The 140,946-nt window shown below is 45.0% G+C and overlaps 2 protein-coding genes across 2 annotated transcripts; both read right to left on the minus strand.

Annotated features, from left to right (window-relative positions):
• Positions 1–2,461: 2,461 nt before the first annotated feature.
• RCVRN (recoverin) lies at positions 2,462–9,106 on the minus strand. Its single transcript, XM_072131761.1, has 3 exons — positions 8,593–9,106; positions 7,159–7,270; positions 2,462–3,264 (listed from the first exon to the last, which is right to left on the minus strand). Exons 1-3 carry the CDS (start codon positions 8,971–8,973, stop codon positions 3,149–3,151), a joined length of 609 nt encoding a protein of 202 aa, XP_071987862.1. The 5' UTR covers positions 8,974–9,106; the 3' UTR covers positions 2,462–3,148.
• A 37,451-nt stretch (positions 9,107–46,557) lies between these two features.
• Positions 46,558–121,166, minus strand: GLP2R (glucagon like peptide 2 receptor). Its single transcript, XM_072131760.1, has 13 exons — positions 121,049–121,166; positions 83,696–83,792; positions 70,184–70,288; positions 66,679–66,800; positions 60,125–60,231; positions 58,369–58,525; positions 58,130–58,289; positions 57,761–57,821; positions 54,080–54,149; positions 53,794–53,882; positions 53,123–53,261; positions 52,979–53,020; positions 46,558–47,013 (listed from the first exon to the last, which is right to left on the minus strand). The coding sequence occupies exons 1-13, from the start codon at positions 121,136–121,138 to the stop codon at positions 46,681–46,683; spliced, it is 1,572 nt and encodes a 523-aa protein (XP_071987861.1). The 5' UTR covers positions 121,139–121,166; the 3' UTR covers positions 46,558–46,680.
• Between the last annotated feature and the right edge of the window lie 19,780 nt (positions 121,167–140,946).

Here is a 140,946-nt window from a genome sequence, read left to right on the forward strand (position 1 = left end):
ACACTTGGGGGGGTTAAGGACACGCTGACACTTGGGGGACAGGACAGAGACAGGACACAGGGACAGGACAGGAACATGATGACACTTGGGGGACAGGACAGGGACATGATGACACTTGGGGGACAGGACAGGGTCATGGCCTCAGTCCTACAGTTTCTAGAACTTTCCATGTGGCGGATGGTGATGGATAGGTCTACGTTTCGGTTCCTCGGGGGTAATAAATCTTTCCTTTCGGCTGCTCTGATTCTGTCTGTACTCAGGACGCGGTGGTTGTGGTTGGAGTTGATTCTCTATTTATAACATCCAAAAAAAAAAGTCTTTAGCAAAAAGTTCTCAGAAATCCTGAGTGAGTGCAGTGTATGGTCTGGGGGTGTAGTTTTGGATCCACCTTTTATGTGTTATATGGGGGTTCCTGATTTTCCATCATTTCATCTACAGATGTAACTTGAGGGAGTGCAGAGTTTTGGTTGCCCCTGGACCCCGGAGTCTTAGGGGGGGGCATTGGGCGTCTCCTCCTGATACAATAGATGTACATCACTCGTCATAGTTGGGGACATGTCCAGATTTTGCATTAGGGCTTCATTGCTTTCAGCTCTGGGTCTTTTACTTTCCCTAATATTCTTCACCTGCAGGTGTGGGCTCGGAGTTTGGTGAGTAGCTCCTGATGTCCCTTGTGCTCCGAGTTCTGAGCTCAGTGAAACCATCTCGATCCCTTGAGGTCTTTGCCTCCTTCTTAGCCCTGACAAGATTCTCAGATAAGATAAAAAGGATCCTTAATGTTTATGAGAACATCATCACTGCAAGAAGATAAGTAGGGGGGTCCATCGGAGGAGCGGCGCGGGATCGGCAGTAAATCTCACGCAGTCCTCCGCTTTCCCTGGGGGTTGGAGCCTTGGGAGTCATCAGGACATCCACTGTCCCTAATCTCCCACCATCCTGATGGCATGGTCTCTCTCCAGCAAGGTCACACATGGGCCACATTTCGGAATTTAAAATAGTTGACCTTTGGCTTTTGCCTAGACTTTGCCTGACCATCACCTGCCTTGACCTCAGCTTGTCTGTGACCACCCTGTGCCTGACTTCTGCCGGCCCAATCCTACCTCTGACCATTTCCCCCATCTTCCTGGACCTGCTATTACGACCACTCAGAGTGCTAGTGTCCTCCTGTCCAATCAAAGTCCAGATGCCTTCAGCTGGGTGACTCGGGTCACTTGGGATCAGCTCTAGTCCGAAGGCAAAGAGTCCACAACCCACTGTACAGCTAAACTCAAAGGTTTGGATGGGATGAGACTGGACCATTAGGACCATTAGTCTCATTTTTCTAACACTTCTCTTTGTGCAATACTAAAAATATATATATACAGATGTACAGTGAGAATTTATTTTAAAAATTTGCCGAAATTTTATTTTACAGACAAATGAATTTAGTGTGAAGTTTTCTTTCATTCTGAAACTTTCGAATCTCGGGTTAGAAAAAGACAGATGTGACGCGATGATTGGGGGAGATGAAGATGTTTTTGAGACCTAAGTGTCTTCTCGGTTGTTAAATTCATTAAAAACTGGAAAAAAAAGGTCTAGAAATACGAAGCAGAGAAGGGAGAGAAAACTTCAGAGAACGTAGAGAAGTGTCACAGAAAGATGGAGATCTCCGTGTCTACGCCCACGGACTCTGAGGGAGCCAAGAAAATTTAGATTCACTTTAAGGAGAACTTGAGGATTTAAGAAAAATTGGAGTTTCTACTTTAAGGAAGAGGTCCGGGTGCTAAATCTACAATTCAGAGATATATTTTACGGTAAAGCTGTCGTGTATGTGTAACAAGATCCACGTTGAGGAGGCAAAGAGAGGGACAGTGCGGAGCACACAAGGGATGTCGTAGGTGGAAACCATTTCCTTCCGAACAAGAACGAGGGTCAGTGATATCATAGACCAAGAAAACTCTAATCCTTACATTGTGAGGAGTGTTCAAGGGCCAAGGGCCTTAGGATGTCAAGGCCTTCAGATATCGAGAGCCTTAGGATATCGAGGGCCTTAGGATATCAAGGCCTTCAGATATCGAGAGCCTTAGGATATTGAGGGCCTTAGGATATCAAGAGCCTTAGGATATCAAGGCCTTCAGATATCGAGAGCCTTAGGATATCGAGGGCCTTAGGATATCGAGGGCCTTAGGATATCAAGGCCTTCAGATATCGAGAGCCTTAGGATATCAAGCCTTCAGATATCGAGAGCCTTAGGATATCGAGGGCCTTCAGATATCGAGGGCCTTAGGATATCGAGAGCCTTAGGATATTGAGGGCCTTAGGATATCGAGGGCCTTAGGATATCGAGAGCCTTAGGGTATTGAAGGGTGAAGCCAGTGGTTACGGTTGGTGAGACAATGGACCTCAACACAAGACTTGAAGATGATCGAAGGAATATGACACTTACCCAGTTTCCTAAAACACCTCAAATATCGTCAAAATGTAACTAAAACCTTTTAATTTTGCTTTTTGTACACGTTGAATGAATTTACAATTCAAGATTTTCAAAAACAAATCAATTCTCAGTTTCCTTTTTGACATTAATTTCCCCAAAAAATTGTGCAACCAATTGATCCCGGATAAATTCTTCACCAATTTGACCAATTTTTCTACCTTTACAGTTTTAGTACATTAGTTAATACACGGGGGGGGGGGGGATAAGATTCTCTATGTAGGTTTCGCTCATCTAGGATCAGTGTTTTTGGGAAGTGCCTAAAATTGTTACAAAAAGATTTAATCTAATTCACATTTTTTTCCACTGATAAGCTAAAATATATTTTTAAAAAACCAACAAAAACTTTAATTATTCCAAAAATTTGTTGCGATAAAGAAGAATGTTTTTGATTTTTTTTACTATAATTAGTATTTTCACCTTGTGTCTTCAGCAGCTTCGTTCTGTTTCGGATGCTACCAGCTTATGGAGTCACCTTCAGTGTATAAGAAGACTATCCGAGGATTACAGGTTAACCTAATTCTGATACTGAGGGCTCAACCTTATGGGACACAAGTATTAGGGACCTTTGAGAAGGGTTTCAGATCCTTCCGCGTCGTCCTGGGATCTGCAGTCATCTTGATATTGGGGGTTTAGAAATGGTTCACAGTCTTTGATACGGGGAGAGGGGCCTGCGGGTTACTGTTTTTTCTCTTTGATTTTTTCCTTGACTTTTTGGGGTTCGTACTGGATCAAGCGTAGGATTTCTTTATTATTCATGATCCCCTGAATAAATTCCCCTTCCGTGAGTTTATCTGTGAATAGAAATTACAAAGGTCAATGGGTTTTGTATGTGGCCTTAGAGATCCAAATGGGCAATCATTTAGAAACGGTCAAAGTAGACGACCAACCAAGGGTACGTCTTCTAGACTAGAGGTGACCATAACACATGGAGGCAGGATAAAGGCCCTGACCCACGGTCCTCCACCACCTTGGGGTCTTACCGAAAATGTATTATTCTTTATCCCTGATGGCCAGGTGAAGAACCCATGGAGCAGAGTGGACCTTACTGGACATCTATTATCCACCATCTCTGATGGCCAGGTGAAGAACCCATGGAGCAGAGTGGAACGTACTGGACATCTATTATCCATCATCTCTGATGGCCAGGTGAAGAACCCATGGAGCAGAGTGGAACGTACTGGACATCTATTATCCACCATCTCTGATGGCCAGGTGAAGAACCCATGGAGCAGAGTGGAACGTACTGGACATCTATTATCCACCATCTCTGATGGCCAGGTGAAGAACCCATGGAGCAGAGTGGAACATACTGGACATCTATTATCCACCATCTCTGATGGCCAGGTGAAGAACCCATAGAGCAGAGTGGAACGTACTGGACATCTATTATCCACTATCTCTGATGGCCAGGTGAAGAACCCATGGAGCAGAGTGGAACGTACTGGACATCTATTATCCACCATCCCTGATGGCCAGGTGAAGAACCCATGGAGCAGAGTGGAACGTACTGGACATCTATTATCCATCATCTCTGATGGCCAGGTGAAGAACCCATGGAGCAGAGTGGAACGTACTGGACATCTATTATCCACCATCTCTGATGGCCAGGTAAAGAACCCATGGAGCAGAGTGGAACGTACTGGACATCTATTATCCACCATCTCTGATGGCCAGGTGAAGAACCCATGGAGCAGAGTGGACCGTACTGGACATCTATTATCCATCATCTCTGATGGCCAGGTGAAGAACCCATGGAGCAGAGTGGAACGTACTGGACATCTATTATCCATCATCTCTGATGGCCAGGTGAAGAACCCATGGAGCAGAGTGGAACGTACTGGACATCTATTATCCACCATCTCTGATGGCCAGGTGAAGAACCCATGGAGCAGAGTGGACCGTACTGGACATCTATTATCTATCATCTCTGATGGCCAGGTGAAGAACCCATGGAGCAGAGTGGAACGTACTGGACATCTATTATCCACCATCTCTGATGGCCAGGTGAAGAACCCATGGAGCAGAGTGGAACGTACTGGACATCTATTATCCACCATCTCTGATGGCCAGGTGAAGAACCCATGGAGCAGAGTGGACCGTACTGGACATCTATTATCTATCATCTCTGATGGCCAGGTGAAGAACCCATGGAGCAGAGTGGAACGTACTGGACATCTATTATCCACCATCCCTGATGGCCAGGTGAAGTACCCATAGAGCAGAGGAGAAGTAGGCCAAGGACCATTATGAATGGAACCATCTCTTTTGATATCTAAACGACTGGTTTTCTCAGATACCTCCATAATCCTCATAGCCTGTGGTGGAAAAGATGTGGTGGTCCACCAATAAGCTTTGTCTTGGTCTGGAGACCTTCTGTGGCTACTGCTGCCATCCACTATCTAAAGTCATCTTCTAAGGGTAGGTTATTCTATGTACTTACCATTTCTTAGTAACATGCTCACCACTCTTAAAAGAGTGTGTAATAAATGTATATGGAGATGGTGGCCACCCTTCAGCTTGCCCGCACCGCCTTCATAGGTGAATTCAACCCCGGATGGTGGTATTGGAGATGCACGGCGCTACTAATAGATCACTCCGGAAGAATGCTTTATTTTTCAATGAGTTTATGCGTTTCGGGTCCTTCTTCAAGTACAGTTGGGATGGAAATAGTGACCACACCGGCTTGTCTACCTGCATGAGGAGCATGTCCCCTGCCTACTTATTTCCAGGCTGTTCAGCCTGAAACATGTATAATCACTTGGAAGATAAAGCATTCTTCCTTTATCCGTGGAGTGATATATTAGGAGCGCCGCTCCGGCTGTTTTTATGGTTTTCAGCACATCTCCAATTAATCTATCATCAGACAACCCCTTTAAACTATGATAGATCAGCCCCCTCTTTGGCAGCCTGATCCATTCATGGTCCAATCATACTTAATTTATCGTTTTGTAACCAACATAACCTACACTAGCTCTGTATCCCCCCAGAAAGCTTCTTCTATCCATCCATTATTAGATAAATCATATAATGTATGACGGCCCAGCATCCCCCAGACAGCCTGGTCCATTCATGGTCCATCCATACCTAATCTCTCGATAACCCTTATAACCTATGATGGCCCAGCATCTTCCAGACAGCCTGGTCCATTCATGGTCCACCCATACCTAATCTATCATTAGATAACCCTTATAGTCTATGATGGCCCAGCATCCCCCAGACAGCCTGGTCCATTCATGGTCCATCCATACCTAATCTATCATTAGATAACCCTTATAGTCTATTATGGCCCAGCATCCCCCAGACAGTCTGGTCCATTCCTGGTCCACCCATACCTAATCTATCATTAGATAACCCTTATAGTCTATGATGGCCCAGCATCTTCCAGACAGCCTGGTCCATTCATTCTCCATCCATACCTAATCTCTCGATAACCCTTATAGTCTATTATGGCCCAGCATCCCCCAGACAGCCTGGTCCATTCATGGTCCATCCATACCTAATCTATCATTAGATAACCCTTATAGTCTATTATGGCCCAGCATCCCCCAGACAGTCTGGTCCATTCATGGTCCATCCATACCTAATCTCTCGATAACCCTTATAACCTATGATGGGCCAGCATCCCACAGACAGCCTGGTCCATTCATGGTCCATCCATACCTAATCTATCATTAGATAACCCTTATAGTCTATTATGGCCCCGCATCCCCCAGACAGCCTGGTCCATTCATGGTCCATCCATACCTAATCTCTCGATAACCCTTATAACCTATGATGGGCCAGCATCCCACAGACAGCCTGGTCCATTCATGGTCCATCCATACCTAATCTATCATTAGATAACCCTTATAGTCTATGATGGCCCCGCATCCCCCAGACAGCCTGGTCCATTCATGGTCCATCCATACCTAATCTCTCGATAACCCTTATAACCTATGATGGGCCAGCATCCCACAGACAGCCTGGTCCATTCATGGTCCATCCATACCTAATCTATCATTAGATAACCCTTATAGTCTATGATGGCCCAGCATCTTCCAGACAGCCTGGTCCATTCATGGTCCATCCATACCTAATCTCTCGATAACCCTTATAACCTATGATGGGCCAGCATCCCCCAGACAGCCTGGTCCATTCATGGTCCATCCATACCTAATCTATCATTAGATAACCCTTATAGTCTATGATGGCCCAGCATCCCCCAGACAGCCTGGTCCATTCATGGTCCATCCATACCTAATCTATCATTAGATAACCCTTATAGTCTATGATGGCCCAGCATCCCCCAGACAGCCTGGTCCATTCATGGTCCATCCATACCTAATCTATCATTAGATAACCCTTATAGTCTATTATGGCCCAGCATCCCACAGACAGCCTGGTCCATTCATGGTCCATCCATACCTAATCTATCATTAGATAACCCTTATAGTCTATGATGGCCCAGCATCTTCCAGACAGCCTGGTCCATTCATTCTCCATCCATACCTAATCTCTCGATAACCCTTATAACCTATGATGGCCCAGGATCTCCCAAACAGCTTGGTCCATTCATGGTCCATCCCTACCTAATCTCTCGAAAACCCTTATAACCTATGATGGCCCAGCATCCCCCAGACCGCCTGGTCCATAGGTGGTCTAATTAAAGTGGGAGAAGATGTTCTCTTGAAGATCTGACTATTTACCATCGTCTTTCTTGCCGAAGAAGTCCCATATTTTATTGGTTCTCCTCTCTGGGGTGTTTTCATCTTCTGGAAGATGTTTTTGGTCTTCAGCCGTTATCATCTTGAATATGGCCTGAAAAAAAAGCCATATTTTATTATATTCCTGATATAGAGAAATTTTTTTTACATTTTTCAAAAATCTATATCAACAAAGAAAACAAATATTAATACATTTATGGAAATTATTTAAAATATGTTTCTACATAGGAAGGGGGTGACATCTTTTCAATGAGGGGAAGAATTTCACACTAACAAATAAACTTCGATGGATTAGAGATTAGGAGGGAGGAAATTATGTTAATTACAAAATGGCCGCCTTATCTAGATTTTTTTTTTGTGTGTGTGTGTGGAAAAATTAGATTTGGAATTTATGCAAATTAAATTAACATTTTTGTAAATTGTTAAATAATAAATTAGAATAAAACACATTAAAAGATTTCTACAAATTCTAAATTCTCATATTTCATTTGATTAACAACTTTCACTTTTATCAATTTACACAGAACAATCCTTAATAAACTCCGGTGTATAAATGTATAATAGAACTTTCTATTTCAAGTACTATTTCTAGAACTTTCAAGGTGATTGAGAAGGACATCAATAGGTCATTGCAATATTTCTGACTCCTATTAATAATGACTTTTTTAAAAAAAAAAAAAATTCACTTATTTTAATTAAAACGATTGACAAGAAGCCATAAAATTTCCTCTCGGAGCTTAAAAACAATTAGCAGACAATAAATCTGCCGTCCAATCATTTATTTATCAGCTAATTAGATGTTTACCGAGCGTCTACAAACCTCACAAGAAACTACATGGACTGTTGTGATTTTTAAGAAGAGAATTTTAAGATTTTTTTTAAAAAAAAACACATTTAACAAAAAAAAATTGTTTACCACTATTGGAGATAACAATTTCTGAGTAGAACAGAAGATTCTAAAATGTTCATGTTCCAAACAAGAAGAAAACAGTGGAAAATATTTATTTTGATACAATTAAAAAAAAAGTCCCCAAAATTCACCAGATCTGGAAGAAAAGTCTTATAAAAAAATAATTATTTAAATGATCACTATTAACGAGCGGTGCATTTATATTTTCTGATTTATTCTAAAGGATTTCTTTGTTATTGTTGTATAGAGTATTTGATGCAAAAAATAATTCCCAAAATTTTACATTGAAGGAAGAAAAAACAAATGTGTGCTCTGGGCTGATGGAACCCGAAGGCCCTTATTGTAGTTTAGATACAGAATGAGAATACTATGGTCCCCGGAGTGTAGATATATTTCCTCCAGACACTGGAGTCTACTGGACTACGTGGTCTTCAAATGTGTTTAAAAACTCTAAGCTACGACTGAAGTTCTAAGAAGAATTGACGAGAGATAAAGAAAGACCCTACCGTGATGATTTCGAGGACTTCTGGTTTACTGATGGTCCCATTTCCATCCACATCATATAAGGAGAAAGCCCACTCTAGTTTTTGGTTCGTCTTCCCAGATGAGGTCATATGAAGAGCAATCATGTATTCCTTAAAGTCCAATGTCCCATCGTTGTTGGAATCGAAGCTCCTGAAGACGTGGTGAGCATAGGCTTTTGGATCAGCATCTGGAAAGAATTTTGAGTAGATACTTTCGAATTGCTTCTTTGAGATCCTTCCACTCGGACACTCCTTTAAGAAGGACTGATACCAAGTGCACAGCTCCTCCTGAGTAAATTTGGTGTTCAACTGAAGTTCCTCCAGAATCTCTTTAGAAAGGGCACCACTTTTGCTATTGCCCATGGTGAAGGAAAAATGTTCGATAACTTTGCTATTCCCTCACAATACTAAAACTCAAGGAGGTAATGAGACGAATATTCTGTCTCCCTCTAAATCCAGATAAGGCTTGTTGGGATTACTGAGGTTTAAGCGTCATGCAGACGATGATGTTCACTTTGTGACATTGCGTGACTTCAGAACTTCGGTTGAGGTAATTGAGAAAGTGTGCCGACCACATGACATAAGTCCTACCTAATAACCATCCCGTGACGTAAACATGGAGTGTAAAGGTTTATGTGGCCCAGGTCTGAAGACGTTAATCTGGAAGCTGGTTATAAGATAGTCATATCCTCTATGGGGCATTAGGCAGATACCCTAAAGGAGGTCATTCAGTATTGGTCACAATTACAAAAACAAACAAAATTGTCGGAGAAGGTCTGTGACTGGTTATTGGGTAATCAGGTCATCTGTGTTGGACACCTGCTTAGTCACCAAATCAATGAGTATATATTTTGAGATTATTTCTTACAAAGAATCCTGCCGATACCGATGCTCAGAATTATCAACGAAGACTCTACCAATGATTGCCAAAATCGTTGTCCTCGAAGGCCTCTGGAAGAGATGATCTCCATGGTCAGGATTCAGTTGTTTGCCCCGTTTAGGTTGCTGTAAACTACAACTGAGCATTTTACTACTAATCCATCAGAATAAATCTGTATGAAGACTAAATCCACTTACATGTCTATACCCTGACGGCCCTGCTTAATGCATAGCTCCAACGTGAACCTAATGAGTATTAGGAAGAGGGACACAACATACCAGGCTTCATTTTTTCACGAGTAGGGCTGTTCATACAAGAGTTTAAGTGGATCTTTTCTAAAAAATGTCCAAGGCCAGAAGGAAACAAAATAGAAATTCATAGGCTTGACTGGAAGAGCGTAGAGGCCAAAAATATCTACTTAGGTGGCCACAATATGGTAGTTCCTTCTCAATAGATTTGGCTTGGCATAATTTTTACATTATTTTGAGTGATAGACCTTATTCCTCTAACAAATAATGAGGCATTAAAAAAAAAGATCAATATATTGAAGGAACAGCTTGGACATTTATGGTCATCAAATCATCCTGAATGTTCCACTTAGGTTCCATTCATATAACCTTCAAGTGGTCTTCTCTCCAGTAGGTCTTGACAGAAGAAAACAGAGTGAGCATTCAATAATACTGCCCCAGGGAATGATTCATTTTCCCTTGTGCTGAGATTCATTTGAGGAACAAAAATAAATAAAAAATTCTGATATCATCTAGAAGATCATCTTTCTTGGAGAACAATTAGGTTAATAAGAGATGGATGAGCTGGACTTGCCTTGATAGTAGGGTCTCGTGAGGTAGAATACGAATGGAGGAGTCATAGGGTCTTATGATTTGGAACCTAATTGGAGACAACCATAGACTTATGAGGTGGAAGAGCTGGAACTAAATTGTAGAAGACATTAGGGCATCAAGAGGGTATCGAAAGGTGGAGGAGCTGATCAAAGGTGATGCAATCAATATGGTCTCAACTGGTAGAACAAAAAGGTGGAGACAATAGGGTCTAATAAGTTGCAGGAGCTGGAACAAAATTGGAGATGACGATAGGATTTTAAGAAGTGGAGCAGCTGATCAAAACTGAAACAGAAGGCCCTCAAGGGATGGAGGACTTAGACCAATAGTGGAGAAGACAATAGGACATCAATAGATGCTGGAGATGGAACAAAGGATGAGGGGAGAATAGGGTTTCATGAGTTGGAGGAGCTGGAACTAAGTGGAGATAACAATAGAGCTTCAAAAAGTGGAGGAGCTGTAACATAACTAGAAGATACAAAAGGGCATCAAGAGCTGCAGGAACCAGGAGACAATAGGGCTTCACGAGTTGGAGGATCTAGAAGAAAAGTAGAGACCTGAGGGCTTCAAGAGGATGGTGGATGATTTGAAAACAAAGTTCAGGAAATAATAGGCTTCAAGAGTTGGAGTAGTTGAAGCAAAAGTGATGGAGACAGTAGGACCTCATGTGGTGGTGCAACAGGACAAAAATATACAATAGGGTAACAAAAGATCGAGGAGACACCAAAATCATAAACATACGATAAAGCACCTGAAGATCCAACTATTCTTTAGGAACTCGATTGTCCTTGTAAATGGACTCCACCATTCAACCAGAAAAAAATCCGGTGTTTTTGGCCATGAAAGGGTAAACTCAGCCCCAAGAACTGAAGAAGCCTGGAAACAACGAGAAGCTTCTCCGGAATAATGACTGGAGATAAAATAAAATGGTGACAATCAATCTCGTTCTGTACCCAATCAAGGCCCCCTCCTCCCCAAGACCGCGTGTCCCCGCATCCAGAGACAAGTGACTTGCTGATTGGCGCCTTCGTCGTCTCCATCAGGCGTATTCTCCGCAGTGAGGAGATGTCTCCGAACCCTCTCGGGGGCGGCTGCAACTTCTCGTATTGTGATAATTGTCGCTCTTCGAAAAACAAAGAAGCTCTAACAATGTGATAAATATAGAGAGTCGTCAGAAGACGTTCCACACGGAGATGACACAAGACTAAAGCGCATGGAGGACTGTGCTGCATAGCTCCTCCTACAGGAAGTGCATAGCTTCCTACAGGAAGTCACATGTACAGGCGGCCATCTTGGAGGATAAGATTCTGCATGTTTAGCACTTGACAACAATTTTTACAATCTTCCTTACAATTCTGAGGCACACCTGAGGAATCCATCTACAGGATAAGAGGTACCACAGGATATCGTGTACATTTCTCGTATGTTTTCTATTATGCAGGTGAAGCTTTAGGTGCACTAGGGGTGGAGCCAGGCCTGCTGGTACATTTGGTTTCTCCTTGTGATGCCTTTCTCTATGGAGAACTTTCTAACATTGGACAGCATAGAAAAGCAGAAAACGGGTGCTCTGACAGATAGAGCCCCGCCCCTTGTGCACCGAGAAACTCTATTGCATTAATATAAAACCTACATTGCCTTTGCAGAGGGAGATTGTTGGGAATGAGGAAATATAGGAATACAGGTCTGGAAAGCTTATACACAAGTTGTACGTGTGGGGTTATCATCATATAGGAGAGCGAGGCTTCAGCGGTCTCATCCGAGATTCCACCCGTCTCATCAGACGCCTGCCCTGTGCTCCCTCTTGTTCTACCCTGAAGATCGTCTCCTTCTGACTGTGTATGAGCACAAGCCCCCCATGATAATAGCCCCCCATGATAATAGCCCCCCATGATAATAGCCCCAATGACTGTACCCAGTGATCACACACAGGGATCTCATCAACACTGAAGGAAACATGATCATTATCTTCACACACAAGAACCTGGAGCGTAATCAGCTTACAAGCCTCCAGTGCACTGACTAAGCCCCGGCCTAGGGGGATTATCTCACCATCTGCACACTCAGGTCATGCCGAGCTGTCACATAACCCATTTCTGCAATTAGTTGGTAAATTAGATCTCTGTACAAAAAGTGCAGCATTATCCGGATCTCACTGCCCGACCTACTGTGACTGCGGGAGAAAGGGGGATTATTCCGGGGAACTCCAGACACAACAACAGCAGACGGCCTCCCCGGGTCACAGGAAAAACTACTATAATACTGCCCCCTATGTACAGGAATATAACTACTATAATACCGCCCCCTATGTACAGGAATATAACTACTATAATACTGCCCCTATGTACAGGGATATAACTACTATAATACTGCCCCCTATGTACAGGAATATAACTACTATAATACTGCCCCTATGTACAAGAATATAACTACTATAATACTGCCCCCTATGTACAGGAATATAACTACTATAATACTGCCTCCTATGTACAGGAATATAACTACTATAATACTGCCCCCTATGTACAGGGATATAACTACTATAATACTGCCCCCTATGTACAGAATATATAACTACTATAATACTGCCCCCTATGTACAGGGATATAACTACTATAATACTGCCCCCTATGTACAGGAATATAACTACTATAATACTGCCCCCTATGTACAGGAATATAACTACTATAATACTGCCCTCTATGTACAGGAATATAACTGCTATAATACTGCCCCCTATGTACAAGAATATAACTACTATAATACTGCCCCCCTATGTACAGGAATATAACTACTATAATACTGCCCCCTATGTACAGGAATATAACTACTATAATACTTCCCCCTATGTACAGGAATATAACTACTATAATACTGCCCCCTATGTACAGGAATATAACTACTATAATACTGCCCCCTATGTACAGGAATATAACTACTATAATACTGCCTCCTATGTACAGGAATATAACTACTATAATACTGCCCCCTATGTACAGGGATATAACTACTATAATACTGCCCCCTATGTACAGGAATATAACTACTATAATACTGCCCCCTATGTACAAGAATATAACTACTATAATACTGCCCCCTATGTACAAGAATATAACTACTATAATACTGCCCCCTATGTACAAGAATATAACTACTATAATACTGCCCCCTATGTACAGGAATATAACTACTATAATACTGCCCCCTATGTACAAGAATATAACTACTATAATACTGCCCCCTATGTACAAGAATATAACTACTATAATACTGCCCCCTATGTACAGGAATATAACTACTATAATACTGCCCCCTATGTACAGGAATATAACTACTATAATACTGCCCCCTATGTACAGGAATATAACTACTATAATACTGCCCCCTATGTACAGGAATATAACTACTATAATACTGCCCCCTATGTACAGGAATATAACTACTATAATACTGCCCCCTATGTACAGGAATATAACTACTATAATACTGCCCCCTATGTACAGGAATATAACTACTATAATACTGCCCCCTATGTACAGGAATATAACTACTATATTACTGCCCCCTATGTACAAGAATATAACTACTATAATACTGCCCCCTATGTACAAGAATATAACTACTATAATACTGCCCCCTATGTACAGGAATATAACTACTATAATACTGCCCCCTATGTACAGGAATATAACTACTATAATACCGCCCCCTATGTACAGGAATATAACTACTATAATACTGCCCCTATGTACAGGGATATAACTACTATAATACTGCCCCCTATGTACAGGAATATAACTACTATAATACTGCCCCTATGTACAAGAATATAACTACTATAATACTGCCCCCTATGTACAGGAATATAACTACTATAATACTGCCTCCTATGTACAGGAATATAACTACTATAATACTGCCCCCTATGTACAGGGATATAACTACTATAATACTGCCCCCTATGTACAGAATATATAACTACTATAATACTGCCCCCTATGTACAGGGATATAACTACTATAATACTGCCCCCTATGTACAGGAATATAACTACTATAATACTGCCCCCTATGTACAGGAATATAACTACTATAATACTGCCCTCTATGTACAGGAATATAACTGCTATAATACTGCCCCCTATGTACAAGAATATAACTACTATAATACTGCCCCCCTATGTACAGGAATATAACTACTATAATACTGCCCCCTATGTACAGGAATATAACTACTATAATACTTCCCCCTATGTACAGGAATATAACTACTATAATACTGCCCCCTATGTACAGGAATATAACTACTATAATACTGCCCCCTATGTACAGGAATATAACTACTATAATACTGCCTCCTATGTACAGGAATATAACTACTATAATACTGCCCCCTATGTACAGGGATATAACTACTATAATACTGCCCCCTATGTACAGGAATATAACTACTATAATACTGCCCCCTATGTACAAGAATATAACTACTATAATACTGCCCCCTATGTACAAGAATATAACTACTATAATACTGCCCCCTATGTACAAGAATATAACTACTATAATACTGCCCCCTATGTACAGGAATATAACTACTATAATACTGCCCCCTATGTACAAGAATATAACTACTATAATACTGCCCCCTATGTACAAGAATATAACTACTATAATACTGCCCCCTATGTACAGGAATATAACTACTATAATACTGCCCCCTATGTACAGGAATATAACTACTATAATACTGCCCCCTATGTACAGGAATATAACTACTATAATACTGCCCCCTATGTACAGGAATATAACTACTATAATACTGCCCCCTATGTACAGGAATATAACTACTATAATACTGCCCCCTATGTACAGGAATATAACTACTATAATACTGCCCCCTATGTACAGGAATATAACTACTATAATACTGCCCCCTATGTACAGGAATATAACTACTATATTACTGCCCCCTATGTACAAGAATATAACTACTATAATACTGCCCCCTATGTACAAGAATATAACTACTATAATACTGCCCCCTATGTACAGGAATATAACTACTATAATACTGCCCCCTATGTACAGGGATATAACTACTATAATACTGCCCCTATGTACAGGGATATAACTACTATAATACTGCCCCCTATGTACAGGGATATAACTACTATAATACTGCCCCCTATGTACAGGAATATAACTACTATAATACTGACCCCTATGTACAAGAATATAACTACTATAATACTGCCCCCTATGTACAAGAATATAACTACTATAATACTGCCCCCTATGTACAGGAATATAACTACTATAATACTGCCCCCTATGTACAGGAATATAACTACTATAATACTGCTCCCTATGTACAGGAATATAACTACTATAATACTGCCTCCTATGTACAGGAATATAACTACTATAATACTGCCCCCTATGTACAAGAATATAACTACTATAATACTGCCCCCTATGTACAGGAATATAACTACTATAATACTGCCCCCTATGTACAGGAATATAACTACTATAATACTGCCCCCTATGTACAGGAATATAACTACTATAATACTGCCCCCTATGTACAGGAATATAACTACTATAATACTGCCCCCTATGTACAAGAATATAACTACTATAATACTGCCCCCTATGTACAAGAATATAACTACTATAATACTGCCCCCTATGTACAGGAATATAACTACTATAATACTGCCCCCTATGTACAGGAATATAACTACTATAATACTGCTCCCTATGTACAGGAATATAACTACTATAATACTGCCTCCTATGTACAGGAATATAACTACTATAATACTGCCCCCTATGTACAAGAATATAACTACTATAATACTGCCCCCTATGTACAAGAATATAACTACTATAATACTGCCCCCTATGTACAGGAATATAACTACTATAATACTGCCCCCTATGTACAGGAATATAACTACTATAATACTGCCCCCTATGTACAGGAATATAACTACTATAATACTGCCCCCTATGTACAAGAATATAACTACTATAATACTGCCCCCTATGTACAGGAATATAACTACTATAATACTGCCCCCTATGTACAAGAATATAACTACTATAATACTGCCCCCTATGTACAAGAATATAACTACTATAATACTGCCCCCTATGTACAAGAATATAACTACTATAATACTGCCCCCTATGTACAAGAATATAACTACTATAATACTGCCCCCTATGTACAAGAATATAACTACTATAATACTGCCCCCTATGTACAGGAATATAACTACTATAATACTGCCCCCTATGTACAGGAATATAACTACTATAATACTGCCCCCTATGTACAGGAATATAACTACTATAATACTGCCCCCTATGTACAAGAATATAACTACTATAATACTGCCCCCTATGTACAGGAATATAACTACTATAATACTGCCCCCTATGTACAAGAATATAACTACTATAATACTGCCCCCTATGTACAAGAATATAACTACTATAATACTGCCCCCTATGTACAGGAATATAACTACTATAATACTGCCCCCTATGTACAGGAATATAACTACTATAATACTGCTCCCTATGTACAGGAATATAACTACTATAATACTGCCTCCTATGTACAGGAATATAACTACTATAATACTGCCCCCTATGTACAAGAATATAACTACTATAATACTGCCCCCTATGTACAAGAATATAACTACTATAATACTGCCCCCTATGTACAGGAATATAACTACTATAATACTGCCCCCTATGTACAGGAATATAACTACTATAATACTGCCCCCTATGTACAGGAATATAACTACTATAATACTGCCCCCTATGTACAAGAATATAACTACTATAATACTGCCTCCTATGTACAGGAATATAACTACTATAATACTGCCCCCTATGTACAGGGATATAACTACTATAATACTGCCCCCTATGTACAGGAATATAACTACTATAATACTGCCCCCTATGTACAAGAATATAACTACTATAATACTGCCCCCTATGTACAAGAATATAACTACTATAATACTGCCCCCTATGTACAAGAATATAACTACTATAATACTGCCCCCTATGTACAGGAATATAACTACTATAATACTTCCCCCTATGTACAGGAATATAACTACTATAATACTTCCCCCTATGTACAGGGATATAACTACTATAATACTGCCCCCTATGTACAGGAATATAACTACTATAATACTTCCCCCTATGTACAGGAATATAACTACTATAATACTTCCCCCTATGTACAGGAATATAACTACTATAATACTTCCCCCTATGTACAGGGATATAACTACTATAATACTGCCCCCTATGTACAGGAATATAACTACTATAATACTGCCCCCTATGTACAAGAATATAACTACTATAATACTGCCCCCTATGTACAAGAATATAACTACTATAATACTGCCCCCTATGTACAAGAATATAACTACTATAATACTGCCCCCTATGTACAGGAATATAACTACTATAATACTGCCCCCTATGTACAGGATTATAACTACTATAATACTGCCCCCTATGTACAAGAATATAACTACTATAATACTGCCCCCTATGTACAAGAATATAACTACTATAATACTGCCCCCTATGTACAGGAATATAACTAGTATAATACTGCCCTCTATGTACAGGAATATAACTACTATAATACTGCCCCCTATGTACAGGAATATAACTACTATAATACTGCCCCCTTTGTACAAGAATATAACTACTATAATACTGCCCCCTATGTACAGGAATATAACTACTATAATACTGCCCCCTATGTACAGGAATATAACTACTATAATACTGCTCCCTATGTACAAGAATATAACTACTATAATACTTCCCCCTATGTACAAGAATATAACTACTATAATACTGCCCACTATGTACAAGAATATAACTACTATAATACTGCCCCCTATGTACAAGAATATAACTACTATAATACTGCCCCCCTATGTATAGGAATATAACTACTATAATACTGCCCCCTATGTACAGGAATATAACTACTATAATACTATCCCCTATGTACAGGAATATAACTACTATAATACTATCCCCTATGTTTTAGAATATAACTACTATAATACTGCCCCCTATGTACAGGGATATAACTAGTATAATACTGCCCCCCTATGTACAGGAATATAACTACTATAATACTGCCCCCTATGTACAGGAATATAACTACTATAATACTGCCCCCTATGTACAGGAATATAACTACTATAATACTGCCCCCTATGTACAGGAATATAACTACTATAATACTGCCCCCTATGTACAGGAATATAACTACTATAATACTGCCCCCTATGTACAGGAATATAACTACTATAATACTGCCCCCTATGTACAAGAATATAACTACTATAATACTGCCCCCTATGTACAGGAATATAACTACTATAATACTGCCCCCTATGTACAAGAATATAACTACTATAATACTGCCCCCTATGTACAAGAATATAACTACTATAATACTGCCCCCTATGTACAAGAATATAACTACTATAATACTGCCCCCTATGTACAAGAATATAACTACTATAATACTGCCCCCTATGTACAAGAATATAACTACTATAATACTGCCCCCTATGTACAGGAATATAACTACTATAATACTGCCCCCTATGTACAGGAATATAACTACTATAATACTGCCCCCTATGTACAGGAATATAACTACTATAATACTGCCCCCTATGTACAAGAATATAACTACTATAATACTGCCCCCTATGTACAGGAATATAACTACTATAATACTGCCCCCTATGTACAAGAATATAACTACTATAATACTGCCCCCTATGTACAAGAATATAACTACTATAATACTGCCCCCTATGTACAGGAATATAACTACTATAATACTGCCCCCTATGTACAGGAATATAACTACTATAATACTGCTCCCTATGTACAGGAATATAACTACTATAATACTGCCTCCTATGTACAGGAATATAACTACTATAATACTGCCCCCTATGTACAAGAATATAACTACTATAATACTGCCCCCTATGTACAAGAATATAACTACTATAATACTGCCCCCTATGTACAGGAATATAACTACTATAATACTGCCCCCTATGTACAGGAATATAACTACTATAATACTGCCCCCTATGTACAGGAATATAACTACTATAATACTGCCCCCTATGTACAAGAATATAACTACTATAATACTGCCTCCTATGTACAGGAATATAACTACTATAATACTGCCCCCTATGTACAGGGATATAACTACTATAATACTGCCCCCTATGTACAGGAATATAACTACTATAATACTGCCCCCTATGTACAAGAATATAACTACTATAATACTGCCCCCTATGTACAAGAATATAACTACTATAATACTGCCCCCTATGTACAAGAATATAACTACTATAATACTGCCCCCTATGTACAGGAATATAACTACTATAATACTTCCCCCTATGTACAGGAATATAACTACTATAATACTTCCCCCTATGTACAGGGATATAACTACTATAATACTGCCCCCTATGTACAGGAATATAACTACTATAATACTTCCCCCTATGTACAGGAATATAACTACTATAATACTTCCCCCTATGTACAGGAATATAACTACTATAATACTTCCCCCTATGTACAGGGATATAACTACTATAATACTGCCCCCTATGTACAGGAATATAACTACTATAATACTGCCCCCTATGTACAAGAATATAACTACTATAATACTGCCCCCTATGTACAAGAATATAACTACTATAATACTGCCCCCTATGTACAAGAATATAACTACTATAATACTGCCCCCTATGTACAGGAATATAACTACTATAATACTGCCCCCTATGTACAGGATTATAACTACTATAATACTGCCCCCTATGTACAAGAATATAACTACTATAATACTGCCCCCTATGTACAAGAATATAACTACTATAATACTGCCCCCTATGTACAGGAATATAACTAGTATAATACTGCCCTCTATGTACAGGAATATAACTACTATAATACTGCCCCCTATGTACAGGAATATAACTACTATAATACTGCCCCCTTTGTACAAGAATATAACTACTATAATACTGCCCCCTATGTACAGGAATATAACTACTATAATACTGCCCCCTATGTACAGGAATATAACTACTATAATACTGCTCCCTATGTACAAGAATATAACTACTATAATACTTCCCCCTATGTACAAGAATATAACTACTATAATACTGCCCACTATGTACAAGAATATAACTACTATAATACTGCCCCCTATGTACAAGAATATAACTACTATAATACTGCCCCCCTATGTATAGGAATATAACTACTATAATACTGCCCCCTATGTACAGGAATATAACTACTATAATACTATCCCCTATGTACAGGAATATAACTACTATAATACTATCCCCTATGTTTTAGAATATAACTACTATAATACTGCCCCCTATGTACAGGGATATAACTAGTATAATACTGCCCCCCTATGTACAGGAATATAACTACTATAATACTGCCCCCTATGTACAGGAATATAACTACTATAATACTGCCCCCTATGTACAGGAATATAACTACTATAATACTGCCCCCTATGTACAGGAATATAACTACTATAATACTGCCCCCTATGTACAGGAATATAACTACTATAATACTGCCCCCTATGTACAGGAATATAACTACTATAATACTGCCCCCCTATGTACAGGAATATAACTACTATAATACTGCTCCCTATGTACAAGGACATAACTACTATAATACTGCCCCCTATGTACAGGAATATAACTACTATAATCCTGCCCCCTATGTTCAGGGATATAACTACTATAATACTGCCCCCTATGTTCAGGGATATAACTACTATAATACTGCCCCTATTTACAAGAATATAACTACTATAATACTGCCCCCTATGTACAGGAATATAACTACTATAATACTGCCTCCTATGTACAGGAATATAACTACTATAATACTGCCCCCTGTGTACAAGAATATAACTACTATAATACTGCCCCCTATGTACAAGAATATAACTACTATAATACTGACCCCTATGTACAGGAATATAACTACTATAATACTGCCCCCTATGTTCAGGGATATAACTACTATAATACTGCCCCCTATGTACAGGAATATAACTACTATAATACTGCCCCCTATGTACAGGAATATAACTACTATAATACTGCCCCCTATGTTCAGGAATATAACTACTATAATACTGCCCCCTATGTACAAGAATATAACTACTATAATACTGCCTCCTATGTACAGGAATATAACTACTATAATACTGCCCCCTATGTACAGGAATATAACTACTATAATACTGCCCCCTATGTTCAAGAATATAACTACTATAATACTGTCCCCTATGTACAGGAATATAACTACTATAATACTGCACCCTATGTTCAAGAATATAACTACTCTAATACTGCCCCCTATGTACAGGAATATAACTACTATAATACTGCACCCTATGTACAAGAATATAACTACTATAATACTGTCCCCTATGTACAGGAATATAACTACTATAATACTGCCCCCTATGTACAGGAATATAACTACTATAATACTGCCCCCTATGTACAGGAATATAACTACTATAATACTGCCCCCTATGTACAGGAATATAACTACTATAATACTGCCTCCTATGTACAAGAATATAACTACTATAATACTGCCCCCTATGTACAAGAATATAACTAATATAATACTGCCCCCTATGTACAGGAATATAACTACTATAATACTGCCTCCTATGTACAGGGATATAACTACTATAATACTGCCCCCTATGTACAAGAATATAACTACTATAATACTGCCCCCTATGTACAAGAATATAACTAATATAATACTGCCCCCTATGTACAGGAATATAACTACTATAATACTGCCCCCTATGTACAGGGATATAACTACTATAATACTGCCCCCTATGTACAGGGATATAACTACTATAATACTGCCCCCTATGTACAAGAATATAACTACTATAATACTGCCCCCTATGTACAAGAATATAACTAATATAATACTGCCCCCTATGTACAGGAATATAACTACTATAATACTGCCCCCTATGTACAGTAATATAACTACTATAATACTACCCCCTATGTACAGGAATATAACTACTATAATACTACCCCCTATGTACAGGAATATAACTATTATAATACTGCCCCCTATGTACAGGAATATAACTACTATAATACTGCCGCCTATGTACAAGAATATAACTACTATAATACTGTCCCCTATGTACAAGAATATAACTACTATAATACTGACCCCTATGTACAAGAATATAACTACTATAATACTGCCCCCTATGTACAGGAATATAACTACTATAATACTGCTCCCTATGTACAGGAATATAACTACTATAATACTACCCCCTATGTACAGGAATATAACTACTATAATACTGCCCCCTATGTACAGGAATATAACTACTATAATACTGTCCCCTATGTACAGGAATATAACTACTATAATACTGCCTCCTATGTACAGGAATATAACTACTATAATACTGCCCCCTATGTACAGGAATATAACTATTATAATACTGCCCCCTATGTACAGGAATATAACTACTATAATACTGCCGCCTATGTACAAGAATATAACTACTATAATACTGTCCCCTATGTACAAGAATATAACTACTATAATACTGACCCCTATGTACAAGAATATAACTACTATAATACTGCCCCCTATGTACAGGAATATAACTACTATAATACTGCTCCCTATGTACAGGAATATAACTACTATAATACTACCCCCTATGTACAGGAATATAACTACTATAATACTGCCCCCTATGTACAGGAATATAACTACTATAATACTGTCCCCTATGTACAGGAATATAACTACTATAATACTGCCTCCTATGTACAGGAATATAACTACTATAATACTGCCTCCTATGTACAGGAATATAACTATTATAATCCTGCCTCCTAAGGGTGAGGACGTGTGTGGTTTGAGCTCCTGATCTCTCTGGATGTCTGGAGCTAGCCCAGGGCGGGGCCACCCTGGGTGGGGAAGCTCCCCATGCAAGGCCCAGGCTTCTAGGCCTAATCTGGTGAATACTACTCAGCCAGCACAAGCAACGAATGCGATTTCCAAAGACTCAGCGAAAGGAACAAATGTGAACAGTTCCAGTTTTCCAAAGAAAGTTGATGTGGAAAAACCAGCAGTTTCAGGTCAGAACTTGGTGAAACAACCTGCAAGTATGATTGTAGTACCTGTGAGTAAAGCTAAAGAGCTGGAAAGTCCAAAAGCAAGGAACATGCAGAGTGAGCAGCAGCCTCCATCCCAGGCCTCAGGTGGACAATCCACCTCCACCCCGGGCAGGCAGAGGAGGACATCGCTGGAGAGACAGACCATCCAGGAGAACCTGAAGCAGCGAGTGATGTTACCAGCTGAGCGCACCAGGTCTGGGGGAATGCAGGCTGGGAAGGAGATGCAAGGCGGCCATGAGGAAAGACCCAAAGGTGCTACCAGTGTGATACCTGCAAGACATCTGGGACCCAGTCACCCAGCAAGAGATTGTGACCCACGAGCAGTAACAGCAGCTTCCAAACACCAGAAGTCACAGGACTTTGCACCAAAGTCACAGGGTCTGTTACCAGGAAAGAGTGGTGGTAGTGCGGCTACAGGATCCAGGCCTGCAACCAAGTCAGAACAACTCCAAAGCAGCAAACTGCAGCCCCCAGAGCCATCACCTGAGCTGCAGCCCCCAGAGCCATCACCTGAGCTCCAGCCCCCAGAGCCATCACCTGAGCTCCAGCCCCCAGAGCCATCACCTGAGCTCCAGCCCCCAGAGCCATCACCTGAGCTCCAGCCCCCAGAGCCATCACCTGAGCTCCAGCCTCCAGAGCCATCACCTGAGCTCCAGCCTCCAGAGCCATCACCTGAGCTCCAGCCCCCAGAGCCATCACCTGAGCTCCAGCCCCCAGAGCCATCACCGGAGCTCCAGCCCCCAGAGCCATCACCTGAGCTCCAGCCTCCAGAGCCATCACCTGAGCTCCAGCCCCCAGAGCCATCACCTGAGCTCCAGCCTCCAGAGCCATCACCTGAGCTCCAGCCTCCAGAGCCATCACCTGAGCTCCAGCCCCCAGAGCCATCACCTGAGCTCCAGCCCCCAGAGCCATCACCTGAGCTCCAGCCTCCAGAGCCATCACCTGAGCTCCAGCCCCCAGAGCCATCACCTGAGCTCCAGCCTCCAGAGCCATCACCTGAGCTCCAGCCTCCAGAGCCATCACCTGAGCTCCAGCCTCCAGAGCCATCACCTGAGCTCCAGCCCCCAGAGCCATCCAGCCCCCAGAGCCATCACCGGAGCTCCAGCCCCCAGAGCCATCACCGGAGCTCCAGCTGGCCGCTCAGATCCCAGCACTGGTGAGGAAGATGGACGCTTTACAAAAACAAAAACTGTACCTGCAAAAACAGATAGACTGTACATATATGCTAAAGACAGCAAACCCAGGGAAGCAGAACCTGCTGGATAACAAGCTGGACTCCCTGGCCAAACAGCTCTCTGACATTGTGAGGGAGATGGAGTCTGTTATTGACCAAATGGGACCAGTTGGAGAGACCTATAGGAACCAGCAGAGGTTTGACAAGATGTCTGCGTCAACATCCAGGTCTGAGACCCAGCAGTCCCATGTAAGGCCAGTACTGCAGCCGGCAACTCTTCTTTTTGAGGAGGGAGAAGTATATAAAAGAAGATATCCACACGGTGAGGTACTACAAGACCCAGCAACCCTTGGTGAGGCACCACAAGTCCCAGCAGTAAGCGGACCCGATGACAGCAGTGAAGTTGTGCAAACACCACAAGTCTCAGGAGGCAGCAAACTGCAGGAGGACTCAGGACTCGCACCTGAAGGTAACACCATGGCACCTCAGGGTGTTTCTCCACAGGACTTTGCTGTGCAGGATGTTTCTGGGGAGGACATTCAGGACTGTGATGTGCAAGGGGTTAATGCTGATATTGATGATGCTGCTGATGTGCCTAATATTGTGGTTGCTGTTTCTGATATGTCTGATGTCTCTGTGCATAATAATGTCCCAGCTGAGGAGTCATCTCCAGTGCAGTCTATGGCAGCTGGTGACGCAGATAGCACTGATGTTGTTGTGGAGGGTGAGGGACAATCTACAGCTGAGGAGTTCCCCCCACTAGTCACACCACAGGCAGCAGAGCCCCATGGTCCGGGTGGTCAGCAGCCCCATGGTCCGGGTGGTCAGCAGCCCCATGGTCCGGGTGGTCAGCAGCCCCCTACTACTGATGATCCACAGCACACACATCCCCCACAGCAGGACAGGGGTCAGTCATCAGGTAATGCATGGAGTCGTGGTTCCCCATTTTTCTCCTCTAGCACCCATTACACCGGCCAGGCCTTCAAGAGGAGGAACGTTGTCAGGTTTAGGCATAAGGGGGCCAAAGAGGATCTGCCTGACAGGAGGCATGTGGTCAGGGACATGTTGTGCACCCAGATGGGTTTCCAGCCAGCCGACATCCTGGCTGTAATAAATCTGCCTGATAGACAGGGGTATGATGTCAGCTTCAAGCTGATGTCTAATCTGGACCGGTTCTGGGCTCAGCAACCCCGTTATAGAGATACTGAGGGGTGGAACAGGTTCAGCTTTATTCCCATCTCCAAACCAGATACTGCCATTGTCACCATAATGTTCTGGAACGAGTCTGTCCCCCCTCAGGATATCATCATATGGCTCAAGAGACATTGCACCCTCATGTCAGACATGACTAAGACCAGGGATGAGGATGGGATCTGGACCGGGGGGTGGAGGGTCCTGGTTAAATTACATCAGAACCAGAACATCACCCATCACCTCCCCAACTCCTTCTTTATCGGCAGAGAGAAGGGTGTGTGTTTCTATGTCGGTCAGCCCAGGTTATGTTTTAAGTGTGGAAGCAGGGCAGCCATCAGGAAATTCGGGGCCCCATACAGCAAAAGTGTCTGGGCCCCAACACACCCCAAAACCGAACAAGCCTCCTGCCCCCCGCAGTGACCTTTCACAAACAGGGTTTGAGGCCTGTTGCTACGACAAGGCACACTCTTCTGGTAGATTGCCAATAGGAGTCATACTATTGAACGTCACGTGCAATTTTTCACATTTTCATAAAAAAAGCTAAATCCTGCTATTGAGGGACCTGCTCAGGTTTCAAGTCACTTTGAGAGGCCTAAATAAAGTAAAACCCCATAAATTACTCCATTATAGAAACTACACCCCTCAACGTACGTAAAACAACTTTTATGAAGTTTGTTAACCCTTTAATTGGTTTACAGGGGTTAAAACAAAATCGGATGCAATTTCGAAATTACATTTTATTTGGCTAAATTAATGTGTTTTTCATAAAATGTACAAATTCTCAGTGGATAAAATTCCAAAACGCTCCTCAAAATTTGATCCCCCATCTCTCCCGCGTATAACAATACCCCATATGTGGTGGTGACTGCTGTATGGGCACACGCCAGGGCATTGAGGGGGAGCTGCGCCATTCAGAGCAGATTATGCATTGTCACTTTTTATTGGCTATACAATCTTTATTTTTTTGGCAATTTGGACATTTAAGGGCTTATTTTTTGCGACATGAGATGCACTTTACAAATACTTCATTTAAGTGGGTCTATAGCTTTTCGATGAGATTTTATTAACTCTTTAATGTATGGAGGAAAAGAAAATTGTCAATTTGGGGTTTCTTTTTTTGTATATTTTGGGGGTCGTACACCATACACTAAAAATACTATAATATTTTCATTCTATAGATCACTACGATTACGGTGATACCTCATTTATATAGTTTTTCATTTATTTTTACAATTTTACTGGAGAAAAACTAATACAGAGGAAATCTTATTTGTTTCTGCATCGCCATCTTTTCGGGAACTTAACCTTAATATTTTTTGGTTGACAGAGCTAGTTTAGGGCTTATTTTTTACGTGTTGAGTTGTTCTTTCAATTGGTACCATTTTGGGGCACATAACTTTTTTTGATCACTTTTTAGAACATTTTTGTAAAGGGATTTTATGAAAATTTATATTTTTGGCGAGTTTTTCGGGTTTTGTTTTTACGGCGTTCACCGTACGGGTCCAATAATGTTTCTGACTTATTGTACAGATTGTTACGGACGCGGTGATACCAAATATGTGGGGGGTTTTGGTGATTTTCAGGTATTTTTACTTTATTAGATGTGTATAGGGAATGTTTGTGTTTAGGGGACTTTAACTCTATTTAATTAATTATTTTTATTAAAAATTGTGTTTATTCAGTGTTTTTAACTTTTTTTTCTTTACTTTTACAGGTTAGCTTGAACAAGTGATCCACTGATCACTTGTTCAAGCTATTCTTCACCTAATACAGTGTAATACAGATGTATTACACTGTATTATGTGAAACACTGAGCATGCTGCGCATGCTCAGTGTGTCACAGCCGGGTCCTGCCAGGAGGCACGGACCCGGCACCCGGAAGAAGATCGCGCAGCCCCGGGCACCGGCAGTCCCGGGGCTGCGATCAGAGCAGCGGGACCCCCCGGTAAGCGCCGCGGGGGGGTCCGAATCCTGTTAAATGCCCCTAGCACGCCGCGGTCAGCGCGACCGCGGCGTGTTAGGGGTTAACACCCGCGATCGGAGAAATCTCCGATCGCGGGTGTTAGAGGAGGGTGTCGGCTATAATATATAGCCGACACCCGCAGCTTCTGGCCCCGGCTCCATTCAGGAGCCGGGGCCAGAAGTTTGACGTACTATTACCGCATATTACCCCACCGGCCGGGCCCCCCCCCCTAGTGTCTTAGAGTCCGGGCCCCATAGGGCAGTACCAGTTGTACTGCCCTATCGGCGGCCCTGTGTGGAAGATCCGGTCATGTGGCGAATAACTGCACCACAGTGAAGTGCACCCTGTGCGGGGACCTGGGCCATGTGAGCGCCAACTGCCAGACCATCAGGTGCAACCTTTGTGGTCAAATTGGTCACCCCCATAGGGACTGCCCTGAAGCCTGGCACAACATCTGTAGGGACCTCCCTGATGAAGACCTGATGGAAGGGGCAGATGTACCAGAGGAGGAGCAGGAGGAGGAAGCCATATTGTCAGGGTCAGTGTGTACTGTGCCAGAGACCCCCGATATTAGTGGTGCTGCCCCGGACCATCCAGGGGCAGGTAACACAGAGGGAGACATGGAGGTAGTGGAGCAGCCTATAGAGCAGCCAACGCCCGTCCCTTCCCCTGAACTGATACCAACCACTAGGGAAAATAATAGTGTTAAAAAGAGGAAGAAGGATAAAAGCACCAGAAAACCTGAGAGTGCGTGGACCACCGTCCAAAAACCCTCAAAAATGAAAATGCAGAGTCAGGCTGATGTTACCATAACCACTAATAGGTACAGTGTACTGTCCGAGTCAGATGGGGAGGAGGAGATAGATCGAGAGCTGCAACGTATGATGGAGGAGTATGATGACGACCCAGGGGGAGATCCTCCCACAAAAAGGAAACCGCTTCATGTCGAGTCTCAGTCAGTTTGGGATATGGAAACTTGTAGTCAGGAAGATAACTCTGACTCTGACTTATGATGATGGGGATGGTCTTTCTATTTCTTCTCATGATGGCGCACTTCCATCTTACTGTGGTCACAAGTAACGTGAATAGTATTAGGGCTAGAAGGACCAGACATGTTGTATATGATCATCTAAGATATCTCAATGCCGATGTGTTCTTCTTACAGGAGACCCGTTTAAACACCTTGGGCCTCATACGAGAGGCGGAGAGAGATTGGCAGTCTGGTCCTTCCTTTTGGTCGCTGGCTGTGGAGCCTTATGCCGGAGTCTCTATCTTGTTTAACACCCATGATGTCACCGTCCACAGACTCACCGAGGTATCGATGGGACGGTGCCTGCTGCTAGAGATCACCATCAGAGGCAGAAGACTCCGGCTCATTAACATCTATGGCCCACAGACAGTGACCGAAAGGACTCAGCTTTTTAATGATGTGAAGCCTTATCTATTCACGTCTATTCCGGTCATCATGGCCGGGGACTTTAATGCCACCACTACCACTAGGGACAGGAACAGTAGGCCCCTTACTAGGGACTGTAAGGTCCTTAATAGTATAATTCAGCAGGCTGGCCTGTTGGATGTTTTTGTACAGGGTGGTAGGAGTCCCAAGTTCACCTACACATGTGCAGGACGCAGAAGTAGGATTGATCTCGCTCTGGTGAGTCCTACTGAAGCCATTGGAGAAAGAAGGGAAAGAACAGTCCCATACTCCGATCACTCAGCTTTATATTTTTGTTTGGGTGCCTCTAAGTATCCTGATGTTGGTAGAGGGCTGTGGAGACTAAATTCTAGTCTGTTAGATGATGATTCTGTGCAGGAATACATTTACTCTTTCTTTCAGCATCAACTGGACAGAGTGGATTTTTATGACAACATGGCCGACTGGTGGGAGGACGTCAAGGAGGAGATCCGGTCCGTCTTACAGAGACTGTCAATTAAGAAGGGGAGAAGTAAGTACAGCCAGTATCTGAGACTGCGTAAAGAATTGGAGTCACTCTATTCGGCGGGTGGGGATGACCAACAAAGGATTGACCGGCTGAAATCTGAGATAAGGCAGTATCAGTACAGTAGGTACACCTCCCTGGTAGTGGAAAGGGACTATGGAACCCGAGGGGCACCGGATCCATTTGAGAATTGCCGGGAGCGTGTGGAGAAAAAACTGATCGCAGGTCTCACTGACTCCCAGGGTGTTTTACAAGAGTCTCGGGAGGGTATCCTGGGAGTGGTGAGATCGTACTATACTGACTTGTTTCAGAAGAAAGCTTTGGATAAGGAAAAAGTGACCCGATTCTTGGAGGCAACTCCAGGTCCTGATACTAGAGAATTGGACTTTTCTCCTTTGACAGCAGAAATAACGGTGGAGGAGATAAAAGAGGCCATTGATAAGTTAAATCTGAAGAAGGCACCAGGTCCTGACGGTATTACCGCAGAATTTTATAAGAAGTTCAGAGACCTCTTGGCTCCAATCCTCGTGGATGTTTACAGAAATTGTCTAGAAAATCACCTGATGCCTCCATCCATGAGGGTCTCATCGTTAATCCTGTTGTCTAAAGGTAAGGAGCCTAGTGACATCAAGAACTGGAGGCCGATCGCCCTCTTGAATGTTGACAGGAAGATTTTGGCAAAAATCCTCTTCTCTAGATTAGTCTGTTTGTCCCCGGCACTGTTGGCAGGCTCTCAGTACGGCACAGTAAGAGGGCGGAACATCTCTGGAGCAGTCATCTCGATTAGAGAGATGTTTGAGAGATGTAAAGCTCTGAGATGTGGGAGATATGTTGTAGGTCTGGACCAGGCTAAAGCCTTTGACAGGGTTGACCACGATTATCTATGGGCCACTTTGTCAAAGTACGGTATTCCGGGACAATTTATAGATTGGCTAAGAACTTTGTACAGAGAGGCGAAGAGCTTTCCTCTGATCAATGGTTGGCAGGGGGACACTTTCAGGGTAGAGGCAGGTGTGCGACAGGGCTGCCCCCTGAGTCCACTGCTGTATGTGTTTGCCATCGATCCGTTCCTGAGATCACTGCAGCAGTGAGATTTTCGGGGGGTGCCGGTCCCCCATTGCTTGCCCCTGGATGTTGTTGCCTACGCGGATGATGTGACTGTGGTGATATCTGAACCTCGTGAGGTGGAGATGTTGTCTGCAGCCATCAGAAGTTACTCAGGGGCCTCCGGGTCTCTGGTCAACCTTGAGAAGAGTCAGGCTTTCTGGACATTGGATACTGCTCCTGGCTTTGATCTGACACAGTTCGCCAAGGCCTCCACCCATATTAAGATCCTTGGGGTTAAATTTGGGAGGGAAGATAATGCCAAACTAAATTGGGAAGAGAAGTTGGAAACCGGAAATGCAAAGGTTCAGCGATGGAAGAACTGGAGGCTGACCTATAGAGAAAGGGTTACTCTGATGAAGACTTACCTGGTCCCTGTCTTCCTCTACGTCTCTGTCGTATTTCCTTTGCCAGAATCTTTCTCCGCTAGGCTCTTTAGCCTGTTCTTCCAGCTTTTATGGGGGAACAGGTTGAACCCAGTAAAAAGAGGGATCACCTACCTGCAGAGGAGAGAGGGTGGGCTGGATATGTTAAATCCAAGGGTCTTTTTTGACTCCATGTTTCTGAAAGTAAATTTTGGAAGCTTGGACTCAAATAATGGTCTCCTGTGGGTAAGCAGTGTCAGGGACTGGATATTGCCCTTTGCAGAATCTTGGATGTGAGGCGGCAGTCTCAAGAGGGGCCGATGGACTCCTGGCTTCCTCCCCCAGTATCTGGAGTATGGGATACGGTGTTTAAGGAAATGGGGGATAGGAAAGTCTTTTATTGAAAGTAAGACCAGGAAAGATCTGTACTCCAGAGTCTGTAGGACCTTCTATTCTCTGCAGCTGGCACTTCCAGACTGTCCAACCACCACCCTACAGGACAGTCTGAGGTTCTTGAATGGTCGGAGGCTGCCCCCCAAGTTCGGTGACATTGCCTGGCTCTCATTACAAGGAAAGCTCTTTGTCAGGGGAAATCTAAAGTTCCTGAGTGTGACAGACCACATGTGTCCCCTCGGGTGTCAGACAGAGGAGACTATGGTCCACTTTATATCAGAGTGCTGGGGTGGACGGAACATCTGGCAGGACATATCCACCAAGATAAGAATCCCATCACTGCAGTCCCTCAGGTACCCAGAGATCCTCTATGGTGTGACACCTAACAGAAGTAACATCGACCGGGAGACCATGTACATAGTGATCCAGGTCATCAAGTATTACCACTGGCACATGAGAACCAGAGTGTCCATCCATAGCGAGGACTTCCACCATAATAAAGCCATAAGCCTCATCATGTCCGAGCTCAGGTGGATCCGGTCACTAGAGGTCAGGAAAAAGGGGCAGAATATAAGACTCTGGAGGAACATCCATCTAGAATGAAATATGTCCGATTATATAATGTGGATGCATTTTTTTTTTTTTTTTTTTTTTTTCTTTGTTTCCCTTTCAGCCAAAATGGACTCTTAAGTTATATTTAGTATACATTTTATGAATATGTATGATTTATTTTGATGAAAAAAGTATTTCTGTATTTATGTTTGTTTTTTACTAATAAAAATTGCCCCCTATGTACAAAGACATAACTACTATAATACTGCCCCCTGTGTACAAGAATATAACTACTATAATACTGCCCCTATGTACAAGAATATAACTACTATAATACTGACCCCTATGTACAAGAATATAACTACTATAATACTGCCCCCTATGTACAGGAATATAACTACTATAATACTGCCCCCTGTGTACAAGAATATAACTACTATAATACTGCCCCCTATGTACAAGAATATAACTACTATAATACTGCCCCCTATGTACAAGAATATAACTACTATAATACTGCCCCCTATGTACAAGAATATAACTACTATAATACTGCCCCCTATGTACAGGAATATAACTACTATAATACTGCCCCCTATGTACAAGAATATAACTACTATAATACTGCCCCCTATGTACAAGAATATAACTACTATAATACTGCCCCCTATGTACAAGAATATAACTACTATAATACTGCCCCCTATGTACAAGAATATAACTACTATAATACTGCCCCCTATGTACAAGAATATAACTACTATAATACTGCCCCCTATGTACAAGAATATAACTACTATAATACTGCCCCCTATGTACAAGAATATAACTACTATAATACTGCCCCCTATGTACAAGAATATAACTACTATAATACTGCCCCCTATGTACAGGAGTATAACTACTATAATACTGCCCCCTATGTACAGGAATATAACTACTATAATACTGCTCCCTATGTACAAGAATATAACTACTATAATACTGCCCCCTGTGTACAAGAATATAACTACTATAATACTGCCCCCTATGTACAAGAATATAACTACTATAATACTGCCCCCTATGTACAAGAATATAACTACTATAATACTGCCCCCTATGTACAAGAATATAACTACTATAATACTGCCCCCTATGTACAGGAATATAACTACTATAATACTGCCCCCTATGTACAAGAATATAACTACTATAATACTGCCCCCTATGTACAAGAATATAACTACTATAATACTGCCCCCTATGTACAAGAATATAACTACTATAATACTGCCCCCTATGTACAGGAGTATAACTACTATAATACTGCCCCCTATGTACAGGAATATAACTACTATAATACTGCTCCCTATGTACAAGAATATAACTACTATAATACTGCCCCCTATGTACAGGAATATAACTACTATAATACTGCTCCCTATGTACAAGAATATAACTACTATAATACTGCCCCCTGTGTACAAGAATATAACTACTATAATACTGCCCCCTATGTACAAGAATATAACTACTATAATACTGCCCCCTATGTACAAGAATATAACTACTATAATACTGCCCCCTATGTACAGGAATATAACTACTATAATGCTGCCTGCTATGTACAAGAATATAACTACTATAATACTGCCCCCTATGTACAGGAATATAACTACTATAATACTGCCCCCTATGTACAAGAATATAACTACTATAATACTGCCCCCTATGTACAGGAATATAACTACTATAATACTGCCCCCTATGTACAGGAATATAACTACTATAATACTGCCCCCTATGTACAAGAATATAACTACTATAATACTGCCCCCTATGTACAAGAATATAACTACTATAATACTGCCCCCTATGTACAAGAGTATAACTACTATAATACTGCCCCCTATGTACAGGAATATAACTACTATAATACTGCCCCCTATGTACAGGAATATAACTACTATAATACTGTCCCCTGTGTACAAGAATATAACTACTATAATACTGCCCCCTATGTACAGGGATATAACTACTATAATACTGCCCCCTATGTACAGGGATATAACTACTATAATACTGCCCCCTATGTACAGGAATATAACTACTATAATACTGCCCCCTATGTACAAGAATATAACTACTATAATACTGCCTCCTATGTACAGTAATATAACTACTATTATACTGCCCCCTATGTACAGGAATATAACTACTATAATACTGCCCCCTATGTACAGGAATATAACTACTATAATACTGCCTGCTATGTACAAGAATATAACTACTATAATACTGCCCCCTATGTACAGGAATATAACTACTATAATACTGCCCCCTATGTACAAGAATATAACTACTATAATACTGCCCCCTATGTACAGGAATATAACTACTATATTACTGCCCCCTATGTACAGGAATACAACTACTATAATACTGCCCCCTATGTACAAGAATATAACTACTATAATACTGCCCCCTATGTACAAGAATATAACTACTATAATACTGCCCCCTATGTACAAGAATATAACTACTATAATACTGCCCCCTATGTACAGGAATATAACTACTATAATACTGCCCCCTATGTACAGGAATATAACTACTATAATACTGCCCCCTATGTACAAGAATATAACTACTATAATACTGCCCCCTATGTACAGGAATATAACTACTATAATACTGCCCCCTATGTACAGGAATATAACTACTATAATACTGCCCCCTATGTGCAGGAATATAACTACTATAATACTGCCCCCTATGTACAGGAATATAACTACTATAATACTGCCCCCTATGTACAGGAATATAACTACTATAATACTGCCCCCTATGTACAGGAATATAACTACTATAATACTGCCCCCTATGTACAAGAATATAACTACTATAATACTGCCCCCTATGTACAAGAATATAACTACTATAATACTGCCCCCTATGTACAGGGATATAACTACTATAATACTGCCCCCTATGTACAAGAATATAACTACTATAATACTGCCCCTATGTACAAGAATATAACTACTATAATACTGCCCCCTATGTACAGGAATATAACTACTATAATACTGCTCCCTATGTACAAGAATATAACTACTATAATACTGCCCCCTATGTACAGGAATATAACTACTATAATACTGCTCCCTATGTACAAGAATATAACTACTATAATACTGCCCCCTGTGTACAAGAATATAACTACTATAATACTGCCCCCTATGTACAAGAATATAACTACTATAATACTGCCCCCTATGTACAAGAATATAACTACTATAATACTGCCCCCTATGTACAGGAATATAACTACTATAATGCTGCCTGCTATGTACAAGAATATAACTACTATAATACTGCCCCCTATGTACAGGAATATAACTACTATAATACTGCCCCCTATGTACAAGAATATAACTACTATAATACTGCCCCCTATGTACAGGAATATAACTACTATAATACTGCCCCCTATGTACAGGAATATAACTACTATAATACTGCCCCCTATGTACAAGAATATAACTACTATAATACTGCCCCCTATGTACAAGAATATAACTACTATAATACTGCCCCCTATGTACAAGAGTATAACTACTATAATACTGCCCCCTATGTACAGGAATATAACTACTATAATACTGCCCCCTATGTACAGGAATATAACTACTATAATACTGTCCCCTGTGTACAAGAATATAACTACTATAATACTGCCCCCTATGTACAGGGATATAACTACTATAATACTGCCCCCTATGTACAGGAATATAACTACTATAATACTGCCCCCTATGTACAAGAATATAACTACTATAATACTGCCTCCTATGTACAGGAATATAACTACTATTATACTGCCCCCTATGTACAGGAATATAACTACTATAATACTGCCCCCTATGTACAGGAATATAACTACTATAATACTGCCTGCTATGTACAAGAATATAACTACTATAATACTGCCCCCTATGTACAGGAATATAACTACTATAATACTGCCCCCTATGTACAAGAATATAACTACTATAATACTGCCCCCTATGTACAAGAATATAACTACTATAATACTGCCCCCTATGTACAGGGATATAACTACTATAATACTGCCCCCTATGTACAAGAATATAACTACTATAATACTGCCCCCTATGTACAAGAATATAACTACTATAATACTGCCCCCTATGTACAGGGATATAACTACTATAATACTGCCCCCTATGTACAGGAATATAACTACTATAATACTGCCCCCTATGTACAGGAATATAACTACTATAATACTGCCCCCTATGTACAGGAATATAACTACTATAATACTGCCCCCTATGTACAGGAATATAACTACTATAATACTGCCCCCTATGTACAGGAATATAACTACTATAATACTGCCCCCTATGTACAAGAATATAACTACTATAATACTGCCCCCTATGTACAAGAATATAACTACTATAATACTGCCCCCTATGTACAGGGATATAACTACTATAATACTGCCCCCTATGTACAAGAATATAACTACTATAATACTGCCCCTATGTACAAGAATATAACTACTATAATACTGCCCCCTATGTACAGGGATATAACTACTATAATACTGCCCCCTATGTACAGGAATATAACTACTATAATACTGCCCCCTATGTGCAGGAATGTAACTACTATAATACTGCCCCCTATGTACAGGAATATAACTACTATAATACTGCCCCCTATGTACAGGAATATAACTACTATAATACTGCTCCTATGTACAAGGATATAACTACTATAATACTGCCCCCTATGTACAGGAATATAACTACTATAATACTGCCTCCTATGTACAGGAATATAACTACTATAATACTGCCCCCTATGTACAGGAATATAACTACTATAATACTGCCCCCTATGTGCAGGAATGTAACTACTATAATACTGCCCCTATGTACAAGAATATAACTACTATAATACTGTCCCCTATGTACAGGAATATAACTACTATAATACTGCTCCCTATGTACAGGAATATAACTACTATAATACTGCTCCCTATGTGCAGGAATATAACTACTATAATACTGCCCCCTATGTACAGGGTATACGTATAATACATCTGTGTAGTCGCCCTCCCCCCTCTTACATTATGTAGAATTATTTGCGGTTGTATATAAGGAGATTTGCTGCGGTTTTATGTAGAATATTTTTCATGTTTTATTCTGATGATGATAAAATAATTATTTTCTTTATTTACAAACCATTTACAAAAATCTAAACAATAAAACACAATGTGACCTTCTATTTACACCCCGGATGCTATTATAATGTTATTACAGTACAGGTCACTCCTGGGCTGCGGAGGAAAGGGTTAACATCAGTGGATTTGTCTTCTGGGATCCTGCGCTCCACTGTGTGCACCCACATAAACATGTAACAGCGCCATACTGTGCCCATATAATACCGCTATATCTACTTACTAATCCTCTTCCCACATCATTATTGGATTCTATCACATAGCACCATATAGTGTCCATATATGGAACTGATATATAGACATCATATAGCAGTATTATATTAGTACTATATGGGACTGTTATATAGACATCATATAGCAGTATTATATTAGTACTATGCACAGCTTTCATAACAGTCCCATATAGTACTAACATTATACTGCTATATGATGTCTATATAACAGTCCCATATAGTACTAATATTATACTGCTATATGGTGTCTATATAACAGTCCCATATAGTACTAACATTATACTGCTATATGATGTCTATATAACAGTCCCATATAGTACTAACATTATACTGCTATATGATGTCTATATAACAGTCCCATATAGTACTAACATTATACTGCTATATGGTGTCTATATAACAGTCCCATACAGTACTAACATTATACTGCTATATGATGTCTATATAACAGTCCCATATAGTACTAATATTATACTGCTATATGGTGTCTATATAACAGTCCCATATAGTACTAATGTTATACTGCTATATGATGTCTATATAACAGTCCCATATAGTACTAACATTATACTGCTATATGGTGTCTATATAACAGTCCCATATAGTACTAACATTATACTGCTATATGATGTCTATATAACAGTCCCATATAGTACTAATATTATACTGCTATATGGTGTCTATATAACAGCTGTATATAGTACTAATATTATACTGCTATATGATGTCTATATAACAGTCCCATATAGTACTAATATTATACTGCTATATGATGTCTATATAACAGTCCCATATAGTACTATATAATACTGCTATATGATGTCTATATAACAGTCCCATATAGTACTAATATTATACTGCTATATGATGTCTATATAACAGCTGTATATAGTACTAATATTATACTGCTATATGATGTCTATATAACAGCTGTATATAGTACTAATATTATACTGCTATATGATGTCTACATAACAGTCCCATATAGTACTAATATTATACTGCTATATGATGTCTATATAACAGTCCCATATAGTACTAATATTATACTGCTATATGATGTCTATATAACAGCTGTATATAGTACTAATATTATACTGCTATATGATGTCTATATAACAGTCCCATATAGTACTAATATTATACTGCTATATGGTGTCTATATAACAGTCCCATATAGTACTAATATTATACTGCTATATGATGTCTATATAACAGTCCCATATAGTACTAATATTATACTGCTATATGATGTCTATATAACAGTCCCATATAGTACTAATATTATACTGCTATATGATGTCTATATAACAGCTGTATATAGTACTAATATTATACTGCTATATGATGTCTATATAACAGTCCCATATAGTACTAATATTATACTGTTATATGATGTCTATATAACAGCTGTATATAGTACTAGTATTATACTGCTATATGATGTCTATATAACAGTCCCATATAGTACTAATATTATACTGTTATATGATGTCTATATAACAGTCCCATACAGTACTAACATTATACTGCTATATGGTGTCTATATAACAGCTGTATATAGTACTAATATTATACTGCTATATGATGTCTATATAACAGTCCCATATAGTACAAATATTATACTGCTATATGATGTCTATATAACAGTCCCATATAGTACTAACATTATACTGCTATATGGTGTCTATATAACAGTCTCATATAGTACTAATATTATACTGCTATATGATGTCTATATAACAGTCCTATATAGTACTAATATTATACTGCTATATGATGTCTATATAACAGTCCCATATAGTACTAATATTATACTGCTATATGGTGTCTATATAACAGTCCCATATAGTACTAATATTATACTGCTATATGATGTCTATATAACAGTCCCATATAGTACTAATAGTATACTGCTATATGGTGTCTATATAACAGTCCCATATAGTACTAATATTATACTGCTATATGATGTCTATATAACAGTCCCATATAGTACTAATATTATACTGCTATATGATGTCTATATAACAGTCCCATATAGTACTAATATTATACTGCTATATGATGTCTATATAACAGCTGTATATAGTACTAATATTATACTGCTATATGATGTCTATATAACAGTCCCATATAGTACTAATATTATACTGCTATATGATGTCTATATAACAGCTGTATATAGTACTAATATTATACTGCTATATGATGTCTATATAACAGCTGTATATAGTACTAGTATTATACTGCTATATGATGTCTATATAACAGCTGTATATAGTACTAATATTATACTGCTATATGATGTCTATATAACAGCTGTATATAGTACTAATATTATACTGCTATATGATGTCTATATAACAGCTGTATATAGTACTAATATTATACTGCTATATGATGTCTATATAACAGTCCCATATAGTACTAATATTATACTGTTATATGATGTCTATATAACAGCTGTATATAGTACTAATATTATACTGCTATATGATGTCTATATAACAGTCCCATATAGTACAAATATTATACTGCTATATGATGTCTATATAACAGTCTCATATAGTACTAATATTATACTGCTATATGATGTCTATATAACAGTCCTATATAGTACTAATATTATACTGCTATATGATGTCTATATAACAGTCCCATATAGTACTAATATTATACTGCTATATGGTGTCTATATAACAGTCCCATATAGTACTAATATTATACTGCTATATGATGTCTATATAACAGTCCTATATAGTACTAATATTATACTGCTATATGATGTCTATATAACAGTCCCATATAGTACTAATATTATACTGCTATATGGTGTCTATATAACAGTCCCATATAGTACTAATATTATACTGCTATATGATGTCTATATAACAGTCCCATATAGTACTAATATTATACTGCTATATGGTGTCTATATAACAGTCCCATATAGTACTAATATTATACTGCTATATGATGTCTATATAACAGTCCCATATAGTACTAATATTATACTGCTATATGATGTCTATATAACAGTCCCATATAGTACTAATATTATACTGCTATATGATGTCTATATAACAGCTGTATATAGTACTAATATTATACTGCTATATGATGTCTATATAACAGTCCCATATAGTACTAATATTATACTGCTATATGATGTCTATATAACAGCTGTATATAGTACTAATATTATACTGCTATATGATGTCTATATAACAGCTGTATATAGTACTAATATTATACTGCTATATGATGTCTATATAACAGCTGTATATAGTACTAATATTATACTGCTATATGATGTCTATATAACAGCTGTATATAGTACTAATATTATACTGCTATATGATGTCTATATAACAGCTGTATATAGTACTAATATTATACTGCTATATGATGTCTATATAACAGCTGTATATAGTACTAATATTATACTGCTATATGATGTCTATATAACAGCTGTATATAGTACTAATATTATACTGCTATATGATGTCTATATAACAGTCCCATATAGTACAAATATTATACTGCTATATGATGTCTATATAACAGCTGTATATAGTACTAATATTATACTGCTATATGATGTCTATATAACAGCTGTATATAGTACTAATATTATACTGCTATATGATGTCTATATAACAGCTGTATATAGTACTAATATTATACTGCTATATGATGTCTATATAACAGCTGTATATAGTACTAACATTATACTGCTATATGATGTCTATATAACAGCTGTATATAGTACTAATATTATACTGCTATATGATGTCTATATAACAGTCCCATATAGTACTAACATTATACTGCTATATGGTGTCTATATAACAGTCTCATATAGTACTAATATTATACTGTTATATGGTGTCTATATAACAGTCTCATATAGTACTAGTATTATACTGTTATATGATGTCTATATAACAGTCCCATATAGTACTAATATTATACTGCTATATGATGTCTATATAACAGTCCCATATAGTACTAATATTATACTGCTATATGATGTCTATATAACAGCTGTATATAGTACTAATATTATACTGTTATATGATGTCTATATAACAGTCCCATATAGTACTAATATTATACTGCTATATGATGTCTATATAACAGCTGTATATAGTACTAATATTATACTGCTATATGATGTCTATATAACAGTCCCATATAGTACTAATATTATACTGCTATATGATGTCTATATAACAGCTGTATATAGTACTAATATTATACTGCTATATGATGTCTATATAACAGCTGTATATAGTACTAATATTATACTGCTATATGATGTCTATATAACAGTCCCATATAGTACTAATATTATACTGCTATATGATGTCTATATAACAGTCCCATATAGTACTAATATTATACTGCTATATGTGTCTATATAACAGCTGTATATAGTACTAATATAATACTGCTATATGATGTCTATATAACAGTCCCATATAGTACTAGTATTATACTGCTATATGATGTCTATATAACAGCTGTATATAGTACTAATATTATACTGCTATATGATGTCTATATAACAGTCCCATATAGTACTAATATTATACTGCTATATGATGTCTATATAACAGCTGTATATAGTACTAATATTATACTGCTATATGATGTCTATATAACAGCTGTATATAGTACTAATATTATACTGCTATATGATGTCTATATAACAGTCCCATATAGTACTAACATTATACTGCTATATGATGTCTATATAACAGTCCCATATAGTACTAACATTATACTGCTATATGATGTCTATATAACAGTCCCATATAGTACTAATATTATACTGCTATATGATGTCTATATAACAGTCCCATATAGTACTAATATCATACTGCTATATGATGTCTATATAACAGTCCCATATAGTACTAACATTATACTGCTATATGATGTCTATATAACAGTTCCATATAGTACTAATATTATACTGCTATATGATGTCTATATAACAGTCCCATATAGTACTAACATTATACTGCTATATGATGTCTATATAACAGTCCCATATAGTACTAACATTATACTGCTATATGATGTCTATATAACAGTCCAATATAGTACTAACATTATACTGCTATATGATGTCTATATAACAGTCCCATATAGTACTAACATTATACTGCTATATGATGTCTATATAACAGTCCCATATAGTACTAACATTATACTGCTATATGATGTCTATATAACAGTCCCATATAGTACTAATATTATACTGCTATATGATGTCTATATAACAGTCCCATATAGTACTAATATTATACTGCTATATGATGTCTATATAACAGTCCAATATAGTACTAACATTATACTGCTATATGGTGTCTATATAACAGTCCCATATAGTACTAACATTATACTGCTATATGGTGTCTATATAACAGTCCTATATAGTACTAATAATATACTGCTATATGATGTCTATATAACAGTCCTATATAGTACTAATATTATACTGCTATATGATGTCTATATAACAGTCCCATATAGTACTAGTATTATACTGCTATATGATGTCTATATAACAGCTGTATATAGTACTAATATTATACTGCTATATGATGTCTATATAACAGTCCCATATAGTACTAATATTATACTGCTATATGATGTCTATATAACAGCTGTATATAGTACTAATATTATACTGCTATATGATGTCTATATAACAGCTGTATATAGTACTAATATTATACTGCTATATGATGTCTATATAACAGTCCCATATAGTACTAATATTATACTGCTATATGATGTCTATATAACAGTCCTATATAGTACTAATATTATACTGCTATATGATGTCTATATAACAGTCCCATATAGTACTAATATTATACTGCTATATGATGTCTATATAACAGTCCCATATAGTACTAATATTATACTGCTATATGATGTCTATATAACAGTCCTATATAGTACTAATATTATACTGCTATATGATGTCTATATAACAGTCCCATATAGTACTAATATTATACTGCTATATGATGTCTATATAACAGTCCTATATAGTACTAATATTATACTGCTATATGATGTCTATATAACAGTCCCATATAGTACTAGTATTATACTGCTATATGATGTCTATATAACAGTCCCATATAGTACTAGTATTATACTGCTATATGATGTCTATATAACAGTCCCATATAGTACTAATATTATACTGCTATATGATGTCTATATAACAGTCCCATATAGTACTAATATTATACTGCTATATGATATACATAACAGTCATCAATCAATGCAAAAATAAGGATCTGTGGGACATGTTCTCCACAACCGCTGCAGGAGGTCCTGATGGTCTTCATTAAACCGATGGTCCACTTGGCAATAAGGTTCCTTGGTTAAGGTCAATGTGTTAGGACCGACAGGAGAGGAACAAATCTAGAGGAGGTTTCCATCAAAAGTCAACAAATTCTCTTGAAGACCATGACCACCCATAAAGGAAAATGGCTGCCAGACCCTCATGGCCAATGACAACCAGCAGGTCCGGTGGAGCTGAGGTGTCATCTAAGGATCATCTGAGAAAGTTGTAGACTAAACATTGACCAAGTATGTAAGCAAGCAAGGTCCTCGTGGTCATCCGATGTCTGTCACATCATGGCCACCTTTCCAGCAGAAGTCCCCTCTTGGACAGTAGATGTGGACAACCACTGGGATTTGTAGATCTGAGGAATGGTCTCGCTCGTTGTAGATCCAACATTGACTCCATTGACCACAGAGCTAAACGTTCATCAAGGTGAATATGAAGCCACCAAAAATCTCTAACGACAGAGACTACAATGATTCAAAGCTGGTCTAGATCCTACAGACTTGGATTACTCCAGGCCCTGGGTTATAGAGCTCGAGCAGAAGACAAGGAGAACATCTACAGGGTCGGTCATGGAACCCAACCAGATCTCGGCTCGGTGGATTCACGATCCGTTCTAAGTAACCGAGGTGACCAGACATCGGGAGGGCTTGGTAGACGTCTACACAAGATCTAGATCCTATCTATCCAATAACTGGAAATAGGAGGCCCCTGGTGTTCTGTAGACCTCTGTCAGGATCCGACGGACATTTTTGGGCACGTGTTGACCTACCTGGACAGTGGACCTTCCTAGTAGAGTAATACCATCCTATATACATCGTTATATTACATTCAATGTGTCCCATGGTGAAGTCATTGTCCATGAACTGTGGAGTGAGGATGGAGCCGGGGATGGTCACGTTCCTAGTTGTTGGTTCCTAGTTGAAGTTCCGTGAGTTCTTCCTGACTCTCTTGATAAATTCCTTGATTTTTTTTTTCCTGGTTAAATTTTGTAAACTGTTGAGAACTTCTCTTTGAAGATTGTTAGAGATGAGCGAACATGCTCGTCCGAGCTTGATGCTCGTTCGAGCATTAAGGTACTCGAGACGGCTCGTTGCTCGGACGAGTATTTCCCCTGCTCGAGATCGAGCATTTAATTAAAAAAACACAGTGAAGAACAATGAAGAATAGAATAAAAACAGTGACCACAGTGAACACAGGATCATTTAAGTGAAAAACACAGTAAAGAACACAGTGAAGAATAGATTACAGATGTTCGGCACATCTGCTTACTTGTCGGGAGATACGCGCGGAACCGTGCGAACAAAATAGTATGTGAAGAACAATATATATGTGTGAAGAAGACATTGCAGAACACGGTGAGCAGGACAGAGACAACGAGGAGCAGCACAGAGACACCGGGGAGCAGCACAGAGACACCGGGGAGCAGCACGAAGACATGGGGCAGCGGCAGCACGAAGACATGGGGCAGCGGCAGCACGGAGACATGGGGCAGCGGCAGCACGAAGACATGGGGCAGCGGCAGCACGAAGACATGGGGCAGCGGCAGCACGGAGACATGGGGCAGCGGCAGCACGGAGACATCAGGTAGCGGCACGGAGCAGCACGGAGACATCGGGGCACGGAGACATCGGGGCACGGAGACAGCGGGGCACAGAGACAGCGGGGCACAGAGACAGCGGGGCACGGAGACAGCGGGGCACAGAAACAGCTGGGCACGGAGACAGCGGGGCACAGAGACAGCGGGGCACGGAGAGAGCGGGGCACGGAGAGAGCGGGGCACGGAGAGAGCGGGGCACGGAAACAGCTGGGCACGGAAACAGCTGGGCACGGAGACAGCGGGGCACAGAGACAGCGGGGCACGGAGACAGTGGGGCACGGAGACAGCGGGGCACGGAGACAGCGGGGCATGGAGACAGCGGGGCACGGAGACAGCGTATCTCCCGACAAGTAAGCAGATGTGCCGAACATCTGCAATCTATTCTTCACTGCGTTTTTCACTTAAATCATCCTGTGTTCACTGTTTTTATTCTATTCTTCACTGTTCTTCACATCTGCTAACTTGTCGGGAGATAATATACGCACGGAACAGTGAAGAATAGATTGCAGATGTTTGCATACATCTGCTAACTTATCAGAAGACATTCTTTTTCAATTAAATAACACATTTTATTCCCGAACCATGGTCCCTTTGAAAAATGCTCGGGTCTCCCATTGACTTCAATGGGGCTCGTTACTCGAAACGAGCACTCGAACATCTGGAAATGTTCGGCTCGAGTAACGAGCACCCGAGCATTTTAGTGCTCGCTCATCTCTAAAGATTGTCCTTGAAGCCACCGGAGCTGCGTAGAGGTTGGAGGTTGTCCACGTTGCAGCCATCTCCTTGGTCAACTGGAGGCTTCTAATCCAGTCCATGATGGTCTACACTCTATAGAAGATGTTAGATTTCACTTTCCTCCACGGTCTCCTCTATGGTCTCCCCCAAGGTCAGTCCTCCATCACTGCTCTCCGAGACGCTCCCCCGGGCAAAATACTGCAGGGAGGAGGCGCTGTGCGGGCTCAGGTCAGAGGAGATGTTGACCGTGGCTTGTAGGAGCTGCACCCCTCTGTTCTTCTTACCGTTCTGGTAACTTCCTTTATCTGGAAATAATTTACTCTTCGGTTTTTTAGCAGATTGTGTTTTATACTTCACTTTATTTCTAAGAAAACAACTTTTACATGGAAAATACTGGAGCAGGAAGAGATTCCACTGCTTCCGGAGCTCCGCCTTCACCTGCCGGAAAAACACGGAAAAAACTGCTCAGTAATATAACTTATATTCATCTACATAGGGGGCAGTATTATAGTAGTTATATTCCTGTACATAGGGAGCAGTATTATAGTAGTTATATTCTTGTACATAGGGGGCGGTATTATAGTAGTTATATTCTTGTACATAGGGGGCAGTATTATAGTAGTTATATTCCTGTACATAGGGAGCAGTATTATAGTAGTTATATTCTTGTACATAGGGGGCGGTATTATAGTAGTTATATTCTTGTACATAGGGAGCAGTATTATAGTAGTTATTGTCCTGTACATAGGGGGCAGTATTATAGTAGTTATATTCCTGTACATAGGGGGCAGTATTATAGTAGTTATATTCCTGTACATAGGAGGCAGTATTATAGTAGTTATATTCTTGTACATAGGGGGCGGTATTATAGTAGTTATATTCTTGTACATAGGGGGCAGTATTATAGTAGTTATATTCTTGTACATAGGGGGCAGTATTATAGTAGTTATATTCCTGTACATAGGGGGCAGTATTATAGTAGTTATATTCCTGTACATAGGGGGCAGTATTATAGTAGTTATATTCCTGTACATAGGGGGCAGTATTATAGTAGTTATATTCCTGTACATAGGGGGCAGTATTATAGTAGTTATATTCTTGTACATAGGGGGCAGTATTATAGTAGTTATATTCCTGTACATAGGGGGCAGTATTATAGTAGTTATATTCCTGTACATAGGGGGCAGTATTATAGTAGTTATATTCTTGTACATAGGGAGCAGTATTATAGTAGTTATATTCTTGTACATAGGGAGCAGTATTATAGTAGTTATATTCTTGTACATAGGGGGCAGTATTATAGTAGTTATATTCTTGTACATAGGGGGCAGTATTATAGTAGTTATATTCCTGTACATAGGGGGCAGTATTATAGTAGTTATATTCCTGTACATAGGGGGCAGTATTATAGTAGTTATATTCTTGTACATAGGGGGCAGTATTATAGTAGTTATATTCCTGTACATAGGGGGCAGTATTATAGTAGTTATATTCCTGTACATAGGGGGCAGTATTATAGTAGTTATATTCTTGTACATAGGGAGCAGTATTATAGTAGTTATATTCCTGTACATAGGGGGCAGTATTATAGTAGTTATATTCCTGTACATAGGGGGCAGTATTATAGTAGTTATATTCCTGTACATAGGGGGCAGTATTATAGTAGTTATATTCCTGTACATAGGGGGCAGTATCATAGTAGTTATATTCCTGTACATAGGGGGCAGTATCATAGTAGTTATATTCTTGTACATAGGGGGCAGTATTATAGTAGTTATATTCTTGTACATAGGGGGCAGTATTATAGTAGTTATATTCTTGTACATAGGGGGCAGTATTATAGTAGTTATATTCTTGTACATAGGGGGCAGTATTATAGTAGTTATATTCCTGTACATAGGGGCAGTATTATAGTAGTTATATTCCTGTACATAGGGGGCAGTATTATAGTAGTTATATTCCTGTACATAGGGGGCAGTATTATAGTAGTTATATTCCTGTACATAGGGGGCAGTATTATAGTAGTTATATTCTTGTACATAGTGGGCAGTATTATAGTAGTTATATTCCTGTACATAGGGGGCAGTATTATAGTAGTTATATTCCTGTACATAGGGGGCAGTATTATAGTAGTTATATTCCTGTACATAGGAGCAGTATTACAGTAGTTATATTCCTGTACATAGGGAGCAGTATTATAGTAGTTATATTCCTGTACATAGGGGGCAGTATTATAGTAGTTATATTCCTGTACATAGGTGGCAGTATTATAGAAGTTATATTCTTGTACATAGGGAGCAGTATTATAGTAGTTATATTCCTGTACATAGGGGGCAGTATTATAGTAGTTATATTCCTGTACATAGGGGGCAGTATTATAGTAGTTATATTCTTGTACACAGGGGGCGGTATTATAGTAGTTATATTCTTGTACACAGGGGGCGGTATTATAGTAGTTATATTCTTGTACACAGGGGGCGGTATTATAGTAGTTATATTCTTGTACATAGGGGCAGTATTATAGTAGTTTTATTCTTGTACATAGGGGGTAGTATTATAGTAGTTATATTCCTGTACATAGGGGGCAGTATTATAGTAGTTATATTCCTGTACATAGGGGGCAGTATTATAGTAGTTATATTCTTGTACATAGGGGCAGTATAATAGTAGTTATATATCTTTCCTGTACATAGGGGGCGGTATTATAGTAGTTATATTCCTGTACATAGGGGGCGGTATTATAGTAGATATATTCCTGTACATAGGGGGCAGTATTATAGTAGTTATATTCCTGTACATAGGGGGCAGTATTATAGTAGTTATATTCCTGTACATAGGGGGCAGTATTATAGTAGTTATATTCCTGTACATAGGAGCAGTATTACAGTAGTTATATTCCTGTACATAGGGAGCAGTATTATAGTAGTTATATTCCTGTACATAGGGGGCAGTATTATAGTAGTTATATTCCTGTACATAGGTGGCAGTATTATAGAAGTTATATTCTTGTACATAGGGAGCAGTATTATAGTAGTTATATTCCTGTACATAGGGGGCAGTATTATAGTAGTTATATTCCTGTACATAGGGGGCAGTATTATAGTAGTTATATTCTTGTACACAGGGGGCGGTATTATAGTAGTTATATTCTTGTACACAGGGGGCGGTATTATAGTAGTTATATTCTTGTACACAGGGGGCGGTATTATAGTAGTTATATTCTTGTACATAGGGGCAGTATTATAGTAGTTTTATTCTTGTACATAGGGGGTAGTATTATAGTAGTTATATTCCTGTACATAGGGGGCAGTATTATAGTAGTTATATTCCTGTACATAGGGGGCAGTATTATAGTAGTTATATTCTTGTACATAGGGGCAGTATAATAGTAGTTATATATCTTTCCTGTACATAGGGGGCGGTATTATAGTAGTTATATTCCTGTACATAGGGGGCGGTATTATAGTAGATATATTCCTGTACATAGGGGGCAGTATTATAGTAGTTATATTCCTGTACATAGGGGGCAGTATTATAGTAGTTATATTCCTGTACATAGGGGGCAGTATTATAGTAGTTATATTCTTGTACATAGTGGGCAGTATTATAGTAGTTATATTCCTGTACATAGGGGGCAGTATTATAGTAGTTATATTCCTGTACATAGGGGGCAGTATTATAGTAGTTATATTCCTGTACATAGGAGCAGTATTACAGTAGTTATATTCCTGTACATAGGGAGCAGTATTATAGTAGTTATATTCCTGTACATAGGGGGCAGTATTATAGTAGTTATATTCCTGTACATAGGTGGCAGTATTATAGAAGTTATATTCTTGTACATAGGGAGCAGTATTATAGTAGTTATATTCCTGTACATAGGGGGCAGTATTATAGTAGTTATATTCCTGTACATAGGGGGCAGTATTATAGTAGTTATATTCTTGTACACAGGGGGCGGTATTATAGTAGTTATATTCTTGTACACAGGGGGCGGTATTATAGTAGTTATATTCTTGTACATAGGGGCAGTATTATAGTAGTTATATTCTTGTACATAGGGGGTAGTATTATAGTAGTTATATTCCTGTACATAGGGGGCAGTATTATAGTAGTTATATTCCTGTACATAGGGGGCAGTATTATAGTAGTTATATTCTTGTACATAGGGGCAGTTTAATAGTAGTTATATATCTTTCCTGTACATAGGGGGCGGTATTATAGTAGTTATATTCCTGTACATAGGGGGCGGTATTATAGTAGATATATTCCTGTACATAGGGGGCGGTATTATAGTAGTTATATTCCTGTACATAGGGGGCGGTATTATAGTAGTTATATTCCTGTACATAGGGGGCAGTATTATAGTAGTTATATTCTTGTACATAGGGGCAGTATTATAGTAGTTATATTCTTGTACATAGGGGCAGTATTATAGTAGTTATATTCCTGTACATAGGGGGCAGTATTCTAGTAGTTATATTCCTGTACATAGGGGGCAGTATTCTAGTAGTTATATTCCTGTACATAGGGGGCAGTATTCTAGTAGTTATATTCCTGTACATAGGGGGCAGTATTATAGTAGTTATATTCTTGTACATAGGGGCAGTATTATAGTAGTTATATTCCTGTACATAGGGGGCGGTATTATAGTAGTTATATTCCTGTACATAGGGGGCGGTATTATAGTAGTTATATTCCTGTACATAGGGGGCGGTATTATAGTAGTTATATTCCTGTACATAGGGGGCGGTATTATAGTAGTTATATTCTTGTACATAGGGGGCGGTATTATAGTAGTTATATCCCTGTACATAGGGGGCAGTATTATAGTAGTTATATTCCTGTACATAGGGGGCGGTATTATAGTAGTTATATTCCTGTACATAGGGGGCGGTATTATAGTAGTTATATTCCTGTACATAGGGAGCAGTATTATAGTAGTTATATTCCTGTACATAGGGGGCAGTATTATAATAGTTATATTCTTGTACATAGGGGGCAGTATTATAGTAGTTATATTCCTGTACATAGGGAGCAGTATTATAGTAGTTATATTCCTGTACATAGGGGGCAGTATTATAGTAGTTATATTCTTGTACATAGGGGCAGCATTATAGTAGTTATATTCTTGTACATAGGGGGCAGTATTATAGTATTTATATTCCTGTACATAGGGGGCAGTATTATAGTAGTTATATTCCTGTACATAGGGGGCAGTATTATAGTAGTTATATTCTTGTACATAGGGGGCAGTATTATAGTAGTTATATTCCTGTACATAGGGGGCAGTATTATAATAGTTATATTCTTGTACATAGGGGGCAGTATTATAGTAGTTATATTCCTGTACATAGGGAGCAGTATTATAGTAGTTATATTCCTGTACATAGGGGGCAGTATTATAGTAGTTATATTCTTGTACATAGGGGCAGCATTATAGTAGTTATATTCTTGTACATAGGGGGCAGTATTATAGTAGTTATATTCCTGTACATAGGGGGCAGTATTATAGTAGTTATATTCCTGTACATAGGGGGCAGTATTATAGTAGTTATATTCTTGTACATAGGGGGCAGTATTATAGTAGTTATATCCCTGTACATAGGGGGCAGTATTATAGTAGTTATATTCTTGTACATATGGGGCAGTATTATAGTAGTTATATTCCTGTACATAGGGGGCAGTATTATAGTAGTTATATTCCTGTACATAGGGGGCAGTATTATAGTAGTTATATTCCTGTACATAGGGGCCAGTATTATAGTAGTTATATTCCTGTACATAGGGGGCAGTATTATAGTAGTTATATTCTTGTACATAGGGGACAGTATTATAGTAGTTATATTCCTGTACATAGGGGGCAGTATTATAGTAGTTATATTCCTGTACATAGGGGGCAGTATTATAGTAGTTATATTCTTGTACATAGGGGACAGTATTATAGTAGTTATATTCCTGTACATAGGGGGCAGTATTATAGTAGTTATATTCCTGTACATAGGGGGCAGTATTATAGTAGTTATATTCTTGTACATAGGGGGCAGTATTATAGTAGTTATATTCTTGTACATAGGGGGCAGTATTATAGTAGTTATATTCCTGTACATAGGGGGCAGTATTATCTCAGTATGTGTGGTGCGGTATACGGCAGTGATGCAGCAGTCTTGTGCACCGCGTTGCTCTGGGTTCGGGCTGTGCCGTCCTGTATAATACCGTACACTGTTGCAGTAATTACAGTTTTATGACTCTCTGAAGATGACGAGTAATTGACCTTTTCTCTGATGAGGAATGGATCTCCTGACGCTGCGGTGGTTCGGGGTGTACGGGGGGGGGGGAGGGGGGTCATTCGCTGTGATGGTTGTTACACAGGAGAAGTCACTGGATGTAGCGTCAGACTTACCTCCCCATTAGTGAAGCAGTATAAATAGGCCACCACGAAGCCCTGCAAGGGATGGAAAACACAGGGTTAAATCAGGGGCTTCTTTAGGTGGCTGTAGGTAAGTGGGGGTTCAGGGGGCGGGGCTTAGTATTTAGGGGGCGTCACCTGGAAGGAGCTCATGGTCAGCTGGATGAAGAGCAGGACGTGTTTGGTGAGGCCCTTGATGTGCTCATCACTGACGAAGGTGAAGAGGACCTCGTGTGTCCCCAGGAGCGGGATCAGGATCAGCGTCGCCTTGGCAAACCTAAAAACACAACAGTCAGGACATGTAGAGGTAGGTGGCCCTACAGGTAACGATCCCCATGGGGTATTTTACTCCCTACAAGTCTTATTATAGAAGTGCCAGGAAAAGTGACGTCATCAGTCCCCTCCCCTGAGCAAGGTTTAGCCCCGCCCCTGCTTAACCTTCCAATTATAGGACAACTCCCTTCTATATCCCCTTGTTGGAGATCACCGTAGACTAATGTTTCCTGACTGAGTATTTGCCAGGACTGGAGGGTAAAATCACAGGTTCCCAAAACTATCCCCCAGGATCCTCCTCCTTAAACGGGTTGTCCAGGATAAAATAAAACATGACTTCCGTCTATAGGGAACAGCGCCGCACACACCCACAGGTTGTCCCTGGTATTGCAGTTCATCTCTAATTAAATGAATGGGTGCAGTACCAGACACAGCCTGAGGACGAGGGTGGAGCTGTGTACATCAAGCTGACCCGATGATTGGATTGCAGGCTCTTCTGGGGACATAGCGCCCTCAGTGGCAGGATGTGGTATTACCTGTATTTGTAGTCTGTGAACTTGAGCTGTTGTGCCTTCAGCTTTAGGTGCAGCAGTCTCAGGATCTTGATGTGGACGATGAAGTTTATCTACAAGACACAGAGGTAGGTCGTCACATCCCGGAGACTGGAAGATCCCTCTAAGTTCTGCTCTAGACACATCCAAAGCAGATGTGATGTCACAGCCCCCAGCAGAGCCCCCAGCATGCACTGCTCTGTGCTGTACTGCACCCTGGGACAGCTTTGGATGTGACTAGAGTATAGTGGGTGCCCGGGTCAGTACTCACCAGGGTGCAGAGCAGCATGGGCCCCTTGATGATGTACCAGATGGCCGTGTTCTGGTTCACTCCCCAGCATCTGAAAAACGTACGAGATACAATATAAGATCCGAGAAGTAGTCACAGCCCCGCCCCTTATAATCTACATACAGAGCAGAGGATCATGGGATATGATGGGAGGGAACACTACATCCTCAATAATGCAGCACAGCCTTGTAATATTACTAAGAATCAGATACTACTATGGGGGCTCCATGGATGATACTACTATGGGGGGCTCCGTGGATGATACTACTATGGGGGGCTCCGTGGATGATACTACTATGGGGGGCTCCATTACTACTATGGGGGGCTCCATGGATGATACTACTCTGGGGGGCCCCATGGATGATACTACTATGGGGGCTCCATAGATGATACTACTATGGGGGGGCTCCATGGATGATACTACTCTGGGGGGCTCCATGGATGATACTACTCTGGGGGGCTCCATGGATGATACTACTATGGGGGGCTCCATGGATGATACTACTATGGGGGGCTCCATGGATGATACTACTCTGGGGGGCTCCATGGATGATACTACTCTGGGGGGCTCCATGGATGATACTACTATGGGGGGCTTCGTGGATGATACTACTATGGGGGGCTCCATGGATGATACTACTATGGGGGGCTCCATGGATGATACTACTATTGGGTGCTCCGTGGATGATACTACTATGGGGGGCTCCGTGGATGATACTACTATGGGGGGCTCCATGGATGATACTACTATGGGGGGCTCCATGGATGATACTACTATGGGACGCTCCATGAATGATACTACTATGGGGGGCTCCATGGATGATACTACTATGGGGGCTCCATGGATGATACTACTATGGGGGGCTCCGTGGATGATACTACTATGGGGGGCTCCGTGGATGATACTACTATGGGGGGCTCCATTACTACTATGGGGGGCTCCATGGATGATACTACTCTGGGGGGCCCCATGGATGATACTACTATGGGGGCTCCATAGATGATACTACTATGGGGGGCTCCATGGATGATACTACTCTGGGGGGCTCCATGGATGATACTACTCTGGGGGGCTCCATGGATGATACTACTATGGGGGGCTTCGTGGATGATACTACTATGGGGGGCTCCATGGATGATACTACTATGGGGGGCTCCGTGGATGATACTACTATTGGGGGCTCCGTGGATGATACTACTATGGGGGGCTCCGTGGATGATACTACTATCGGGGGCTCCATGGATGATACTACTCTGGGGGCTCCTTGGATGGGACTACTCTGGGGGGCTCCATGGATGGGACCACTATGGGGGCTCCATGAATGATACTATTATGGGGGCTCCATGGATGATACTACTCTGGGGGGCTCCATGGATGATACTACTATGGCGGGCTCCATGGATGATACTACTATGGGGGCTCCATGGACAATACTACTATGGGGGGCTCCATGGATGATACTACTCTGGGGGGCTCCATGGATGATACTACTATGGGGGCACCATGGCTGATACTAGTATGGGGGGCTCCATGGACGATACTACTATGGGGGGCTCCATGGATGATACTACTATGGGGGGCTCCATGGATGATACTACTCTGGGGGGCCCCATGGATGATACTACTATGGGGGCTCCATAGATGATACTACTATGGGGGGCTCCATGGATGATACTACTCTGGGGGGCTCCATGGATGATACTACTCTGGGGGGCTCCATGGATGATACTACTATGGGGGGCTTCGTGGATGATACTACTATGGGGGGCTCCATGGATGATACTACTATGGGGGGCTCCGTGGATGATACTACTATTGGGGGCTCCGTGGATGATACTACTATGGGGGGCTCCATGGATGATACTACTATCGGGGGCTCCATGGATGATACTACTCTGGGGGCTCCATGGATGGGACTACTCTGGGGGGCTCCATGGATGGGACCACTATGGGGGCTCCATGAATGATACTATTATGGGGGCTCCATGGATGATACTACTCTGGGGGGCTCCATGGATGATACTACTATGGCGGGCTCCATGGATGATACTACTATGGGGGCTCCATGGACAATACTACTCTGGGGGGCTCCATGGATGATACTACTCTGGGGGGCTCCATGGATGATACTACTATGGGGGCACCATGGCTGATACTAGTATGGGGGGCTCCATGGACGATACTACTATGGGGGGCTCCATGGACGATACTACTATGGGGGGCTCCATGGATGATACTACTATGGGGGGCACTGTGGCTGATACTACTATGGCGGGCTCCATGGATGATACTACTATGGGGGCTCCATGGACTATACTACTATGGGGGGCTCCATGGATGATACTACTATGGGGGGCTCCATGGATGATACTACTATGGGGGCTCCATGGATGATACTACTATGAAGGCTCCATGGATGGTACTACTATGGGGGGCTCCATGAATGATACTATTCTGGGGGCTCCATGGATGATACTACTCTGGGGGGCTCCATGGATGATACTACTATGGGGGCTCCATGGATCATACTACTATGAAGGCTCCATGGATGGTACTACTATGGGGGGCTCCATGAATGATACTATTCTGGGGGCTCCATGGATGATACTATTCTGGGGGCTCCATGGATGATACTATTCTGGGGGCTCCATGGATGATACTATTCTGCGGGCTCCGTGGATGATACTATTCTGGGGGGCTCCATGGATGGTACTACTCTGGGGGGCTCCATGGATGATACTACTATGGGGGCTCCATGGATGATACTACTATGAAGGCTCCATGGACAATACTACTATGGGGGGCTCCATGGATGATACTACTATGGGGGGCTCCATGGATGATACTACTATGGGGGCTCCATGGATGGTACTACTATGGGGGGCTCCATGGATGATACTATTCTGGGGGCTCCATGGATGATACTATTCTGCGGGCTCCGTGGATGATACTATTCTGGGGGGCTCCATGGATGATACTACTCTGGGGGGCTCCATGGATGATACTACTCTGGGGGGCTCCATGGATGATACTACTCTGGGGGGCTCCATGGATGATACTACTCTGGGGGGCTCCATGGCTGATACTACTATGGGGGGCTCCATGGATGATACTACTATGGGGGGCTCCATGGATGATACTACTATGGGGGCTCCATGGATGATACTACTATGGGGGCTCCATGGATGATACTACTATGGGGGGCTCCATGGATGATACTACTATGGGGGGCTCCATGGATGATACTACTATGGGGGGCTCCATGGATGATACTACTATGGGGGGCTCCATTGATGATACTACTATGGGGGGCTCCATGGATGATACTACTATGGGGGGCTCCATGGATGATACTACTATGGGGGGCTCCATGGATGATACTACTATGGGGGGCTCCATGGATGATACTTTTATGGGGGGCACCAGCTATAGCTGTCACTTATTATCTGTAGATGTCTTCTGGGGGCGCAGCGGCTCCTGAGGCTGTGACTGGCAGATGATGTACCTCTGCTTGCTGTCAGTGCCCCCTCCAGGTCCCTGTATATCTGTGGGGGGATAGGTGCAGTGTGTACACGGTCCATGAATTAGCCTCATCATAGTCATCACGACTCCTGAAATCCTCTGCGCTGCTGTGCCCATTCCACTGATACCCCAGTACTTACCCCTCGTTCTCCAGGTAGGTCCTGGCGATCACCCAGGGTATGATGAAGAGTAGGGGGCACACTACAAGAGAAGCGGGAGGCGGTGAGATGGAGGTGAGAGCCTCCGGGGGGGGTGAGATGGAGGTGAGAGCCCCTGGGGGGGGGGGGTGAGATGGAGGTGAGAGCCCCGGGGGGGAAGGGGGGGTGAGATGGAGGTGAGAGCCCCGGGGGGGGGGGGGGGAGGGGTGAGATGGAGGTGAGAGCCCCGGGGGTGTGAGATGGAGGTGAGAGCCCCCGGGGGGGGAGGGGTGAGATGGAGATGAGAGCCCCGGGGGTGTGAGATGGAGGTGAGAGCCCCGGGGGGTGGGGGTCGGGGCGGTGGCCACTTACCCCAGCCGATGGCCAGGTAGCGCAGCAGCATCCTGCGCTCGCACAGCACCAGGGACACGATGGTCGTGTGCAGGTAGATCCCCTCCACCAGCAGCCAGAAAGAATTGGCCCCCACAAAGAAGTGCAGGGAGATGTGCACTATCCTGCAGGAGGTAGGTATCTGCAGGAGAGAGGGGCGGAGTCAGACACCGCAGGCCCCGCCCAGCGGACTCCACTCACTCAGCGGGGGTGTGACCTACCTGCGGCTTCAGCACGCTCAGCCAGTCGTCCTCGTTCCGCGCCATCTTGGGGGTCAGATCCGTGTCCTGCATGTCCTTTATCAGGACGGCCAGAGCGCGCATGATGAACGACCCAAAGAGGTTCATGTGGATGGAATTCCGGGTGCAGTGCAGCTTCCTGGGGAGAGGGGACCCCAAAATACTGACTGGAGAGTACCGCGCCCCTAAATACTGACCGCACCCCAAAATACTGACCGCAGGGTACCGCGCCCCTATATACTGACCGCACCCCAAAATACTGACCGCAGGGTACCGCGCCCCTAAATACTGACCGCACCCCAAAGTATTGACCGCAGGGTACCGCGCCCCTAAATACTGACCGCACCCCAAAATACTGACCGCAGGGTACCGTGCCCCTAAATACTGACTGGAGAGTACCGCGCCCCTAAATACTGACCGCACCCCAAAATATTGACCGCAGGGTACCGCGCCCCTAAATACTGACCGCACCCCAAAATACTGACAACACCCCAAAATACTGACCGCAGGGTACCGCACCCCTAAATACTGACTACACCCCAAAATACTGACCGGAGTGTACCTTGCCCCAAAATACTGACCGCACCCCAAAATACTGACCGCAGGGTACCGCGCCCCTAAATACTGACCGCACCCCAAAATACTGACCGCAGGGTACCGCGCCCCTAAATACTGACCGCACCCCAAAGTATTGACCGCAGGATACCGCGCCCCTAAATACTGACCGCACCCCAAAATACTGACCGCAGGGTACCGTGCCCCTAAATACTGACTACACCCCAAGATACTGACCGCACCCCAAAATACTGACGGCAGGGTACCGTGCCCCAAAATACTGATGACACCACAAAATACTGGCTGCAGGGTATCGCACCCCTAAAAACTGAATGAAGTGTACTGCACCCCAAAATACTGACAGCAGGGTATCGCACCCCTAAAAACTGAAGTGTACTGCACCCCTAAATACTGACTGCAGAGTATCGCAATCCTAAATACTGACCATACCCCAAAATACTGACTGTACCCCTAAATACTGACTGGAGTGAACGACGCCCCAAAATCCTGACTGCAGGGTATCGCAAGCCTAAATACTGACCACTGTGTGCCGCACACCCCAAAATAGCGACCGCAGGGAACTGCACCCCAAAATGCTGACTGGAGTGTGCTGCACTGCAAAATACTGGCCACTATGTACTGCTGCAACACCAGAGGGCGGCAGGGACACAGCAGCCACAGGGTACAGTGCTGAGACTGTATCACACAGGATTAGATACAGGGGGGCGTGTCACAAAGGGGAGGATTAGATACACAGCTCAGCAGGCAGTATCACACAGCAGGGGATGAGATACACAGCTCAGCAGGCAGTATCACACAGGAGAGGATTAGATACACAGCTCAGCAGACAGTATCACACAGGAGAGGATTAGATACATGGCTCAGCAGACTGTATCACACAGGATAGGATTAGATACACAGCTCAGCAGTCAGTATCACACAGGAGAGGATTAGATACACAGCTCAGCAGACAGTATCACACAGGATAGGATTAGATACACAGCTCAGCAGGCAGTATCACACAGGAGAGGATTAGATACACAGCTCAGCAGACTGTATCATACAGGATAGGATTAGATACACAGCTCAGCAGGCAGTATCACACAGGAGAGGATTAGATAAACAGCTTAGCAGGCAGTATCACACAGGATGGGATTAGATACACCACTCGGCTTAGGCTCACCTGAATGTGAGTAGGATGCCCAGTGCGAGGATCAGGGCCCCCAGGGATACGGAGTAGCCCACCGTGTAACAGACCCTGAGCAGGAGGAGCAGGGCGTGGGCCTTATTCTGTAAGCGCAGGAGACACATCAGACATCACAGGGTTAATGCATCCATTATAAGAAGATCCGTGTTTATAAACAGACACCAAATCCAAAAATTCACCGGCACTTTCCATAGGTTTGTTATTAGGGAACATTCCAAGGTGGGAATTTATCAGAGGAAACACAAACACCCGGAGCCTCCCCTGACAGCAGCGCCATGGGGGTCCCGGAGCCTCCCCTGACAGCAGCGCCATGGGGGTCCCGGAGCCTCCCCTGACAGCAGCACCATGGGGGTCCCGGAGCCTCCCCTGACAGCAGCGCCATGGGGGTCCCGGAGCCTCCCCTGACAGCAGCGCCATGGGGGTCCCGGAGCCTCCCCTGACAGCAGCGCCATGGGGGTCCCGGAGCCTCCCCTGACAGCAGCGCCATGGGGGTCCCGGAGCCTCCCCTGACAGCAGCGCCATGGGGGTCCCGGAGCCTCCCCTGACAGCAGCACCTCGGGGGTCCCGGAGCCTCCCCTGACAGCAGCGCCATGGGGGTCCCGGAGCCTCCCCTGACAGCAGCACCTCGGGGGTCCCGGAGCCTCCCCTGACAGCAGCACCTCGGGGGTCCCGGAGCCTCCCCTGACAGCAGCGCCATGGGGGGTCCCGGAGCCTCCCCTGACAGCAGCACCTCGGGGGTCCCGGAGCCTCCCCTGACAGCAGCGCCATGGGGGTCCCGGAGCCTCCCCTGACAGCAGCGCCATGGGGGTCCCGGAGCCTCCCCTGACAGCAGCGCCATGGGGGTCCCGGAGCCTCCCCTGACAGCAGCACCTCGGGGGTCCCGGAGCCTCCTCTGACAGCAGCTCCTCGGGGGTCCCGGAGCCTCCCCTGACAGCAGCGCCATGGGGGTCCCAGAGCCTCGCCTGACAGCAGCATCGGGGGTCCCGGAGCCTCCCCTGACAGCAGCGCCATGGGGGTCCCGGAGCCTCCCCTGACAGCAGCGCCATGGGGGTCCCGGAGCCTCCCCTGACAGCAGCGCCATGGGGGTCCCGGAGCCTCCCCTGACAGCAGCGCCATGGGGGTCCCGGAGCCTCCCCTGACAGCAGCACCTCGGGGGTCCCGGAGCCTCCTCTGACAGCAGCTCCTCGGGGGTCCCGGAGCCTCCCCTGACAGCAGCGCCATGGGGGTCCCAGAGCCTCGCCTGACAGCAGCATCGGGGGTCCCGGAGCCTCCCCTGACAGCAGCGCCATGGGGGTCCCGGAGCCTCCCCTGACAGCAGCGCCATGGGGGTCCCGGAGCCTCCCCTGACAGCAGCATCGGGGGTCCCGGAGCCTCCCCTGACAGCAGCGCCATGGGGGTCCCGGAGCCTCCCCTGACAGCAGCGCCATGGGGGTCCCGGAGCCTCCCCTGACAGCAGCGCCATGGGGGTCCCGGAGCCTCCCCTGACAGCAGCGCCATGGGGGTCCCGGAGCCTCCCCTGACAGCAGCACCTCGGGGGTCCCGGAGCCTCCTCTGACAGCAGCGCCATGGGGGTCCCGGAGCCTCCTCTGACAGCAGCACCTCGGGGGTCCCGGAGCCTCCTCTGACAGCAGCGCCATGGGGGTCCCGGAGCCTCCCCTGACAGCAGCGCCATGGGGGTCCCGGAGCCTCCCCTGACAGCAGCGCCATGGGGGTCCCGGAGCCTCCCCTGACAGCAGCGCCATGGGGGTCCCGGAGCCTCCCCTGACAGCAGCGCCATGGGGGTCCCGGAGCCTCCCCTGACAGCAGCGCCATGGGGGTCCCGGAGCCTCCCCTGACAGCAGCGCCATGGGGGTCCCGGAGCCTCCCCTGACAGCAGCGCCATGGGGGTCCCGGAGCCTCCCCTGACAGCAGCGCCATGGGGGTCCCGGAGCCTCCCCTGACAGCAGCGCCATGGGGGTCCCGGAACCTCCCCTGACAGCAGCATCGGGGGTCCCGGAGCCTCCCCTGACAGCAGCACCATGGGGGTCCCGGAGCCTCCCCTGACAGCAGCGCCATGGGGGTCCCGGAGCCTCCCCTGACAGCAGCGCCATGGGGGTCCCGGAGCCTCCCCTGACAGCAGCGCCATGGGGGTCCCGGAGCCTCCCCTGACAGCAGCGCCATGGGGGTCCCGGAGCCTCCCCTGACAGCAGCGCCATGGGGGTCCCGGAGCCTCCCCTGACAGCAGCGCCATGGGGGTCCCGGAGCCTCCTCTGACAGCAGCGCCATGGGGGTCCCGGAGCCTCCCCTGACAGCAGCGCCATGGGGGTCCCGGAGCCTGCAGGTGGGCACATACCCCGGCTCCTAGGTTATGGGGGGGGGGGGGCGGACGATCTCCTCTCCAGCAGGATTATACATCCATCCTCTCTAGGGGTAACAGGGTGACACCGGCGCAGGGTGGTCCTGCTGGAGTGGGCGCCTCAGGGGAAACCTTCTACAGAACTTCCTGGATAAGTGGAGGTTACATTGAACATTGTGGAGTCTAGTGGCCGATATGGATATTGCACAGTGCACCTGGCGCACCCTGCACCTAGTACACCCTGCACCTGGTACACCCTGCACCTAGTACACCCTGCACCTGGTACACCCTGCACCTAGTACACCCTGCACCTGGTACACCCTGCACCTAGTACACCCTGCACCTAGCACACCCTGCACCTAGTACACCCTGCACCTAGTACACCCTGCACCTGGTACACCCTGCACCTAGTACACCCTGCACCTAGTACACCCTGCACCTGGTACACCCTGCACCTGGCACACCCTGCACCTGGTACACCCTGCACCTAGTACACCCTGCACCTGGTACACCCTGCACCTGGCACACCCTGCACCTGGAACACCCTGCACCTGGCACACCCTGCACCTGGCACACCCTGCACCTAGTACACCCTGCCCCTGGCACACCCTGCACCTAGTACACCCTGCACCTAGTACACCCTGCACCTAGCACACCCTGCACCTAGTACACCCTGCCCCTGGCACACCCTGCACCTAGTACACCCTGCACGTGGCACACCCTGCACCTAGTACACCCTGCCCCTGGCACACCCTGCACCTAGTACACACTGCACCTAGCACACCCTGCACCTAGTACACCCTGCACCTAGTACACCCTGCACCTAGTACACCCTGCACCTAGTACACCCTGCACCTGGTACACCCTGCACCTACCCTGTTTCCCCGAAAATAAGACAGTGTCTTATATTAATTTTTGCCCCTAAAGAGGCACTAGGTCTTATTTTCAGGGGATTTCTTATTTTCCATGAACAAGAATTTACATTTATTGTTGAACAAAAAATCTACTTCTCTATCATCCTTATCACTCTCCAAACTCTGAATTTCCAGCTGTATTTCTTGTGACTCCATTTCTATTAGAATCATTGGCCCCAATCTCATGTTTAGTAAAAGCACTTCCCATAAATGACCCTTCTTATCCTGGAAGCTGCTGGGATCACATTTGCAGCACATCAGTCAGTGATTTACTTCCATGAATTCTTCCCCATGTCACAACCTTCTGCAGCATCTAAAAGATTTACTAATGCTAATGTGTGGCACGGGGGAGCTGCTGCTATGGCGGCCGCTAGGTCTTATTTTCAGGGGAGGCCTTATATTTCTAAGTCTGAACAAAATTGTACTAGGTCTTATTTTCGGGGGATGTCTTATTTTAGGGGAAACAGGGTAGTACACCCTGCACCTAGTACACCCTGCACCTGGTACACCCTGCACCTAGTACACCCTGCACCTGGTACACCCTGCACCTGGCACACCCTGCACCTGGCACACCCTGCACCTGGCACACCCTGCACCTGGCACACCCTGCACCTAGTACACCCTGCACCTGGTACACCCTGCACCTAGTACACCCTGCACCTGGCTCACCATGCACCTAGCACACCCTGCACCTGGCGCACCCTGCACCTAGCACACCCTGCACCTGGCACACCCTGCACCTGGCACACCCTGCACCTAGCACACCCTGCACCTAGTACACCCTGCACCTAGTACACCCTGCACCTAGTACACCCTGCACCTGGCACACCCTGCACCTGGCACACCCTGCACCTAGTACACCCTGCACCTAGTACACCCTGCACCTAGCACACCCTGCACCTAGCACACCCTGCACCTGGCACACCCTGCACCTGGCACACCCTGCACCTAGTACACCCTGCACATAGTACACCCTACACCTAGCACACCCTGCACCTGGCACACCCTGCACCTGGTACACCCTGCACCTGGCACACCCTGCACCTGGCACACCCTGCACCTGGCACACCCTGCACTTAGCGCACCCTACCCCTGGCACACCCTGCACCTGGTACACCCTGCACCTAGTACACCCTGCACCTGGCAAACCCTGCACCTAGTGCACCCTACACCTAGCATACCCTGCACCCAGTACACCCTGCACCTGGCACACCCTGCACTTAGCGCACCCTACCCCTGGCACACCCTGCACCTGGTACACCCTGCACCTAGTACACCCTGCACCTGGCAAACCCTGCACCTAGTGCACCCTACACCTAGCATACCCTGCACCCAGTACACCCTGCACCTAGTACACCCTACACCTAGCACACCCTGCACCTAGCACACCCTGCACCTGGTACACCCTGCACCTAGTACACCCTGCACCTAGCTCACCCTGCACCTAGCACAGCCTGCACCTGGTACACCCTGCACCTAGCACACCCTGCACCTGGTACACCCTGCACCTGGTACACCCTGCACCTGGTACACCTTGCACCTGGCACACCCTGCACCTGGCACACCCTACACCTGGCACACCCTACACCTAGCACACCCTGCACCTAGTACACCCTGCACCTAGTACACCCTGCACCTAGTACACCCTGCACCTGGTACACCCTGCACCTGGTACACCCTGCACCTAGCACACCCTGCACCTAGCACACCCTGCACCTAGCACACCCTGCACCTGGTACACCCTGCACCTAGCACACCCTGCACCTGGTACACCCTGCACCTAGCACACCCTGCACCTGGTACACCCTGCACCTGGTACACCCTGCACCTAGCACACCCTGCACCTAGTACACCCTACACCTAGCACACCCTGCACCTAGCACACCCTGCACCTAGTACACCCTACACCTAGCACACACTGCACCCGGTACACCCTGCACCTAGCACACCCTGCACCTAGCACACCCTGCACCTAGCACACCCTGCACCTGGCACACCCTGCACCTGGCACACCCTGCACCTGGCACACCCTGCACCTGGCACACCCTGCACCTGGTACACCCTGCACCTGGCACACCCTGCACCTGGCACACCCTACCCCTGGTACACCCTGCACCTAGTACTCCCTGCACCTGGTACACCCTGCACCTGGTACACCCTGCACCTGGTACACCCTGCACCTAGCACACCCTGCACCTAGCACACCCTGCACCTTGTACACCCTGCACCTGGTACACCCTGCACCTAGCGCACCCTACCCCTGGCACACCCTGCACCTAGCACACCCTGCACCTAGCACACCCTGCACCTAGCACACCCTGCACCTGGTACACCCTGCACCTGGTACACCCTGCACCTAGCGCACCCTACCCCTGGCACACCCTGCACCTGGAACACCCTGCACCTAGCACACCCTGCACCTAGCACACCCTGCACCTAGCACACCCTGCACCAAGCACACCCTGCACCTAGCACACCCTGCACCTAGTACACCCTGCACCTGGCACACCCTGCGCCTGGCACACCCTGCGCCTGGCACACCCTGCACCTGGCACACCCTGCACCTGGTACACCCTGCACCTGGCACACCCTACACCTAGCACACCCTGCACCCAGTACACCCTGCACCCAGTACACCCTGCACATAGTACACCCTGCACCTAGTACACCCTGCACCTAGTGCACCCTACACCTAGCGCACACTGCACCCAGTACACCCTGCACCTAGTACACCCTGCACCTAGTACACCCTGCACCTGGTACACCCTGCACCTGGTACACCCTGCACCTGGCACACCCTGCACCTGGAACACCCTGCACCTGGTACACCCTGCACCTGGTACACCCTGCACCTGGTACACCCTGCACCTGGCACACCCTGCACCTGGTACACCCTGCACCTGGTACACCCTGCACCTAGCACACCCTGCACCTAGCACACCCTGCACCTAGCACACCCTGCACCTGGTACACCCTGCGCCTGGTACACCCTGCACCTGGCACACCCTGCACCTGGTACACCCTACACCTAGTACACCCTGCACCTGGCACACCCTGCACCTGGCACACCCTGCACCTAGCACACCCTGCACCCGGTACACCCTGCACCCGGCACACCCTGCACCCGGTACACCCTGCACCCGGTACACCCTGCACCATCTATATACATCTATATACCCCGGCCCTTTAGCAGTACAATGCCCTGACGGCTCCTCTGGGCCTCCGGCGCCCCCCGGCAGTTGCTGTAATCCCTGGGATTAGCGGCAGAACATGAGACTCACGTTTTGCTGGAAATGGTCGCTGGAATTACATTCTCTGTTGTCTCGCCAGATATCGGAGGAGTTCTCCCTGGTCCTCCAGACCCCCAGCCCCGTGCAGTATCTGTGCGTGTGCCCCCCGCTGCCTGCAAGGACAGGAAAGGGTCAATACATCACATACAGGCAGGGAGACTGTCAGCAGGGACAGGACGTCATCATACATCATATACAGGCAGGGAGACTGTCAGCAGGGACAGGACGTCATCATACATCATATACAGGCAGGGAGACTGTCAGCAGGGACAGGACAGGACGTCATCATACATCATATACAGGCAGGGAGACTGTCAGCAGGGACAGGACAGGGGGTCATCATACATCATATACAGGCAGGGAGACTGTCAGCAGGGACAGGACAGGACGTCATCATACATCATATACAGGCAGGGAGACTGTCAGCAGGGACAGGACAGGACGTCATCATACATCATATACAGGCAGGGAGACTGTCAGCAGGGACAGGACAGGACGTCATCATACATCATATACAGGCAGGGAGACTGTCAGCAGGGACAGGACAGGGAGTCATCATACATCATATACAGGCAGGGAGACTGTCAGCAGGGACAGGACAGGACGTCATCATACATCATATACAGGCAGGGAGACTGTCAGCAGGGACAGGACGTCATCATACATCATATACAGGCAGGGAGACTGTCAGCAGGGACAGGACGTCATCATACATCATATACAGGCAGGGAGACTGTCAGCAAGGACAGGAAAGGGTCAATACATCACATACAGGCAGGGAGACTGTCAGCAGGGACAGCACAGGACGTCATCATACATCACATACAGGCAGGGAGACTGTCAGCAGGGACAGGACAGGACGTCATCATACATCACATACAGGCAGGGAGACTGTCAGCAGGGACAGCACAGGACGTCATCATACATCATATACAGGCAGGGAGACTGTCAGCAGGGACAGGACGTCATCATACATCATATACAGGCAGGGAGACTGTCAGCAGGGACAGGGAGTCATCATACATCATATACAGGCAGGGAGACTGTCAGCAGGGACAGGACAGGGCGTCATCATACATCATATACAGGCAGGGAGACTGTCAGCAGGGACAGGACAGGACGTCATCATACATCATATACAGGCAGGGAGACTGTCAGCAGGGACAGGACGTCATCATACATCATATACAGGCAGGGAGACTGTCAGCAGGGACAGGGAGTCATCATACATCATATACAGGCAGGGAGACTGTCAGCAGGGACAGGACAGGACGTCATCATACATCATATACAGGCAGGGAGACTGTCAGCAGGGACAGGACAGGGAGTCATCATACATCATATACAGGCAGGGAGACTGTCAGCAGGGACAGGACAGGACGTCATCATACATCATATACAGGCAGGGAGACTGTCAGCAGGGACAGGACGTCATCATACATCATATACAGGCAGGGAGACTGTCAGCAAGGACAGGAAAGGGTCAATACATCACATACAGGCAGGGAGACTGTCAGCAGGGACAGCACAGGACGTCATCATACATCACATACAGGCAGGGAGACTGTCAGCAGGGACAGGACAGGACGTCATCATACATCATATACAGGCAGGGAGACTGTCAGCAGGGACAGGACGTCATCATACATCATATACAGGCAGGGAGACTGTCAGCAGGGACAGGACAGGACGTCATCATACATCACATACAGGCAGGGAGACTGTCAGCAGGGACAGCACAGGACGTCATCATACATCATATACAGGCAGGGAGACTGTCAGCAGGGACAGGACAGGGCGTCATCATACATCATATACAGGCAGGGAGACTGTCAGCAGGGACAGGACGTCATCATACATCATATACAGGCAGGGAGACTGTCAGCAGGGACAGGGAGTCATCATACATCATATACAGGCAGGGAGACTGTCAGCAGGGACAGGACAGGGCGTCATCATACATCATATACAGGCAGGGAGACTGTCAGCAGGGACAGCACAGTACGTCATCATACATCATATACAGGCAGGGAGACTGTCAGCAGGGACAGCACAGGACGTCATCATACATCATATACAGGCAGGGAGACTGTCAGCAGGGACAGGACGTCATCATACATCATATACAGGCAGGGAGACTGTCAGCAGGGACAGCACAGGGTGTCATCATACATCATATACAGGCAGGGAGACTGTCAGCAGGGACAGCACAGGGTGTCATCATACATCATATACAGGCAGGGAGACTGTCAGCAGGGATAGGACAGGGTGTCATCATACATCATATACAGGCAGGGAGACTGTCAGCAGGGACAGGACAGGATGTCATCATACATCATATACAGGCAGGGAGACTGTCAGCAGGGACAGGACGTCATCATACATCATATACAGGCAGGGAGACTGTCAGCAGGGACAGGACACGACGACATCATACATCATATAGAGGCAGGGAGACTGTCAGCAGGGACAGGACAGGGCGTCATCATACATCATATACAGGCAGGGAGACTGTCAGCAGGGATGGATGTTACACTGGGGGTCACTGCTATTAAGGGGACGGGCCCTTTATATTCCTCGCTTTCCCCTGACGTCTTTATTATCTCACAGTTATCGGCCGTCGTCTGCGCGAGGAGATGATTACAGCCGCCGGCCGGGGAGAGACACTTATATATACACCTATAAATTATGTATATAATATGTGACCTGCATCTGTATGATATAATACCGCCACGTGGTGATGGCTGATTACTAGCGTCTACCTCTATATTGTACCCAAATACTACCGCAATATGGTGCCCTTATACTGCCGCCATACAGTGCCCAAATACTACCGCCATATGGTGCCCAAATACTACCGCCATATAGTGCCCAAATACTACCGCCATATAGTGCCCAAATACTGCCGCCATATGGTGCCCAAATACTACCGCCATATGGTGCCCAAATACTACCGCCATATTGTGCCTAAATACTACCTCCATATTGTGCCCAAATACTACCGCCATATACTGCCCTAATACTGCCGCCATACAGTGCCCAAATACTGCCGCCATACAGTGCCCAAATACTGCCGCCATATTGTGCCCAAAGACTACTTTTATACAGTGCCCAAATACTGCTGCCATATAGTGCCCATATTCTACCGCCATATTATGCCCAAATACTACCACCATATAGTGCCCTAATACTTCCGCCATATAGTGCCCTAATACTACCGCCATATAGTGCCCAAATACTGCCCCCATATAGTGCCCTAATACTACCCCCATATATTGCCCTAATACTACCCCCATATATTGCCCAAATACTACCGCCATATAGTGCCCTTATACTGCCCCTATATAGTTCCCAAATACTACTGCTATATAGCTCCCAGATATCACTTCTCTACAGAGCCATGGTGGTGCACATAGTGTTGGGGTCACTTCAGGGCTTCCCTTGTGTTGTTCAGTTTTGGGGGTACAGTGTATACATGCCCCCCGCCCCCCCTTACCTTCTTGGATCTTGGGCAGGTACCACGGACAAGGGACAGAGACATTTCCAGGGTAAGAGAACGGCCAACACACAAAGTTATCGAATGTCCCGTTACAGAAAACTCCTGCAAGACAAGACAAGACGGAGCATCAGTCATCACCGGCCATAAAGCGAGAGGCTGCAAAACCAGGGATGTCTCAGGACGGGAGAGTCACCTCATACACTGAGAGCGAGGCTCCATGTGCCGCAGACGAGGGAGTCCCTGCATCACAAGAGGACAGAGATAATGGAGGAAACACATAGAGGGAGGAGAAAATACAGAGCAAGAACAAGAGGAAGAGCTGAAGGAAAGGTGTAAAAGACGAGAAGAGGAAGAAGGAAAGAGGAAGGAAGAAAAATAAAAGGAAGAAGGAAGTATCAAAACAGCAATGTAAAGAAGAAGAAAAAAAGATACGAGGAAGAAAAAGCAGGAGGACGGCAAAAGAGGTGGAGGAAGCACTGGAGAAGAAAGAGGGGAAAGAGGAGGAAGAAGAGGAGGAGTAATGGAGAAGAAAGAGGGGAAAGAGGAGGAAGAAGAGGAGGAGTAATGGAGAAGAAAGAGGGGAAAGAGGAGGAAGAAGAGGAGGAGTAATGGAGAAGAAAGAGGGGAAAGAGGAGGAAGAAGAGGAGGAGTAATGGAGAAGACAGAGGGAAAAAGAGGAGGAAGAAGAGGAGGAGTAATGGAGCAGAAAGAGGGAAAAAGAGGAGGAAGAAGAGGAGGAGTAATGGAGGAGAAAGAGGGAAAAAGAGGAGGAAGAAGAGGAGGAGTAATGGAGAAGAAAGGGAAAAGAGGAGGAAAAAGAGGAGGAGTAATGGAGGAGAAAGAGTGAAAAGAAGAGGAAGAAGAGGAGGAGTAATGGAGAAGAAAGAGGGAAAAGAGGAGGAAGAAGAGGAAGAGAAAGAGGAAAAAGAAGAGGAAGAAGAGGAGGAGTAATGGAGAAGAAAGAGGGAAAAGAGGAGGAGGAAGACGAGGAGTAATGGAGGAGAAAGAGGGAAAAGAGGAGGAAGAAGAGGAGGAGTAATGGAGAAGAAAGAGGGACAATAGGAGGAAGAAGAGGAGGAGTAATGGAGAAGAACGAGGGATAAGAGGAGGAAGAAGAGGAGGAGTAATGGAGAAGAACGAGGGATAAGAGGAGGAAGAAGAGGAGGAGCAATGGAGAAGACAGAGGGATAAGAGGAGGAAGAAGAGGAGGAGTAATGGAGAAGACAGAGGGAAAAGAGAATGAAGAAGAGGAGGAGTAATGGAGAAGACAGAGGGAAAAGAGAAGGAAGAAGAGGAGGAGCAATGGAGAAGACAGAGGGATAAGAGGAGGAAGAAGAGGAGGAGTAATGGAGAAGACAGAGGGAAAAGAGAAGGAAGAAGAGGAGGAGTAATGGAGAAGACAGAGGGAAAAGAGAATGAAGAAGAGGAGGAGTAATGGAGAAGACAGAGGGAAAAGAGAAGGAAGAAGAGGAGGAGCAATGGAGAAGACAGAGGGATAAGAGGAGGAAGAAGAGGAGGAGTAATGGAGAAGAAAGAGGGGAAAGAGGAGGAAGAAGAGGAGGAGTGATGGAGAAGACAGAGGGAAATGAAGAGGAAGAAGAGGAGGAGTAATGGAGAAGAAAGAGGGAAATGAAGAGGAAGAAGAGGAGGAGTAATGGAGAAGACAGAGGGAAATGAAGAGGAAGAAGAGGAGGAGTAATGGAGAAGAAAGAGGGAAATGAAGAGGAAGAAGAGGAGGAGTAATGGAGAAGAAAGATAAAGAAGAGGAGAAGTAATGGAGAAGAAGGAAGAAAGAGAGGAGGGAGCAGAAGGAAGGGGTTAATGGAAGAAAGAGGCAAAATAGAAGGAAATAGAAGCAGAGAAGAAGGAGGCAAGAGAGGAGGAAGGAAGAAAGTGAAGGGGAACGAAAAATGAAAAGAAGGAGGAGAAGAGGATAAGGAACAAGAGGCGGATAAGGGGGAAGAGGTGATGAGGAGAAAAGGGAAGGAGGGAAGGTACAAAGATGAGAAAGAAGAATAATAAAAATAAGGAGAAGAAGGAGGCAAAGAACATGAGGGAGAAAAGACATAAATGAAAGACAAAATATGAAAGATAAAAAAAACATCTTGAAGTAAGAAGGAGAGGAGGAGGTGAAAAGACGAGTGAAGAAAACAGGAAATCAAGAAAAAATAAAGAAAAAAGCAAGAAAAAGGAGAAATAAGATGATAGAGAAATGTAGGGAATGAAGGAGTGCGGAGGAGGAGGAGGCTGGAGGACATTCTGGGCTGTGAGGCGTCTCCTGGTGCCTCCGATGTCTCGCTCTTATTATTATTGGACACTTTGTGGTCATAAAACCTTCGTATCCGGTAATAAAGCGCAGACATTATCTCCTCTCGTCTCCGACGCCGGATAATTATAAGAACGTTCTATAATTCACCGAGATAAGAACTGGGGATGAGAAGGAAGAGTCCAGAACATTCCATCCTTAGGACTGACCATACATGGAGCGAGGTGGAAGATCTGACCATCTCTGGACCATCTAGAGATCAGGCTCAGCACCATCATGTTCTGTCCATCTGCAGACACTAGACAGAACCGACTGGATGGACTGGCACATGGTCTGCAGAACCATCTCCTTATCAGTAGTGGAAGGGGTCAGAAGAGTCATCCCATTACCATTAGAGAGAAGGGGTCAGAAGAGTAATCTCATTCCCATTAGAGAGAAGGGGCAGGAGAGTCATCTCATTACCATTAGAGAGAAGGGGCAGGAGAGTCATCTCATTACCATTAGAGAGAAGGGGCAGGAGAGTCATCTCATTACCATTAGAGAGAAGGGGCAGGAGAGTCATCTCATTCCCATTACAGAGAAGGAGCAGGAGAGTCATCTCATTATCATTAGAGAGAAGGGACAGGAGAGTCATCTCAATACCATTAGAGAGAAGGGGCAGGAGAGTCATCTCATTACCATTAGAGAGAAGGGGCAGGAGAGTCATCTCATTACCATTAGAGAGATGGGGCAGGAGAGTCATCTCATTACCATTAGAGAGAAGGGGCAGGAGAGTCATCTCATTACCATTAGAGAGAAGGGGCAGGAGAGTCATCTCATTACCATTAGAGAGAAGGGGCAGGAGAGTCATCTCATTACCATTAGAGAGAAGGAGCAGGAGAGTCATGTCATTCCCATTAGAGAGAAGGGGCAGGAGAGTCATCTCATTACCATTAGAGAGAAGGGGCAGGAGAGTCATCTCATTACCATTAGAGAGAAGGGGCAGGAGAGTCATCTCATTACCATTAGAGAGAAGGGGCAGGAGAGTCATCTCATTATCATTAGAGAGAAGGGGCAGGAGAGTCATCTCATTACCATTAGAGAGAAGGGGCAGGAGAGTCATCTCATTACCATTAGAGAGAAGGGGCAGGAGAGTCATCTCATTACCATTAGAGAGAAGGGACAGGAGAGTCATCTCATTACCATTAGAGAGAAGGGGCAGGAGAGTCATCTCATTACCATTAGAGAGAAGGGGCAGGAGAGTCATCTCATTCCCATTAGAGAGAAGGGGCAGGAGAGTCATCTCATTACCATTAGAGAGAAGGGGCAGGAGAGTCATCTCATTCCCATTACAGAGAAGGGGCAGGAGAGTCATCTCATTACTATTAGAGAGAAGGAGCAGGAGAGTCATCTCATTACCATTAGAGAGAAGGGGCAGGAGAGTCATCTCATTACTATTAGAGAGAAGGAGCAGGAGAGTCATCTCATTACCATTAGAGAGAAGGGGCAGGAGAGTCATCTCATTCCCATTAGAGAGAAGGGACAGGAGAGTCATCTCATTACCATTAGAGAGATGGGGCAGGAGAGTCATCTCAATACCATTAGAGAGAAGGGGCAGGAGAGTCATCTCATTACTATTAGAGAGAAGGAGCAGGAGAGTCATCTCATTACCATTAGAGAGAAGGGGCAGGAGAGTCATCTCATTACCATTAGAGAGAAGGGGCAGGAGAGTCATCTCATTACTATTAGAGAGAAGGGGCAGGAGAGTCATCTCATTATCATTAGAGAGAAGGGGCAGGAGAGTCATCTCATTACCATTAGAGAGAAGGGGCAGGAGAGTCATCTCATTACCATTAGAGAGAAGGGACAGGAGAGTCATCTCATTATCATTAGAGAGAAGGGGCAGGAGAGTCATCTCATTACCATTAGAGAGAAGGGACAGGAGAGTCATCTCATTACCATTAGAGAGAAGAGGCAGGAGAGTCATCTCATTACCATTAGAGAGAAGAGGCAGGAGAGTCATCTCATTACCATTAGAGAGAAGGAGCAGGAGAGTCATCTCATTATCATTAGAGAGAGGGGGCAGGAGAGTCATCTTCATATTATAAGGGGCTGATCAGCAGTAACTACAAGCCTCCTCTCTTGCCCCTGGTACAATGGCCACTCTCCTCCGTAATAACCACAATGTACTGTATTATAATTTGTGTTATTGACCTTTCTTCTTACTTCTCATTTATTCTATTTTTCCATTAATTCTGTGACTGCAGCGGCAGATAAATGGACCGGAGAATATGATAATAACTGCAGGCAGCAGCGTCTATGCGACACGTGTGCGGGCGACGGAGCCGCTGGAGCATGGCCCTAATGGAGAAACCCACGAGTCAGCAACTCCATGATATTAACATCATTTGTTTCCCCTCAACACAAATAAAATAACAAAAGGAGGAAAAGTCCTGAAAAAAAATTATTATAATAACAGAGATCAAAATGTGAAATAAAAAAGCCAAAATTACAAAAAAAGGTAAATAATCAAAGATATTCCAAAATCTACAAAAGTGTAAATAAAATAATAATAAAATTCACAATAATCAAATGAAAGCGTTTAATAAATAATAAAACAGATATTTCATTAAAAATGTGCAAGAATAAAACAAAGAAAATATAAAATATTGATGAAAGATAAATTTAAAAAAAAAATCAAAAAATAAACTTAAAACAACCTATCAAAAAATGATTAAAAAAAATAATATAATTGATCATTAAAAAAATGAATAAAACAGAAAACATGTAGAAAAAAAACTTTTTAAAATAAAGTCCTGGAATCGACTGAAGATTTTTCTGAAAAATTCTAAAATAATGCACAGTGACCCCTATATATATATACATGTGTGTGCGGAGCAGTTACCGGGTCTGGGGACAGATGTGATAATCACCCGTACGTTATACATGAGAGGGGTCACAGCTCAATGCTCTGAAATAGGAAACATGACAATGGGGGAGGGGGAAGAGCCCAAGATGGTCATCAAAAAGGTCTAGAGGCCTAGTCTGCCTCAAAATGTTTGACAGTAAGGACTAGCGGTCTAGTGATGCTCAAGATGGCCGACAATGAGGGTTAGAGGCCTAGTCACATCAAAGATGGCTGACAAAGAGGCATAGAGGCTTATTCATGCCCAAAACGGTCAAAGCCATAGTAAAGCCAAAAATGGCCAACAATGAGGCGTATAAGCCTAGTCGTACCCAAAATGGCCAACAATGAAAACTAGAGCCCTACTCACATCCAAGATTGATAATGATAAGGCCTAAAAGCCTAGCCACACCCGAGATGGCCAACAATGAGACCTAGAGACCTAGTCTATCATACAAGATAGAAAATGAAAAGAGGCCTAGAAGCCTAGTCATGCCCAAAATGGTTAACAATGAGGACTAGAGGTCAAGTCATGACCAAGATGGCCAACAAAGAGGTCAAGATGCCTTGTCAAACCCATGATGGCTGATTATGAGACCTGAAGTCCTAGTTACTCCTAAAAAGCCGATTTTGGCACCAAGAGCCGTAGTAAAGCCAAAAATGGCCAACAATGAGGCCTAGAAGCCTAGCCACACCCAAATGGCTAACAATGAAAACTAGAGCCCTAGTCACATCCAAGATTGCTAATGATAAGGCCTAAAGGCTTAGCCACACCCGAGATGGCCTAAAATGAGACCTAAAAACCTAGTCACATCAAAGATGTCTGACAGAGGCCTAGAAGCCTAATCATGCCCACAACAGTCAACAATGTGGCCTAGAGGCCTAGTCACACCCATGATGGCTGATGATAAGACCTAGAGTAGACTGACGATGAAAGTGAGAGGCCAGGTCATGACCGCGGAGATAGTAGTCTGCCCCTTCCCACCACTATATCTCCATGAAAATACATGACCTCAACAGCCAGTATCATCAGCCAGGAACATGACCCCCATGAATCCGACAATGAGGTCTAGAGGCCTAGTCACATCAACAATGCCTGCCAAAGAAGCGCTAGTTTTGCCAATGATGGCTGACAAAGACACTTAGAGGCCTATTGATGCCCAAAACGGTCAACATTGAGGACTACAGGTCTAACTATGACCAAGATGGCCAAAAAGAGGTCCAGATGCCTTCTCAAACACATGATGCCTGATTATGAGACCTAAAGTCCTAGTGAAACCCAAAATGGCCGATTTTGGCGCCAAGAGCCCTAGTAACGCCAAAAATGGCCAACAATGAGGCGTATAAGCCTAGTCACACCCAAAATGGCTAACAATGAAAACTAGAGCCCTAGTCACATCCAAGATTGCTAATGATAAGGCCTAAAGGCCTAGCCACACCCAAAATGGCCAACAATGAGACCTAGAGACCTAGTCACATTAAAGATGCCTGACAAAGAGGCCTAGAAGCCTAGTCATACAAAAACAGCCAACAATAAGAACTAGAGGTCAAGTCATGACCAAGATGGCCGACAAAGAAATCCAGATGCCTTGTCAAACCCATGATGGCTGATTATGAGACCTAATGTCCTTGTCACACCCAAAATGGACGACTTTGATGCCAAGAGCCGTAGTAACATCAAAAATGGCCAACAATGAGGCCTAGAAGCCTAGCCACACCCAAGATGGCTGATAAGGAGGCCAAAAGCCCTAGTAACGCCAAAAATGGCCAACAATGAGGCTTAGAAGCCTAGCCACATCCAAAATAGCTAAGAATGAAAACTAAAGCCTTAGTCACATCCAAGATTGCTAATGATAAGGCCTAAAGGCCTAGCCACACCCAAGATGGCCAACAATGAGACCTAGAGACTTCATCACATACAAGATAGATAATGACAAAGCTTAGAACCCTTTTCATGCACAAGATGGCGGACAACGAGGCTGAGAGGGCCTGTCATGGCCACATTGGGCGACAATGAGAATTAGATCCATAGTCACACCCAAGATGGCTGAGGATGAAGCTTAGGGTCCCTAATGATGGCCATCGCTAAAGACCAGAGAACTAGTCACACAAAAATAGTCAATGGTGACGACTAAAGACCGAGAGACACCCTAGATGGCCAAAATGAGGCCTAGAGACCTAGTCACATACAAGATAGAAAATGACAAGGCTTAGAACCCTAGTCACGCAGAGGATGGTGAACAAGGCCGAGGGGACTAGTCACGCCCACATTGGCCAACAATGAAGACTAGATCCCTAGTCACACCCAAGATGGCTGAGGATGAAGCCTAGGGTCATCAATGATGGCTAAGGTTAAAGGCCAGAGAATTAGTCACACAAAGATAGTCAATGATGATGCCTAGAAGCCCAGTGACACCCAAGACACCAAAAATAGCCAATGATGAGACCTAGATGGCTATCAAACCCAAGATGGCCAACAATGAGGCCTAGAGGACTAGTCACTCCCAAGATGGCCAACAATGAGGCCTAGAGGCCTAGTCACACCCATGATGGCTGATGATAAGACCTAGAGTTGACTGACGATGAAAGCGAGAGGCCAGGTCATGACCGCGGAGATAGTAGTCTGCCCCTTCCCACCACTATATCTCCATGAAGATACATGATCTCAACAGCCAGTATCATCAGCCAGGGACATGACCCCCATGAATGTACATCATAGAGGTGTGACACAGTAACAGGGCGAATCCTACCGATCCTGGTGGAGGGTCGGACCACCTCTTACTGGATGTTATTATCACCCGGAGTCACACAACCTCCACTGAATCACAGTGAGACGTAGGAGATATCAATACAATAGGAAAAACACCGCGGCTGGCCTAGAGGTCTAGTTACACCCAAGATGGCCAACAATGAGGCCTAGGGGTCTAGTCACACCCAAGATGGCCAACAATGAGGCCCAGAGGTCTAGTTACAGCCAAGATGGCCAACAATGAGGCCTAGAGGTCTAGTAACACCCAAGATGGCCAACAATGAGGCCTAGAGGTCTAGTAACACCCAAGATGGCCAACAATGAGGCCTAGAGGTCTAGTTACACCCAAGATGGCCAACAATGAGGCCTAGGAGTCTAGTCACACCCAAGATGGCTAACAATGAGGCCGAGAGGTCTAGTTGCAGCCAAGATGGCCAACAATGAGGCCTAGAGGTCTAGTTACACCCAAGATGGCCAACAATGAGGCCTACAGGTCTAGTTACACCCAAGATGGCCAACAATGAGGCCTAGGGGTCTAGTCACACCCAAGATGGCCAACAATGAGGCCCAGAGGTCTAGTTACACCCAAGATGGCCAACAATGAGGCCTAGAGGCCTAGTCACACCCATGATGGCTGATGATAAGACCTAGAGTTGACTGACGATGAAAGCGAGAGGCCAGGTCATGACCGCGGAGATAGTAGTCTGCCCCTTCCCACCACTATATCTCCATGAAGATACATGATCTCAACAGCCAGTATCATCAGCCAGGAACATGACCCCCATGAATGTACATCATAGAGGTGTGACACAGTAACAGGGCGAATCCTACCGATCCTGGTGGAGGGTCGGACCACCTCTTACTGGATGTTATTATCACCCGGAGTCACACAACCTCCACTGAATCACAGTGAGGCGTAGGAGATATCAATACAATAGGAAAAACACCGCGGCTGGAGAATCTCCCGGAGGAACAACAACGAGTTATCCCGACCTCCCGACCTCCAGATATAGAATAAAAATAATAAAAAACTTAGTTTGGAGAAAAAAAAAGTGAAGAATAAAAAAAAAACAATAAAAGGAAAAATTGTCATAGCCATAATTTCTTCATTCATCACATCTAATTATCAGTGTTATGGAGCATAACCCGTACAGCCGGTATAACCTGGGGATCTCCTGTATATAATGATATATGTACAGCCGGTATAACCTGGGGATCTCCTGTATATAATGATATGTGTACAGCCGGTATAACCTGGGGATCTCCTGTATATAATGATATATGTACAGCCGGTATAACCTGGGGATCTCCTGTATATAATGATATATGTACAGCCGGTATAACCTGGGGATCTCCTGTATATAATGATATATGTGCAGCCGGTATAACCTGGGGATCTCCTGTATATAATGATATATGTACAGCCGGTATAACCTGGGGATCTCCTCTATATAATGATATATGTACAGCCGGTATAACCTGGGGATCTCCTGTATATAGTGATATATGTACAGCTGGTATAACCTGGGGATCTCCTCTATATAATGATATATGTACAGCCGGTATAACCTGGGGATCTCCTGTATATAATGATATATGTACAGCTGGTATAACCTGGGGATCTCCTGTATATAATGATATATGTACAGCCGGTATAACCTGGGGATCTCCTGTATATAATGATATATGTACAGCCGGTATAACCTGGGGATCACCTGTATGTAATGATATATGTACAGCTGCTATAACCTGGGGATCTCCTGTATATAATGATATATGTACAGCTGGTATAACCTGGGGATCTCCTGTATATAATGATATATGTACAGCCGGTATAACCTGGGGATCTCCTGTATATAATGATATATGTACAGCCGGTATAACCTGGGGATCTCCTGTATATAATGATACATGTACAGCTGGTATAACCTGGGGATCTCCTGTATATAATGATATATGTACAGCCGGTATAACCTGGGGATCTCCTGTATATAATGATATATGTACAGCCGGTATAACCTGGAGATCTCCTGTATATAATGATACATGTACAGCTGGTATAACCTGGGGATCTCCTGTATATAATGATATATGTACAGCCGGTATAACCTGGGGATCTCCTGTATATAATGATATATGTACAGCCGGTATAACCTGGGGATCTCCTGTATATAGTGATATATGTACAGCCACTATAACCCGGGGATCTCCTGTATATAATGATATATGTACAGCCGGTATAACCTGGGGATCTCCTGTATATAATGCTATATGTACAGCCGGTATAACCTGGGGATCTCCTGTATATAATGCTATATGTACAGCCGGTATAACCTGGGGATCTCCTGTATATAATGATATATGTACAGCCGGTATAACCTGGGGATCTCCTGTATATAATGATATATGTACAGTAGGTATAACCTGGGGATCTCCTGTATATAGTGATATATGTACAGCCGGTATAACCTGGGGATCTCCTGTATATAATGATATATGTACAGCCGGTATAACCTGGGGATCTCCTGTATATAATGATATATGTACAGCCGGTATAACCTGGGGATCTCCTGTATATAATGATATATGTACAGCCGGTATAACCTGGGGATCTCCTGTATATAATGATATATGTACAGCCGGTATAACCTGGGGATCTCCTGTATATAATGATATATGTACAGCCGGTATAACCTGGGGATCACCTGTATGTAATGATATATGTACAGCTGGTATAACCTGGGGATCTCCTGTATATAGTGATATATGTACAGCCGGTATAACCTGGGGATCTCCTGTATATAATGATATATGTACAGCCGGTATAACCTGGGGATCTCCTGTATATAATGATATATGTACAGTAGGTATAACCTGGGGATCTCCTGTATATAGTGATATATGTACAGCCGGTATAACCTGGGGATCCCCTGTATATAATGATATATGTACAGCCGGTATAACCTGGGGATCTCCTGTATATAGTGATATATGTACAGCCGGTATAACCAGGGGATCTCCTGTATATAATGATATATGTACAGCCGGTATAACCTGGGGATCTCCTGTATATAATGATATATGTACAGCCGGTATAACCTGGGGATCTCCTGTATATAATGATATATGTACAGCCGGTATAACCTGGGGATCTCCTGTATATAATGATATATGTACAGCCGGTATAACCTGGGGATCTCCTGTATATAATGATATATGTACAGCCGGTATAACCTGGGGATCTCCTGTATATAATGATATATGTACAGCCGGTATAACCTGGGGATTTCCTGTATATAATGATATATGTACAGCCGGTATAACCTGGGGATCTCCTGTATATAATGATATATGTACAGCCGGTATAACCTGGGGATCTCCTGTATATAATGATATATGTACAGCCGGTATAACCTGGGGATCTCCTGTATATAATGATATATGTACAGCCGGTATAACCTGGGGATCTCCTGTATATAATGATATATGTACAGCCGGTATAACCTGGGGATTTCCTGTATATAATGATATATGTACAGCCGGTATAACCTGGGGATCTCCTGTATATAATGATATATGTACAGCCGGTATAACCCGGGGATCTCCTGTATATAATGATATATGTACAGCCGGTATAACCTGGGGATCTCCTGTATATAATGATATATGTACAGCCGGTATAACCTGGGAATCTCCTGTATATAATGATATATGTACAGCCGGTATAACCTGGGGATCTCCTGTATATAATGATATATGTACAGCCGGTATAACCTGGAGATCTCCTGTATATAATGATATATGTACAGCCGGTATAACCTGGGGATCTCCTGTATATAATGATATATGTACAGCCGGTATAACCTGGGGATCTCCTGTATATAATGATATATGTACAGCCGGTATAACCTGGGGATCTCCTGTATATAATGATATATGTACAGCCGGTATAACCTGGGGATCTCCTGTATATAATGATATATGTACAGCCGGTATAACCTGGGGATCTCCTGTATATAATGATATATGTACAGCCGGTATAACCTGGGGATCTCCTGTATATAATGATATATGTACAGCCGGTATAACCTGGAGATCTCCTGTATATAATGATATATGTACAGCCGGTATAACCCGGGGATCTCCTGTATATAATGATATATGTACAGCCGGTATAACCTGGGGATCTCCTGTATATAATGATATATGTACAGCCGGTATAACCTGGGGATCTCCTGTATATAATGATATATGTACAGCCGGTATAACCTGGGGATCTCCTGTATATAATGATATATGTACAGCCGGTATAACCTGGGGATCTCCTGTATATAATGATATATGTACAGCCGGTATAACCTGGGGATCTCCTGTATATAATGATATATGTACAGCCGCTATAACCTGGGGATCTCCTGTATATAATGATATATGTACAGCCGGTGTAACCTGGAGATCTCCTGTATATAATGATATATGTACAGCCGGTATAACCTGGGGATCTCCTGTATATAGTGATATATGTACAGCCGGTATAACCTGGGGTTCTCCTGTATATAATGATATATGTACAGCCGGTATAACCTGGAGATCTCCTGTATATAATGATATATGTACAGTCGGTATAACCTGGGGATCTCCTGTATATAATGATATATGTACAGCTGGTATAACCTGGGGCTCTCCTGTATATAATGATATATGTACAGCTGGTATAACCTGGGGATCTCCTGTATATAATGATATATGTACAGCCGGTATAACCTGGGGATCTCCTGTATATAATGATATATGTACAGCCGGTATAACCTGGGGATCTCCTGTATATAATGATATATGTACAGCCGGTATAACCTGGGGATCTCCTGTATATAATGATATATGTACAGCCGCTATAACCTGGGGATCTCCTGTATATAATGATATATGTACAGCCGGTATAACCTGGAGATCTCCTGTATATAATGATATATGTACAGCCGGTATAACCTGGGGATCTCCTGTATATAATGATATATGTACAGCCGGTATAACCTGGGGATCTCCTGTATATAATGATATATGTACAGCCGCTATAACCTGGGGATCTCCTGTATATAATGATATATGTACAGCCGGTATAACCTGGAGATCTCCTGTATATAATGATATATGTACAGCCGGTATAACCTGGGGATCTCCTGTATATAATGATATATGTACAGCCGGTATAACCTGGGCATCTCCTGTATATAATGATATATGTACAGCCGGTATAACCTGGGGATCTCCTGTATATAATGATATATGTACAGCTGGTATAACCTGGGGATCTCCTGTATATAATGATATATGTATAGCCGGTATAACCTGGGGATCTCCTGTATATAATGATATATGTATAGCCGGTATAACCTGGGGATCTCCTGTATATAATGATATATGTACAGCTGGTATAACCTGGGGATCTCCTGTATATAATGATATATGTATAGCCGGTATAACCTGGGGATCTCCTGTATATAATGATATATGTATAGCCGGTATAACCTGGGGATCTCCTGTATATAATGATATATGTACAGCTGTATGGTTTGGACCCCATCGTATACGGATATTTGGGTCTCTCACCTGTCAGCAGTGTCCTCTCTTGTTCCAGTCGGGTCAGGCATTCTTGCTTGTACTGGGTCCACTTCTTGACTATGCTCTCGAGCACGGCTCCGCTGACCTAGAGGATGACACTGGTGTTTAATGATTTGTCTTTACATGAGGCTGAGCGCACGTTCCCCGGCAGCAGATGTCACCAGGCGGGGGTAGTATATATATATACAATGTGTGAGATATGAAGCCAGTAAGATATCGCTGTAATGGGTCGTCTTCCTCTGGGTGACCTGGACCAGAACTTATCAGCAGCTTCTGGGGTGGGAAGTTACAGCCTATTACCCGGGGTCATACAAAGTCCTTTCCCTCACGTTACCTCCACCCCTTCCCCCTCGTAGCCCTATACTGCGCCATTGTGCATCCGTGCATCAGGATTTAGCTCTTAAAGCAACAAAGATTACAGACATGAGAGGAGTCACTGCCTTCCCGTGGGACCATCGTCCTATAGAGTCTACCAGCATCATACATGATCCATACATACAAGACAATCACCATACAGTCCATACGTCATGCACTGAGCGCGGTCAGGTGAGGCCAAGCTTCATGGCACCTCCACCCTACGTAGGACCATCACGTTCTGTGGTTTTGAAGGCACATCCAAGAGCTGGATCTCAGCAGACATCTCGGGGAATGAATCTCTTCTCAAAGGCTAAACTATTAGTCAGTGACAGAGAGTCGTGACCAGACCCCGAGCACCGAGGCCAAGTCTCCTTCACTGGAGGAGATTAATGACCATGGGGTGGAGAGGGGACGTACAATGGACTTAGAGTTTGTACATTCTGCTAAATACAGCAAAGAGAAGGAATGTCCAGGAAAAATGTCCACACGTAGTGCGTGTAGTCCACCAACACAGATGCTCATGGACCCTTTACCTCAAGTCCCTCAAGATTCAGGCAATGGTCTACCAACCACTGGGACCAGGCAAAGCCACTCCAACACCACAAGGACCTTATGATAAGGGTAACCGTGCTCCGTCTACTGTTTTATGGATATGTCCATCACACCTGGTCCACCAAAATCTTTGTTTCAATCAGGTCAATAACTGAGCCTACAATTTCCAAGTCTTGGACTGGTTGAAGACTTGAAGGTCCCAATTGGAAAGTTCAAGAATTTGTGTCTTCGAGATGGAGTTTTATGGTGATCTAAATTTGGTTCACTACATATGCAGAACGGCTAAGACTTGATAAGGTGCCAGTGTACGAAAAGACCCTTCATCGTGGCTGCCAAATCCATTCGGACTCCAAACCCTTGAGGAACACAAGTCCACAAGTGGAACAGACTGGCTAGCAGGAGTCCAAACAAGATGAACCATATTCTGGACATTGTGGGTGGGTGGCTTGGGCCCCTGCTACAATATGATGTTGACTAGACTCCATCTCTGAAGCCATGTTCTTCCAGCTTTTGGCCTTCACCAATAATTAAACCCTCTTTAAGATGTTCGATATATAATTATTGGATTCTCCCTTGGACACTAAACCACAATCCTAAAAATATTTCCAGTTTTTAAGCTTAGATGATACGTTTTTATGACACCCAGGGCCACGATGAGCTTTGCCCGAGCCAGAAGATTCAGAATCTATGCATCATTAACTTCTAACCTGCAGCATGTTATCTGCTGGACGGCAAACCATTACCTAAACCAATTACCCTCCCCCAACCTCCAGCGTTCTCCTTTCTATCATCTACTTTCAATTGCCTTCCAGCTCAACCTACGCACAGTCCTGAGTGGATGCCCCCGACCACAAATCAAGGCTTTGGCCCGCTTCTCTTCTAGACATCTTGTGGACCATTGGATAGACCTGCCCAAGGGAAGATCTTCTTAAGTCCAGCGCTTATTTTTTTCCAATATTTTTGTTGAAACAGTTAATCCAGTCCTTGTTCGGCCATTATTAGCTCCATGTCTTCTCCTCCTCTCCACCCTCATAACGTTGTTTACAACGTCTTAGATTGCCAGAGAAGTTCTGAAGTGCTTAGGAAGACATTCCCATAGTACGCCAGGCCTCCGAGCACATCCTCACAGCCGTAATGAATCGGAGCCGTCAAGACTTTTGATGTAGGTTCTCAGCTGGTGATTATCTTCAGCTTGTTAATTCTCTTCCACCTTGTTATGTTAAGAGTTGTCATGGTTGGATTGGACACTGGCCACTGACCATCGCAATGTAAACAGTTCCCTAAACGTATAAACTCCCAGCGGCATCTGCTTTCTATCAGCTGGAAAAGGATATTTATAAAAACAACGGCGTCGGCGGCCATAATACACCAAACCAGGGACCGCAAGAAGATGAAAAAGACAAAAAAACCACAAACTCCGGGCACGGTGAGCAATGGTGGTGACATTGACACATGGGGCGACGGATTTGGCCATGGAGCAAGTCTGGATGTCCTCACAGAGGGGTGAGAGTAGAAATCGGATCATTAGACGGCAGACTAGAAGGCGATCCATGAGGAAGAACTGCGATCCCAAGATGGAACAGTCAATAGAAGACCATAGAGAGGAGGAGCCACTAGATGTCAAAGTATAATGAGAAGACACTGGAGGTTGTACCATAGGGAGTAGAAGACACTGGAGGTTGTACCATAGGGAGTAGAAGACACTTGACCATAGAGAGTAAGAGTCTCTAGTAGTCAGACACCAGACTATGAGCTATAGGTGGTCGTCTTGAAAGGTTTCTGTCCATACCAAGTAGGAGCTATGGGCACCAGCTTTGGGTGGCTTAGTTGACCCCTCAACCTCCAATGCAACATCGGACTCTGTCTGTGTATTAGGGGTTTGGCCTTTCTACACGGTTAACACACATGTGCCAGACCGGCCCTGGCTAGTGACATAACAGCACTCCTAGAGGAAGGAGGGGTAACTGCAGGGTGCAGCACACCTGCTCATCCGTCACCACATACATTGCTCCAGTAGTCGGCTCCATCACACGCAGCAGAACTCGGGGCTCATCTTCTTTCCTAAATATTTACACAGCGCAACCCGAGTGTTTACACAGAAGTTCTGGCTTTTATCTGCATTTTCCAGCAGATTCTCTGCGCGGCTGAGAGACGGATGAGCTGGAATCTGATAAACCCAGGACTTATGGAGAAGCCTCTACTGCGAGGTGTCAGAGGGAGCACAGGGGTCACCCTGGCCCTGTCCATAGGGTGCCCCAATAACCTTGTGGTGGTAGCGGGGAGGGGGTGATAGAAAACGAATAATAAGGAAGGGCACCCAAAAGATCCCCCAGGAGCAGAGGTTACTGAGCACAATGGACTGGCTGCGTGTTGTGTGTACTACCTCCAAGATACAGAGGAACACAGGGATCAGACATGCTGAAATGTCCACATGCCCCATCCTCCTCACAATGAGCTGAATACAGGGATCTGCTGTAATGCTGCTTATTTGTGATGGGTGATTAAAGCCAATGGATCCCATGGGTGCTGTGTCTTTCCTATGGTCTGATTGTATCTTGGACTGGGGGGCTCCGCTTCTGTTTTTATGTCGAGTCTGAAGGAGGAGGACGACAGAGGAGTCTGGAGGAGGAGGAGCAGGACACAGAGGAGTCTGGAGGAGGACAGAGGGGTCTGGAGGAGGAGGAGCAGGACAGAGGAGTCTGGAGGAGGATGAACAGGACAGAGGAGTCTGGAGGAGGAGGACAGAGGAGTCTGGAGGAGGACAGAGGAGTCTGGAGGAGGAGGAGCAGGACACAGAGGAGTCTGGAGGAGGACAGAGGGGTCTGGAGGAGGAGGAGCAGGACAGAGGAGTCTGGAGGAGGATGAACAGGACAGAGGGGTCTGGAGGAGGAGGACAGAGGAGTCTGGAGGAGGACAGAGGAGTCTGGAGGAGGAGGAGGACAGAGGAGGAGGAGGACAGAGGAGTCTGGAGGAGGAGGAGCAGGACAGAGGAGTCTGGAGAGGGAGGAGCAAGACAGAGGAGTCTGGAGGAGGAGGAGGACAGAGGGGTCTGGAGGAGGAGGAGGACAGAGGGGTCTGGAGGAGGAGGAGCAGGGCAGAGGAGTCTGGAGGAAGAGGAGCGGGACAGAGGAGTCTGGAGGAAGAGGAGCAGGACAGAGGAGTCTGGAGGAGGAGGAGCAGGACAGGAGTCTGGAGGAGGAGGGGCAAGACAGAGGAGTCTGGAGGAGGAGGAGGAGGACAGAGGAGTCTGGAGGAGGAGGAGCAGGACAGAGGAGTCTGGAGGAAGAGGAGCAGGGCAGAGGAGTCTGGAGGAAGAGGAGCAGGGCAGAGGAGTCTGGAGGAAGAGGAGCAGGACAGAGGAGTCTGGAGGAAGAGGAGCAGGACAGAGGAGTCTGGAGGAGGAGGAGCAGGACAGAGGAGTCTGGAGGAAGAGGAGCAGGACAGAGGAGTCTGGAGGAGGAGGAGCAGGACAGAGGAGTCTGGAGGAAGAGGAGCAGGACAGAGGAGTCTGGAGGAGGAGCAGGACAGAGGAGTCTGGAGGAAGAGGAGCAGGACAGAGGAGTCTGGAGGAGGAGGAGCAGTACAGAGGAGTCTGGAGGAGGAGGAGCAGGACAGAGGAGTCTGGAGGAGGAGGAGCAGGACAGAGGAGTCTGGAGGAAGAGGAGCAGGACAGAGGAGTCTGGAGGAGGAGGAGCAGGACAGAGGAGTCTGGAGGAGGAGGACAGAGGAATCTGGAGGAGGAGGACAGAGGAGACTGGGGAGGAGGAGGACAGAGGAGTCTGGAGGAGGAGGACAGAGGAGTCTGGAGGAGGAGGAGGACAGAGGAGTCTGGAGGAGGAGGAGGACAGAGGAGTCTGGAGGAGGAGGAGGACAGAGGAGTCTGGAGGAGGAGGAGGAGGACAGAGGAGTCTGGAGGAGGAGGAGGAGTACAGAGGAGTCTGGAGGAGGAGGAGGAGTACAGAGGAGTCTGGAGGAGGAGGAGGACAGAGGAGTCTGGAGGAGGAGGAGGACAGAGGAGTCTGGAGGAGGAGGAGGAGTACAGAGGAGTCTGGAGGAGGAGGAGGACAGAGGAGTCTGGAGGAGGAGGAGGACAGAGGAGTCTGGAGGAGGAGGAGGAGGACAGAGGAGTCTGGAGGAGGAGGAGTCTGGAGGAGGAGGAGGAGGAGGAGGACAGAGGAGTCTGGAGGAGGAGGAGGACAGAGGAGTCTGGAGGAGGAGGAGGAGGAGGACAGAGGAGTCTGGAGGAGGAGGAGGAGGAGGACAGAGGAGTCAGTGTTCTGATGATGCAGATGAGTCTAGATGAAGATGGAGGAGACATCTTGTAGGAAGTGACTACTTGTCTTTGATCCAATTCTTTTCGATGTTTCTTCTCCCTCCTGTGTTTTTACACCTCATATAAACTACAACCCCTGACATCCTCTCCTTTGTCTTCCAGTGTTGGCTCCGTTGATGTCATCCCCCATTTCCTCCCCATGTCATCCCCTCCTCATCCTACATACTGTACATACCAGACATAAGAGACGCGTCATCATGAATCACCCAGGGTGTCAGCAGAGCCAGTATCACCCGGTGGACCCGGAGCCTGGCAGACCCCGGAGGACCTGGTGCCAAACGTCACAGCTGCGGACAGGACCTGAGATCAGAGAACGCGGCTTCATTCATGTCTAATGTGGCTGCTACTTGTCAGGGGCTCCAGGCTGGGGGCAGCTGCACCTTACTGCAATCAGTCACTGGAGTTCCCCTTTAAATTCCAGCCCTCAGCACCTCCTCCTCTCCTCCGCCTGTGTCTGATTTCCCTCGTACACATCTGGCGGCGAATACGTGTTTATACATTGTCCCATATTTATTACATACAAATATTAAATAACGGCGGAGCTGCGTACAGGGAACGACGACCCCTCTCAGGAACATCGGGAGCTTGCTGTGTGGTCTATGAGATGCCGTTTTTGGGATTTTTTGTAACCATTGAAAGTTGAAGGAGACAATCAGTTCTAATTAGTAGAGATCGCTTGACTTCCGGTCTGGGTGACCACCAGGTCATCTCCTGCAGCAACTAGAGAAGAAGTCATCGGAAATCGTCCTTAGAGGTGCGATCATACGAAAAAGGTGAACTCCAACGGACCTTGGCTCAGAAGCGACGGATGCAGGAACTCGGGTGCACGACCGGGTAAGTAAATGTGCACCAATGTCTTGCATTAAAACAATACAAGACACCAGGTTCTGGTTACCGATCACTTATGGTTCCATAGAAACGCCGATGCAATCGGGCGCGCAGATCCATCGTGTTACTGCTTAGCCCGAGATTGTGATACGTTTATTAATGCGACTCGACAGAATTGTTTTTCGCATGTTGTATAATGAAGGTGCACCAAAAAAAGTTGGCAACACTTTTGGAGCAGCACAGGAGGCGCCAGATAATGGAGACCGGGCCCCAGTATTCAGTAGTATGTGCACCCTTCACACTTCTGATAAATCTGGGCCAGTGTGTGATCACAGCTGCAGTTCATACTGCAAACTGTAATTCCCGAGAGTTTCAAGATGGCGCTGCGATAGGTGGCTACCAGTATGTCTGCTCCGGCATCCTTTCCCTTGTTTTCCACCTTCTATGGCCCCTTTCTCCCTGCCAACTGGTGGAAACTTGGGAACCCGAACTTGGCAGTATGTCAGAGACCCAGTCACAGCCCCAGCACATACCTGCTGCTCGGCTTTGGAAACTACTAACGATACGGGTACAGGCGCTCAACGGCGCCTCGACCCACTCACTCAGCATCCCTGATGCATCCGCAGCCACCATTCATGAACCCACTGGATGCACGTGATTGTTTGACAAACTGCACCACCGGATCACCAGCCACACCAGAGCCCCAGACACAGGACGCATTAAAGTTCCAGTAATCCTAACGCATAGTGCACCCGGGCCCTCGTGTGGTACACCGGACCTTACAACACATGGCGGAGATGCAGCCGAGACATATCACAACCGGGGCGGATCAGGCCTCCTGCTGATTTAGTCTCCAAGGCCCCTTAGCTGTGGTCACCATAATCAGCACCCTGCAATGACCACCCGATGCCAGCTTGTGGCTAAAGAAGCATTGACATAACACCAGGCAACGTCACCTGATGCCAGCACATGGCGTAATGCAACAAGGCAACAGCACCAGACCCACAGCCAAACACCTGCAGAGGCTCCGACGTGGCGCCCCACTTCCTGCATAACCCAGTGGGGTGGAAATTGTTCTGAATAGGATCAGATTTCGGGTTTCCTCTATCGAAAACCCCTCCCTTTGCTGCCTTGATTGACAGCTCCCTTGCGTTTGTATACGCAGCACTAGCGGTACATGTGACCACACACTGCGGGAAAGCTGGGTGCGAGTTTGAGCTGGTTTTGTGTGCAGCTGTGGATTGAGTGATGGACAGATGAATCAGTCAATGCTGGGGGTAGTGTCCATTACTCCCTTTGTATTCTGCCTTCAGAGGGTGCCGGTTATTCAGTCTTCTCTTTGTTATCTTGTGCTATTCCTTTGTTTGCTCTTCTGCGTATTTGACTTAATCTACGTGTTACCGACCATTCTATCGTTTTACGATTCTGTACCTTTTCTGCCATCTTGGTTTTGACCCAATTCCGTCCGACTTCTGTCTGTATCTGTTGTTTGTCAATCAGTGTCATGTATCTCCTCTTTCTCTGTTTCAGACTTTTTGGCTTGATGCATTTCTGTGTAGTGTGAACACTGGACTAGCTCTGATTTTCTGCTACCTGTCCACTCCACCATCCAGCGGCTGCCAGGGCTGCCTTGCAGGGTCATTTAGGGTCCATTATTTGGGTTCCTGAGAGCAGGTTTGCCCTTGTCAGGGTGGTTTACCTGCTTTAGGCAGGGCCATGGCCCATAGGGACGTTTCAGGGTCAGTTCAGACTGACAGCTAGCGCCAAGTCTGGTTGTGGTTGTGGCGTTGATGGACAGATAAGTTACAGAACCCCTGCAAATGCAGCCACCAGTGTCTCAGCACTAGATGGGTGGAGCGCTGTATTCAGTGGCTTGAGAGGTATGTGGCACCAGGCAGCTTAAAGCGATGGCACTTATAACACTGGAAGCTACACCGGCTGTAGCTGAGTCTTCTTGTACCCCTGCCCCCCAATCTCTTTCACTTACTTGCTGAGGTTACACCTCAATGCACCCACTAGAATCCAGCCCTACGTGTAGGAAACATGTATTTCTTGTCTTATTTCCTCTACTCCTTAAGAAGCCTCAGCTGTGTCTCGTATGACATCCTCTTGGAGTTTTCATGACTCCTTGGAGGACATGTTCTCAAGATGTCCATAATCTGGCTTGTAGTAGTGGCGCCTTGATGCCAGGAATACAACCCGAGAGTCATTTTCCATAAACTTGAAAGAGGAGAACCTGTGATGTTGTACACGGACGTTTGGACCACAAGCCAAATCGCGTATTTCCTGCTGTTCTCTAGAAGTAGAAGAAACATTGACATCACTGGGCCATAATACTGTCCATCAGTACTGTAGTGGAAACAGCAGCTCGGCTTACCAGTAAGTGACTTGTGTGGCCGACGCCAAGGGTTGTAAATTTTGTAAAGCGATGATGAAACTTCATAGGATCCAACAGTGAGGACAAGAAACCAGACAGAAATAGGTGACGCGTTTCGGGTCTGCTGATTCTTACTCATAGCCAATGTTTGGTGACCAGACGAAAGCACGGAGATGAAAGGTGCAGAGATCAAAATGTGGGCATCTTCTGGTGCTGGTTACCACCACATTGTTCACGACTAGAGCCTGGTGGACCTGGTGCCTGTATCTCATGTTCATCATGTTTGGGTTGACCATTGGTTTCAAAAGTTATACTTTCTGTGAAGAGAAGATATTTGCACCTCTCACCACCCATGGAAATATGTGATGGAACAAATTTGAGCTAAGGACCCCCCCCCCAAAGGTGAAGGTTCAAAGTGGAAGGAGCCAGTTTTCAGGGTTTTGGTTCTTGTGGTGTCCAGGTCTGGTGGCGATTTTCATGGACAGTAGAATATAAAAGAAATTCTTCCAAAACCCATATTCCCAATTACGAGAAGCACAAGTCTACACCTTGTGTAGTCCAACCTCTCCATCTGCTATTTCCAGACTCTTGGCTCTGGAGAATCTACGGATTATCACTATACGCTCCATTTACATCAGATTGACCTCAGAAATGTTTGTGTAGAGTTGGTGGCATCTTCAAAACTTTCCGGGTTTTTATCTGACTGTTCATCTGATCTTAAGTAAAAAAGGAACACAGCGCATCAGAGTATCAGAAGAAATATACGGTATAGATCGAAGTGGCGAATGGTAAGTTGACTGAGACTTAGCTGCGGGGTCCTGTTTCCCGATCTGGTAGGGTCGGGAATGGGAATGTACAATCGTAGGAGAAAAATCAGGGCCAATAGCCGCGCTTCTCAGAGTAGAAAAGGCTTTTATTTAATTGCATGCGAGGACGACGCGTTTCGGGAGCGTACCGTTCCCTTCTTCAGGTCCGTATGATTTTTACACAATGTTCTATTATACAAAAATATATATATATATATATGAGATAAATCATAAAAAATGTACATCAGAAATACATGGAGTAAAATTAATACATAAAGATAATTAAGACATGGATGTGTAATCACGAAGAAAATTCATAAATAAAAAGTACATTAATAAAATAGATAAAATAAGTAAAATAGTTCCCAACGTTTTGTTCAATGTGGAGAATATCATTCATTGTACACCATTGTACACAAATATAGGTACATAAGTAAAAGTACACAAGTATGGTATATGTGTGCATGACATATAGAGAAGTATGGTGCAGTAGTAGAAAATTTGGTAGGTAGTAGTACATAGTACTCTATTCCTTTTTTAATTGACAATAGGTGGTGTCCCTCTTATCCTATCACTATGTACTACTACCTACCAAATTTTCTACTACTGCACCATACTTCTCTATATGTCATGCACACATATACCATACTTGTGTACTTTTACTTATGTACCTATATTTGTGTACAATGGTGTACAATGAATGATATTCTCCACATTGAACAAAACGTTGGGAACTATTTTACTTATTTTATCTATTTTATTAATGTACTTTTTATTTATGAATTTTCTTCGTGATTACACATCCATGTCTTAATTATCTTTATGTATTAATTTTACTCCATGTATTTCTGATGTACATTTTTTATGATTTATCTCATATATATATATATATATATTTTTGTATAATAGAACATTGTGTAAAAATCATACGGACCTGAAGAAGGGAACGGTACGCTCCCGAAACGCGTCGTCCTCGCATGCAATTAAATAAAAGCCTTTTCTACTCTGAGAAGCGCGGCTATTGGCCCTGATTTTTCTCCTACGATTGTATGTTCATCTGATCTATCAGGTTAACGTGTTGTAGGGGCCCTGTGATGGGAACAGTAGGTCCACCACTCATCTGTGCAGGTCTCTCCACACTCATTACTAAACTCAACTAGAGGTGAGAACAAGCTTCAGGTCCCGTAAACACATTGGGGCAGATTTACTTACCCAGCCCATTCGCGATCCAGCGGGTCTTCCGGCGATTCACTAAGGCAGTTCCTCCAACATCCACCAGGTGTTACTGCTGCGCTAAGTCCGCCGAGGCCCGCCGGAGTTCACAATCCTATTGTTGGTGAAGGTAAACGCGTGTCCAGCAACACTTTTTTTTTTTTAAATGCGGCGGTTTCTTCGAATCCGTCGGGTTTTCGTTCGGCCATACCCCCGATTTCCGGCACGTGCACACCGGCGCCGATCGCGTGCGCCAAAAACCCGGGTCAATAGAGGGGAAATCGGCGCAAATCGGAAATATTCGGGTAACACGTCGGGCCCTTAGTAAATGACCCCCATTAAGGCTGATAATCTTCCCCGTGGTCAAGAAATGGTCATTGATCACCACCACAATCAAACAGAAACCAGAGAAAGCAAGAAGAAAACATTAAAACATTTTAGATTCTTTGCCCCATGTAGAGGAAAGCCTAGCTGAAGCTCCACACATGTCTATGGCAGAAGATGATCCAAGCATAAAACAAGGAAATAAAAACATGAGATGCTGAGCAGTGTTACTCAGCTTCATAAATCTTCCATTGATGGACTGTCTAGAGGTCGGTGTCAATGTCTCCTCATGATAGGACATCCAGGTCCCGTGTGTCTAAACCCGATGCATTTGTTTGGTAGACTCGGTCGCGTAACTGAAGTTTTGACTGGCCCGAGCCCAGGGTAAACACTGCTAGAGATTGTTCTCCATAGAAGATAGCCTTCAGCTTCCATTATTAGTAACCATATCACATCCATTACCACCGGAGACAAAAACATCCATAAACAAGACATAAAAATCTATGAAGCTCCACGTACGAGTGGTCGGAGAAGCTGGGCCAGGCTCCCGCAGTACCACTTAGTGCCTTCTTTAAGTGTCTCTTGTGGAAGTTCCCGGGTGATTAAGATGATTATTATCTCCGCTGTTTGTTTATAATCTGGAGGTTCTCTTGGTGCCTGGCGTAGAAGCGGGCGCGGAAATTCTAGCTGACCTTTTATTAGTAAATAATGTCTCCCCCTCCGATCAACCATGACGTCTTACCCCCGCAAGGAGACATTTTGCTCGGAAATGTTGCCAAGTCTCATGCAGATCACTTCGGCTTCATCTCCGCGCCCCATCTAAGATGATAACGCCCTCAGTCTTCTAGATCTTCAACATGAACCCCACCACGAAAAAATTAGGTCATGAAGAAGACAACCTAGTTTGGAATCAACTAGGGTCTAGTTCTTCGTTCTAGGGCAGTGATGGGCAACCTTTTGAGCTTGGTGTGTCAAAATTCGCCAAAAAAACTAGCATAACTCGGGTGGTGTGTCACCTTGACAAAAAAAACATAATTTTGTGATATTTATAGTTTAAATAACAAATATGTATACTATTTAACTTCTAGGGTACTTTTACCGTAGGTTGTCTGATTGATCCTACCATGTACTGCCATACTACATTATGGCAGTATATGGGGATTTTCCCAATCATCTATTACTATGTGCAAATCGCACATTGTAATAGATCGGTTACAATCAGACAGGTGTGGAAATGCTTAGTAACCTGTGAACTTTCTGTCATGAAAGTTCACAGGTTATAGCGAGGGCGCAGGCGCCGCTGTCTGCATCTCCCTCATGCCCTCTTGGCATGAAGAAGATGTGAGGAGCAAAATAATCGCAATGTCTGGGCTTGTACATCACAAAACTGACACACAAGCCCTGATGACTGTCTTCTCTCATACAGTGCACTGACCTTACTTACTATATGATGAGAGTGGTTGTCCTCCCTTGCCCCTGCTGTGGAGATGGTCAGTGTAGAGGTGGCAGCTGCTGGGACATCACACAAGGCAGCAGCGATGTGACCTCTGACTGTGATGCCATCTTCCCCCCACCACAACTATCAGGAGCTGCAGAGGAGCCTCCTGGGTGTATGGCAGGGTCACCTCTCCTGCTGTGCCCCATGCTGATACCTGTGCTGACTGGAGACACTAGGCAAAGCTCACATATGGGGAGGGGCCGGCCCGGGGGAGGAGGAGGAGGGAGGAGTGCCGGAAGCTCAGTGCAATCTCTCAGCCTGCACCTGGTCATGTAGGTTGAAACTTAACTCTCAGGCAGCCGTGTGTCAGTGAAAATGGCTACGTGTGTCAGCAGTTCTTCGTTCTAGGGTCTAGTTCTTCGTTCTAGGGTCTAGTTCTTCTTCGTTCTAGGGTCTAGTTCTTCTTCGTTCTAGGGTCTAGTTCTTCTTCGTTCTAGGGTCTAGTTCTTCTTCGTTCTAGGGTCTAGTTCTTCTTCGTTCTAGGGTCTAGTTCTTCCTCGTTCTAGGGTCTAGTTCTTCCTCGTTCTAGGGTCTAGTTCTTCCTCGTTCTAGGGTCTAGTTCTTTTTCGTTCTAGGGTCTAGTTCTTCTTCGTTCTAGGGTCTAGTTCTTCTTCGTTCTAGGGTCTAGTTCTTCTTCGTTCTAGGGTCTAGTTCTTCTTCGTTCTAGGGTCTAGTTCTTCTTCGTTCTAGGGTCTAGTTCTTCTTCGTTCTAGGGTCTAGTTCTTCTTCGTTCTAGGGTCTAGTTCTTCTTCGTTCTAGGGTCTAGTTCTTCTTCGTTCTAGGGTCTAGTTCTTCTTCGTTCTAGGGTCTAGTTCTTCTTCGTTCTAGGGTCTAGTTCTTCTTCGTTCTAGGGTCTAGTTCTTCTTCGTTCTAGGGTCTAGTTCTTCTTCGTTCTAGGGTCTAGTTCTTCTTCGTTCTAGGGTCTAGTTCTTCTTCGTTCTAGGGTCTAGTTCTTCTTCGTTCTAGGGTCTAGTTCTTCTTCGTTCTAGGGTCTAGTTCTTCTTCGTTCTAGGGTCTAGTTCTTCTTCGTTCTAGGGTCTAGTTCTTCTTCGTTCTAGGGTCTAGTTCTTCTTCGTTCTAGGGTCTAATTCTTAGTTCTAGGGTCTAGTTCTTAGTTCTAGGGTCTAGTTCTTAGGGGTGGAAGGAGAAGGGGCCCTACAAATACTTATCGGATTGGACTGGCCAAGAGTACCAAGAGATCAACTGGTGGACGCAGCCTCTAACACAACTATGGGCTCCAGAGCAGGACCACCACTAGGGTTTACTGGGCCCCTGACTGGCAAATATAGTGTGTCCCACCCATTAGTTTCCAAATTTATGTATACAATGTGGAGTCGTAGAAGTTTAAGACTATCACCGGCCCTTGGCTGTAGATGTGGCCTTTCCAATGGTATCCAATAGTATTTTAACAAAACTTGTAACATAACTAAACATATTATATTGGGAACCAGGATAACGACATAGAAACAGCACTGGAACCAAGCTTGCCTTACAGATACAGGACCAGAACCAAGCCTACTACATAGAGACAGGTCCAGAACCAAGATTACTTCATAGAAGTGTTTCCAGAACCAAGAATACTACACAGATATGTAACCAGAGCACTGGAATCAAGCTTACTAAATAGACACGGCAACAGAAGACTACTACATAGATAACCAAAGTTACCAAATATATACACTCACTGGCCACTTTATTAGGTACACCTGTCCAACTGCTCGTTAACACTTAATTTCTAATCAGCCAATCACATGGCGGCAACTCATTGCATTTAGGCATGTAGACATGGTCAAGACAATCTCCTGCAGTTCTCCCGAGCATCAGTATGGGGAAGAAAGGTGATTTGTGGCCTGTGAACGTGGCATGGTTGTTGGTGCCAGAAGGGCTGGTCTGAGTATTTCAGAAACTGCTGATCTACTGGGATTTTCACGCACAACCATCTCTAGGGTTTACAGAGAACGGTCCGAAAAAGAAAACACATCCAGTGAGCGGCAGTTCTGTGGGCGGAAATGCCTTGTTGATGCCAGAGGTCAGAGGAGAATGGGCAGACTGGTTCGAGTTGATAGAAAGGCAACAGTGACTCAAATCGCCACCCGTTATAACCAAGGTAGGCAGAAGAGCATCTCTGAACGCACAGTACGTCCAACTTTGAGGCAGATGGGCTACAGCAGCAGAAGACCACACCAGGTGCCACTCCTTTCAGCTAAGAACAGGAAACTGAGGCTACAATTTGCACAAGCTCATGGAAATTGGACAGTAGAAGATTGGAAAACCGTTGCCTGGTCTGATGAGTCTCGATTTCTGCTGCGACATTCGGATGGTAGGGTCAGAATTTGGTACAACAACATGAAAGCGCGATCCATCCTGCCTTGTATCAGCGGCTCAGGCTGGTGGTGGTGGTGTCATGGATCCATCCTGCCCTGTATCAGCGGGTCAGGCTGGTGGTGCTGGTGTCATGGATCCATCCTGCCTTGTATCAGCGGCTCAGGCTGGTGGTGGTGGTGTCATGGATCCATCCTGCCTTGTATCAGCGGCTCAGGCTGGTGGTGCTGGTGTCATGGATCCATCCTGCCTTGTATCAGCGGGTCAGGCTGGTGGTGCTGGTGTCATGGATCCATCCTGCCTTGTATCAGCGGCTCAGGCTGGTGGTGCTGGTGTCATGGATCCATCATGCCTTGTATCAGCGGCTCAGGCTGGTGGTGGTGGTGTCATGGATCCATCCTGCCTTGTATCAGCGGGTCAGGCTGGTGGTGGTGGTGTCATGGATCCATCCTGCCTTGTATCAGCGGCTCAGGCTGGTGGTGTCATGGATCCATCCTGCCTTGTATCAGCGGCTCAGGCTGGTGCTGGTGGTGTCATGGATCCATCCTGCCTTGTATCAGCGGCTCAGGCTGGTGGTGGTGGTGTCATGGATCCATCCTGCCTTGTATCAGCGGCTCAGGCTGGTGGTGGTGGTGTCATGGATCCATCCTGCCTTGTATCAGCGGGTCAGGCTGGTGGTGGTGGTGTCATGGATCCATCCTGCCTTGTATCAGCGGCTCAGGCTGGTGGTGGTGGTGTCATGGATCCATCCTGCCTTGTATCAGCGGCTCAGGCTGGTGGTGGTGGTGTCATGGATCCATCCTGCCTTGTATCAGCGGCTCAGGCTGGTGGTGGTGGTGTCATGGATCCATCCTGCCTTGTATCAGCGGCTCAGGCTGGTGGTGCTGGTGTCATGGATCCATCCTGCCTTGTATCAGCGGCTCAGGCTGGTGGTGGTGGTGTCATGGATCCATCCTGCCTTGTATCAGCGGCTCAGGCTGGTGGTGGTGGTGTCATGGATCCATCCTGCCTTGTATCAGCGGGTCAGGCTGGTGGTGGTGGTGTCATGGATCCATCCTGCCTTGTATCAGCGGCTCAGGCTGGTGGTGGTGGTGGTGTCATGGATCCATCCTGCCTTGTATCAGCGGCTCAGGCTGGTGGTGGTGGTGTCATGGATCCATCCTGCCTTGTATCAGCGGCTCAGGCTGGTGGTGCTGGTGTCATGGATCCATCCTGCCTTGTATCAGCGGCTCAGGCTGGTGGTGCTGGTGTCATGGATCCATCCTGCCTTGTATCAGCGGCTCAGGCTGGTGGTGGTGTCATGGATCCATCCTGCCTTGTATCAGCGGGTCAGGCTGGTGGTGCTGGTGTCATGGATCCATCCTGCCTTGTATCAGCGGCTCAGGCTGGTGGTGGTGGTGTCATGGATCCATCCTGCCTTGTATCAGCGGCTCAGGCTGGTGGTGGTGGTGTCATGGATCCATCCTGCCTTGTATCAGCGGCTCAGGCTGGTGGTGGTGGTGTCATGGATCCATCCTGCCTTGTATCAGCGGCTCAGGCTGGTGGTGGTGGTGTCATGGATCCATCCTGCCTTGTATCAGCGGGTCAGGCTGGTGGTGGTGGTGTCATGGATCCATCCTGCCTTGTATCAGCGGCTCAGGCTGGTGGTGCTGGTGTCATGGATCCATCCTGCCTTGTATCAGCGGGTCAGGCTGGTGGTGGTGGTGTCATGGATCCATCCTGCCTTGTATCAGCGGGTCAGGCTGGGGGTGGTGGTGTCATGGATCCATCCTGCCTTGTATCAGCGGGTCAGGCTGGTGGTGGTGGTGTCATGGATCCATCCTGCCTTGTATCAGCGGCTCAGGCTGGTGGTGGTGGTGTCATGGATCCATCCTGCCTTGTATCAGCGGGTCAGGCTGGTGGTGGTGGTGTCATGGATCCATCCTGCCTTGTATCAGCGGCTCAGGCTGGTGGTGGTGGTGTCATGGATCCATCCTGCCTTGTATCAGCGGGTCAGGCTGGTGGTGGTGGTGTCATGGATCCATCCTGCCATGTATCAGCGGCTCAGGCTGGTGGTGGTGGTGTCATGGATCCATCCTGCCTTGTATCAGCGGCTCAGGCTGGTGGTGGTGGTGTCATGGATCCATCCTGCCTTGTATCAGCGGGTCAGGCTGGTGGTGCTGGTGTCATGGATCCATCCTGCCTTGTATCAGCGGCTCAGGCTGGTGGTGGTGGTGTCATGGATCCATCCTGCCTTGTATCAGCGGCTCAGGCTGGTGGTGGTGGTGTCATGGATCCATCCTGCCTTGTATCAGCGGCTCAGGCTGGTGGTGCTGGTGTCATGGATCCATCCTGCCTTGTATCAGCGGCTCAGGCTGGTGCTGGTGGTGTCATGGATCCATCCTGCCTTGTATCAGCGGCTCAGGCTGGTGGTGGTGGTGTCATGGATCCATCCTGCCTTGTATCAGCGGCTCAGGCTGGTGGTGGTGGTGTCATGGATCCATCCTGCCTTGTATCAGCGGCTCAGGCTGGTGGTGGTGGTGTCATGGATCCATCCTGCCTTGTATCAGCGGGTCAGGCTGGTGGTGGTGGTGTCATGGATCCATCCTGCCTTGTATCAGCGGCTCAGGCTGGTGGTGGTGGTGTCATGGATCCATCCTGCCTTGTATCAGCGGCTCAGGCTGGTGGTGTCATGGATCCATCCTGCCTTGTATCAGCGGCTCAGGCTGGTGGTGCTGGTGTCATGGATCCATCCTGCCTTGTATCAGCGGCTCAGGCTGGTGGTGGTGGTGTCATGGATCCATCCTGCCTTGTATCAGCGGCTCAGGCTGGTGGTGCTGGTGTCATGGATCCATCCTGCCTTGTATCAGCGGCTCAGGCTGGTGGTGCTGGTGTCATGGATCCATCCTGCCTTGTATCAGCGGCTCAGGCTGGTGGTGGTGGTGTCATGGATCCATCCTGCCTTGTATCAGCGGCTCAGGCTGGTGGTGCTGGTGTCATGGATCCATCCTGCCTTGTATCAGCGGGTCAGGCTGGTGGTGGTGGTGTCATGGATCCATCCTGCCTTGTATCAGCGGCTCAGGCTGGGGGTGGTGGTGTCATGGATCCATCCTGCCTTGTATCAGCGGGTCAGGCTGGTGGTGGTGGTGTCATGGATCCATCCTGCCTTGTATCAGCGGCTCAGGCTGGTGGTGGTGGTGTCATGGATCCATCCTGCCTTGTATCAGCGGCTCAGGCTGGTGGTGGTGGTGTCATGGATCCATCCTGCCTTGTATCAGCGGCTCAGGCTGGTGGTGCTGGTGTCATGGATCCATCCTGCCTTGTATCAGCGGCTCAGGCTGGTGGTGGTGGTGTCATGGATCCATCCTGCCTTGTATCAGCGGCTCAGGCTGGTGGTGGTGTCATGGATCCATCCTGCCTTGTATCAGCGGGTCAGGCTGGGGGTGGTGGTGTCATGGATCCATCCTGCCTTGTATCAGCGGCTCAGGCTGGTGGTGGTGGTGTCATGGATCCATCCTGCCTTGTATCAGCGGCTCAGGCTGGTGGTGCTGGTGTCATGGATCCATCCTGCCTTGTATCAGCGGCTCAGGCTGGTGGTGGTGGTGTCATGGATCCATCCTGCCTTGTATCAGCGGCTCAGGCTGGTGGTGGTGGTGTCATGGATCCATCCTGCCTTGTATCAGCGGCTCAGGCTGGTGGTGGTGTCATGGGTCCATCCTGCCTTGTATCAGCGGCTCAGGCTGGTGGTGGTGGTGTCATGGATCCATCCTGCCTTGTATCAGCGGCTCAGGCTGGTGGTGGTGTCATGGATCCATCCTGCCTTGTATCAGCGGCTCAGGCTGGTGGTGGTGGTGTCATGGATCCATCCTGCCTTGTATCAGCGGCTCAGGCTGGTGGTGCTGGTGTCATGGATCCATCCTGCCTTGTATCAGCGGCTCAGGCTGGTGGTGCTGGTGTCATGGATCCATCCTGCCTTGTATCAGCGGCTCAGGCTGGTGGTGGGGGTGTCATGGATCCATCCTGCCTTGTATCAGCGGGTCAGGCTGGTGGTGGTGGTGTCATGGATCCATCCTGCCTTGTATCAGCGGCTCAGGCTGGTGGTGGTGGTGTCATGGATCCATCCTGCCTTGTATCAGCGGCTCAGGCTGGTGGTGGTGGTGTCATGGATCCATCCTGCCTTGTATCAGCGGCTCAGGCTGGTGGTGGTGGTGTCATGGATCCATCCTGCCTTGTATCAGCGGCTCAGGCTGGTGGTGCTGGTGTCATGGATCCATCCTGCCTTGTATCAGCGGCTCAGGCTGGTGGTGGTGGTGTCATGGATCCATCCTGCCTTGTATCAGCGGCTCAGGCTGGTGGTGGTGGTGTCATGGATCCATCCTGCCTTGTATCAGCGGGTCAGGCTGGTGGTGGTGGTGTCATGGATCCATCCTGCCTTGTATCAGCGGCTCAGGCTGGTGGTGGTGGTGTCATGGTGTCTTTGGGCCCCTTGGTACAACGCCACAGCCTACCTGAGTATTGTTGCTGCCCATGTCCATCCCTTTATGAGCACAATGTACCCTGTAACATCTGATGGCTACTTTCAGCAGGATAATGCGCCATGTCATAAAGCTGGAATCATCTCAGACTGGTTTCTTGAACATGACAATGAGGTCACTGGACACAAATGGCTCCACAGTCACCAGATCTCAATCCAATAGAGCATCTTTGGGATGTGGTGGAACGGGAGATTCGCATCATGGATGTGCAGCCGACAAATCTGCGGCAACTGTGTGATGCCATCATGTCACTATGGAGCAAAATCTCTGAGGAGCTTCCAGCACCTTGTTGTATCTATGCCACGAAGAATTGAGGCAGTTCTGAAGGCAAAAGGGGGTCCAACCCGTTACTAGCATGGTGGACCTAATAAAGTGGCCGGTGAGTGTAAGTTACCAGAACAAAGTCTACTACATAGATACAGGACCAGAACCAAGCAGAGTGAGTCAGACAGCCTTATACCGCACCAGATTTATCACAGTGTCTGATGCTGGATGATACATCTGATGTACTATTAGACGGTCTCCATGTAGCCCCCCCCCCTAATAGAAGATAACAGAGAGTAACAGCACAGGGGATGCTGCAGGATTATGACCTCATGGGTAATACCAGCACTAACGGAAAATCTGGTGACAGATGACGTCTTTGAGTTCTTCTTTTCCTACCTGTCCACCATGTCAGCTCCTTCCAGCTACAAATCATCTCTGCAGAATTAGCAGCAAAAAATTTTAGCACCTTGTTAACAAAAACTTAATAGTGTTCTGCTGCCCCCATCAAGATCACTATTATACCCCCACAGTAGCCAATATAGTAACGGATCCCCCACAGTTGCCACTTAAATACCAGTGCACCCCAGGAGTCAATAGAGTAACAATGTTGTAACAGTAGTCAATACAGTAACAATGCTTCCACGGAAGCCAATACAGTAAAGGAGTCCCACAGTAGCCACTATAATAACAGTGCCCCCACAGTAGCCAACATAGTAAAGGAGTCCCACAGTAGCCACTATAATAACAGTGCCCCCACAGTAGCCAATAGAGTAACGGTGTCCCCACAGTAGCCACTATGATATCAGTGGCCGCACAGTAGCTAGTATAGTAACGGTGTCCCCACAGTAGCCACTATAATAACAGTGCCCCCACAGTAGCCACTATAATAACAGTGCCCCACAGTAGCCAGTATAGTAACGGTGTCCCCACAGTAGCCACTATAATAACAGTGCCCCCACAGTAGCCACTATAATAACAGTGCCCCCACAGTAGCCACTATAATAACAGTGCCCTCACAGTAGCCAATATAGTAACGGTGTCCCTACAGTAGCCACGATGATATCAGTGGCCTCACAGTAGCCAATGTAGTAATGGTGCCCCAACAGTAGCCACTATAATAACAGTGCCCCCACAGTAGCCACTATAATAACAGTGCCCCCACAGTAGCCACTATAATAACAGTGCCCTCACAGTAGCCAATATAGTAACGGTGTCCCTACAGTAGCCACGATGATATCAGTGGCCTCACAGTAGCCAATGTAGTAATGGTGCCCCAACAGGATCCATTATAAAACCATTGCCCTTATAGTAGCCAAGAGAGTAAGAATGTCCTAATAGTAGCCACTATAGTAACAATGCTCCCATAGAAGTCAATATAGTAATGGTACCAACACTGTACCCAATATAGTAAGAGTTCCCCACAGTAGTCATACAGTAACAGTGATCCCATTGTAGGCACCAATGTAACAATGCCCCTATTATAACACTATAGTAACTGTGCCCCAAAAGTAGCTAGAATAGTCATAATAATTCCACTATAGCGAATATACTAACAGTGCCTTCACATTAGCCAATATAGGGGCCATATAGTAGCCAGTATAGACATAGGACTATACTATGGACCTATGGGTTCTGTCCATGGCTTCTGACCTATAGATGTTGCCAGTCTCTCGGTGAAGTCTTCAACTACTGGACCTTGACCAGTTCTGTCGCAGGTAGGATGAGGAATGAGAACCATGATAAACGACTGGGTCAAGAATATCATTGAATACAAAAGGGACCCACAGGGATCCGAATAAGGAAGAAGAAGAAGAAGAGAGGAGCACCTGGGCAGAAGAGAGAAGACAAAGACTAGGACCAGGATACAGTGTGGGAAATGACCCGGACCAATAACGATGATGAAATGTCCATTGACCCAACAGCAAGGAAAATCCATAGGAATTATCTGTGACAACTGACGAGACCCGAGTGACACCAACCCAACAACGAAGACCATCAAAAAGACTAAACCCCCGACTCCCCACCAACAACCGTGTACGTGCCGCCCCCGGGCTGATGAGATGACACCTGACAGCCCGGAGCTCAGAGGTCAAGTTATTATAACGTTATTATTACTAGAGAGACACCGACATAAACACAGAGGCACCAACACATCTGACACATAGGAGGAGCTAACACATCTCATCTGACACATAGGAGGAGCTAACACATCTCATCTGACACATAGGAGGAGCTAACACATCTCATCTGACACATAGGGGGCGCTAACACATCTCATCTGACACATAGGGGGCGCTAACACATCTCATCTGACACATAGGAGGAGCTAACACATCTCATCTGACACATAGGAGGAGCTAACACATCTCATCTGACACATAGGAGGAGCTAACACATCTCATCTGACACATAGGAGGAGCTAACACATCTCATCTGACACATAGGGGGCGCTAACACATCTCATCTGACACATAGGGGGCGCTAACACATCTCATCTGACACATAGGAGGAGCTAACACATCTCATCTGACACATAGGAGGAGCTAACACATCTCATCTGACACATAGGGGGCGCTAACACATCTCATCTGACACATAGGGGGCGCTAACACATCTCATCTGACACATAGGAGGAGCTAACACATCTCATCTGACACATAGGGGGCGCTAACACATCTCATCTGACACATAGGGGGCGCTAACACATCTCATCTGACACATAGGAGGGGCTAACACATCCCATCTGACACATAGGAGGCGCTAACACATCTCATCTGACACATAGGAGGAGCTAACACATCCCATCTGACACATAGGAGGGGCTAACACATCCCATCTGACACAAAGGAGGCGCTAACACATCTCATCTGACACATAGGAGGCGCTAACACATCTCATCTGACACATAGGAGGAGCTAACACATCCCATCTGACACAAAAAGGGCACTAACACATCTCATCTGACACATAGGAGGAGCTAACACATCTCATCTGACACATATGAGGCGCTAACACATCTCATCTGACACATAGGAGGCGCTAACACATCTCATCTGACACATAGGAGGCGCTAACACATCTCATCTGACACATAGGAGCCGCTAACACATCTCATCTGACACATAGGAGGAGCTAACACATCTCATCTGACACATAGGAGGCGCTAACACATCTCATCTGACACATAGGAGGAGCTAACACATCTCATCTGACACATAGGAGGAGCTAACACATCTCATCTGACACATAGGAGGAGCTAACACATCTCATCTGACACATAGGAGGCGCTAACACATCTCATCTGACACATAGGAGGAGCTAACACATCTCATCTGACACATAGGAGGAGCTAACACATCTCATCTGACACATAGGAGGAGCTAACACATCCCATCTGACACATAGGAGGAGCTAACACATCTCATCTGACACATAGGGGGCGCTAACACATCTCATCTGACACATAGGAGGAGCTAACACATCTCATCTGACACATAGGAGGAGCTAACACATCTCATCTGACACATAGGAGGAGCTACCGCATCTCATCTGACACATAGGAGGAGCTAACACATCTCATCTGACACATAGGAGGCGCTAACACATCTCATCTGACACATAGGAGGAGCTAACACATCTCATCTGACACATAGGAGGAGCTAACACATCTCATCTGACACATAGGAGGAGCTAACACATCTCATCTGACACAGGGGGAGCTAACACATCTCATCTGACACATAGGGGGAGCCAACACATCTCATCTGACACATAGGAGGAGCTAACACATCTCATCTGACACATAGGAGGAGCTAACACATCTCATCTGACACATAGGAGGCGCTAACACATCTCATCTGACACATAGGAGGAGCTACCGCATCTCATCTGACACATAGGGGGAGCTAACACATCTCATCTGACACATAGGGGGCGCTAACACATCTCATCTGACACATAGGGGGCGCTAACACATCTCATCTGACACATAGGGGGCAGTAACACATCTCATCTGACACATAGGGGGAGCTAACACATCTCATCTGACACATAGGGGGCACTAACACATCTCATCTGACACATAGGGGGCGCTAACACATCTCATCTGACACATAGGAGGAGCTAACACATCTCATCTGACACATAGGAGGCGCTAACACATCTCATCTGACACATAGGAGGGGCTAACACATCTCATCTGACACATAGGAGGAGCTAACACATCTCATCTGACACATAGGGGGAGCTAACACATCTCATCTGACACATAGGGGGCAGTAACACATTTCATCTGACACATAGGAGGAGCTAACACATCTCATCTGACACATAGGAGAAGCTAACACATCTCATCTGACACATAGGAGGAGCTAACACATCTCATCTGACACATAGGAGGAGCTAACACATCTCATCTGACACATAGGAGGAGCTAACACATCTCATCTGACACATAGGAGGAGCTAACACATCTTATCTGACACAGGAGGAGCTAACACATCTCATCTGACACATAGGAGGAGCTAACACATCTCATCTGACACATAGGAGGAGCTAACACATCTCATCTGACACATAGGAGGAGCTAACACATCTCATCTGACACATAGGAGGAGCTAACACATCTCATCTGACACATAGGAGGAGCTAACACAACTCATCTGACACATAGGAGGAACTAACACATCTCATCTGACACATAGGAGGAGCTAACACATCTCATCTGACACATAGGAGGAGCTAACACATCTCATCTGACACATAGGAGGAGCTAACACATCTCATCTGACACATAGGGGGCAGTAACACATCTCATCTGACACATAGGAGGAGCTAACACATCTCATCTGACATATAGGGGGCAGTAACACATCTCATCTGACACATAGGAGGCGCTAACACATCTCATCTGACACATAGGGGGCAGAAACACATCTCATCTGACACATAGGAGGAGCTAACACATCTCATCTGACACATAGGGGGCAGAAACACATCTCATCTGACACATAGGAGGCGCTAACACATCTCATCTGACACATAGGGGGCAGAAACACATCTCATCTGACACATAGGATGAGCTAACACATCTCATCTGACACATAGGAGGAGCTAACACATCTCATCTGACACATAGGGGGCGCTAACACATCTCATCTGACACATAGGGGGAGCTAACACATCTCATCTGACACATAGGAGGAGCTAACACATCTCATCTGACACATAGGGGGAGCTAACACATCTCATCTGACACATAGGAGGAGCTAACACATCTCATCTGATACATAGGGGGAGCAAACACATCTCATCTGACACATAGGGGGCAGTAACACATCTCATCTGACACATAGGAGGAGCTAACACATCTCATCTGACACATAGGAGGAGCTAACACATCTCATCTGACACATAGGAGGAGCTAACATCTCATCTGACACATAGGAGGAGCTAACACATCTCATCTGACACATAGGAGGAGCTAACACATCTCATCTGACACATAGGAGGAGCTAACACATTTCATCTGACACATAGGAGGAGCTAACACATCTCATCTGACACATAGGAGGAGCTAACACATCTCATCTGACACATAGGAGGAGCTAACACATCTCATCTGACACATAGGGAGCAGTATTATAGTAGTTATATTCTTGTACATAGGGGAGCAGTATTATAGTAGTTATATTCCTGTACATAGGGGGCAGTATTATAGTAGTTATATTCCTGTACATAGGGGGCAGTATTATAGTAGTTATATTCTTGTACATAGGGGGCAGTATTATAGTAGTTATATTCCTGTACATAGGGGGCAGTATTATAGTAGTTATACTCCTGTACATAGGGGGCAGTATTATAGTAGTTATATTCCTGTACATCGGGGGTAGTATTATAGTAGTTATATTCCTGTACATAGGGGGCAGTATTATAGTAGTTATATTCTTGTACATAGGGAGAAGTATTATAGTAGTTATATTCTTGTACATAGGGGGCAGTATTATAGTAGTTATATTCCTGTACATAGGGGGCAGTATTATAGTAGTTATATTCCTGTACATAGGGGGCAGTATTATAGTAGTTATATTCTTGTACATCGGGGGCAGTATTATAGTAGTTATATCCCTATACATAGGGGGCAGTATTATAGTAGTTATATTCCTGTACATAGGGGCAGTATTATAGTAGTTATATTCTTGTACATAGGGGGCAGTATTATAGTAGTTATATTCTTGTACATAGGGGGCAGTATTATAGTAGTTATATTCCTGTACATAGGGGGCAGTATTATAGTAGTTATATTCTCTTACATAGGGGGCAGTATTATAGTAGTTATATCCCTGTACATAGGGGGCAGTATTATAGTAGTTATATTCCTGTACATAGAGGGCAGTATTATAGTAGTTATATTCCTGTACATAGGGGGCAGTATTATAGTAGTTATATTCTCTTACATAGGGGGCGGTATTATAGTAGTTATATTCTTGTACATAGGGGGCAGTATTATAGTAGTTATATTCCTGTACATAGGGGCAGTATTATAGTAGTTATATTCCTGTACATAGGGGCAGTATTATAGTAGTTATATTCCTGTACATAGGGGGCAGTATTATAGTAGTTATATTCTGGTACATAGGGGGCAGTATTATAGTAGTTATATATTCCTGTACATAGGGGGCAGTATTATAGTAGTTATATTCTTGTACATAGGGGGCAGTATTATAGTAGTTATATATTCCTGTACATAGGGGGCAGTATTATAGTAGTTATATTCTTGTACATAGGGGGCAGTATTATAGTAGTTATATTCCTGTACATAGGGGGCAGTATTATAGTAGTTATATTCCTGTACATAGGGGGCAGGATTATAGTAGTTATATTCCTGTACATAGGGACAGTATTATAGTAGTTATATTCCTGTACATAGGAGGCAGTATTATAGTAGTTATATTCTTGTACATATGGGGCAGTATTATAGTAGTTATATTCCTGTACATAGGGGGCAGTATTATAGTAGTTATATTCCTGTACATAGGGGGCAGTATTATAGTAGTTATATTCTTGTACATAGGGGGCAGTATTATAGTAGTTATATATCTGTACATAGGGGGCAGTATTATAGTAGTTATATTCTCTTACATAGGGGGCAGTATTATAGTAGTTATATCCCTGTACATAGGGGGCAGTATTATAGTAGTTATATTCCTGTACATAGAGGGCAGTATTATAGTAGTTATATTCCTGTACATAGGGGGCAGTATTATAGTAGTTATATTCTCTTACATAGGGGGCATTATTATAGTAGTTATATTCTTGTACATAGGGGGCAGTATTATAGTAGTTATATTCCTGTACATAGGAGGCAGTATTATAGCAGTTATATTCTTGTACATAGGGGGCAGTATTATAGTAGTTATATTCCTGTACATAGGGGGCAGTATTATAGTAGTTATATTCCTGTACATAGGGGCAGTATTATAGTAGTTATATTCCTGTACATAGGGGGCAGTATTATAGTAGTTATATTCTGGTACATAGGGGGCAGTATTATAGTAGTTATATTCCTGTACATAGGGGGCAGTATTATAGTAGTTATATTCTTGTACATAGGGGGCAGTATTATAGTAGTTATATATTCCTGTACATAGGGGGCAGTATTATAGTAGTTATATTCTTGTACATAGGGGGCAGTATTATAGTAGTTATATTCCTGTACATAGGGGGCAGTATTATAGTAGTTATATTCCTGTACATAGGGGGCAGTATTATAGTAGTTATATTCTTGTACATAGGGGGCAGTATTATAGTAGTTATATTCCTGTACATAGGGGGCAGTATTATAGTAGTTATATTCCTGTACATAGGGGGCAGGATTATAGTAGTTATATTCCTGTACATAGGGACAGTATTATAGTAGTTATATTCCTGTACATAGGGACAGTATTATAGTAGTTATATTCCTGTACATAGGGGGCAGTATTATAGTAGTTATATTCCTGTACATAGGGGGCAGTATTATAGTAGTTATATTCTTGTACATATGGGGCAGTATTATAGTAGTTATATTCCTGTACATAGGGGGCAGTATTATAGTAGTTATATTCTTGTACATAGGGGGCAGTATTATAGTAGTTATATTCCTGTACATAGGGGCAGTATTATAGTAGTTATATTCCTGTACATAGGGGGCAGTATTATAGTAGTTATATTCCTGTACATAGGGGCAGTATTATAGTAGTTATATTCCTGTACATAGGGGGCAGTATTATAGTAGTTATATTCCTGTACATAGGGGGCAGTATTATAGTAGTTATATTCCTGTACATAGGGGGCAGTATTAAAGTAGTTATATTCTTGTACATAGGGGGCAGTATTATAGTAGTTATATTCCTGTACATAGGGGCAGTATTATAGTAGTTATATTCCTGTACATAGGAGGCAGTATTATAGTAGTTATATTCCTGTACATAGGAGGCAGTATTATAGTAGTTATATTCTTGTACATAGGGGGCGGTATTATAGTAGTTATATTCCTCTACATAGGGGGCAGTATTATAGTAGTTATATTCCTGTACATAGGGGCAGTATTATAGTAGTTATATTCTTGTACATAGGGGGCAGTATTATAGTAGTTATATTCCTGTACATAGGGGGCAGTATTATAGTAGTTATATTCCTGTACATAGGGGGCAGTATTATAGTAGTTATATTCCTGTACATAGGGACAGTATTATAGTAGTTATATTCCTGTACATAGGGGGCAGTATTATAGTAGTTATATTCCTGTACATAGAGGGCAGTATTATAGTAGTTATATTCCTGTACATAGGGGGCAGTATTATAGTAGTTATATTCTTGTACATAGGGGGCAGTATTTTAGTAGTTATATTCTCTTACATAGGGGGCAGTATTATAGTAGTTATATCCCTGTACATAGGGGGCAGTATTATAGTAGTTATATTCTTGTACATAGGGGGCAGTATTATAGTAGCTATATTCCTGTACATAGGGGGCAGTATTATAGTAGTTATATTCCTGTACATAGGGGCAGTATTATAGTAGTCATATTCCTGTACATAGGGGGCAGTATTATAGTAGTTATATTCCTGTACATAGGGGGCAGTATTATAGTAGTTATATTCTTGTACATAGGGGGCAGTATTATAGTAGCTATATATCTGTACATAGGGGGCAGTATTATAGTAGTTATATTCTCTTACATAGGGGGCAGTATTATAGTAGTTATATCCCTGTACATAGGAGGCTATATTATAGTAGTTATATTCCTGTACATAGGGGGTAGTATTATAGTAGTTATATTCCTGTACATAGGGGGCAGTATTATAGTAGTTATATTCCTGTACATAGGGGCAGTATTATAGTAGTTATATTCCTGTACATAGGGGGCAGTATTATAGTAGTTATATTCCTGTACATAGGGGGCAGTATTATAGTAGTTATATTCCTGTACATAGGGGCAGTATTATAGTAGTTATATTCCTGTACATAGGGGGTAGTATTATAGTAGTTATATTCCTGTACATAGGGGGCAGTATTATAGTAGTTATATTCCTGTACATAGGAGGCAGCATTATAGTAGTTATATTCCTGTACATAGGAGGCAGTATTATAGTAGTTATATTCCTGTACATAGGGGGTAGTATTATAGTAGTTATATTCCTGTACATAGGGGGCAGTATTATAGTAGTTATATTCCTGTACATAGGAGGCAGCATTATAGTAGTTATATTCTTGCACATAGGGGGCGGTATTATATTAGTTATATTCCTGTACATAGGGGGCAGTATTATAGTAGTTATATTCCTGTACATAGGGGGCAGTATTATAGTAGTTATATTCTTGTACATAGGGGGCAGTATTATAGTAGTTATATTCCTGTACATAGGGGGCAGTATTATAGTAGTTATATTCCTGTACATAGGGGCAGTATTATAGTAGTTATATTCTGTACATAGGGGGCAGTGTTATAGTAGTTATATTCTTGTACATAGAGGGCAGTATTATAGTAGTTATATTCCTGTACATAGGGAGCAGTATTATAGTAGTTATATTCCTGTACATAGGGGGCAGTATTACAGTAGTTATATTCTTGTACATAGGGGTCAGTGTTATAGTAGTTATATTCTTGTACATAGGGGGCAGTATTATAGTAGTTATATTCCTGTACATAGGGGGCAGTATTATAGTAGTTATATTCTTGTACATAGGGGGCAGTATTTTAGTAGTTATATCCCTGTACATAGGGGGCAGTATTATAGTAGTTATATTCCTGTACATAGGGGCAGTATTATAGTAGTTATATTCCTGTACATAGGAGGCAGTATTATAGTAGTTATATTCCTGTACATAGGAGGCAGTATTATAGTAGTTATATTCTTGTACATAGGGGGCGGTATTATAGTAGTTATATTCCTCTACATAGGGGGCAGTATTATAGTAGTTATATTCCTGTACATAGGAGGCAGTATTATAGTAGTTATATTCTTGTACATAGGGGGCAGTATTATAGTAGTTATATTCCTGTACATAGGGGGCAGTATTATAGTAGTTATATTCCTGTACATAGGGGGCAGTATTATAGTAGTTATATTCCTGTACATAGGGACAGTATTATAGTAGTTATATTCCTGTACATAGGGGGCAGTATTATAGTAGTTATATTCCTGTACATAGAGGGCAGTATTATAGTAGTTATATTCCTGTACATAGGGGGCAGTATTATAGTAGTTATATTCTTGTACATAGGGGGCAGTATTATAGTAGTTATATTCTCTTACATAGGGGGCAGTATTATAGTAGTTATATCCCTGTACATAGGGGGCAGTATTATAGTAGTTATATTCTTGTACATAGGGGGCAGTATTATAGTAGCTATATTCCTGTACATAGGGGGCAGTATTATAGTAGTTATATTCCTGTACATAGGGGCAGTATTATAGTAGTCATATTCCTGTACATAGGGGGCAGTATTATAGTAGTTATATTCCTGTACATAGGGGGCAGTATTATAGTAGTTATATTCTTGTACATAGGGGGCAGTATTATAGTAGTTATATATCTGTACATAGGGGGCAGTATTATAGTAGTTATATTCTCTTACATAGGGGGCAGTATTATAGTAGTTATATCCCTGTACATAGGAGGCTATATTATAGTAGTTATATTCTTGTACATAGGGGGCAGTATTATAGTAGTTATATTCCTGTACATAAGGGGCAGTATTATAGTAGTTATATTCTCTTACATAGGGGGCAGTATTATAGTAGTTATATCCCTGTACATAGGAGGCAGCATTATAGTAGTTATATTCCTGTACATAGGGGGTAGTATTATAGTAGTTATATTCCTGTACATAGGGGGCAGTATTATAGTAGTTATATTCCTGTACATAGGGGCAGTATTATAGTAGTTATATTCCTGTACATAGGGGGCAGTATTATAGTAGTTATATTCCTGTACATAGGGGGCAGTATTATAGTAGTTATATTCCTGTACATAGGGGCAGTATTATAGTAGTTATATTCCTGTACATAGGGGGTAGTATTATAGTAGTTATATTCCTGTACATAGGGGGCAGTATTATAGTAGTTATATTCCTGTACATAGGAGGCAGCATTATAGTAGTTATATTCCTGTACATAGGAGGCAGTATTATAGTAGTTATATTCCTGTACATAGGGGGTAGTATTATAGTAGTTATATTCCTGTACATAGGGGGCAGTATTATAGTAGTTATATTCCTGTACATAGGAGGCAGCATTATAGTAGTTATATTCTTGCACATAGGGGGCGGTATTATAGTAGTTATATTCCTGTACATAGGGGGCAGTATTATAGTAGTTATATTCCTGTACATAGGGGGCAGTATTATAGTAGTTATATTCTTGTACATAGGGGGCAGTATTATAGTAGTTATATTCCTGTACATAGGGGGCAGTATTATAGTAGTTATATTCCTGTACATAGGGGCAGTATTATAGTAGTTATATTCTGTACATAGGGGGCAGTGTTATAGTAGTTATATTCTTGTACATAGAGGGCAGTATTATAGTAGTTATATTCCTGTACATAGGGAGCAGTATTATAGTAGTTATATTCCTGTACATAGTGGGCAGTATTACAGTAGTTATATTCTTGTACATAGGGGTCAGTGTTATAGTAGTTATATTCTTGTACATAGGGGGCAGTATTATAGTAGTTATATTCCTGTACATAGGGAGCAGTATTATAGTAGTTATATTCCTGTACATAGGGGGCAGTATTACAGTAGTTATATTCTTGTACATAGGGGGCAGTATTATAGTAGTTATATTCCTGTACATAGGGGGCAGTATTATAGTAGTTATATTCTTGTACATAGGGGGCAGTATTTTAGTAGTTATATCCCTGTACATAGGGGGCAGTATTATAGTAGTTATATTCCTGTACATAGGGGGCAGTATTATAGTAGTTATATCCCTGTACATAGGGGATAGTGTTATAGTAGTTATATTCCTGTACATAGGGGGCAGTATTATAGTAGTTATATTCTTGTACATAGGGGGCAGTATTTTAGTAGTTATATCCCTGTACATAGGGGGCAGTATTATAGTAGTTATATTCCTGTACATAGGGGGCAGTATTATAGTAGTTATATTCTTGTACATAGGGGGCAGTATTATAGTAGTTATATCCCTGTACATAGGGGGCAGTATTATAGTAGTTATATCCTTGTACATAGGGGGCAGTATTATAGTAGTTATATTCCTGTACATAGGGGGCAGTATTATAGTAGTTATATTCCTGTACATAGGGGGCAGTATTATAGTAGTTATATTCCTGTACATAGGGGGCAGTATTATAGTAGTTATATTCCTGTACATAGGGGGCAGTATTATAGTAGTTATATTCCTGTACATAGGGAGCAGTATTATAGCAGTTATATTCCTGTACATAGGGGGCAGTATTATAGTAGTTATATTCTTGTACATAGGGTGCGGTATTATAGTAGTTATATTCCTGTACATAGGGAGCAGTATTATAGCAGTTATATTCCTGTACATAGGGGGCAGTATTATAGTAGTTATATTCCTGTACATAGGGGGCAGTATTATAGTAGTTATATTCCTGTAAATAGGGAGCAGTATTATAGTAGTTATATTCCTGTACATAGGAGGCAGTATTATAGTAGTTATATTCCTGTACATAGGGGGTAGTATTATAGTAGTTATATTCTTGTACATAGGGGGCAGTATTATAGTAGTTATTTTCTTGTACATAGGGGGCAGTATTATAGTAGTTTTATTCCTGTATATAGGGGGCAGTATTATAGTAGTTATATTCTTGTACATAGGGGCAGTATTATAGTAGTTATATTCTTGTACATAGGGGCAGTATTATAGTAGTTATATCCCTGTACATAGGGGGCAGTATTATAGTAGTTATATTCCTGTACATAGGGGGCAGTATTATAGTAGTTATATTCCTGTACATAGGGGGCAGTATTATAGTAGTTATATCCCTGTACATAGGGGGCAGTATTATAGTAGTTATATTCCTGTACATAGGGGGCAGTATTATAGTAGTTATATTCCTGTACATAGGGGGCAGTATTATAGTAGTTATATTCATGTACATAGGGGGCAGTATTATAGTTATATTTGTACAATCTTCTATGGGTTAATCCTCCTCCGGGGGCAGGTGCTGGATTTCTATGAAATGTGTTTGTAATGTTGGCAGTAATTGGCGCAGTTTGCTCTGTAGAGGAAGATTCATGGTTTCTTGTCATTTAGTATTTTTCATATTTCGGGGAGGGGGGAGGTTGGGGATGATGGAAGGGGTGTAATATATCACAGTTAGGAATGCAGGCGGGAGAGGATCTGCGCTCTCCTATACGGCTGTAGTCATCCCTATCCAGATATCTTTATAAGGTAAGAGGCAGCGCCGGCCTGGTACCTGATCACTGCTGGTACTTTGTCACAATTACACCCTAATCACAGAATGAGGTTAACCCTTTCTAGTAAGTCCGGGCCGGTCACACACATGTGAGACGTGTCACTGGATACAGACTATATACACCTATACACTGGGAAAAACTAAGCCACTGCCATCTTCGCCCTTGGCTCATCTCCCAAAGTCAAAATGACAGGACATGTTCTGAACAGAGCACAGCAGTGTGAGGACGCATCCTCAGTGCACTTGGAGAAGCTACAATCCCGGAATAGAAAACCCAAAAGGACAGAGCACAGCAGTGTGAGGTCTGATTACACATCTCTCCAGGATAATACATAACACTGGCTGCAGAGAGCACAGAGCACAGCAGTGTGAGGTGTGATTACACATCTCTCCAGGGACAATACATAACACTGGCTGCAGAAAGCACAGAGCACAGCAGTGTGAGGTCTGATTACACATCTCTCCAGTGACAATACATAGCACTGGCTGCAGAGAGCACAGAGCACAGCAGTGTGAGGTCTGATTACACATCTCTCCAGGGACAATACATAACACTGGCTGCAGAGAGCACAGAGCACAGCAGTGTGAGGTCTGATTACACATCTCTCCAGGGACAATACATAACACTGGCCGCAGAGAGCACAGAGCACAGCAGTGTGAGGTCTGATTACGCATCTCTCCAGAGACAATACATAACACTGGCTGCAGAGAGCACAGAGCACAGCAGTGTGAGGTCTGATTACACATCTCTCCAGGGACAATACATAACACTGGCTGCAGAGAGCACAGAGTACAGCAGTGTGAGGTCTGATTACACATCTCCCCAGGGACATTACATAACACTGGCTGCAGAGAGCACAGAGCACAGCAGTGTGAGGTCTGATTACACATCTCTCCATGGACAATACATAACACTGGCTGCAGAGAACACAGAGCACAGCAGTGTGAGGTATGATTACACATCTCTCCAGGGACAATACATACCACTGGCTGCAGGGAGCACAGAGCACAGCAGTGTGAGGTCTGATTACACATCTCTCCAGGGACAATACATAACACTGGCTGCAGGGAGCACAGAGCACAGCAGTGTGAGGTCTGATTACACATCTCTCCAGGGACAATACATAGCACTGGCTGCAGGGAGCACAGAGCACAGCAGTGTGAGGTCTGATTACACATCTCTCCAGGGACCATACATAACACTGGCTGCAGAGAGCACAGAGCAAAGCAGTGTGAGGTCTGATTACACATCTCTCCAGGGACAATACATAACACTGGCTGCAGAGAGCACAGAGCACAGCAGTGTGAGGTCTGATTACACATCTCTCCAGGGACAGTACATAACACTGGCTGCAGAGAGCACAGAGCACAGCAGTGTGAGGTCTGATTACGCATCTCTACAGGGACAATACATAACACTGGCTGCAGAGAGCACAGAGCACAGCAGTGTGAGGTATGATCACACATCTCTCCAGGGACAATACTTGTTAGAGTCTGCATTATCACATATGTTGATAGATCCCTTTAAGGGGAGATCTTGTTACTTTAATTACAAAATAACAGGAGCATCTACACAGAACCCAATCTTTCACAGTTCTTTGAGTTCATGTACATTTTCTATACAGACGGAAGGGCCCCTATGGGCAATGACCTAGAACAGGGCAGAGGGGAGTTTGTGGCTTCTCTAGGCCCATGACGGTCCCTGCTGGTGGTGGGGGAGGCCCCAATGAAGGATTTAGGGATGAGATGGGAACAGATCTCCATTGGACTCCATGCACTGCATGGGCCCCATTTTAGGATATCCTGGGGAGGTTACTACACTGGAGAAGATGTTTGAGTCACCAGGAGGATCAGAGTTGATCACAGAGAGGCCATTATTGTCCTAAACCAAATATGCTGGGCCTAAATTATCAAACCTGCCCACATAAACCAATCACATCTCAGCTCTCACATTTACCAGGCAACTTAAGGCATGAAAGCTGAGCTGTGATTGGTTGCTATGGACAACCAGGACACTCCTGATAAACGAGGCCTATAATGTTCTCAAAACTCACAGAATGTCCCTGGTCCCGTCATCCGCGTGCGTCCAGGAGGCTTCCCCTCTTTTCCACGGTTGCCAAGAAATTCCAGGGAATCCTTTCTACTGAGAAGGTGCGTCCTGAGAACCTGTCATGTTCTCCACCACCGAGGCCCCGAAATATTCCCCAAATTACTCATAAAATATCATCAGTCCAGGCCCTGAGATGTGTAAACGAGGGCCCCGCGACCTTACAACCCCCCCCTCAAGGTCATGAACTGGATGGAAAAAAATGATAGAAAAACTCTACAGCAAAAACCGCAAAAAAAAAAATTACAACTCAATTAAATAAAACAAATACTATTCATGGAAAAACTTATAAAAATTAAATAAAAATTATATTCTCGTAATAAAAAAAGTCATCTTTGATTAATTATCCTTATTATTATTATTGGATTCATGTTTTTGGGAAAAAATTTTTTCTCCAGACGAGAACTTGGCTCATTGGATGAAACATCTGCAGGATTTACCTACGTCGAAAAAAAACGTCTGCAGGGCCCAAGTAACATCTGAAGAAGAAAACAGTAAAAAAAAATCTTCCATATGGCAAATGTCAGCAGCTCATGAATCATCCCCAGACACGAAAAACCCAAACATCTCCGACATCCACACAAAGCTCGCGCCTCATGGCACCGGCAGACATCACAGGGGAAAAAAAATCTATAAAAAATGTACATTTCCAAAAAAATCTAAATAATAATTAAAAATAAAAATAATAAATATAATAAAAAAAAAAATAATAATGACATAGAATAATATGAATTTATTCAACTTAATATTTTTTTATCACCCCCTTTAATACTTTACAAGGTAATTTTATATATAAATGTTACATAATAGCAAAATAAATCAGCAGTAAATTATTTTACCCTAAATGTTTACGGTTGATACATTTTTTTCAAAAAAATAATTTTTTTGGAATGACACCAAATATAAGTCAAGTGTCCAATGTCCAGGTCACTTGGTGAAAAAAAAAATCATATTCTAATTTACTGCTAGTAAATATAATAGAAGTAAAAAAAATAATTTTATTTAATTAAAAATCATTTAAAAAAAAATCTTTATTTCATCCCAATTTATAAAAGGAAAAAATGTTCGGAATGTTAATTAGATCTGTCTATGAAGTCTGGGCAGGTTTATGTTTAACAGCTAATAAATGTACGTATATACTCGAATATAAGCCGACCCAAGTATAAGCCGAGGCCCCTAATTTTACCACAAAAATCTGATAAAACCTATATTTTTTTTTACTTGAGTATAAGCCGAGTTTGGGTTTTCAGTACATTTTTTTGTGCTGAAAACCTAGGCTTATACTCGAGTATATATGGTAAATTATCCAATAACCCCCCCATGTAATGAGTTACATCAGAGAGAACACAAAAAAAATCTAAAGTATACAAAAAAATAAATAAATAAAGATAAAATTAAAAATAATGGAAACTTTGTCAAATTAAAAAAAAATCTAATTTTTGACCGGTAATAAATCAAAGGTGTAGTAAAAAAAAAAAAAGTGAGAAAAATCATAAAACAAAAGATAAAAACTTGAATAAAAAGTAATTTTAAGCCATAACACAAATAATGTGCAAAAAGCTAAAAAAAAAAAAAAGATTCGGAAAAAAATTAAATAAAAAACATTTTCGCTGTTTTTGAAATTAAAAAAAATTCTTAACCAATAAGTCAAAAATAAGTTTTTTTTTATTATAGTTAAAATAATCCTAAATGATTAAAAAACACAACACACAGAATCGAAAAAACGATGAGAAACGATTCAAATGTCAAACATTCGCCGGATTTATAACAAATTCCAAATTTTTTTAGGGATAAATTTGGAAATTAAATTTTAAAAAGTAGGAATTTTTTTTTACAAAATATATAAAATCGGTAGAGGTAAAACGTGAAGCGGTGGCCTTGTCCTTACCGTGTCCATGGGCAGCAGCAGGAGGAGGATCAGCGCCGCCCGGCAGCCGCTCGTCTTCCCAGCTCTCAGCTCCGGGATAAATCCTTCCATGATTCCAGAATTTCCTAAATTTACAATATTCCGCTCTGCGCTAATTATTTAATACCGGCCCCGACCTCATAAAAAATGTATAAAACTTCTCCCCTACGGATGACACATTTACAAGTTTACGGAATGTTCTGACAATAACCGGAGCAGCGCGAGCGCATTCCTGGAGCAGACACAAGTTTTGGGAAGTTTGTAGGACATGTGTGCGGGGAGAGGACGCCCCCTATGTGGAGGCTCCGCACCCCCCCTGCTCATCACCGTCCAATGGGAGACAGGAGCTGGGATTTCCCAAAGTGGGAGGGGGGGGGGGGGGGTACCATCAAGAATTATAGATCAGCAGGAGCCTAATGTGCAGCCATATACAGTGCAGAGCAGGGTACCACCGCACTACTACTCCCATCATGTCCACCACAAAAACACACAGGTGTTTTCACAGCAGCACAAAGTATTTCAGGAGAGGAGCTGATCATGTGGGGTATAGACTGAGAGTTACATAGTGGGGGGCAGGACACAGCAGCACAGAGTATTTCAGGAGAGGAGCTGATCATGTGGGGTATAGACTGAGAGTTACATAGTGGGGGAGCAGGACACAGCAGCACAGAGTATTTCAGGAGAGGCGCTGATCATGTGGGGTATAGACTGAGAGTTACATAGTGGGGAGCAGGACACAGCAGCACAGAGTATTTCAGGAGAGGAGCTGATCATGTGGGGGTATAGACTGAGAGTTACATAGTGGGGAGCAGGACACAGCAGCACAGAGTATTTCAGGAGAGGAGCTGATCATGTGGGGTATAGACTGAGAGTTACATAGTGCGGAGCAGGACACAGCAGCACAGAGTATTTCAGGAGAGGAGCTGATCATGTGGGGTATAGACTGAGAGTTACATAGTGGGGAGCAGGACACAGCAGCACAGAGTATTTCAGGAGTGGAGCTGATCATGTGGGGTATAGACTGAGAGTTACATAGTGAGGAGCAGGACACAGCAGCACAGAGTATTTCAGGAGAGGAGCTGATCATGTGGGGTATAGACTGAGAGTTACATAGTGGGGAGCAGGACACAGCAGCACAGAGTATTTCAGGAGAGGAGCTGATCATGTGGGGTATAGACTGAGAGTTACATAGTGGGGAGCAGGACACAGCAGCACAGAGTATTTCAGGAGAGGAGCTGATCATGTGGGGTATAGACTGAGAGTTACATAGTGGGGGAGCAGGACACAGCAGCACAGAGTATTTCAGGAGAGGCGCTGATCATGTGGGGTATAGACTGAGAGTTACATAGTGGGAGGAGCAGGACACAGCAGCACAGAGTATTTCAGGAGAGGAGCTGATCATGTGGGGTATAGACTGAGAGTTACATAGTGGGGAGCAGGACACAGCAGCACAGAGTATTTCAGGAGAGGAGCTGATCATGTGGGGTATAGACTGAGAGTTACATAGTGGAGGAGCAGGACACAGCAGCACAGAGTATTTCAGGAGAGGAGCTGATCATGTGGGGTATAGACTGAGAGTTACATAGTGGGGAGCAGGACACAGCAGCACAGAGTATTTCAGGAGAGGAGCTGATCATGTGGGGTATAGACTGAGAGTTACATAGTGGGGGAGCAGGACACAGCAGCACAGAGTATTTCAGGAGAGGAGCTGATCATGTGGGGTATAGACTGAGAGTTACATAGTGGGGAGCAGGACACAGCAGCACAGAGTATTTCAGGAGAGGAGCTGATCATGTGGGGTATAGACTGAGAGTTACATAGTGGGGGAGCAGGACACAGCAGCACAGAGTATTTCAGGAGAGGAGCTGATCATGTGGGGTATAGACTGAGAGTTACATAGTGGGGGGGCAGGACACAGCAGCACAGAGTATTTCAGGAGAGGAGCTGATCATGTGGGGTATAGACTGAGAGTTACATAGTGGGGGAGCAGGACACAGCAGCACAGAGTACTTCAGGAGAGGAGCTGATCATGTGGGGGTATAGACTGAGAGTTACATAGTGGGGGGCAGGACACAGCAGCACAGAGTATTTCAGGAGAAAAGCTGATCATGTGGGGTATAGACTGAGAGTTACATAGTGGAGGAGCAGGACACAGCAGCACAGAGTATTTCAGGAGAGGAGCTGATCATGTGGGGTATAGACTGAGAGTTACATAGTGGGGAGCAGGACACAGCAGCACAGAGTATTTCAGGAGAGGAGCTGATCATGTGGGGTATAGACTGAGAGTTACATAGTGGAGGAGCAGGACACAGCAGCACAGAGTATTTCAGGAGAGGAGCTGATCATGTGGGGTATAGACTGAGAGTTACATAGTGGGGGAGCAGGACACAGCAGCGCAGAGTATTTCAGGAGAGGAGCTGATCATGTGGGGTATTGACTGAGAGTTACATAGTGGGGAGCAGGACACAGCAGCACAGAGTATTTCAGGAGAGGAGCTGATCATGTGGGGTATAAACTGAGAGTTACATAGTGGGGGAGCAGGACACAGCAGCACAGAGTATTTCAGGAGAGGAGCTGATCATGTGGGGTATAGACTGAGAGTTACATAGTGGGGAGCAGGACACAGCAGCGCAGAGTATTTCAGGAGAGGAGCTGATCATGTGGGGTATAGACTGAGAGTTACATAGTGGAGGAGCAGGACACAGCAGCACAGAGTATTTCAGGAGAGGAGCTGATCATGTGGGGTATAGACAGAGTTACATAGTGGGGGAGCAGGACACAGCAGCACAGAGTATTTCAGGAGAGGAGCTGATCATGTGGGGTATAGACTGAGAGTTACATAGTGGGGAGCAGGACACAGCAGCACAGAGTATTTCAGGAGAGGAGCTGATCATGTGGGGTATAGACTGAGAGTTACATAGTGGAGAAGCAGGACACAGCAGCACAGAGTATTTCAGGAGAGGAGCTGATCATGTGGGGTATAGACTGAGAGTTACATAGTGGGGGGCAGGACACAGCAGCACAGAGTATTTCAGGAGAGGAGCTGATCATGTGGGGTATAGACTGAGAGTTACATAGTGGAGGAGCAGGACACAGCAGCACAGAGTATTTCAGGAGAGGAGCTGATCATGTGGGGTATAGACTGAGAGTTACATAGTGGAGAAGCAGGACACAGCAGCACAGAGTATTTCAGGAGAGGAGCTGATCATGTGGGGTATAGACTGAGAGTTACATAGTGGGGGGGCAGGACACAGCAGCACAGAGTATTTCAGGAGAGGAGCTGATCATGTGGGGTATAGACTGAGAGTTACATAGTGGGGAGCAGGACACAGCAGCACAGAGTATTTCAGGAGAGGAGCTGATCATGTGGGGGGTATAGACTGAGAGTTACATAGTGGGGGAGCAGGACACAGCAGCACAGAGTATTTCAGGAGAGGAGCTGATCATGTGGGGGTATAGACTGATAGTTACATAGTGGAGGAGCAGGACACAGCAGCACAGAGTATTTCAGGAGAGGAGCTGATCATGTGGGGTATAGACTGAGAGTTACATAGTGGGGAGCAGGACACAGCAGCACAGAGTATTTCAGGAGAGGAGCTGATCATGTGGGGTATAGACTGAGAGTTACATAGTGGAGGAGCAGGACACAGCAGCACAGAGTATTTCAGGAGAGGAGCTGATCATGTGGGGGTATAGACTGAGAGTTACATAGTGGGGGGCAGGACACAGCAGCACAGAGTATTTCAGGAGAGGAGCTGATCATGTGGGGTATAGACTGAGAGTTACATAGTGGGGGAGCAGGACACAGCAGCACAGAGTATTTCAGGAGAGGAGCTGATCATGTGGGGGTATAGACTGAGAGTTACATAGTGGAGGAGCAGGACACAGCAGCACAGAGTATTTCAGGAGAGGAGCTGATCATGTGGGGTATAGACTGAGAGTTACATAGTGGGGGGCAGGACACAGCAGCACAGAGTATTTCAGGAGAGGAGCTGATCATGTGGGGGTATAGACTGAGAGTTACATAGTGGGGAGCAGGACACAGCAGCACAGAGTATTTCAGGAGAGGAGCTGATCATGTGGGGTATAGACTGAGAGTTACATAGTGGAGGAGCAGGACACAGCAGCACAGAGTATTTCAGGAGAGGAGCTGATCATGTGGGGTATAGACTGAGAGTTACATAGTGGAGGAGCAGGACACAGCAGCACAGAGTATTTCAGGAGAGGAGCTGATCATGTGGGGTATAGACTGAGAGTTACATAGTGGAGGAGCAGGACACAGCAGCACAGAGTATTTCAGGAGAGGAGCTGATCATGTGGGGTATAGACTGAGAGTTACATAGTGGGGAGCAGGACACAGCAGCACAGAGTATTTCAGGAGAGGAGCTGATCATGTGGGGTATAGACTGAGAGTTACATAGTGGGGGAGCAGGACACAGCAGCACAGAGTATTTCAGGAGAGGAGCTGATCATGTGGGGTATAGACTGAGAGTTACATAGTGGGGAGCAGGACACAGCAGCACAGAGTATTTCAGGAGAGGAGCTGATCATGTGGGGTATAGACTGAGAGTTACATAGTAGGGAGCAGGACACAGCAGCACAGAGTATTTCAGGAGAGGAGCTGATCATGTGGGGTATAGACTGAGAGTTACATAGTGGGGGGCAGGACACAGCAGCACAGAGTATTTCAGGAGAGGAGCTGATCATGTGGGGGTATAGACTGAGAGTTACATAGTGGGGAGCAGGACACAGCAGCACAGAGTATTTCAGGAGTGGAGCTGATCATGTGGGGTATAGACTGAGAGTTACATAGTGAGGAGCAGGACACAGCAGCACAGAGTATTTCAGGAGAGGAGCTGATCATGTGGGGTATAGACTGAGAGTTACATAGTGGGGAGCAGGACACAGCAGCACAGAGTATTTCAGGAGAGGAGCTGATCATGTGGGGTATAGACTGAGAGTTACATAGTGGGGGGCAGGACACAGCAGCACAGAGTATTTCAGGAGAGGAGCTGATCATGTGGGGGTATAGACTGAGAGTTACATAGTGGGGAGCAGGACACAGCAGCACAGAGTATTTCAGGAGTGGAGCTGATCATGTGGGGTATAGACTGAGAGTTACATAGTGAGGAGCAGGACACAGCAGCACAGAGTATTTCAGGAGAGGAGCTGATCATGTGGGGTATAGACTGAGAGTTACATAGTGGGGAGCAGGACACAGCAGCACAGAGTATTTCAGGAGAGGAGCTGATCATGTGGGGTATAGACTGAGAGTTACATAGTAGGGAGCAGGACACAGCAGCACAGAGTATTTCAGGAGAGGAGCTGATCATGTGGGGTATAGACTGAGAGTTACATAGTGGGGAGCAGGACACAGCAGCACAGAGTATTTCAGGAGAGGAGCTGATCATGTGGGGTATAGACTGAGAGTTACATAGTGGGGAGCAGGACACAGCAGCACAGAGTATTTCAGGAGAGGAGCTGATCATGTGGGGGTATAGACTGAGAGTTACATAGTGGGGGAGCAGGACACAGCAGCACAGAGTATTTCAGGAGAGGAGCTGATCATGTGGGGTATAGACTGAGAGTTACATAGTGGGGGGGCAGGACACAGCAGCACAGAGTATTTCAGGAGAGGAGCTGATCATTTGGGGTATAGACTGAGAGTTACATAGTGGGGGAGCAGGACACAGCAGCACAGAGTATTTCAGGAGAGGAGCTGATCATGTGGGGTATAGACTGAGAGTTACATAGTGGGGGGCAGGACACAGCAGCACAGAGTATTTCAGGAGAGGAGCTGATCATGTGGGGGGTATAGACTGAGAGTTACATAGTGGAGGAGCAGGACACAGCAGCACAGAGTATTTCAGGAGAGGAGCTGATCATGTGGGGTATAGACTGAGAGTTACATAGTGGGGGAGCAGGACACAGCAGCACAGAGTATTTCAGGAGAGGAGCTGATCATGTGGGGTATTGACTGAGAGTTACATAGTGGGGAGCAGGACACAGCAGCACAGAGTATTTCAGGAGAGGAGCTGATCATGTGGGGTATAAACTGAGAGTTACATAGTGGGGGAGCAGGACACAGCAGCACAGAGTATTTCAGGAGAGGAGCTGATCATGTGGGGTATAGACTGAGAGTTACATAGTGGGGAGCAGGACACAGCAGCGCAGAGTATTTCAGGAGAGGAGCTGATCATGTGGGGGTATAGACTGAGAGTTACATAGTGGGGGAGCAGGACACAGCAGCACAGAGTATTTCAGGAGAGGAGCTGATCATGTGGGGTATAGACTGAGAGTTACATAGTGGGGAGCAGGACACAGCAGCACAGAGTATTTCAGGAGAGGAGCTGATCATGTGGGGGTATAGACTGAGAGTTACATAGTGGGGAGCAGGACACAGCAGCACAGAGTATTTCAGGAGAGGAGCTGATCATGTGGGGTATAGACAGAGTTACATAGTGGGGGAGCAGGACACAGCAGCACAGAGTATTTCAGGAGAGGAGCTGATCATGTGGGGTATAGACTGAGAGTTACATAGTGGAGAAGCAGGACACAGCAGCACAGAGTATTTCAGGAGAGGAGCTGATCATGTGGGGTATAGACTGAGAGTTACATAGTGGGGAGCAGGACACAGCAGCACAGAGTATTTCAGGAGAGGAGCTGATCATGTGGGGTATAGACTGAGAGTTACATAGTGGAGGAGCAGGACACAGCAGCACAGAGTATTTCAGGAGAGGAGCTGATCATGTGGGGTATAGACTGAGAGTTACATAGTGGAGAAGCAGGACACAGCAGCACAGAGTATTTCAGGAGAGGAGCTGATCATGTGGGGTATAGACTGAGAGTTACATAGTGGGGAGCAGGACACAGCAGCACAGAGTATTTCAGGAGAGGAGCTGATCATGTGGGGGGTATAGACTGAGAGTTACATAGTGGGGGAGCAGGACACAGCAGCACAGAGTATTTCAGGAGAGGAGCTGATCATGTGGGGGTATAGACTGATAGTTACATAGTGGAGGAGCAGGACACAGCAGCACAGAGTATTTCAGGAGAGGAGCTGATCATGTGGGGTATAGACTGAGAGTTACATAGTGGGGAGCAGGACACAGCAGCACAGAGTATTTCAGGAGAGGAGCTGATCATGTGGGGTATAGACTGAGAGTTACATAGTGGAGGAGCAGGACACAGCAGCACAGAGTATTTCAGGAGAGGAGCTGATCATGTGGGGGTATAGACTGAGAGTTACATAGTGGGGGGGCAGGACACAGCAGCACAGAGTATTTCAGGAGAGGAGCTGATCATGTGGGGTATAGACTGAGAGTTACATAGTGGGGGAGCAGGACACAGCAGCACAGAGTATTTCAGGAGAGGAGCTGATCATGTGGGGGTATAGACTGAGAGTTACATAGTGGAGGAGCAGGACACAGCAGCACAGAGTATTTCAGGAGAGGAGCTGATCATGTGGGGTATAGACTGAGAGTTACATAGTGGGGGGAGCAGGACACAGCAGCACAGAGTATTTCAGGAGAGGAGCTGATCATGTGGGGTATAGACTGAGAGTTACATAGTGAGGAGCAGGACACAGCAGCACAGAGTATTTCAGGAGAGGAGCTGATCATGTGGGGTATAGACTGAGAGTTACATAGTGGGGGGCAGGACACAGCAGCACAGAGTATTTCAGGAGAGGAGCTGATCATGTGGGGGGTATAGACTGAGAGTTACATAGTGGGGGAGCAGGACACAGCAGCACAGAGTATTTCAGGAGAGGAGCTGATCATGTGGGGTATAGACTGAGAGTTACATAGTGGGGGAGCAGGACACAGCAGCACAGAGTATTTCAGGAGAGGAGCTGATCATGTGGGGTATAGACTGAGAGTTACATAGTGGGGGAGCAGGACACAGCAGCACAGAGTATTTCAGGAGAGGAGCTGATCATGTGGGGTATAGACTGAGAGTTACATAGTGGAGGAGCAGCTCCCAGCAGCACAGAGTATTTCAGGAGAGGAGCTGATCATGTGGGGTATAGACTGAGAGTTACATAGTGGAGGAGCAGGACACAGCAGCACAGAGTATTTCAGGAGAGGAGCTGATCATGTGGGGTATAGACTGAGAGTTACATAGTGGGGGAGCAGGACACAGCAGCACAGAGTATTTCAGGAGAGGAGCTGATCATGTGGGGTATAGACTGAGAGTTACATAGTGGGGGGGCAGGACACAGCAGCACAGAGTATTTCAGGAGAGGAGCTGATCATGTGGGGGTATAGACTGAGAGTTACATAGTGGGGGAGCAGGACACAGCAGCACAGAGTATTTCAGGAGAGGAGCTGATCATGTGGGGTATAGACTGAGAGTTACATAGTGGGGGAGCAGGACACAGCAGCACAGAGTATTTCAGGAGAGGAGCTGATCATGTGGGGTATAGACTGAGAGTTACATAGTGAGGGAGCAGGACACAGCAGCACAGAGTATTTCAGGAGAGGAGCTGATCATGTGGGGTATAGACTGAGAGTTACATAGTGGAGGAGCAGGACACAGCAGCACAGAGTATTTCAGGAGAGGAGCTGATCATGTGGGGTATAGACTGAGAGTTACATAGTGGGGGAGCAGGACACAGCAGCACAGAGTATTTCAGGAGAGGAGCTGATCATGTGGGGTATAGACTGAGAGTTACATAGTGGAGGAGCAGGACACAGCAGCACAGAGTATTTCAGGAGAGGAGCTGATCATGTGGGGGTATAGACTGAGAGTTACATAGTGGGGGAGCAGGACACAGCAGCACAGAGTATTTCAGGAGAGGAGCTGATCATGTGGGGGGTATAGACTGAGAGTTACATAGTGGGGGAGCAGGACACAGCAGCACAGAGTATTTCAGGAGAGGAGCTGATCATGTGGGGTATAGACTGAGAGTTACATTGTGGGGGAGCAGGACACAGCAGCACAGAGTATTTCAGGAGAGGAGCTGATCATGTGGGGTATAGACTGAGAGTTACATAGTGGGGGGCAGGACACAGCAGCACAGAGTATTTCAGGAGCGGAGCTGATCATGTGGGGTATAGACTGAGAGTTACATAGTGGGGGAGCAGGACACAGCAGCACAGAGTATTTCAGGAGAGGAGCTGATCATGTGGGGGTATAGACTGAGAGTTACATAGTGGGGGAGCAGGACACAGCAGCACAGAGTATTTCAGGAGAGGAGCTGATCATGTGGGATATAGACTGAGAGTTACATAGTGGGGGAGCAGGACACAGCAGCACAGAGTATTTCAGGAGAGGAGCTGATCATGTGGGGTATAGACTGAGAGTTACATAGTGAGGAGCAGGACACAGCAGCACAGAGTATTTCAGGAGAGGAGCTGATCATGTGGGGTATAGACTGAGAGTTACATAGTGGGGGAGCAGGACACAGCAGCACAGAGTATTTCAGGAGAGGAGCTGATCATGTGGGGTATAGACTGAGAGTTACATAGTGGGGGGAGCAGGACACAGCAGCACAGAGTATTTCAGGAGAGGAGCTGATCATGTGGGGTATAGACTGAGAGTTACATAGTGGGGAGCAGGACACAGCAGCACAGAGTATTTCAGGAGAGGAGCTGATCATGTGGGGTATAGACTGAGAGTTACATAGTGGGGGAGCAGGACACAGCAGCACAGAGTATTTCAGGAGAGGAGCTGATCATGTGGGGTATAGACTGAGAGTTACATAGTGGAGGAGCAGGACACAGCAGCACAGAGTATTTCAGGAGAGGAGCTGATCATGTGGGGTATAGACTGAGAGTTACATAGTGGGGGGCAGGACACAGCAGCACAGAGTATTCAGGAGAGGAGCTGATCATGTGGGCTATAGACTGAGAGTTACATAGTGGGGGAGCAGGACACAGCAGCACAGAGTATTTCAGGAGAGGAGCTGATCATGTGGGGTATAGACTGAGAGTTACATAGTGGGGGAGCAGGACACAGCAGCACAGAGTATTTCAGGAGAGGAGCTGATCATGTGGGGGTATAGACTGAGAGTTACATAGTGGAGGAGCAGGACACAGCAGCACAGAGTATTTCAGGAGAGGAGCTGATCATGTGGGGTATAGACTGAGAGTTACATAGTGGGGGAGCAGGACACAGCAGCACAGAGTATTTCAGGAGAGGAGCTGATCATGTGGGGTATAGACTGAGAGTTACATTGTGGGGGGAGCAGGACACAGCAGCACAGAGTATTTCAGGAGAGGAGCTGATCATGTGGGGTATAGACTGAGAGTTACATAGTGGGGGAGCAGGACACAGCAGCACAGAGTATTTCAGGAGAGGAGCTGATCATGTGGGGTATAGACTGAGAGTTACATAGTGGGGGAGCAGGACACAGCAGCACAGAGTATTTCAGGAGAGGAGCTGATCATGTGGGGGGTATAGACTGAGAGTTACATAGTGGGGGAGCAGGACACAGCAGCACAGAGTATTTCAGGAGAGGAGCTGATCATGTGGGGTATAGACTGAGAGTTACATAGTGGGGAGCAGGACACAGCAGCACAGAGTATTTCAGGAGAGGAGCTGATCATGTGGGGTATAGACTGAGAGTTACATAGTGGGGAGCAGGACACAGCAGCACAGAGTATTTCAGGAGAGGAGCTGATCATGTGGGGTATAGACTGAGAGTTACATAGTGGGGGAGCAGGACACAGCAGCACAGAGTATTTCAGGAGAGGAGCTGATCATGTGGGGTATAGACTGAGAGTTACATAGTGGGGGAGCAGGACACAGCAGCACAGAGTATTTCAGGAGAGGAGCTGATCATGTGGGGTATAGACTGAGAGTTACATAGTGGGGAGCAGGACACAGCAGCACAGAGTATTTCAGGAGAGGAGCTGATCATGTGGGGTATAGACTGAGAGTTACATAGTGGGGAGCAGGACACAGCAGCACAGAGTATTTCAGGAGAGGAGCTGATCATGTGGGGTATAGACTGAGAGTTACATAGTGGGGAGCAGGACACAGCAGCACAGAGTATTTCAGGAGAGGAGCTGATCATGTGGGGTATAGACTGAGAGTTACATAGTGGGGGAGCAGGACACAGCAGCACAGAGTATTTCAGGAGAGGAGCTGATCATGTGGGGTATAGACTGAGAGTTACATAGTGGGGGAGCAGGACACAGCAGCACAGAGTATTTCAGGAGAGGAGCTGATCATGTGGGGTATAGACTGAGAGTTACATAGTGGAGGAGCAGGACACAGCAGCACAGAGTATTTCAGGAGAGGAGCTGATCATGTGGGGGTATAGACTGAGAGTTACATAGTGGGGAGCAGGACACAGCAGCACAGAGTATTTCAGGAGAGGAGCTGATCATGTGGGGTATAGACTGAGAGTTACATAGTGGGGGAGCAGGACACAGCAGCACAGAGTATTTCAGGAGAGGAGCTGATCATGTGGGGTATAGACTGAGAGTTACATAGTGGGGGAGCAGGACACAGCAGCACAGAGTATTTCAGGAGAGGAGCTGATCATGTGGGGGTATAGACTGAGAGTTAACATAGTGGGGAGCAGGACACAGCAGCACAGAGTATTTCAGGAGAGGAGCTGATCATGTGGGGTATAGACTGAGAGTTACATAGTGGGGAGCAGGACACAGCAGCACAGAGTATTTCAGGAGAGGAGCTGATCATGTGGGGTATAGACTGAGAGTTACATAGTGGGGAGCAGGACACAGCAGCACAGAGTATTTCAGGAGAGGAGCTGATCATGTGGGGTATAGACTGAGAGTTACATAGTGGGGGAGCAGGACACAGCAGCACAGAGTATTTCAGGAGAGGAGCTGATCATGTGGGGTATAGACTGAGAGTTACATAGTGGGGAGACAGGACACAGCAGCACAGAGTATTTCAGGAGAGGAGCTGATCATGTGGGGTATAGACTGAGAGTTACATAGTGGAGGAGCAGGACACAGCAGCACAGAGTATTTCAGGAGAGGAGCTGATCATGTGGGGTATAGACTGAGAGTTACATAGTGGGGGGGGGGGAGCAGGACACAGCAGCACAGAGTATTTCAGGAGAGGAGCTGATCATGTGGGGTATAGACTGAGAGTTACATAGTGGGGAGCAGGACACAGCAGCACAGAGTATTTCAGGAGAGGAGCTGATCATGTGGGGTATAGACTGAGGGTTACATAGTGGGGGAGCAGGACACAGCAGCACAGAGTATTTCAGGAGAGGAGCTGATCATGTGGGGTATAGACTGAGAGTTACATAGTGGGTGAGCAGGACACAGCAGCACAGAGTATTTCAGGAGAGGAGCTGATCATGTGGGGTATAGACTGAGAGTTACATAGTGGGGAGCAGGACACAGCAGCACAGAGTATTTCAGGAGAGGAGCTGATCATGTGGGGGTATAGACTGAGAGTTACATAGTGGGGGAGCAGGACACAGCAGCACAGAGTATTTCAGGAGAGGAGCTGATCATGTGGGGTATAGACTGAGAGTTACATAGTGGAGGAGCAGGACACAGCAGCACAGAGTATTTCAGGAGAGGAGCTGATCATGTGGGGTATAGACTGAGAGTTACATAGTGGGGAGCAGGACACAGCAGCACAGAGTATTTCAGGAGAGGAGCTGATCATGTGGGGTATAGACTGAGAGTTACATAGTGGGGGAGCAGGACACAGCAGCACAGAGTATTTCAGGAGAGGAGCTGATCATGTGGGGTATAGACTGAGAGTTACATAGTGGGGGAGCAGGACACAGCAGCACAGAGTATTTCAGGAGAGGAGCTGATCATGTGGGGTATAGACTGAGAGTTACATAGTGGGGGAGCAGGACACAGCAGCATAGAGTATTTCAGGAGAGGAGCTGATCATGTGGGGTATAGACTGAGAGTTACATAGTGGAGGAGCAGGACACAGCAGCACAGAGTATTTCAGGAGAGGAGCTGATCATGTGGGGTATAGACTGAGAGTTACATAGTGGGGGAGCAGGACACAGCAGCACAGAGTATTTCAGGAGAGGAGCTGATCATGTGGGGTATAGACTGAGAGTTACATAGTGGAGGAGCAGGACACAGCAGCACAGAGTATTTCAGGAGAGGAGCTGATCATGTGGGGTATAGACTGAGAGTTACATAGTGGGGGAGCAGGACACAGCAGCACAGAGTATTTCAGGAGAGGAGCTGATCATGTGGGGTATAGACTGAGAGTTACATAGTGGGGAGCAGGACACAGCAGCACAGAGTATTTCAGGAGAGGAGCTGATCATGTGGGGGTATAGACTGAGAGTTACATAGTGGGGGAGCAGGACACAGCAGCACAGAGTATTTCAGGAGAGGAGCTGATCATGTGGGGTATAGACTGAGAGTTACATAGTGGAGGAGCAGGACACAGCAGCACAGAGTATTTCAGGAGAGGAGCTGATCATGTGGGGTATAGACTGAGAGTTACATAGTGGGGAGCAGGACACAGCAGCACAGAGTATTTCAGGAGAGGAGCTGATCATGTGGGGGTATAGACTGAGAGTTACATAGTGGGGGAGCAGGACACAGCAGCACAGAGTATTTCAGGAGAGGAGCTGATCATGTGGGGTATAGACTGAGAGTTACATAGTGGGGGAGCAGGACACAGCAGCACAGAGTATTTCAGGAGAGGAGCTGATCATGTGGGGTATAGACTGAGAGTTACATAGTGGGGGAGCAGGACACAGCAGCACAGAGTATTTCAGGAGAGGAGCTGATCATGTGGGGTATAGACTGAGAGTTACATAGTGGGGAGCAGGACACAGCAGCACAGAGTATTTCAGGAGAGGAGCTGATCATGTGGGGTATAGACTGAGAGTTACATAGTGGGGGGGCAGGACACAGCAGCACAGAGTATTTCAGGAGAGGAGCTGATCATGTGGGGTATAGACTGAGAGTTACATAGTGGGGAGCAGGACACAGCAGCACAGAGTATTTCAGGAGAGGAGCTGATCATGTGGGGGTATAGACTGAGAGTTACATAGTGGGGGAGCAGGACACAGCAGCACAGAGTATTTCAGGAGAGGAGCTGATCATGTGGGGTATAGACTGAGAGTTACATAGTGGGGAGCAGGACACAGCAGCACAGAGTATTTCAGGAGAGGAGCTGATCATGTGGGGTATAGACTGAGAGTTACATAGTGGGGGGGGCAGGACACAGCAGCACAGAGTATTTCAGGAGAGGAGCTGATCATGTGGGGTATAGACTGAGAGTTACATAGTGGGGAGCAGGACACAGCAGCACAGAGTATTTCAGGAGAGGAGCTGATCATGTGGGGTATAGACTGAGAGTTACATAGTGGGGGAGCAGGACACAGCAGCACAGAGTATTTCAGGAGAGGAGCTGATCATGTGGGGTATAGACTGAGAGTTACATAGTGGGGGAGCAGGACACAGCAGCACAGAGTATTTCAGGAGAGGAGCTGATCATGTGGGGTATAGACTGAGAGTTACATAGTGGGGGGGGCAGGACACAGCAGCACAGAGTATTTCAGGAGAGGAGCTGATCATGTGGGGTATAGACTGAGAGTTACATAGTGGGGAGCAGGACACAGCAGCACAGAGTATTTCAGGAGAGGAGCTGATCATGTGGGGGTATAGACTGAGAGTTACATAGTGGGGGAGCAGGACACAGCAGCACAGAGTATTTCAGGAGAGGAGCTGATCATGTGGGGTATAGACTGAGAGTTACATAGTGGGGAGCAGGACACAGCAGCACAGAGTATTTCAGGAGAGGAGCTGATCATGTGGGGTATAGACTGAGAGTTACATAGTGGGGGGGCAGGACACAGCAGCACAGAGTATTTCAGGAGAGGAGCTGATCCTGTGGGGTATAGACTGAGAGTTACATAGTGGGGGGGCAGGACACAGCAGCACAGAGTATTTCAGGAGAGGAGCTGATCATGTGGGGTATAGACTGAGAGTTACATAGTGGGAGGGCAGGACACAGCAGCACAGAGTATTTCAGGAGAGGAGCTGATCATGTGGGGTATAGACTGAGAGTTACATAGTGGGGAGCAGGACACAGCAGCACAGAGTATTTCAGGAGAGGAGCTGATCATGTGGGGTATAGACTGAGAGTTACATAGTGGGGGGCAGGACACAGCAGCACAGAGTATTTCAGGAGAGGAGCTGATCATGTGGGGTATAGACTGAGAGTTACATAGTGGGGGAGGCAGGACACAGCAGCACAGAGTATTTCAGGAGAGGAGCTGATCATGTGGGGTATAGACTGAGAGTTACATAGTGGGGAGCAGGACACAGCAGCACAGAGTATTTCAGGAGAGGAGCTGATCATGTGGGGGTATAGACTGAGAGTTACATAGTGGGGGGGCAGGACACAGCAGCACAGAGTATTTCAGGAGAGGAGCTGATCATGTGGGGTATAGACTGAGAGTTACATAGTGGGGAGCAGGACACAGCAGCACAGAGTATTTCAGGAGAGGAGCTGATCATGTGGGGTATAGACTGAGAGTTACATAGTGGGGGAGCAGGACACAGCAGCACAGAGTATTTCAGGAGAGGAGCTGATCATGTGGGGTATAGACTGAGAGTTACATAGTGGGGAGCAGGACACAGCAGCACAGAGTATTTCAGGAGAGGAGCTGATCATGTGGGGGTATAGACTGAGAGTTACATAGTGGGGGAGCAGGACACAGCAGCACAGAGTATTTCAGGAGAGGAGCTGATCATGTGGGGGTATAGACTGAGAGTTACATAGTGGGGGGGCAGGACACAGCAGCACAGAGTATTTCAGGAGAGGAGCTGATCATGTGGGGTATAGACTGAGAGTTACATAGTGGGGGAGCAGGACACAGCAGCACAGAGTATTTCAGGAGAGGAGCTGATCATGTGGGGTATAGACTGAGAGTTACATAGTGGAGGGAGCAGGACACAGCAGCACAGAGTATTTCAGGAGAGGAGCTGATCATGTGGGGTATAGACTGAGAGTTACATAGTGGGGAGCAGGACACAGCAGCACAGAGTATTTCAGGAGAGGAGCTGATCATGTGGGGTATAGACTGAGAGTTACATAGTGGGGGAGCAGGACACAGCAGCACAGAGTATTTCAGGAGAGGAGCTGATCATGTGGGGTATAGACTGAGAGTTACATAGTGGGGAGCAGGACACAGCAGCACAGAGTATTTCAGGAGAGGAGCTGATCATGTGGGGTATAGACTGAGAGTTACATAGTGGGGAGCAGGACACAGCAGCACAGAGTATTTCAGGAGAGGAGCTGATCATGTGGGGTATAGACTGAGAGTTACATAGTGGGGAGCAGGACACAGCAGCACAGAGTATTTCAGGAGAGGAGCTGATCATGTGGGGTATAGACTGAGAGTTACATAGTGGGGGAGCAGGACACAGCAGCACAGAGTATTTCAGGAGAGGAGCTGATCATGTGGGGTATAGACTGAGAGTTACATAGTGGGGAGCAGGACACAGCAGCACAGAGTATTTCAGGAGAGGAGCTGATCATGTGGGGTATAGACTGAGAGTTACATAGTGGGGAGCAGGACACAGCAGCACAGAGTATTTCAGGAGAGGAGCTGATCATGTGGGGTATAGACTGAGAGTTACATAGTGGGGGAGCAGGACACAGCAGCACAGAGTATTTCAGGAGAGGAGCTGATCATGTGGGGGTATAGACTGAGAGTTACATAGTGGGGGGGCAGGACACAGCAGCACAGAGTATTTCAGGAGAGGAGCTGATCATGTGGGGTATAGACTGAGAGTTACATAGTGGAGGAGCAGGACACAGCAGCACAGAGTATTTCAGGAGAGGAGCTGATCATGTGGGGTATAGACTGAGAGTTACATAGTGGAGGAGCAGGACACAGCAGCACAGAGTATTTCAGGAGAGGAGCTGATCATGTGGGGTATAGACTGAGAGTTACATAGTGGGGAGCAGGACACAGCAGCACAGAGTATTTCAGGAGAGGAGCTGATCATGTGGGGTATAGACTGAGAGTTACATAGTGGGGGAGCAGGACACAGCAGCACAGAGTATTTCAGGAGAGGAGCTGATCATGTGGGGTATAGACTGAGAGTTACATAGTGGGGGGCAGGACACAGCAGCACAGAGTATTTCAGGAGAGGAGCTGATCATGTGGGGTATAGACTGAGAGTTACATAGTGGAGGAGCAGGACACAGCAGCACAGAGTATTTCAGGAGAGGAGCTGATCATGTGGGGTATAGACTGAGAGTTACATAGTGGGGGGGCAGGACACAGCAGCACAGAGTATTTCAGGAGAGGAGCTGATCATGTGGGGTATAGACTGAGAGTTACATAGTGGGAGCAGGACACAGCAGCACAGAGTATTTCAGGAGAGGAGCTGATCATGTGGGGTATAGACTGAGAGTTACATAGTGGGGGGGCAGGACACAGCAGCACAGAGTATTTCAGGAGAGGAGCTGATCATGTGGGGTATAGACTGAGAGTTACATAGTGGGGAGCAGGACACAGCAGCACAGAGTATTTCAGGAGAGGAGCTGATCATGTGGGGTATAGACTGAGAGTTACATAGTGGGGGGCAGGACACAGCAGCACAGAGTATTTCAGGAGAGGAGCTGATCATGTGGGGGTATAGACTGAGAGTTACATAGTGGGGGAGCAGGACACAGCAGCACAGAGTATTTCAGGAGAGGAGCTGATCATGTGGGGTATAGACTGAGAGTTACATAGTGGGGAGCAGGACACAGCAGCACAGAGTATTTCAGGAGAGGAGCTGATCATGTGGGGTATAGACTGAGAGTTACATAGTGGAGGAGCAGGACACAGCAGCACAGAGTATTTCAGGAGAGGAGCTGATCATGTGGGGGTATAGACTGAGAGTTACATAGTGGGGAGCAGGACACAGCAGCACAGAGTATTTCAGGAGAGGAGCTGATCATGTGGGGTATAGACTGAGAGTTACATAGTGGGGGAGCAGGACACAGCAGCACAGAGTATTTCAGGAGAGGAGCTGATCATGTGGGGTATAGACTGAGAGTTACATAGTGGGGGAGCAGGACACAGCAGCACAGAGTATTTCAGGAGAGGAGCTGATCATGTGGGGGGTATAGACTGAGAGTTACATAGTGGGGGAGCAGGACACAGCAGCACAGAGTATTTCAGGAGAGGAGCTGATCATGTGGGGTATAGACTGAGAGTTACATAGTGGGGAGCAGGACACAGCAGCACAGAGTATTTCAGGAGAGGAGCTGATCATGTGGGGTATAGACTGAGAGTTACATAGTGGGGGAGCAGCTCCCAGCAGCACAGAGTATTTCAGGAGAGGAGCTGATCATGTGGGGTATAGACTGAGAGTTACATAGTGGGGGAGCAGGACACAGCAGCACAGAGTATTTCAGGAGAGGAGCTGATCATGTGGGGGTATAGACTGAGAGTTACATAGTGGGGGAGCAGGGACACAGCAGCACAGAGTATTTCAGGAGAGGAGCTGATCATGTGGGGTATAGACTGAGAGTTACATAGTGGGGGAGCAGGACACAGCAGCACAGAGTATTTCAGGAGAGGAGCTGATCATGTGGGGGTATAGACTGAGAGTTACATAGTGGGGGAGCAGGACACAGCAGCACAGAGTATTTCAGGAGAGGAGCTGATCATGTGGGGGTATAGACTGAGAGTTACATAGTGGAGGAGCAGGACACAGCAGCACAGAGTATTTCAGGAGAGGAGCTGATCATGTGGGTATTGACTGAGAGTTACATAGTGGGGGAGCAGCTCCCAGCAGCACAGAGTATTTCAGGAGAGGAGCTGATCATGTGGGGTATAGACTGAGAGTTACATAGTGGGGGAGCAGGACACAGCAGCACAGAGTATTTCAGGAGAGGAGCTGATCATGTGGGGGGTATAGACTGAGAGTTACATAGTGGGGGAGCAGGACACAGCAGCACAGAGTATTCAGGAGAGGAGCTGATCATGTGGGATATAGACTGAGAGTTACATAGTGGGGGAGCAGGACACAGCAGCACAGAGTATTTCAGGAGAGGAGCTGATCATGTGGGGTATAGACTGAGAGTTACATAGTGGGGGAGCAGGACACAGCAGCACAGAGTATTTCAGGAGAGAGCTGATCATGTGGGGTATAGACTGAGAGTTACATAGTGGGAGGGCAGGACACAGCAGCACAGAGTATTTCAGGAGAGGAGCTGATCATGTGGGGTATAGACTGAGAGTTACATAGTGGGGAGCAGGACACAGCAGCACAGAGTATTTCAGGAGAGGAGCTGATCATGTGGGGTATAGACTGAGAGTTACATAGTGGGGGGGGCAGGACACAGCAGCACAGAGTATTTCAGGAGAGGAGCTGATCATGTGGGGTATAGACTGAGAGTTACATAGTGGGGAGCAGACACAGCAGCACAGAGTATTTCAGGAGAGGAGCTGATCATGTGGGGTATAGACTGAGAGTTACATAGTGGGGGGCAGGACACAGCACACCGAGTATTTCAGGAGAGGAGCTGATCATGTGGGGTATAGACTGAGAGTTACATAGTGGGGAGCAGGACACAGCAGCACAGAGTATTTCAGGAGAGGAGCTGATCATGTGGGGGGTATAGACCGAGAGTTACATAGTGGGGAGCAGGACACAGCAGCACAGAGTATTTCAGGAGAGGAGCTGATCATGTGGAGTATAGACTGAGAGTTACATAGTGGATGAGCAGGACACAGCAGCACAGAGTATTTCAGGAGAGGAGCTGATCATGTGGGGGTATAGACTGAGAGTTACATAGTGGGAGCAGGACACAGCAGCACAGAGTATTTCAGGAGAGGAGCTGATCATGGGGGTATAGGACTGAGAGTTACATAGTGGGGAGCAGGACACAGCAGCACAGAGTATTTCAGGAGAGGAGCTGATCATGTGGGGTATAGACTGAGAGTTACA

This window comes from Engystomops pustulosus, unplaced genomic scaffold (genome assembly GCF_040894005.1).
Source record: "Engystomops pustulosus unplaced genomic scaffold, aEngPut4.maternal MAT_SCAFFOLD_137, whole genome shotgun sequence".
Lineage (NCBI taxonomy): Eukaryota > Metazoa > Chordata > Amphibia > Anura > Leptodactylidae > Engystomops > Engystomops pustulosus.

Excerpts from the sequence above, each read along its gene's own strand:
- RCVRN (XM_072131761.1), bottom strand. The coding sequence starts at position 8,973 with ATGGGCAATAGCAAAAGTGGTGCCCTTTCTAAAGAGATTCTGGAGGAA. Across the intron at positions 7,271-8,592 it reads AAGTCCTCGAAATCATCACG|GCCATATTCAAGATGATAAC; the intron begins GTAGGGTCTTTC and ends CTTTTTTTTCAG. Across the intron at positions 3,265-7,158 it reads CTTCGGCAAGAAAGACGATG|ATAAACTCACGGAAGGGGAA; the intron begins GTAAATAGTCAG and ends TTCTATTCACAG.
- GLP2R (XM_072131760.1), bottom strand. The coding sequence starts at position 121,138 with ATGGAAGGATTTATCCCGGAGCTGAGAGCTGGGAAGACGAGCGGCTGC. Across the intron at positions 60,232-66,678 it reads GCGACCATTTCCAGCAAAAC|AATAAGGCCCACGCCCTGCT; the intron begins GTGAGTCTCATG and ends CTGCGCTTACAG. Across the intron at positions 57,822-58,129 it reads CTACCTGGCCATCGGCTGGG|TGTGCCCCCTACTCTTCATC; the intron begins GTAAGTGGCCAC and ends CTTCTCTTGTAG.